This window comes from Archocentrus centrarchus, chromosome 13 (genome assembly GCF_007364275.1).
Source record: "Archocentrus centrarchus isolate MPI-CPG fArcCen1 chromosome 13, fArcCen1, whole genome shotgun sequence".
Lineage (NCBI taxonomy): Eukaryota > Metazoa > Chordata > Actinopteri > Cichliformes > Cichlidae > Archocentrus > Archocentrus centrarchus.
The window spans coordinates 17370521-17514699 of record NC_044358.1 but is presented as its reverse complement, the minus strand read 5'-3'; the positions used below and the strand labels follow the sequence as shown (position 1 = coordinate 17514699).

General features: G+C 40.2%; 10 protein-coding genes across 14 annotated transcripts; 4 read left to right on the top strand and 6 right to left on the bottom strand.

Annotated features, from left to right (window-relative positions):
• Nucleotides 1-42047: 42047 nt before the first annotated feature.
• Nucleotides 42048-47838, bottom strand: LOC115790170 (protein sel-1 homolog 3). The gene is made up of 23 exons (XM_030743852.1): nt 47726-47838; nt 47186-47651; nt 46942-47068; nt 46709-46830; nt 46509-46624; nt 46362-46423; nt 46146-46278; nt 45915-46050; nt 45658-45795; nt 45319-45524; nt 45059-45238; nt 44662-44781; nt 44317-44457; nt 44125-44187; nt 43868-44041; nt 43656-43783; nt 43487-43570; nt 43309-43399; nt 43135-43222; nt 42931-43040; nt 42706-42833; nt 42510-42612; nt 42048-42337 (listed from the first exon to the last, which is right to left on the bottom strand). The coding sequence occupies exons 1-23, from the start codon at nt 47777-47779 to the stop codon at nt 42248-42250; spliced, it is 3060 nt and encodes a 1019-aa protein (XP_030599712.1). The 5' UTR covers nt 47780-47838; the 3' UTR covers nt 42048-42247.
• A 287-nt stretch (nt 47839-48125) lies between these two features.
• Nucleotides 48126-77950, bottom strand: LOC115790172 (stromal interaction molecule 1-like). Of its 4 annotated transcripts, none has more exons than XM_030743853.1 (14): nt 77712-77950; nt 76897-77032; nt 74015-74145; nt 67980-68094; nt 65273-65384; nt 64735-64850; nt 61101-61278; nt 55188-55365; nt 54371-54538; nt 54010-54110; nt 53632-53861; nt 52681-52761; nt 51728-52151; nt 48126-51318 (listed from the first exon to the last, which is right to left on the bottom strand). In XM_030743853.1, the coding sequence occupies exons 2-14, from the start codon at nt 77018-77020 to the stop codon at nt 50826-50828; spliced, it is 2451 nt and encodes an 816-aa protein (XP_030599713.1). In that variant the 5' UTR covers nt 77021-77032; nt 77712-77950; the 3' UTR covers nt 48126-50825. The 4 variants fall into 4 exon arrangements, with proteins under 4 accessions (XP_030599713.1, XP_030599715.1, XP_030599714.1 ...); XM_030743855.1 differs by having other exon boundaries at nt 52088-52151; nt 77712-77948; XM_030743854.1 differs by lacking the exon at nt 52681-52761 and having other exon boundaries at nt 77712-77949.
• A 1477-nt stretch (nt 77951-79427) lies between these two features.
• LOC115790707 (stromal interaction molecule 1-like) lies at nt 79428-95489 on the bottom strand. The gene is made up of 8 exons (XM_030744609.1): nt 95447-95489; nt 94315-94412; nt 93501-93636; nt 90923-91053; nt 86334-86448; nt 82625-82736; nt 82091-82206; nt 79428-79927 (listed from the first exon to the last, which is right to left on the bottom strand). Exons 3-8 carry the CDS (start codon nt 93622-93624, stop codon nt 79836-79838), a joined length of 690 nt encoding a protein of 229 aa, XP_030600469.1. The 5' UTR covers nt 93625-93636; nt 94315-94412; nt 95447-95489; the 3' UTR covers nt 79428-79835.
• Nucleotides 95490-99200: 3711 nt separating this feature from the next.
• Nucleotides 99201-101424, bottom strand: LOC115791107 (post-GPI attachment to proteins factor 2-like). Its single transcript, XM_030745215.1, has 5 exons — nt 100792-101424; nt 100365-100614; nt 100113-100219; nt 99902-100010; nt 99201-99730 (listed from the first exon to the last, which is right to left on the bottom strand). Exons 1-5 carry the CDS (start codon nt 100960-100962, stop codon nt 99600-99602), a joined length of 768 nt encoding a protein of 255 aa, XP_030601075.1. The 5' UTR covers nt 100963-101424; the 3' UTR covers nt 99201-99599.
• A 452-nt stretch (nt 101425-101876) lies between these two features.
• On the top strand, nt 101877-108185 carry chrna10a (cholinergic receptor, nicotinic, alpha 10a). 2 transcript variants are annotated; one of them, XM_030745212.1, is made up of 6 exons: nt 101877-102041; nt 102332-102457; nt 104905-105050; nt 105191-105345; nt 106036-106568; nt 106659-108185. In XM_030745212.1, the coding sequence occupies exons 1-6, from the start codon at nt 101957-101959 to the stop codon at nt 107357-107359; spliced, it is 1746 nt and encodes a 581-aa protein (XP_030601072.1). In that variant the 5' UTR covers nt 101877-101956; the 3' UTR covers nt 107360-108185. The 2 variants fall into 2 exon arrangements, with proteins under 2 accessions (XP_030601072.1, XP_030601073.1); XM_030745213.1 differs by lacking the exon at nt 102332-102457.
• A 1486-nt stretch (nt 108186-109671) lies between these two features.
• On the bottom strand, nt 109672-110607 carry LOC115791106 (olfactory receptor 52N5-like). The gene has a single exon (XM_030745214.1). The coding sequence runs from the start codon at nt 110605-110607 to the stop codon at nt 109672-109674; it is 936 nt and encodes a 311-aa protein (XP_030601074.1).
• Nucleotides 110608-114152: 3545 nt separating this feature from the next.
• LOC115790390 (olfactory receptor 52B2-like) lies at nt 114153-115097 on the top strand. The gene has a single exon (XM_030744226.1). It carries the CDS (start codon nt 114153-114155, stop codon nt 115095-115097), a length of 945 nt encoding a protein of 314 aa, XP_030600086.1.
• A 2776-nt stretch (nt 115098-117873) lies between these two features.
• On the top strand, nt 117874-118812 carry LOC115790388 (olfactory receptor 1M1-like). The gene has a single exon (XM_030744225.1). It carries the CDS (start codon nt 117874-117876, stop codon nt 118810-118812), a length of 939 nt encoding a protein of 312 aa, XP_030600085.1.
• A 3224-nt stretch (nt 118813-122036) lies between these two features.
• LOC115791168 (olfactory receptor 52D1-like) lies at nt 122037-122972 on the top strand. The gene has a single exon (XM_030745294.1). It carries the CDS (start codon nt 122037-122039, stop codon nt 122970-122972), a length of 936 nt encoding a protein of 311 aa, XP_030601154.1.
• Nucleotides 122973-131672: 8700 nt separating this feature from the next.
• LOC115790387 (olfactory receptor 2B11-like) lies at nt 131673-132602 on the bottom strand. Its single transcript, XM_030744224.1, has one exon. It carries the CDS (start codon nt 132600-132602, stop codon nt 131673-131675), a length of 930 nt encoding a protein of 309 aa, XP_030600084.1.
• Nucleotides 132603-144179: the final 11577 nt, after the last annotated feature.

Sequence of the window (144179 nt, the reverse complement as noted above, 5' to 3'; positions counted from 1 at the left end):
TGAGCTACTGTCGGTTTCTGGTAAAGCGAACAAATTCCTAACACATAATTCTTACTCAGGCGCCTTCAACGGAAAGCACAGAGGTCAAACTTCTGATGTACAGAAACATTCTGGAGGGAATTCAAGGTTCAGCTCTATAACACCCCCACCTGGGTCCCTTCACATATACAGAGAGAGAGAGAGGCTGAGAAAGAGAGAAATACACCCCTTGATGTGCCGGGGTGGGCTCATTGCTCTTGGGAGTAGTGTTGGGCATTAAATCTGCCTGGGGATGAGAAAGAGTGGCAGGCACTCTACTAAGGGGCCTCAAAACACATTTTAAATTTTGTTGGGATGACATGTCTCGTCCACCTCTCAGGCTGTGCTGACAGGGGTGACAGTTAGCCAGCTTTTATGAGACCAACTTGAAGGTTGCAGAAAGTCGGTTGAAACTTGCCTACAAACTGTTCAAGTGGGGTTTACATTGTGCTTCACTGTACTGCTTTCATTAAAAACGTTACACATGCAAAATAATTATACTTCAATTTATACAAACAACTATGCCTTAGTCAATAAACACAGCAGAAAACTGCCAGACACAATGCTGACCACGATGCATTTATCATAAGAACTGCAGTGATGATGCAAGGCTGAATATGAACGGTGGAGATAAATTGCTTGTCAGCTTGTCATAGCTTTCTGCAAGCTGATGCTCATCATGAGTCTGTGGAGTGTTTGTCCCTGGCTGAAATTCGCCTTACTTTACAGCGATGTCAACACTAGTTGAAGACAACCTGTTCTTTTACCTTTCTTCTACATGAGAGCAGGAGAGCAGGAGAGGAGGAGGGTAAGGGGTTAAGATGCACACCTCTGGACTCTTGTGTCACACTGTAATGTAGGGATTGATGACCACTGACTCCAGAAATCAATTTCGGTTTAAAAATGGAGGTTCTCGTGCGGTACAGTATTATACCCACAGACAGCGAAGTCTTTCTGTTAACTGTAGTGATTAAGCAACCTCAGCCAAACGAGAGGAGCATTCAGCAGGATCTTTAAGAACTGCTTTTCTGGGCAGTCAGACCCCAGCCTTGTCCAGAGGTGAGAGGTAATAGCAGTTAGAAAGATTAGTGCAGTTTGTGAAGATGAGTACACTGTGACTGAGTGGAAAGAGGATCGAAGTGAATTAGAAAGACGGCTCCAAGCATGGCAGCAGAATGTCATTAGCTGTGCATGTACTGTACAGGTATCTGACAATGAGAAAAAAAAAGAAATCTCCACTGTACATTTCACAGCAGTGAAATGTCTGTATGCAGCATAGACAATAAGTACAAACATGCATTGAGAGAAATATTCTGGAGGTTGAATAAAAACTAAATAAGCACAAAAGCGAAAAATAACCCTTTGTCACTCTCAAAAGAGTTTCCCAATAATACTGTGCAGCATTTCTCAAACAATTGGATTCTAATTGTGGCAATTCTGGATTAAGTGGTGGGTGGTGGTGGTGGTGGTGGTGGGTGTTCATTTGCTTCGTTAAATGAATTGTTAAACAATACAATAAATAACATGCTCCACAGCAAATACTGTAATTGCCAAATACTTGGTTGACTATAAACTGCATTTTCTGCAGCCCTCTTGGCCAGGTCTGTCCTGAAAAACAGACTTAATCTCAATGAGACACTTCGACCTGAAGAAATAAAAGACATACAGTGGCTTACAAAAGTATTCATACCCCTTGAACTTTTCCATATTTTGTCACATTACAACCACAAACAAATATATTTCACTGGAATTTATTGTGAAAGACCAACACAGTGTGGTATACAATTGTGAAGTGGAAAGAAAATTATACATGATTCAAAACATGTTTTACAAATAAAAAACTGAAAAGTGCGGTGTGCAAAAGTATTCAGCCTCTTTTTCTCTGAGTGCAACCAATTGCATTCAGAAGTTGCCTGATGACTGCTAATGACTAAAAAGAGTCCACCTGTGTGTAATCTAATCTCAGTACAAATACAGCTGCTCCGTGACGGCCTCAGAGGTTGGTTAAGAGAATATTGGGGAGTAAACAGCATCATGAAGTCCAAAGAACACAGCAGACAGGTCAGGAATAAGGTTGTGGAGAAGTTTAAAGCAGGCTTAGGCTATAAAAAGATTTCCCAAGCTTTGAACATCTCACGGAGCACTGTTCAATCCATTATCTGGAAATGGAAAGAGTATGGCACAACTGTAAACCTACCAAGACAAGGCCGTCCACCTAAACTTACAGGCCGAACAAGGAGAGCACCGATGCTCTCCTTATGGAAGAATGGCAGGAAGAAAGCCATTCTTAAACGAAAACCATAAAAAGTCCCGTTTGCAGTTTGCCAGAAACCATGTTGGAGACACAGCAAACATGTGGAACAAGGTGTTTTGGTCAGATGAGACCAAAATTGAACTTTTTGGCCAAAATGCAAAACACTATGTGTGGCGGAGAATTAACACTGCACATCACTCTGAACACACCATCCCCACTGTCAAATATGGTGGTGGCAGCATCATGCTCTGGGGCTGCTTCTCTTCAGCAGGGACAGGGAAGTTGGTCAGAGTTGATGGGAAGATGGATGGAGCCAAATACAGGACAATCCTGGAGGAAAACCTGTTGGAGTCTGCAAAAGACTTGAGACTGGAGCGGAGGTTCAGCTTCCAGCAGAACAATGACCCTAAACATAAAGCCAGGGCTACAATGGAATGGTTCCAAACCAAACATATTCATGTGTTAGAACGGCCCAGTCAAAGTCCAGACCTAAACCCAATTGAGAATTTGTGGCAAGATCTGAAAACTGCTGTTCACAAACGCTCTCCATGTAATCTGACTGAGCTTGAGCTGTTTTGCAAAGAAGAATGGGCAAAAATTTCAGTCACTACATGTGCAAAGCTGGTGGAGACATACCCTAAAAGACTTGCAGCTGTAATTGCAGCAAAAGGTGGTTCCACAAAGTGTTGACTCAGGGGGGCTCAATACTTTTGCACACCGCACTTTTCAGTTTTTTAATTTGTAAAAAATGTTTTGAATCATATATAATTTTCTTTCCACTTCACAATTGTATACCACTTTGTGTTGGTCTTTTACAATAAATTCCAATATATTTATGTTTGTGGTTGTAATGTGACAAGCCACTGTATGTATATATATATATAAATACATGACTAAACAATATATTCAGATGCCTTTCCGGCGAGTCCTGCAGATGTACTATTATTCCACCGTCTCAAACTTCAGCTGGTGACCGTAGTCCTCGTTTTACTCTGCAGCACATGAACCAGTTCTACAGGTTCTCTTTTGAGTGGGCCTCCATCCTGCAGCCAGTCTCCAGAGCAGAGCAATGGCTACCATCATCAGCTGCAGTCAGTAGGACAAGAAATCCACTCATAAGTCAGCTGAATGATAAAGAGAACTATGGTGCTACATTTGTGTTGTAGCACTGCTAGGCAAAGCAATTGAGCTATGCAATTCATTTTACCCAGCTTGAGGTGCACTGAGCTCTCGTGGGCTGCTCTGGGCATGAGGGTAGCTGGTCAGCAGTGACTGAACTTTCAAAACAAGAGATTATCTCCCTAGTAAACTGATCACAGATGTAAGTTTGATATATATACTGAAAGGAGTTGCCAAATATACACTGCTGGCTGCTTAGTTTCTAAACTTTCATTTTTTCTAGTTGTATAGTTACATTTTATGCAACAATTTAAAGCTCACTTTTAGAAGTTTGGTCCAGAAAGAAGTATAAGTTAAGCTTTTTCTTTAAGTGGATTTTTATTTTTGTATATTGTGCACTGAGACACAAATGCAGTTTCTCATTGTTTCACTGATCAGTTAGAGGCAATAGAATTAAACAAAACTTAAGTCCCAACACCGAAGACCGGGAATCATCATCATCCATGGATCGTATTTAATTAGGCTGACTGTAAATGTTGGGTGTTGGATTCTTTTCAATCAAATAAAAATACTTGGAAATTCTACTTGGCAAACACTCTGGCAACCATTTGAGTAACTACACTTTTTTCCCAAAAATATTCATGCTTCAGATTCTCGAATGTCATGCCAATCACATATACACTTTGTGGACTTGATAACTACCCCTCTCTCAGTACTTGAAACTGTAACCTTATGATATTTGCAAACTAAAAATTAAAATAGACAGCAGGTCAGCTACATGCTGTGTCAATTCAAAGAACTTTCCTTGAATGCTCGCCAAATTATTAACAGAAATGTAGTGGTGAAGTGATGGACAGAGGCATAACATTTAACAATAGTACTTCCTTTGATTAATGAGACAACCAGATGTGATTAAGACGTCCCTGATTGTGCTGTCAGTCTTCCAAATGGACAGGACCTCAGTGCTCACCTCTCTGCAATTCCAGTCCAAATGGCTGGGTGTGGAGATGTGTCACCACATTTCCAGCACTTATTCATTTAAAAGACCCCTTCGCACGTCACTAAATCTTCCTTGGTATATCTGGAGACAGGGTTTTATACAGGACACAAGTCCACTAAAGCTAGCCATCACCTTTACTGTCTCCAGTCATACCACATATCATTAGCATTAACACCAGGCTCCAGCTAGAAAAATCGAAGATAAGCTGGAGACAGAGTGATAGGAGAGGTGGTAATACTCATCATTTGGCAAGTACTTATGTAACCGATCCAATTAAGTGAATACTCATATACTGATTAAATATTTTTGTTCCGTTATGGTCAGATATTTATAATTCTCAAGGACTATCTAGCCAAGTAAGGATCTCGAAAGTACTTAAAAAATCTCAAAGTATTACAAACAAAGCCTTCTAACTGATGGATGTAATGAACCAGCACAGATATAATCTACAAAAATAGATTTAAAGTTTTAAAATATTGCATATTACCATGCTTCAGGGGACGATTTTTTTCTTTTTTTAAGAACGATTGAGATCAACAAGTTTATTCTTGTGCAGATGTCTGATGAGAGCAATTTCTAGCTGAGTAATTTCACCACACAGCTTCATTTTTCCCACCTCACATCTCTGAAATGTGTTTCTCTTGCCAGCTCGCAGCAATAAGCTGCACATACTGTACTTTATTAATGACATTTTACATGTCACTGCATTTGTGTATGTTCGCATGAATTTACTGTATTTTCATAGTCAAAGTCTAAAATATATTGTATTTTTTTTAAATACAACATCATTAATTATCGTCATGTTGTTATTATTTGAATGTTAATACAGAAGTTTTTTTTTTGATAAATGGCACGCCCATATGTTGTTTGTTTACACAGAAACTCTGCAGAGGAGCAGTTAATCATATTAAGCTGAAAAAATAGGTCAATTAATTATTATGGCATTATGTTACATTAATTAAATCAACTGAAAAACTTCAAGGTTTGGCAGGAAAATAAATATTTTCAAAGTAGTAATATGAAACATTACCAAATTAAGTAAGATGAATGAGATCGCCTCGCAAAACATGTGGCATTTACTTAGAATAACATACGGAAACAAATCACGCAATGAAACCATCGTGTGGTGTCACATCACACACTGATCGGTATGTGGCCTGTTTGTTCAGGTTTGGCTGTTTTATATCTTTGTATTATCTTAGTGTTATTCTATTCTGCTACTCCATTCATATTTCTTTCATTACATCTGCCTGGCTTAACAGCAGCACTTAATCTTGCCGTGCTAAGAAGGGAAACTGAAAGGTGTCGGCAACCTAAAGCAACAGAACCTGGAGCAACTGGGCTGTCAAAGGTTTTGTTTATGAAAGAGGTCAAAGGAGAATAGACTGCTTTGAGCTTAACAGAAGGGCCATGGTAACTCTATAACACACACATACACAGACTGCACTGGTAGCATGGTTTGATTAATCTCAATTTCTGCAGCAGCACGCAGATGGTAGGGTCAGAATATGGTGTCAACAGCATGAATCCATGGACCCAACCTGCTTTGTGTCAAAGTTCAAGCTTCTGCAGATTGTGTAAAGATGTGGGGAAATAACACAAATAAATCATGGTTTAAATACCAAAGTCTATCTGACTATCATTAACTACGTGTACCCCCTCGTAGCGACATCATGATGGTGATTTTCGTGGTTTTCAGTGACTAGATCTGAATCCAATAAAACATCAATGGGATGTGGCAGAATGGGAGATAAGCCACATGAAGGCCACATGAGTATTGAGTCTGGCTAACTTTAAAAAGGGCTTGTAGACTGTATGATTGAACCACTACAGGAAGCAAGGCTGCAAAGCAAACTCAAAAGCAATCAGAGATACTACAATCTAAGCAAACTAGTGGGTAAACAATTAAGCGATAGTGAAATTACCATAATAGCCAAATGTTGGCTGTGGAGTACAATTTCTCAACTTTCAGAAACCATTTGAATTTGAATTTTTCCAACAGGACAAACTGTCGTATAATTACAGTAACGCAAAGTGTGCTTGTGCAAACGTGTCGCCGACATACGCTCAGTGTGATAAAGGGTTAAAGAAAAAACTGACATTTGACACAACAATTAAAAAAAAGGAAAAGAAAAAGCTCTAGAAAGAACAGTTCACAACCTAGCTGCTGATCAATTCATACAAAATGTGTTCTGCCCTAAAACAGGGAACTAAAGATGTCGACAAGAACAAGAGTGATACAAAAAGCCTTCTTTCCACAGCACTTACTCGGCTCGGCCCTACTCAGTTTCTGTCATTTTCCATTACAGTTGAGCACCGCCTCAATGCGGGTAGGGTCATTACAGCAAGGTGGCCCAAAAGTCCCGTGACATCATTTGAATGCAACACAAACACAAATGGTCGCTCCATCTCACTCCCTCTGGATTCTGACGTCAGCCACAAGCACAAAAACGTCTGCAACGTCTGTTAGTGTGGAGCCATTTCCCTCATTGCCAGGTTTCAAAAACAGCAGGTTTGATTCTTGTGAAGGACTTGTTCTCATGACTCATCTAGTGATATCACTCCCTGGCCAATCAGTGGCATGCAGTCTGTTGACGACATTTTCGGCACGACTTGGAACACCGGCTGAATAGGTACTAAAAACTACCTGGCGCCAGGTACTTCCACCTAATGGGAAAACCCTAAAAACTAAGTTGAGTCAAGCTGAGTTGAGTAGAGTAGGTACTTGTGGAAAAGAAGCAATTGTGTAGCACGATCTGGTGCCTTGGAAATACCTGTGCTCAAGCCAGGCAGGTACATGATTAACCCTGTACTGGTGACAGAAGTCAGTGAGTCAGTAAGAATGTGAAGGAGAGAAGAAAGAATGACAGCAGAGGAGTAGAGACGAGGGACAGAGTAAGTGTCAGTGTTGCTTTAGAAGCAAAAGAGAAACACAGGCTGACAGGTGAGCCCGTGAGGATTGACCAGCCTACATCCAGTTTTCAGTGAGAGCTCATCTGGCACCAACAGAGCTTATATGTCAAACAGGAGAAACGACAGAAGGATCCCCGCATATGGCCTCGTGTGTACAGCTGTGGCCCAGCCCCACACTAAGCAGCTTTAATGATCAACACATAACAACAGAGGACACAATGACAAGGTGATTATAATCTCACACGGTGATCTTCAGGTGTTTACTATAGCTGCACATCCTTCAGATGTGAACTGTCTGAAATCTGTACTTCTAATTAAATGGTCCTGAAATATGAAAGGCTCTCAGACATCTGCAAGGTCTGTGATTAAGAAACAAAAACAAATTTATAATACACTGTTATGAACAGCAGATAGATGGCACAGAGAAATGGAAGACCTAAGTTCTCTCATATTTGAAGGAACTGGCTCCTCTTAAATCTTTGTACATTTTTGCACATGAGTATCTTGTATTTCTTTGAGTGTGCTGTGAAAATACAGGGCACCCAGGAGTCCTACCAAGAGTGGGAGCTTGCAGTGGCAGTTACTCCAACCTCACTGAATCTTTCATTTCTATCCATCTCCGCAGAAGATACTCTTCATTTTGGCGCATGCTCTTCATCTTAAACCTAATCAAATAATCATAAAAGATTTGATTTTTCAGGATTGTCCTTGGTTTTCTGTGACAATGGAAAAAGCCAAAAATACAAAACAAATACAAAATATGCCCAAATTGTACAGTGAAGTTTTCAATTAGAGTGTCACAGTCTAAGCTCTCACAGTGAAGTCTACGTCCAGTTGAACATCGTTGTCATAAACATCAGGTTAAGGAAGAAGGCTGTGTGAATCGTCTTTTACTGCAGTTAACCGTACGTGCATCTCTGGATTAATTTCTCAAATGTGTCAGTGTCACCAACGCCTGTTCATGTGTCATAAATTAGTGGATGGAAAGGTGTAACGATGCCCACTAATAAGCCACTGATGTCAATCTGCATTAGTGTTAATATCAGCTCTGCTTTTTCACAACTAAGAGAGGAGAGGAGAGCAACACAAACGGCAGATTGTTGCCCAAAAAAAAAAAAAAAAAATCTCACCATAATGTTAAAGGTGCTATTCAAATTCTCATCCAAACAGCAGGTGGCATCTGCCATAGCGGATTTTTTTACCACCGAGGTACGATTAGCTGCGAAGATTTGCCTAATCCTTCCAAGTAGTAGTGACACAGAGGCCTGCAACAGAACTCACTGAGCAGCTAGGATGAGAAGTTGCTTAGCTATTTAGCCTCTGGCATGTTACCAGCATTATCAGTGGCAATTAACACATCTGTAGTTGTAAGCTGCCACTCATCTTCAACAGCCCATTTGCATTGTCTATGTATCCTCAATTACAACTGTGTTTAAAAACACAAAACTCAGCCAGTAAGTAAATACTCAGCTTACCTCGAGGCTTGTTGGATTTGTTCTAATGGCTATTAGTATAACAGTATTGCTACTTTCTCTGATCAAACTGGACAGATGTCCTGGTACAGATTCAGTTTTATTTATACAGTAGCATATTCATATTATATTCAGTGATTTCAAAGAAATGTGATGATCCCCTATGAGCAAACACTTGGCAAGAGAGAGGAGGAAGAACTCCCTTTTAACTAACTACCTAAGCAGAGCAAAGACGATGACATGCAATAGTGGCACAACACATGATGGGGAGTGAAAACAGTGGAGTGGAGGCAAAGCACTCAATGCGTCATGAAAGGTCTCCCAGTGGCTTGAGCCTAAAGCACCATTAGTAAAGATTGGGCTTTTTCTGATGCATCCCGTATTTGCTTGATCAAATTGGGATCTGGGGAGACTGAAGGTCAAAGTCTAGGGCTCTTTGTCATCTGGAATATCTGTGGTGCATTATGAACCCAATAACTAATATTCTGGTTGACCTAAAAGAAAAGAGCAAGGGATCCATCTATTTTCTTCAGCCCAATTAGAACTATTTGGAAGTGTTTGTGTGATTTTTTTTATAAATTACCAACAATAGCTCATTGATCCACCAACACTTATCTGTTATGCTTTCAGCAGAGAGTGAATCCAAGCACAAGACTCCAAGGCAGACTAAGTAAAAAAAAACAAAAGCAAGCCTTTCTTGGGTCAAGAGCTGAAGTCCCAAGTACATAATTTCACAAAGTAAGCTGAGAGCCAAAAAAAAACTCCTAGAATGAACAACGAGCGCAAAAGGGGAAATAAACAGACAAAAAACAAGGGGAAGACAGGACTCTATATACTCTAGGGCTAGCTGGGGAAGGGGAAACAGGAAGCCATCGAGACACGGCTTAACAAAATCAAGGCAAACATCAGACAGGAAGTAAAAGCAAATGCACGGCACAAGCAACTAATTAACAAAGTAAAACAGGAAATAACAAGAGCACTAAACATAGATAATAAAAGTCAGACTGACAAGTTACAGAGGAACACTGGGAAGGCTAGGAATAACAAACAAAATACCATGATAACGCCAAAGAAACCAAAATGAACTTCAAAAACAACACAGTAACTACAATTCTAAAATACAACAAACAGGAATAATAAAGGAAACACACAGGAATCAAAACTCAGCCTAACAATAATCAAAAACAATAAACAAAAATTGGAGCAATGAAGATACCAGGCAGGAAATACCAAATCATAAACAAGGATACAATTGATGCAATACTATGCAAGCTGCTGTAGCAACAAAAAAATTCTTCACGTTCTTATAAATTGTGTACATATTATAATAGTTATAGTCATTCCAATAGTAAACTGCAGTAAATCTCCTCTTGAGTGTTTTGTTCATAAAATATTTTAGAGAGGTGCAGGATTATGTTTCTAATTAGCCAATAGTGCATTATAAGAACACCAGATCCACTCAACACGGCAACGTGACAATTTGCATTCTTAAAAATAAAGCTCAAGTTGTGATTAGAGTTGAATGAATTGCTAATGTTGAGGAGTTCATAGAATTGTTGTGACAAAGGATTAATAGGTTGTTTTCAGACACCAGCTGGGAGACTTACCCCCTCGGTCAGTGAGCCATCATCTGAAACAAAGACAGTTGGGGAGTAATTAGGCAATTAATGAGCAATGAAAATGGATGCTTCTGTAAGAATTTAGACGTTGGTAAGGTACCTCCAAGGTCAGAAAAAAAATCTTTGTGAGAAGCTTGACAGACGAAAGACTTTTTTTCTGACCATCCATGATTGAAATATTTGTTTTCTTACTGTGTGGCCAGTAAAATCTAAAATAAGAATGTAATTAAACCTGCAGAAATGCTGTGGGCTCTGAGCAGGCTGGGGCATGTTCATCTTTATCAAACCTGGTTCAGTGGAGGTAAAAAGGAGGTATAACTAATAATAAAAATTACTAAAATTTTCCAGACTTACCTTTAGGTTTCAGGTCAGCCCACCAGTACTGTCTGTTTCCAGAACATACTAAACTGTTGATTTGTGTTACATCTCATGTTTCCTCGAAATCTGATGGATTTATTTTGTTTTTGCAGCTTGATGGGGGAGACTGTCAGTCTCTTTAGTATATCAGGGGGAAAAAAAGCTCTAAAGGTTAAGATTTCGATTTTCAACAAAAACAAATGGGCTTGGAGCTCAGAGCCACAAAATGGGTAGATACTTTATCCTTGGATTGAATTTTATGTGTTACCAACCTTAATCAGTACCTGAACCAGGATTTCTAGGTATCCAAAGGTTCCAGTTCTACTTTCAGATCAGGTTATGATATTGCAAAAAAAAAAAAAATGTGAGCTGTTATCACACTGCTACAAGATAAAGTAAGCTTGGGACCAATGGTGCAAAGGTGTCATAGGGGAAATAAGCTACAAAAGTGAGCTGTGCCTGAAGTCATCTTAACAATGACATGTGCAGAATTTTCTGGCTACAAGTATGTATCAAGAGTGCACACAGAATCTTTTATTATCAGGATTTTCTGTGTATTCAATCTTAGCAGATTTGTAATAGCTATTTTTAAGACACTAACCATTTTAATCTGTTATCTAAGAGCAAAGAAAACCTGCATCCAGGCACTGCTTTGAGAAAGGTTTGGCCAGATTTTTCATTTTTTTTATATGACCATAAGCTTCCCAGAGGAACAATACTCCGTGTTCGTTAAGCAACCAGCATTGCTGCATACTTCCCCATGAAGTAAGGCTGAGTAGTAACACTTTAGGGTTGTCTTGTACTGTTACATGTAGCGCAAGCCTGATACAGGATTTGCAAGACCGATACTGAGAGCAATATTTGGCAATTTAAAAATGTGATACTCCAATTTATCGACTGTTACTTTTTTCTGTCTGACACTTGAAAAAAAAATTTCATTAACATTTGTTATGTGCATCTATGTCTTTCATCAATCACGTGCTACCTGACTGTGATTATGTTTGTGGTGCTCCTAACACACGGGTTGCCAACAGGGAAGTTACAGAGTGCCCTCTGGTGGACAAAATTTTCAACATCAGATCAGAGACTACCTAATATTGGCCAATAATATCGTCCTGCTGAGCTCTAGTTTCATGTTGTACCAGAGGTCCAAGAGAAACGCTATATCAGCCTTACTATATCCTTGTAAAGAGACGGGCTGAAACAATCTCTTTTGAATCTTGAATGACATTTTATTTTAATGTTATTTTACAAAATAATGTAGAATTTTTATTTTTGCCCATTCACTCAGTAGCTGTGCAAAGGTCCTGACATATTAATGTTACACACTGATACGTCAGTGTGAACAAACAGTCAGTACCTGCCTGGTCCCCCAATGGGTCTTACCCATCAGGCATGAGGACAAAACCTCTGAGGTTTCCTGTGCTGTCTGTTACAGGGCAGTTGGAAGTGGATGTTATGAGCTGTGGGTGTGGTCTCTGGGGGTAGTGGAGATTGTAGGTCAAAATCTAGGTCCCTTTGTTTTCTTCCTTGAGGTGGTCTTGAGCAGTTTCTGCTGGGGGAGCTAACTGCTGTTGGGAAGCGCTTCTCCCTTTGGGGGGGGGCCTTAGGGTCAGTTTGCATTTATGTGTCACAGCAACAGCCACCCACTGATCCATGATCAGAGCTGACAACTGGAGGCCCAATGGTGATAAAAGTCATCAGAAAAGTACATTTTCAAATGTTATTTTCTAATAGTAACTAAAACACAATATAAATGAATTTAATAGTTCCAAACAAGAACAATAAACTTTTCCTCAATAATAAAAAATTAATTAATTAAAGCTGAGCTACAGCTCGTCACAGGTTTACCAACACAAACTGAGTACAAGGCAGATTGGACTACCAGTATTTGTGTAGCTTTCCACTACATACACATACACAGATGTAAACGCAGAAAAGAAAGTGATACTAGCACAACTGTAGCTGGTCTCATCTTTTAGAGCAGGCACCTTAACTGCAAACATACTGGAGATTCTGACGAATCCATGAAGGCAATGTGCACAGTAAATATTGAAAAAACACCACAAAACAGTGGCCACAGTTTCAACACTCCTGCTTTCACTCTGTTGAGAACCAACAGGCGCAGAAGGATGGAGAGGCTCTCAGGCCGTAGAAACTGAAGCCCCAGAAATGGCACTATAATCAATAGCTTCCCAGGCCACTTGTTAAAAACGCCATTTCCATCTCCAAGTCGCTGAGAGGGCCCTTTACCAGGAGAGAGCCACATATCATTCTCTCCAGACAACTGGTGGAATGAAAAATAGGAGACCACTGTCACTCACCAATATTGATTATGAGTGAAAATGTGATCATTTTGTATTAACTTGCCTCTAGGAGCCCTGTTCTGTCAGGGTTGCGGGTGAAAATTAATGCTTTCATATCATGCTAACAAAAATATGGGCCATTGCTCATTTTAGCCCCCAGACAAAGAAGCATGTGTAAATCATAAGAATTAAACAGTTTCCCCAAGAGAACATGCTGATATGAATTCGATTAAAGCCGTTATTTAACACATTTGTTCCTACTTTAAAGATATTTATTATTGCCCCTGACACCACTTTAATGAAGCTCCAGACTTGGCATTTAAAATATCAATTTCTGATGATTAGAGCTGTCAGTGTTAAAAAAGAGAAGATGTGGGAAAGGAAGAGGCTTTGCTAGCCGATTGAAACGTCTTGCTCTATATGGTCTAGATCAGAATAATGGTGCCATGTGGAACACTTTGTGACACCGACTAAGCTGAAGCACTCCCATCAAAATAAAAATATTAAGGGGAAATTCTGGTACATATGCATAAGCTTATGTTAATTTTATAGACTTCTTTAAACAATTTACCTCACATCTATCTTTGCATTTGTGCAGTTTAATAGTGCATAACTATCAAATTGGTGCAGCTGCTTGTTTGGTTCAATTATTTCATACTGATATGAAAGATGTCAGTCAAACTTTGGACAGCATTTAACCAACTAAAAAGGTCTCAGTGCACTCCAAGCACACTGTATCATGTGTGTGTATGCTTATACTGCTTATACAGTTATGCAAATGATCTAGCAAAGTAAAAAGGGTTTAAAACAATGACGTGCTATGCTACTTGGTGTATTTTACACTATATAACTGAGTGATTGAACTGTACACGAGTCGCTGTCCTCACTAACAGCGCTCTTAATCTGTTTTTGTGAGCTCTGTTTGACACAGGGGATCACAATCAACATAAAAGAAGCCACAAAGAGCTTTATGACCCACTAACAGTTACCAAAATTTGATTTTCCCATGTGGGAAATAATGCAGGGTGACAATCCCGCTAATGGCCCAATAAATTAGCTTAAGACTTCAAGTTTACTTTGAACACAAACAGGATACAACTAAAAGGTAGCAAAAAGTTACTTATTGTAACTGATGTAAAATGGCCAAAACAGGTGAAAAAGGTGACCATGTCATATAGTCCACAACATACAGACAGTTAATTGGGCAAATATTTGTATTCGGTTCACACTCATAAAAAAAAAAACTCCCACCCACGCGTGTCACTCTGGTGTACTCATATTAAAGGGACTTCTATTGTTTCTGTATTTTCTTTCTGAAGCACAGCATATGTAAATTATACTGCACTGACGGAAAGCACATGAAAAGAAAGACTAAATATAACTGTGTCAGCATGACAGGAGAATAAAGGCAGTCCCAAAGTCATTTTAGATGCAGCGTGACTGGCCCTTTCTCAGCCCCTTTCTTAGCAGGGCGATGGGGGTTCATAATTACAACATAGCCTAAAGACAAATCCACAAACCCGTGGCACTCAGTTCTTATTGAGATGGCAAAAAGTCATAAATATGGCCCTATAGGAAAAAAGCCCATGTTGTTTTATTAGTTTGTGCGGGGTTTTTTTTTCTCATCCTACTGAAAATTCAATAAATCCGTACCAATTCTCTCACGCTGTCACATTCAAACTGCTTTGTGAAGCTTATCCTTGCAGGCATTTTGTCACAATCTCAGACTAGCCAAGCGATGGCCACAGCAGTGATATTACACTCTGTCACATATTTCAGACCTTATCAGGCCTCATAAGCACTTATATTCAAAATGCAATGCATTAAACATAGGGAAAAAAACAAGAAGTAATATCTTCTGTTTGTTTCAGAGCGGAATCCATATTAAAAAATGTAATATATGGTCCTTCGTGGAGACAGAGATATGGCATATCCCACATCAGCAGAAGCAAAGGCAATAATTAAAATAAAAGTGGATGTTAACATTTTTCTTCATTTTTCTTACTGAACATCCCCTTTGGAAAAGAAATATGCATATTCACTGAATCCAGATGATGGAAAAATACTTCAGATAATATAGCCTGGAAAAAGAAAGGGCATATGAAGGACTAATATTTTCAGAGCTCAATCATTCTTCTTCAGGCTGTGATGACTGGCAGAAATTGTGTTGAAGTGTGTGTAGGTGGAGGTGACGGCTCTGACAATAGTCAGGTATACTCTGTCAACTACACAGTCGTAATCTCTCTCAGGCTGCTGGGGAGCTGCTGCAGTTGTCAGGGTACTGCTCCATATGCAGTGGATTACCCAGAGTACCCAGTAACAGCAAAGAGATGTCACACAACATAGCACTGCCAATTTCTCATGACAGGTGGGAATCTCTCTCCAATCAGTAGTGCTAAAACAGGTGTGCTACAGAAAAGCAGTATATTTAGAATAGCCTGTGGGGAAATACCCACTGTCTTTTTATGATGCTGTGTTCAGTAGAGGGATACAAGTTATATTACAGTAAAAAAAAAAAAAATCATTTTGAAACAAAGATATAATACATTCTGGACTCCTTGTTGAAAAGTCTACAAACATGCAGCACGGCACTGCATCAGCAGGTCATATTGGACAAAGGCTACCAAATCATCCCTCCACTCTTTCTGTTAGTGTAGTTTTACAGTTGGGCAGGACTGTTCCTTGACCCTTTTTTAACGCAGGAAAAAAGAAAAAAGGTATTGTGATATTGAAATTTTATCTACTCAGCTGACCGTTTTGTCAACTCTAAGTCTACAGAGCCCTTCTCCAGAAACATGTCACACCACCGTCACCATCTTTTGAACGTCCTCTGAAAAATCGACATTGAGTTGGATGAAGCAGAATGAATCACTATGGACCTGTCTATGGAAATGACAGCTGGGTGGGAATTACCATACAGTGAGAGATTGTCTCATCGTTGTCTGGGCAAGTTAACTTTTTTAAAAAAAAAAAAAAAAATAGTATGAATTTTTTGTATTCTTTGTGTTTTTAACCATCCACAGTGTCCACATTGTGAGAGATGTAAATTGGTAGGTGGAACAAATCTAATTTTCATTACATTACACTAAAAACTCGTGCTTTACAAGAAACAGCCCTACCATGTCCAAGAACTTGGACACAATTTTTGTAATTTAATCTCTGTGCATTAACACAACTGACCTGAAAAATCATTATTAAGATAACAATTAACAAACTATTAAAATTAAAAACCAACCCTACCCCTGTGGCAGACTGGCAACTTGTAAGTACACTGTAAGTAAGCCACTGTGTGACAGCTCCAGCCAAAAACACAATCCTGAACTTGATAAGCTGAAGAAAAATGAATGAATGAATGAGTGAGTGAATGAGTGAGTGAATGGCATCAAGGAATTACAATCTTGTTTTTGTTTTGTTTTTTAAGCATCATCCCTACATATTCCCAGGCTCAGAGTAACTGGGCAAGTAACTGATGAGGCAGCTTCTGGTCAGCTTTTACCTCGTTATTTTATGTCAAATTAGGGAGATACTCAACAACACTTAAAGCGCTCCAAGCACTAATCGAAATACATTTGATGATCCTGTCCTTAATCGGGTCTACAATCAAAGAATCAAGAAATTGGTTTGGGGGCCAAAAGGATGGATGCCTGACAGCTCACCATGGCATAAGATAAATTTAAAAAAGGACAACTTTTTAATCAGAGTATAGCATCAAGTCAATTAAACTTCTGGGACATTGATCTGGTAAGTTAAATAGTAGCGGGGGTTGTTAATCACGTTCACATGCTTTGGTGTTAATGAAGTTAACAACAGGTGCACTAGAGGGGAAAAAATGAGACAACCTCCAAAACAGGAATGGTTTTACAGGTGGAGGCCACTGACACTTTTCCCTCCATCTTTTCTGACTGATTTTTCACTAGTTTTGCATTTGGATAGGGTCAGTGTCACTACTGGCAGCATGAGATGATACCTGCACCCTACAGAGGTTGCACAGGTACTCCAACTCCTCCAGGACGCTTAGCAAAGTCTCAAGAGCATGGACAAGATTCCAGGAGACAGGGACTTACTCTAGGAGAGCTAGATAGCATCCTTTGAGCAGGATGAGCACTGCCAGAGCCCTACAAAATTACCTCCAGCAGGCCACTGGTATTACTGTCTCTGACCAGTCAATCAGAAACAAACTCATGAGGGTGACCTGAGGGCCCAACATAGTGGGCCCCTAGCGGGCCCTATTGTCAATGGCCGGCACTGTGGAGCCAACTGGCATTTTGGCAGGTTCACCACTGTCGCTCTGTGCTTTTCACAAATGAGAGCAAGTTCACCCTGAGCACATGTAACACATGTGAAAGGGTCTGGAGAAGCTTTGGAGAACGTTATGCTGCCTGTAACATCGTTCAGCATGACCGGTTTGGTGGTGGCTCAGTGATGGTCTGGGGACACATATCCATGGAGGGACGCTCAGACCTCAACAGGCTGCGCAACAGCACCCAGAATGCCATTAGGATTCAGGATGAAATCCTTGGACCCACTGTCAGACCCTACGCTGGTGCAGTGGGTCCTGGGTTCCTCCTGCTGTATGACAATGCCAAGCCTGTGGTGAGAGTATGTGGGCAGTTCCTGGAGGATGAAGGAATTGATACCACTTCCTGGCCCCCATGCTTGCCTGACCTAAATCCAGTAGAACACCTCTGGGACATTTGGTCATTTGGTTCAGATTTGAGAGGAGATCCCATGGGTGACCATCAGTCATCTCCTTAGGAGCATGCCCCAATGTTGTCAGGTATGCATTCAGTAGGTGGGGGCCGTACAAACTACTAAGTGCCATTTTAAGCTGCTGCAATGACATTTCTGCAAAATGGACTAGCCTGCTGCATAATGTTTTTACTTTGATTTTCAGGATATGTTGGAATTCAGTCCTCTTCAGGTTTCCTCTTCAACTTTCATTTCCATCAAATGATGTGGTACCCTTTGTTCCTAAAAATCATGCTGGATATCTATACTGATATGGACTGGGTAATGTCCCAGTCCTGGGTCAACTTAGCCCAGAGTGACAATATTTCAGCTCCAAGAATCAATGCGAATCAATAAGATGACAGAGCTGGGTGTTACCAATGAACGTTACCTCTGATATGGTGTAAAGCATAGGAAATATTAGTAAATGAAATGCTCAGTGTCACATTACATCAGTGTCACATTACATCACTATGCTGGCAAATTTTAAAAAGTATAAATAAATCATTTTAAAAATTATGTTAAAGAAATTGTGATTGTTTGCATGAAAAGTCTTGGCTTTGAACACAAGTGCTACAATGACAACACTATCAGCAACTCACCAGAATCTCATGAGCCCATCACAATCTATGACAATGAGTTCTGGCCAAGAATATCAGACTTTTGTCCCCAATCCTTTTTTTCTTTTTTTTTCATTTGGCTTGGCATGCCATGAAGTAAAGTCTAATTAAACAATCAGGCCCATGCAGTCCCATTCCCCTTCTGTCCTATTGACTTTGTCACAGCACTCATCCTCTCCCCAGTATAAAGTCCCATGTCTAATGCCAGTCAGAGAGAAGGGCTGTTGTCACACACTGTTTGTGCCCCTATCGCTCTTCGTTTCTGTGAGCACAGAGTCAGCATCAAAGCAGCAGCCGCACTGAGCTCTGACAGAGCAAACCAAAGCTTTAGTGTCGAGTTTAAGCTAAAGCACTGAGTGCAAATATGACTGAAGTTGTATTGCAGACTTGCCGCTCCAAAAGTGTGTGGAAATAACTTCCTCTTGATGTGTGAATGCATGAAATTAACCATTTGGCACAGCACTTACTCCTAACAGGATGTAAGAATAAACAGGACCTTGCCCACTCTTCCATATTTAATACAATGTCATCCACAGTGAATAGGTGATATAAAGTTGATTCAAAACTAATCCATAAATACATTTAAATCAATGCTTTTCTATTATCAGAAACTGAAATATGATGTTCAGTGAAACTACTGCATACTAACTTACTGCACAATGCATAATTTCAGCTGCATCGTCAATACTGCAAACAGAGTCATATAGCAGTGCTTTTGCTAAAGAGTGTTAAGTTATTCTAAATGTGGAAATTAAGACTGGAAAGTGACCTGCATAAAAATTGTAATGACATTTTGAAATGTTTCTGATCTGCAGACTGTGTGTCTGCTGCGTATCTGTCAGGACGCTTTAAAGATGGAGGTATTATTACATCTGAAGGCGACTAAGTCCCCAGGAACTTAAACCAGTCAGTAATGTAAACAGTCATGTCATTTATTCCTCACGGGAAATCATCAGGCGACTTCAGAATGATCTGCTCTTGTCGGCTTAGAAAGCAGCGAGAGGCGCTACCACAGAGACTGATCGTGTTGTCAAGCTGTAAGAACATTTACTGCTAACAAGTCACCTGACCTAAGCAAACAGTTGTGTGTTTTTCTAAGGACTGAAGAGTGGTGTCTTTTATTCATTCAACATTAGGAGGAGATAAAGTCAGGATAATGCAGCTTCGTGGTGTCCCTATGTTGATAACAGTCACGAAAGACAGGCACTCAGTTTGCACGTGCTCTCTCGTATCTGTCACAAACACTGAGATTTATTGGCTGATAAAAAAAAAAAAAACATTTAGTTTGCTGCACTGGTAACTGTGCTTCATGCCACATTTAAAAATGTGGCAAGAAAGTTTTTTTATAGTTATTTGAGCAATTACAAAGCACAAGTACAGATCAATAAACACAACAAAATAAATATTCATTTTCAGCTAGGTGTTTGCAGAATTGGGCGTGTTTGTTTGATAAGAACTGTGAAGCTGTGAACATGAAATTTAACGTCTTTGATCTAATATTTTATGATCTCAATAATCTGTTTCACTTCTATATTTTTTGTAATCAAAGCATTTTTTATAGTCGTTTCAACGTGGTATCTGAACCCAACCTTTGGTAATGTGTGGCATCAGTCTTGGAAAAATCAAAATGAACTTAGAAACATGAGGATGACCTTCATATTCTTTCCAAAACAGGCTCACAATGAAATACCACAGCCCTAAGCAAAGCCTCTAAATAATTAGAATCTATGCTGGATGTGCTGAAATTTAATAAGAAAACATTAAGAAAGTAAAAAATTATTTAACACACTAGTACATACATCTTATTAGGTGAGCTATTATTTAGCCGATTTCAAATCTTTGCACAGTCTCACAATTTTATAAAGCAATCATACAAGAGCAGTATTCCATGTGTCGCTGCAGTTTTTTATGTAAGATTGCTAAATTTCCCCGTCAGCTGTCAGGGATTCTGGTACAGCATGCAGCGGTTGCAGACCACACCCTTCCTCTCTGAGCAGTGGCAGTGAGTGTGCACATGTGCCAGCCCTGGGCATCAGCAGAGAGATGGGATAGAGGGCGGAGAACACTCAGTCGTACTACTCAGGATGGATGTTTCCCATCATGCAGCTCAATCAGCCGCCCAATGATTCATTTCACAGACACTTGGGTAATTATAGGAGTCTGCTCTTCACCTCTGGGGATGAAACTGCGTGAGCAAAGCCAGGGTGGGAAATAGGGGTGGGTGGTATTGGTGAAGGAAGCCAAGGCACAGCGAGAAGTGAGTGAGTGAAAAACAAAGAGACAAGAATGCTGAAGGTGAAGATGGAGTAGGAGATGTAGTGAAATTCATTTGACAACTGGTATCAATGATCGTGTTCAGTGACTCCACAATGAAGCAAAAATAATCACTGATGTTTGAGCCCAGTAAACCATCTACAACTAATGTGACAAAGCAAAAAAAATATCAAGGAAAATATACAGCATGTGACCTTTTAGGGTGGAGAGTAAAACAAAGGCTATAGAAGGGCTACATGGGAGGGCATAAATAAAAATGCACGACAAAGGCTTTAAAAGAGAGCTTGTAAGAAACAAATATGATGGCAAGTGTGCAAGCTCCCCCTATTGGTGGAACTGAAATTTTACACCATATTGCATATTAGTACAAGTCATAGATGGACAACATTTCAGGCTCAAATATCCATTTAGTGAAACTATGTAGTGTGCTTAGTATATAAGAAAAGTTGTTGAATCAGCAACTAAACAAAAAGAACAACAGGGAAAAAAGAAATTTCCAAGACTTTTATAAAGTCGATAGTCTTTAGTGAGCTCAGTGGAGCGTGCTGAATATTGAATTGGATGACAATAATTGCATGAAAAGGGTATGGGGACACCAGTGGGGGAAAAAACATAGTTGTAGGAGCTATTTCAATTATTGAGCAGTGCAAATGATGTAAAGGGAGTCCATTCATTCTTCTGTGTTTGTTTCCAAATGAAATATATTCATAGTCGATGTGTGTTTAAGCGTGTCAGAATGAGCTGACTGGCTAATTCTGCTCAGTGGACTGTTTGTAGCTGTTAATAGACAAGAATTTCAAGTCCACGTGAATCATGTGCAGCCATTACAGTTGCAAAGGCCAGTATATATAGAAATCTCTACACAAACTAATATTCAATAACATCAGCAGCAAAAAAAAAGCAAATCTGGAGCAAGATACAAAAACAGAGTTCTGCTGTTCACTGTAGACAGTAAGATAATCACGGTTGTGCACCACTAAATCTTAGAGCTAGGGATTCAACAATGATTTTAAAGAGACAACAAGATGTCAAAATGTAAATTATTATAATCTAATGGTTACATTTTGCTCAAAATAGTGCAGAGGGCAGTTATGAGTGATTGCTAAGCCACCATTTTCCCACAGTGCAGAACTATCTTTAAAAGCAATTAATTTATGAGTATCTTTAATAATTAGTCATATCTAAACACTAATATTCACGTGAGACATGTGAAATAACAGCTAGGTTTCTCTAACTGTTGTTCCTATGTTTCTATTGCTACACCCCCAAATATCACAGTTCATATCATCCTCAAGCATTTTCTATGTCTATGTTGTGACTGGTTTTTTTCCCTCCCATGTCCCCAAGTGCTATGTTCAGAAATGTGATGCTTTGTTAGAAATTCCAAGGCTGTGGAGAGCAGGTGCAGGGCCATTGTGACAAGCACAATTTATCGGCTGCTCCCAAGCAAGGGAACACATTCAATAATGTGCTGGGAAGATTAATCCATCCCCCACACGGGGCTGGGCTCACAGGGTGCCGCGACTAAGGTAATTTACACATGCAGGTAACCCAACTCAGCATTTAAGGCCTTCAGAGTTAAAATGTCTGCATATTAGCAGTTCCAATCCATTTAATTACACTTTCTAGTGTGACAATGTCATTAATTACATCTACAAGATGCTATACATCATAACATTTTTGCAAATTTTTGAAATAAAGTTTGTTGCACCATATTTCACAAATGATTGATCAAATATTTCCACTCCACTTTCTGTGCCTCAGGATTTATATGATGTACATGGATTAGATAGGCCATTAAGACTACTCAAGTGCTGAAGTGACTAACACTGACCTGAAACCTTTGAGCCTGGCATTGAGATTGGTATTACTTTGGACACTCTTGCAAGCCATAAAAATAGTACTCCCCAATAGTCGTGACTCCTCCCAGGAGGATAATGCTACAGCCCGACTGATACTGAAAGCGGTATCTGGTGAGTTAAAAATCTGATATCGTCTGATATTTTTTTTTCTTCCATATACAAGAAACAAAAACAGATTTCCCTAATATGGGATATGTGTAGTAATTTACGTATCCTTACTAAGATAGTATTACAGTGCCCTTATAAAATAATCTTGTTTTTATTATCACAAGTTGTCAAAGTTACAGAGAACACTCTGGCAGACAAACTATGCAACATCAACACTTGTAACATGCTTGAAGGGTGTTTCTCCCATCCCTCCTTTACTTTTCATTCACTGGCCAATATAAATGAAGATATCAATATATCAGCAAATGGCTAATATCGGCCTCCAGATAATGCACTGCACCATGTCGCAAAAACTGATCAAGAATTGCACAAAGGACATAACAACAGTCTAAGATATTTTACTCACCATCCAGACTTCCTGGACTCAGCTCTGACCGGAGCTACACACTGCAACAAACCAAACCTAGGAGGCTCCATCTCCAAGATCCACACTGTGCACAAAAGTGCCACGGCTGCAGACCCCTGTGTCCATGCCCTGTCAAGTAAGGACTTTTCTCAGCAGGAGTTGGATCCTACACAATATGGTTCTAGTGGTTTAAATACTGTCTGAACTGTGTAGGCACTCATGTGACTGACAAAAAGACAGATAGATGACTTTACAAGTGTGTATACCACTCATAGCACTCAGCGGGAAGGTGGGGATGTTTCACCAAACCTGCACTTCATGTACAGATAAATGACAAACTGCTCAAACAAATCATATTGCATAATTATGGGGGTAAACAACAGTGTCACAACAGGTTCACGCTCATAAGAAAAATGTTACTTCAACAAAAGACAGTAAGAAAAACTAATTTTCCCCACCAAGAAAAATGTTGAGCACTATAGTTCCCTTATGTATGGAAGCTTGTTCCCGCCACTGGAGGAAAAAAGAAAATCAAAATTTCAAGGTGGTTAGCACTGTTGCCTCCCACCGAGAAGGCCTAGGTTCAAATCCACCTTGGCCCAGGCCTTTGTGTGTGGAGCTTGTCTGTGTGGGTTTTCTCTGGATACTCTGGTTTCCTCCCACAGTGGTTAATTGGTGATTCTAAATTGTCCATAGGTCTGAATATTTGTCTCTCTCTGCGTTAGCCTAGCGACAGGCTGGCGACCTGTACAGGGTGTACCCTGCCTCTCGCCCTATGACAGCAGGAATAGGGTGAGAAAGTAATTCAAAATTGCAACTTATTAACTCAAAATTTCGAGTTTATGGATGGGAACTTTTTCTTTTTTTGTAGTGGCAGAAACAAGCTTCCATACATATGTGCTATATGCCACATCTTTCAAATTCCAGTTGAATTTTCCAATTGTATGGTCTTTGTAGACAGCTTTACAAGTGAGTATAGTAGTCATAGTATCCATAGTATCCATAAGGATGGTGGGGATGTAGCAGTAGTTTCTCTACAAATACATAAAAACTGCCCAAACACATCATATTCCATAAGTCTGGGAGTAAATGACGGGTGTCTTCCATACTGAAAGCAACAGAATGTTGTTTCCCATGAAAGCATAGACTCTAGAAGGGTGGATCATTGACAAGCAGAAAGAGCAGCAGGCAGTTAGACATGATGTACAGCCCTGCATAATCAGCTCTCAGCCCCATTAATCTGGGCAGGCTGCAAGAGTTGATGAGACTGTGATGCATATGGAGAAAGGTTCCTCCCTCAGATGTCACTTTGAAGAACACTGTCAGTGCTACCACCAAAGCAGGTGCCCAGTCACGCAGCCACACCTCCTACCACAACACCATCATGCTCAGAGGACAAACACTTAAACAATCAGAGGACATCTGGAGTCTTCCCACTCTAGCTGTAGAATCACATGCCAAGAGCACAAGTACTGGGTCTTATTTCAAAAACCAAAAGCTCTTCATAATTACGGTCTCAACGAGAGTATGCAGTGACATGCCTAATTCCCGAGCCCACGGATACAACTGCCACAGGATCACAATGGGTCACCGAAAGCTGGGCTGTCTCAAGGGAAAGGGGGCATTAAACAAGAGAACACAATGCAGGGGTCATTGTGCAAGATGACAAGGTTCACTAGACCTTTTCTGCTGCAGCTTTAATGCTTCCCTCAAGGCAGGTAAGGCTACAGAAACCTGTTCCATTATAGCTGTAGGTATTTATTTTTGTTGCACACTTTTCATCTTGTTTTCCTCAAGAGGGTTATGGGGTTGACCTTTATGTGGATGCCATTACAGTGGAATTAGAAACCATAACTTTGGTGGTGATACAATAAATATGGCATCAAAAACATTAAATATTTGGTCAATATAATTAAAAAAAATGCAGAGAAGTACCAAGTGAAGCAGAAATACTAAATGGACTGATAATATGCACTAAACTACTTATTTTAGGATAAATAGTAAAAATCTGGGATGTACTACAGCAAATTACTGCAGAAGGCTTATAAGAGATATGTTATTTTAACAGAAAAAAAAAAAGAAAACTGAAGCTATAGAGGCCGAATTTGACTTGCAAGAACAACAGCGTATCCCACATTTCCCGCATGCGGCAATTTCTGTGAAAATTTGCCACAAAAACCCAGGCTGAGGTAACTGTGATGGTGTCATCAAATCAGGGTTTTATCAGAAGAGAGAAACGTCTCTGGAGAGCCACAGAAGAAATTACTCATCTCTTTCCACATGGTCTCTGGATCTCCCTTTACAGCTAAACATCTGCGGTTCCATAACTTCGGGAGCTCCGTCTTGAGATTTTGTGATACAGTTCAGTTTAAAAAAAGCTCACAAAGACAGACAGAGATAAAGTGACCGACGTGTAGAAGGAATACCGTCTTCAGGAGAGCTACAATAATTCACTCTGACTTGTTCTGCAGCTAATGTTTGCCTCTCCTCCCTTGAATGTCTTCCTGCTGCTTTCCTGTGATGCAGATGATCTAGTCACTGAGGTTCTGGGAGCTGCACACTTTACAAGTTGATCTGAGTAGGAGTTTCTAGCTGAACGACAAAATTTAATTCAAATGCAATTTCTTTTTTATGCTGAGATTCTTCGAGAAAACAATTTAAAGGGCACAACCTCATAACACGAAATTACGGTGTCACATTTATATAATTTATTCCTGAATAAACATTACTATCACAGCAATTTCAGTTGTAAAAGAGGTGTCGCTCATGGGAAGCGTAAAGCCAGATTTAATGAGCCTTGCTCTGCGTAGGGAGTCAGAGGCTGTGACTGTGACAGAGTCCACTGAGACTTCACTCCCCCTGGTCTGTACTGGGCAGTAGATGTGCCATGACTTTTACAATCCTCTGTAATATTTCATGACCCCATACATTGGTAAATCAAAAACTAAAAAAAAAAAACCCACTGCAGGAGCAGTCACAGTCTCCTAAAATAAATACTGCTACAAAAACCCTTCCAACGTGATGTCTTTTGGCTCAGTGACATTAAGGTCATCAGAATAAGCAAGCGCAACCAGGCATCCTAAATGAACTCCCTAAATGGTGGTTTTCGTAAGATGGTTTTCTGAAGTCATTTGTGTTGTAATGGAGCCGCACCCTGCTGAGTTGTGGGCTTTTTCAATTGACTACAACAGCAGTGTTTGGGCTAATGAATCTTAGATGACTCTACACTTTCATTAAAAAAATAAGAGACACTGCAGACACAGAGGTCTGGAAAACAAAAACAACAAAACCACCCACCCCCCCCAACAGCATGGTATCTCTACACAACAAATATTTTTTTATTATTAATATCAAGCACTAAAATATAGATATTTTTACAGTTTAACATGTTGAATCTGCATAACCCTTCAAATGAAAACTAATGTGAATGCTGTAAGGCATGTCAGGAACGTGTCAACATCAAGGAATAAAATAGAACAGACTAAGTCACCTTACAGTACTTATCAAATAATTAAATCCCTGTCCTTTTGACACAAAATTATCCCCACATATAATAGTTACTACTTTGAAGCAAAGCAATAGTGCCACCTAGTGTTATAAGGAATTTGGACACATCTTCACAGGCTGAGCATATTCCCAATAATGACATGCAAAACAACCACATGTATTAGAAGAGTTGATGTCAAATGTTTAAAAGCACATAAAGGGGAAATTAAATAGCTATATTAACAATACAGAGAAATTCAGCACAACAGTTTTTATTAATATCTTATGTATAAGTTAGGTAAACAGATGCAGATATGAGGAGTTCAAGTATTTCCATTTGGTTATATATACAATAAGAAGTCAGTTATGTGCAAGTCAGAGAAATAATATGTAACTATTTTTCAATGGAATAACAGCTTCCAAATCACTTTGATGATGCAATGACTTGTAATATGGTGAATGGCATCTCTTTCATTTCCATTTCTACCTTACAACTTCCTGTTTTGACACCTTCGGAAAACCAAAAAAAGCTCCTGTCAGGAGCCTTTGTAGGAATACACTACAAAGACACACTGAAAAGGATGCTGAGAGCAGAGCAGGCCCTGCAGCAGGGAACTGGAACATGTTGACCAGAATCAAAAGGACGCACAGATGACGGGTCCTGGTCTGGTTGCTAACTAAAGTAAAAGCTAACACAACCAGGCTGCCAGTTTCTTTGCATTTCAGATAATAAATGAGACCTACTTAGGCTGAGATTCAACACATAATAGGAAACAAGGAGCTCTTTGACCAAATTTTAGCTTAATATTTAAAATTGATGCTTTTCCCCCCAAGCAGATCGAGACTCTCAGGTGGATTCTGCTTGTGTTGTTGCACTTGCTTGATATTTGGCTTTGGTTAGCAGTAGCTCACTATATAAACGTAGCACAAAAAGTAAGTAAATTTGTGTTTGGTTGATTATTTCTTTGTTGTAACAATGCTTCTTGGTAATAAATCTTATACCATTGGAAAGCCTATTTATTTCCCCTTAAATGGAGCCACATTTATAAAGAAAATGCATTTATGGGTTGAGCAGCAGAGTTGAGCAGAGTTGAGTGGGTTTCACCCATGAAAAATTATCCAATTCAATAAACACCACCAAACAAGAGTCAATAGCAGAATAAGCTGCTTGGCATTGGCAAAGAAGATCTGGCAAATTTTCATGGGTGCAACCCACATACTCAACTCTGCTGCTCAACCCACAAATGCATTTTCCCAAGTTCCTAAGTGTCTCTATTCCCACAGAGGTTTAGCTCCTTGTTAAACATCTAGATGGAAAGAAACTGAATCTGCTTTAGTTAGTTTCTGCTAAGTAAAGAACTTTCTACCATGTTCTAAACTATGTTAAAGAGGCACTTTAGTGTGGAAATTACTCCCCCCCCCCCTTTGGTGTTTGCAAGGCCTTCAACCAACATCCCAAAATAAGGAATGTGAATGGTACAAAGTAACTTGATTTTATTCAACTGAGGCACATGTAAGACTAGATGACATTTTGTGTATGCTAGACAAGCAGCAGATTGGCTGTACCGTGTGTAGCCTTCACTCCTTAAGCTTAGAGACCAGCAGAATCTCTTAAAGCACCAGAATCCTGTAATTACCACTTGTGGCCACAAAGCCTGCTCAGCAAATGCTTCATGCTCATGCTTAAACACTACTTTTAACATTTTTGTACTTCCTACTGTCATACTGATCTACCACAGAATTTGATGTCTGTGAGTAATGCCAAATGTATCAGGACCCCGGCTAACATATTACAGGTGTTCTTTCAGAAAAGCTACAGGTCTGTTTTATCTGTGCCACCATACTCCTGCTTTGAATGTCTGCCATGCGCTCTCTCAAGGTTTTGAAGGTTGGCTCAGGCATCTAGATCAACTAAATGCCTGCAGTGACAAATGGCACGACAGTCATAGCTGTATCTTGACTATCTGTGCCCTCTGGTATGTTTACCGAATATAAGCATCTCTTTACTTTACTTGAGGTAGACAGAAAGCTGTGAGGAAATGACTGCACCGTCACAGTTCTCTCCAGTAACAAAACAAACATATTTACATAAAACATTTCTTGCAATGATGTATAAAAAGTATGTTTACATATTAAATGAAAGCTACAGCAGTTACTGTTATATATGCTGGCTGTTAACATGAATATAGAGCACTACAAATCAAATAGTACTAACAGAAGGGATTGAAAAATACAGCCAGTGTAATGAGTCTCTTGATCTTCCTTCTTGCAGCTTTGGGCACTTTTCATTGTGTAAATGTAAAACACTGCACCAAACACAATCTGCTTGGCTGTCAAACTCTACTTTCACACACTCAACTTAAATACATTAGAGTCTTCAGTGCCAGTCACTACGTTACTCATAGATTCCATAACCATTTATTCTTGGTAATAAAAAGAATCAATCTGGAAGGTGGTTGGCAGGCTTCCACAGATACTTATAAGGCAGAGTTGTCTTTTGGCACATTACAAGCATTTGAAGTGCCTCCAGTGCTGTTCCCAGGGTTGTCCAGTGTGTCTAAGAAATTACTTGCATATCATTTACACTGATTGTTTAATCAGAGTTCGAGACTTGGCAGAATTACTAGAACGAATGTATCAGAGTTGACAGTTTTAAATGATGGCACAAGAACAGCATACAGTATACTTCCTATTTAAGGCTATTTGATGATGCCGTTAACCAGTGCAATTAAGAATGAGTGCAGAAGTAACATGAGCTCGTTCTTCTAGATGACATTGATTTACACAACCAAAAGTTCGAAATGCAAAGCAAGAGCTACAGCGTGCTTACAGAAATGTCACAGAATATTCTTTGCACCAAAGAATAGGTTTACTAATCATACAGTGAATTCTGGAGTGTGTGGGTTATTAAAAATTATAATAAAATATAAATTAAGACTACTTGCACTTGCCTCCAAAAGTATTAGAACAGTGAGAACAATCCCTTTATTTTTGCTGTAGACTAAAAACATTTGGGTTTAACATAAAAAAATCAATATGAGACAAAAGATCAAAATTTCAGCTTTTATTTCCATATGGTTACATCTTGATCTGATACCTAACCATTTTTCTCGTGAGCAAAAGTATTGGAACGTGACTGACAGGTGTGTCCTGTTATTTTGATTATTCAAACAATAAATGTCTACCCTCAGTTTCAGATTTGGGTTTTGCCTGTGCAGACTGTGCATTTATAGTTAGACGAGTAATCAACATGAAAACCAGAGAGCTGTCTATGGGTGAAAAACAAGCAATTGTGAAGCTGAGAGAAAATGGAAAATCAATTAAAGCCACTGCACAAACACTAGCCATAGCCAGTACAACCATCTGGAATGTCCTGAAGAAGAAAGTCGTCACTGGTGTACTAAGTAACAGATGTTGGACAGCTAGAACAAGGAAAACAACTGCAGCTGATGATGGAAACATTGTAAGTGCTGTAAAGAAAGACGCTAAAACAACTGTTAGTGACATCAGCAACAACCTCCAGAGGGCAGGAGCAAAGGTATCACATTCTACTGTTCGCAGAAGATTTCACCAACCAAAGTACAGAGGCTTCAGCAGAAGCTGCAAACCACTAATTAGCAGGAAGCACAGGAAGGCCAGGCTGGAACTTGTCAAAAAGTAGAGACAAGCCTCAGAAAATCTGGAACAAGTTTTACAGACTGATGAGACAAAGATTAACCTTTAACAAGATGATGGAAAGGCTGAAGTTTGGAGAAAGAAAGGATCTTTCAGTCTGCAACAACAGTAAAGGGATTGGCTGCACTGGTCCAATACATTTGGAGGGGAGTGTGTACTTAGAACCACCAATGAACTCTTTGTGACCCCAGAGAAATCAGTGTAAATCAACAATTGTTGCATGTCTGGTTGCCTAGCAACACATATTGCTTGCGCACAATTTGATATGAAGAATACTTTATCATGAGCCAGAGCCAGCTGAGATCATGACAATAACAACAATAATACAAGAAGACAACAACAAGTCGTACTCCAAGAGCGCAAACCTCCACCAAGGCAGCTCACTGTCTGGGCAGTATTTACTTTTAAGGGAATAGTATTTTGTATACAGTCAAAAGTTTGGACACACTCACTCAGACTCTTTCTCTCCCACTCTGAGTGATCTTTCTGAGTTAACTTCAGTAGTTACTTCCTACAAGCCATCAACATGTCTGTTAGACCCCATTCCTACAAGACCCCCAAAGAAGTCCTATCCTTAATTAATGCTTCGATCTTAAATATGATCAGTCTCTCTCTCTATTGTGCACAATGGGCTACGTACCACAGGCCTTTAAGGTGGCAGTAATTGAACCGTTACTTAAAAAGCCATCACTTGACCGAGCTAATTATAGGCCAATCGCCAACCTTCCTTTTATTCTTCAAAGAGTAGTTGTAAAACAGGTAACTGATTTTCTCTTAAAATATAAAGCACATTGAGGTGACCGTATACAATTTTTTTTTATTATATATATATATATATATATATATATATATATATATATATATATATATACAGTATATATATATATATATATATAATTGAAGATAAGAGGCCTGATTACTCTTGTATGTGAGAAAAAGGATTTTATATTATTTTCACAATGTTTACTTCGATTACCTCCGCCTACATGTTTGTGTAATTGATAATAGATATTGATTTGTAATTAACTGAACTTGAATAAGTTGAGCTTATTACATAATATTATACTACAGTATATTTCTATCCAACTAAGCAGCTCAGTCTCTTTAACAATCTTTAACAAAGAAAGGCAGATGTGAGATGATGTTTGCATGTTAACTATAATGTGATATTTAGAATTCCTGTATACAAGTATCATTTCCTAAATGCTGCCAAAACAAACAAAGACAGTAAAATTTTAAACAGTTTTAAACATGAGACCATTTTAAGAAAGTTTGACCTTATTTGACCTTATTTGACTCTCTTTCAAGGTCAATCAATCGATTGACCTTGAAAGAGAGGTCAGAGGTCAAATGTGACATATTTGGAAGCTTTATATGGCTATCTATATCTGGAGAATACACACCACACTTGTAAGAATCATAATTTATAAGTTATGAGGCTTTTCATCAACACATTTTTGACCTCAGTAGATGAAAGCCAAATTTGAATCAATTGTTAACATGACCCCCGACTCTACAACCCTGCATGCATGTCATTCAGTTTACAGACTGAATGACATGCATGTCAGTATGTACACACGCTACTTAAAACATAACTTCTTGGCAGAAGTAACAAGAGATAAAGAGGCTAGAATAAAAATTACACAAAAGCCAAAATACAGGAAGTTTGTTCCACAGCACTGGGGTTAAAACAGTGAATGCACGGTCCCCCTTTGTTTAAAGCCTGGACTGTGGAACCTGTAACAGTACTTGATTCTCCAATCTGAGAAAGAATCAATTACTGTTCTGAGATAAAGTGGAGCCACACCATTTAGTGAAGTGAAGATGAAAGGATTGAAGGAGCAGATGTAATGAAGGTGGATGAGTTTAAATGCCTGGGGTCAACCATTCACAGCAACGGATAGTGCACAAGGGACACGAAGAAGCCAGTGCAAGCGGTGTGGAGTGGGCGGAGACGAGTGCCAGGGGTGATTTGTGAGAGAACGATAGCAGCAAGAGTGAAAGGAAAGGTTTACAAGATGGCAGTGAGACCTGCTATGATGCATGGCTCAGAGATAGTAGCAATGACAAAAAAGACAGGAGGCTGAGCTGGAGGTGGCAGAAGCTAAGATTTCCACCGGGAGTGACCAGAATGGACAGGATTAAAAGTTAGTATATCAGAGAGACAGCTCAGATTGAGCGCTTTGGAGAAAAAGTTAAAGGTTGAGATGGTTTGGACATGTGCAGAGAAGGAATAGTGGATTGGGCAAAGGATGTTGAATATGGAGCGGCCAGGCGGGAGGAAAAGAGGAAAACCATTCATGGATGTAGTGAAAGGGAGCCATGCAGAGAGTTGGTGTAACAGAAGAGGATGCTAGGGATAGGGTGAGATGGAGGCAGATGATCTGCTGTGGCAACCCCTAAAGGCAGCAGCTGAAAGAAGTAGAAGTGAATACAATTAGTTGCAATAATCTAACTGGTATTATGGGCTCAGTTATATTATGAATATATGCTTATATAGGAGGGAACTGTAAAGCTACTTTCAGCTCCTCCCTTGTCACAATGGGTTGCCACAGTGGGTAGTTCCACATGCTTGATTTGGCAGAGTTTTACACCAGATGACCTTCCTGACAAAACTCCAAGGGAATCAAAACCAGAGACCTTTGGCATGCCAAGCAAATGTGTAAACCACTACACTATGGAGCTACTACTATATAGGGAACCGTAACCTTTGTATAGCAGGAAAGAGTGGCTGAACTAGGCGCATGGAGAACCGGGCAGGTTCCTCTGGGGGAACACCCCCCCCCACACACACACAGACACACCCCAGGTTTAAATAGTAGTTAAGCCTGATAGTTACAATTTTTATAGTAAAAAAATTTGCCCAAGATTTTGTTATTTCAAATGTGATGTGTCATTATTTACATCTAGCATGGAAAACTGGAAGCACGCAGAACAAGGTTAAGCTCCTGCCTGTGTCCCTGCAGCAGGCAGTTCACCTTGACAAGAATATCATATCCTCAGCAGAAAGCATAGAATCGTGGGAAGCCAATAACCAGACGTTACCCACAAACACACTTTTTTGGGGTTGTTTTAGCTCTCAGCCAGTTCTAAAACTAAATAACTTCCAGGCTTTAAGGTCAAAAGATCTGTGGGAACTTTTCTTCATCTGATAAGCAAGTGTGGATTATAGTACGCGTCCAAATGTTTTCAGCATTAACGTGACTGACAAAGCAGTTAAAAGAAGAATGGTAGCTAAACTGCGGTATTTAATTTCTGCTTCTTCAGATAACACAAATATTTTCCTGGTGTGGCATGTCCTCATCTGTCCTCCCACACATTTTACCCTGGCACATGCCACAACTGAGCTCCATTAATCAGAGCTAATTTTATAAAGGCACAATGCTCTGCTCTCGACTCTCATGCATTAACCTTGTTGCTGCCCCTTACCACCCCTGAAAGTTGGCACTACTGTGCTGCATGTTTGTTCTTCAGAATTCGTGTACGCGCGTGTGTGTACATGTATGTACACGCGCATGTGTGTGTATATTTTAAGCTCTTGTCATAGTGTTGCTATTCCTGCCATGCTATAAATAAAAGCAGTCACAGGGAGGGATGAATGCCAGTGGAGTACCTTGACAGCAGAGGGCATAGTGGCCTTGTCTCCCTAGGATAAGATCATTAAATCTGCTCTGAAACTCACTACAGATCTCATGTACCATACTACTGCACATTATATGAAATTATGCACAGACTTTAACATGCTTTATTCTATTTTCTCATTATGGGGGGAGATCACTGGGACTTCTACCTATGGTATGATGCTTTAGGGTCTTTTGTTTACAATTAGAGTTTACTCTAATTGTGATTTGGCACTGAATTGACTTAAAAAAAAAAACTATCCCACCATTCATAAGGAACTAAAAAGTTGCATAGCTTTAGCTCAGACAGGTCACAAAGCGAAGCTTAACTACAATCCTCACAGATCAGCTGATCTCAGCCCACATCAGCTAAAGGCTCAGCTGATGTCCTTCTACACACTGCAGGGAGGTGTGTCCTTCCCACCCTATGCTTTTGACATATGCAAATGGAAGGGCCTCAGAGTGGGGCCGTACTAGGAAATATGAATTACTGTACACGAAGGTAATGATGTTCTTTTGATTACAGCGATCCTCAACTATAAATAAAAGCTGTCCTATGACATGTTTCCCATCTCATGCACCCCAATGAAGAAACAGTGTGGTTTTTTTTTTACCTTGCCCGTGCACATCCAGTAAGTGACCACAGAAGATGAGAAGAATCTTGAAGCTGGACAGTGATGCACACACTGTGACAGCTCTGCATCCTGCAGTGCTGAAGCTTCTTGTGACCATGGCACCCTGGAAAAATATAATAAGTCTATTACAACTGACTACAACTTAAGGTACCAAAATAACTGTTGCAGGACAAAAGGTGCTCATAATGTTGTGTAGCATTAATGTAGTTTTACAACTGTCATAAGGCAGGTAATATAAAATCTATCAATTTACTTTTAACGATAATTACTCTTTGATTAAGATGTTCAGAAACCTGTCATTTAAACAAACCATTTCACACTGATTTTATCGAGCACGTCTTTACCACTTTACCCAGACGCCCGGATTCTGTAACAGACTTGTCGCATCCATAAAACACAATTTCCTGAAGGTCTTTGCAATATGCAATATATTACAGCTGGCTGATGCCAACAGCTATGCTGAACATGAGGCATTTATGTATTTCAGTCTAAGCACCTGTATCCCTACATTTCTTAGACAGGCATTCAATACATCACTTTGTTCTTAAACATTAAAACTATTTTGCTTTGACAGCTTAAATCATGTGCAGAAGTTGCTCGTGAAAAAGTGTCTCCGTCATCCTCATCACCAAATCGGTTTTTAGGTTAGGCAGCGAGGATTCGGTACACTAATTGAATTTCAGCCAATTAACATAATGAAAGGATTTTTACTTTTATTTCAATACTGACAACATAAAGACGTTTAATTAACCAAGTATTTCATTCAACAACTATTATATTATTCTGCTACAGTACTACAATTGACTACAATAAAAAAATGCTAAAAAATGTCTTATCTGTATAGAATCACTTTCAGATTAGCTATATTACTTTCATGTCAGGATGAAAAAAAAAGGGTCTACTAAAATTTACACATTATATTCTTAGTGTATAAGAACTAAATACTATTACTTGCTCTTGGTTAAAAGCTGCATACACGTGTATAAACTGTGTTTATATATTGACAAAGACATCAAGTGCAGTAAAATGTGGGCAAAGCTCCATCTTGCCACTTCAATAACTCACACACACTACGTGGCAAAGTATACTAAGTGCTATCATTCATCCTGACATTCAACAACAAGCTTTCAAAGGAAGAATAAAACCAATATACTAACACTTTTACGTACTCGTTTATTCACATCTTGACACTGAAGAGAGAGATGATTTGGTGCCATTTCATAATTGGACAGAAAAATAACATGAAAACAAGTTTGATCACCAGCCATTACCTCGCATCAGTCTGACAGAATTAAATGGTGATGTTAACTGGGGTGTTTTCTGGGTCAGAAAAGTCTCAGTCCAATCAGAGCAATGGAGAAAATGAATGGGAACATCAGCCTCCTGTGCAAGGGCTTGAAAAGAGGCAACATGTATTAAGTTAGAACAGCTGACTTGTGGTCATTATGCTTAGGGTTGAACTAACATGTCTAATGTCTTCATAGAAAGTGGGGGGAAAAAAATCATCAGTGGTTGAGATATGTCCAAGGCATTTTAAATATTGTCTTTATTTGAACATCAGTGAAAACAGAAGGACAGGCACATGGCTCAATACATGAGCAGGACTAGTAAACAGAGCAGTCACTCGAGACTGTAAAACCAGCCTGACCAACCTGTGAACCACCTGGATGGATTACAAGAAAGCGTATGACTCAATGCTATGGGTGGGTGTGTGTGTGTGTTTGTGTGTGGGTGAGTGTTTTTTTTTTGGATATTCTTCTATTGAGATTCTTTGTATGTAACCTGCCAAGGGACTATAGATGCAAATTAGCTTTAAGCTAACTCTGGTACAACACATCAAATGGTAACATTTATGTTACCATTGTACATGATCCCTTTTTTAAATAAATTAAAGTAAAGCACACATGCCTAAAACTGTAACAGATCAACAGGACCCTAAGAGCTTTAATCAGGAACTCAATGGGGATGTGGAAAACAACACTAGAAGCCAACATCAAGCCAACTGCACCATCAAGTGTGGGATTTATCAAGGAGACACTCTGTCCCCACTGCTGTTCTGCATAGGCCCAAACCCCCTCAGTCAGATCATTAACAAGACTGGCTACAGATACCAACTGCAAAATGGACCAACCATTAGCTACCTCCTCTACATCGATCCACGCCACTAGGATCAACAGCAATGAAATCTGAATGTCATTCGGACTGGAGAAGTGTAGTCGGATGGTAACAAAGAATGCATGCGGGACTTACAGATAAAGACAGACAAACTGGTGATGGCTAACCAACCGGACACAGTAATGGTCAGCAAGCAGAGGAAGAAAGCTGTAGTGACAGATGCAGCAATACCAAGCAACAGTAACATCAAGAAGAAGGAACACAAGAAGCTCGAGAAATACCAAGGGCTGAGAGAACAGCTGGAGAGGATGTGGAAGGCGAAGGTAAGAGTGGCCCCCGTACTAACTGGAACACTCGAGGCAGTGACCCCCAAAATGGAAGAATGGCTCCAGCAGATTCCAGGAACGACATCCGGGATCTCTGTCCAGACGAGCGCAGTCCTGAGAACAGCTGAGATACTGCACGGGACCTTGAAGCTCCCAGATCTCTGGTGGAAGACTGGAGCTTGGAGCAGGTCAAAGACCGCCCACAGGATGAGTGGGGAATATATGTACATATTACACACACACACACACACACAAATGATCTCCAACTCCATTTGCAGAAACACACCCCAAACTTGCAAGAAATCTCCACCATGCTTCACTGTTGCCTGCAGACACTCATCATTGTACTGCTCTCCAGCCCTTCAGCGAACAAACTGCCTTCTGCTACAGCCAAATATTTCAGATTTTGAATCAGCGGTCCAGAGCACCTGCTGCCTTTTTTTGCACCTCAGTTCCCATATTTTCTTGCATAGTTAAGTCTCTTGGCCTTGTTTCAATGTTGGAAGTATGGCTTTTTGACTTCAATGAAGACTATTTCCAGCCAGACCTCTCCGGACAGTATATGGGTGTACTACCTGGGTCCCCCTGAGATAACCGCACTGCTGGATATCTTCCGATTTCAAAGGGAAATAAGCTTGACGTGTTTTTCATCTGCTGCACCACTAATTTCTTCAGCCAATCACTGCATCTATGATCCTTAATGTAGCCCATTTCTTTGTGTTTCAGCTTGAACAGCACATCTTGAAACCCCAGTCTGCTTTGAAATCTTTGCCTTGCTGATGCAGTACAGCTACATTGTGTCTTGTTGCTGTGCTCAGTCTTGCCATGTTGTATGACCTGCAACATGAACCTGTCCTCCACAACCTTACATCAGTAGAAGAGTTTGGCTGTTCCTCACTCATTTTTTAAACAGCTCTTTTTAATCAGAACTGAAAACCACTCAGCTTTTCAGCTGAAGACAAAACATGAGAAGACAGCAAATATAATTTAACATAAATTTTGACATGCATGTGCATTTAAACATAACACAGGTGTGTCTTAAAAACATAATGACAACTGACAAATACCACATTCATTCCTTTGAAGTCAAAACTAACTTTTGAAGTCTGAAAATGAACGCTTAAATCAAACTGCAAGTCTTCAGTGCTGCAAATAAATGATTAAAAACTCAAGTTAGTACTACTTTACACTCACCCCCAAATACACACACACACACACACACACAGTACCTTTACTGTATCTGCACCTCTGTGTTGCTTTTCTGTTGTATATCCCACAAACGAGTGAAGCTCACAGCACCGCCGGAGTGAGTTTCTTCTCTTTGCCTCATCTGTAGGCTCATAACTGCCGCAGCTCTCTTTCCTTTGGCTAGCCAAATAGCCTCTGCAAACACACAGGGAGAGAAACAGATGGGAAAAATGAAAGAAAAAAAAAAAAAAAGGGAAAAGGGGCTCAAAACCAGCGGATGGGAATAAGAACTAAAGAAAAAGACAGATTGCATTGATAATGTAGATTGTCAGGAGCTGCATTCTTTGTAAATCAGTGTGCACAAAGTAAAAGCTGCAGAGTTACAGTAATTTGATTTCACACAGCCGTTTCCTTTTCTATTCAACCTCTCCCCACATTTCAGCTTTTGAGCTTCAAATCAAAAGCCTGGCTGCGGTGCACTTAAATCACAATCATTGTAAGGCCTTATTACTCTATAACCTCATAATAATACGAACAAAAACTTGATATACTTTGTAAAACAGTCCCCGCCCTAAATCAGAAGAAGCAAGGACAGTAATGGCTGTAAAATAGGGGTAATATAACAGAGCAAGAACAAGTGAGACCAATATATCAAACATCATTGGCTCTTCACATGCATATTCCTCACTGTTACCACCATGTTAGTGGCATCAACCATTAAATTACAAGACCCAGTAAAATTAAATTTAAATGAAAACAGGTAGTTCATCACTCAGAGGTCTTTCAAATTCACCCAAAAAATGTATCACCAGTGTAAAAACAGAAATCAGGACACTGTTATAATGTCAGCAGCAGACAGCACAAGATCCACGTCTATGCTTCAAAAGCACTTTCCCAGCTACCCAGCCTACCTTTACACAGAGAAGAAGTTCATGCCTCACACAATGGCATGACAGATACTGTTCAGGGCAGGATAGTGTATTTGAGACAAACTGCCTAATTTCACCAACCATTTTGGTAGCTTCTCTAATGATGTCTCTGGAGCTTGAAAAAGGCGACTGGACTTCTTTTTGTTTCTTGAAGACGTTTCACCTCTCATCCGAAAGGCTTCTTCAGTTCTCAACCAAATGGTGGAGAGACCCAGGTATTTAAACCCCTGTGGGCGTAGTCCCATGGAGGTGGTTATGACCCTCTATTGATCATGTGCGTGAACACATGTGCCCAGGTGTGAAGGGGGCGTGGGTCATATTTAATCAGTGGTTTCAGTTGAAACCAATTTAGGACTCCGCTCCATTGTTTCCTGTGGCCTATTGAGGTCACTGGAACAAAGGTGTGAATGGGGGTTGAGACGTCTGGGAAGGGAGCTCAGGACAGCACTGTAAGCGGGGGAAAGTTGGTGACGTAATCCACCTCCTCTGTTCAATGATGGTTGTTCACAGTGGACATAGATGGCTTCTTTCACTCCTCTTTCAAACCATCTGTTTTCCCTGTCCAAAATGTGGACATTGGCATCCTCAAAAGAGTGCCCTTTTTCTTTCAGATGCAGATGTACTGCTGAATCTTGTCCTGTCGAGGTGGCTCTTCTATGTTGTGCCATTCGTTTGTGAAGAGGCTGTTTGGTTTCACCAATGTAGAGGTCCGAGCACTCTTCACTGCACTGAACAGCATACACTACATCGCTGATCTTGTGTTTGGCGGGTTTGTCCTTGGGATGAACCAGTTTTTGTCTTAGGGTGTGACTTGGTTTGAAGTATACTGAGATGTCATGCTTGGAGAAAATTCTTCTGAGTTTCTCTGACAAGCCCGACACATATGGGATGACAATGTTGTTCCTCTTGTCCTTCCTATTCTCTGTAGTTTGTGTTTGGCCTTCATTCCTGTGCATCTTAGCTGATTTGATGAAGGCCCAGTTGGGGTAACCGCATGTTTTGAGGGCTTTCTTAATGTGTGTGTGTTCCTTATGCTTCCCTTCTGCCTTAGAGGGAACACTTTCCGCACGGTGTTGTAGGGTCCTGATCACCCCAAGTTTGTGTTCCAGAGGGTGGTGGGAGTCAAAGAGGAGATACCTGGGTCTCTCCACCATTTGGTTGAGAACTGAAGAAGCCTTTCGGATGAGAGGTGAAACGTCTTCAAGAAACAAAAAGAAGTCCAGTCGCCTTTTTCAAGCTCCAGAGACTACTATGACCTGGATGACTGAGAATCTACACAGACATACTTCTCTAATGATGATTTATCACTTTAGGGTTTACGTCATTATCAGAGAGGTGTTGACATTAATTTTCTCAACCCTCTGTAACCACATCCCTGACCTTGTGAACAGTGTGGTCAGAGCAGAGGTCAACTTGATAACAGAATTTTAAAAAATTTGGAACTTGCTCAAAAACATAAGCTCGTGCACAGACTTGAACCCAGGTCTACAGCTGAAGGTCAGTCTCCCTGCTGACTGCAAGCTGCTGTCCAGTAGGTACATTAGTCATACACCTCCATCACCAGTAAGTAGGAAAAGTCATTCCTGAAAACAGAAAACTCCAACACCATGAAGGGATATTTCAGCTGAAATTCAGGTGCATTCAGTGTGCACTCATGCCTGAGAAAATAATTGTTACTTAACCTTACAACACTAACCTGAGTTTTCTAACACTATCACTCTGACATGGCTGAAAATCACCAGTGTTAGTGTTCTAGGGTTAATGTGCCTTGTTGGGCTCTAAACCACTCTTGTAGTATGAAGGGAACAGTAAAAGTTTTCCCTATTTGCTTGCTTGCCACTTCATTAGGTACAGCCAAGACAACCTGCTGAAAAAAAGGTGATTTAAGTGACTGAATGGGTCACTTAAATACTGGTCTGAGTATTAAAATAGAGTCATAAAACATACGCTATAACTGCATGAATGTACTTGATAGATGACGCAAAGATGCAGTTATCAGAACAAACAGGTGTATTCGTTACTGACAAAAAATTATAAAATGGAGCTTAACCTTATTTGTACTTATTTTGAGTACAGCGGCGTCTGGTCACCTACTTTTCAGCTTTTCTTCCTTTTTTCTTCTTCTTTTTTAACCGAGCTTCTTTGATACAAACTCAGCTGCTAAGGCTTAATTAGCTCAAGCCTTAGCAGCTAAGGTGAAGCTTCCGACGTCGACGTCGCTGTTAATTGGCTGCGCAGTACTGTTGCGCATTGACATAATTACTCCTGTAGCGCCGCCTATTGGTCAACTCTGGCAAATCACTTTGCCTAAAATAAGTTTATTTTGGAGACACCGGCACACATTTACTTTCCCAGTGTCCCACAGAGGGAAACCAAACCTATGCTCGATTCATTAAATGATAATAGTAAAGATGTTTAGGTGAGTCACTTTTTCTTTAGATTTTTTATATTTTTATTTCTCAGAACGTCATCTTAAAATATCAGTTCATGTTCAATTCAGGAGCAATGATGCAACGATATCCTAAAACTAACCCTTTTTAAAATGCTCTATAAATAAAGTTTGATTGGATTGGAAAACTAATTAACTACACATCTCATCCCATCATCACCCCCAACAAACGCTGAATTATTCCTAAAAACAGAACCAAAGGGAATTAAACTCTTCTGACATTGTTAATAAGATGTAGACAGCTGTACTAATTTGGTCTGAGGAGAACTGTCAGTAACTGCTTGTTAAATTCTGTTTACTGGAATATGAATTTTTAGGAATTCTCTGGCATTATGACATGCTTGTTTTCTGTTCATGTTTGTAAGCAGCATTATGTTACTGGGTGTGGAAATACACGATAAAGGATTACTTAAATTTTAAGACACCTGCATCTCATAATTTGTACTATAAAGCGATGATGGTGGACTTCAGGCTTCACTTCACATCTGTTAGTCACTCGCTCACAAATGATGAAGTAATCATCAGAATGAGAGACAAAGAAACAGTACATGATTTAAATTAAAAGTCAGTCTTTTAACAGTAACAAACAACAGAGATTACAAACATACAAAAAATATATTTATTTTTTCATGTCAGCTTTGTTCTTTTACAGCTGTCCCCTATCAGCAGAAGGTAAACTAACAGAAAATATTTGCGTGCTTATGAAGCTTGGCCTTTCCAGGCAGTCCTTCGGTTTGCTTGCAGACAATCATCACAACAACCTTGGATCTAGTGCAGAGACAGGAAGCGTCTCCTGAACGTGCCGAGGACGATTAAAAGCACTGTCGGAGCTGCAACCACGGCAACAGCAGTGCAGAACTGTGGGAAATAACAGGAACAAAATATTCAAGTTCAAATCAAATTACTATTAATGTTGATTTGATCCATAATATTGGGCCTAACGTTGGGCTGTTAAATCTTATGTTGGTTACTGAGTTGATATGTGAGAGTTTCCAGTAGTGAGTGTAGATTGTGTTGATATCAGACTCACCTTAATAGCAGCTTTATAGTGCATTTGAGTTTGGTGTACATATACATTGAAGAGGGCAAGGCTGCAAGGAAAGAATGAGTCTGTATCTTCTGAGTCTCTGCACCTTTTGAGGGGGAAAAAAAGGATTTTTTTTGTCTTACAAATGAAATGTTAAACAGTAAGATGCATTTTTAATACACGCAGTATTCAAACAAACCTTTTGTACAGAGCAACTAGAAGCAAGTCTTTGTCTGCCAGGTATAACTCTGAGAGGCCAAGTGCAGTCAGCGTAGACAGTGGCAGCTTGTAACCCTCTTCAGCAAGAAGGCCAAGATTATACCATCCCTGTGGAAAATGACAGGTATGACTTACAAACACATACTCAGATGCACACGAGGAATACGAAAACACAGCAAAGAAATCAATATGAAAGCAGGTAAACCTGGGGATTGCTCCTTAGCGCTGCCTGTGTGTACATCTGCACTGCGGAAAACAAGTTCTTCTGCCTGTTACCGCGTCTCTCATAAAACAAGTCGCCCATCCTAATAAAAGCTGGAGCGAATGCAGAATTAGAGGTCAAACAAACTGTCGTAAGCACTCGTACGAGCCTGCAACTACTCTATTTCATTTAAAGCTGGCGACTTACCATAGGTGTTAGGATTCTGGCTTTGGATCGTAAGGTTGTAATATCTCCACATACAGTCTGATGCATAAACGGGATCCAGAAAACCTCCCTGACGACACACAAAATGTGAGTGAGAGCTGAAGTAAATAATCAGGAAAGTGACAAAAACACCGAGGCTGAGGCTGGCTAACTTACCGAATTTTGTTCGCACAGGTAAGCAACATTAAACTGTGCAGCTGCGTAGCCTGATTCAGCAGCCATCAGGTAATATAAGAGTGACATGAACCTGCGGAGTCAGAATATGAAATTGCTGGAATTGCATTCGAGTGGGTCGATCGGGATCGTGGCAACTGTGACCAGAGAAAAACTTTACATGTCATTCTTGAGATAGGCATCCAGAGCTTTACGTAAGATGCTGCCCAAGTATCCGTTGTGCTCAGCTGCCCACTTTACCCACCTGCAGTCAGTTGAGAATACACTCTGGTTAAGACACAAATAAAACTGTATGTGGAGTAAAATAAATAAAAGAGTAAGTAGCTGACAAAACAGCATCTGATGGATGTCTGTTGACAAAGCCCGGCATCCCAGTGGTCCAAATGTCAGCAATCAGAATCCCTCCCCTGATGTTTCCTCTCTCTGCAGACTTCAGATAGTATTTATAGGCCATATACTGTAGGAAAGACAAATGATGTGCCACTTACAGGACCCATGACACATGCATATTAGATGATGATGGTTTTACAGTTGCGCTAACCTGGTTGGCAGCTTTTCCCGGATATAGACCCTGTGAGTAAATCACACCAAGATTCAAAGCAGCTTCTGGACACATGAGGAGATCGGCCTGCTCCCACAGCTGCACGGCCTGCTTGTAGTCCTTCTCAAACTGCTCGTAGTACCAGGCCAGGGCATTCATTGCAGGAACGTGACCCTGTAGCACAGATTATTGTAGGACCAGAATGGGACGTGCAAACTTTGAAATAAGTCATAAAGCAGCCATTAACATTTTGCCACCTTGTCCATTGCTTTCTTTAGAAATGTGATGCCTTTTGAAACGTCCTTTTTCACTCCATGTCCCTGCAGAGAGACAAGTGCATATATTCCAAGTAGACATGGCTAAATGCTAACACAGGTCAGAAAGAATAACCTTTAGATTAGGCTAACTGTCCATATTGTTCCATATTGTATATCAAATGCACATCTGACCTGCAGAAGTACTATGCCATAGTCATACATAGAGACAGGATCCTCCCACTGGACAGCTCCCCGTTCATAGTGTCTCACGGCCTCCTGGATGTTTGGAGTCACTCCTTGCTGGCCCCAGAACAGCATGCGGGCAATAGCTTGCTGTAAGACATTTGTCCTATTATTACTAAAATCTAAATGTTCTTCAAATTTAAGCATTAATTTAGTGAACAGGAACATAATATGTAGTTTTAAACAATCGTATTTAAATGGCAGACAAACAAACTTGCAAATAAAAAATATATATAAAAGATGCAGCCTATTTGAGCCCTGATCTCAAACTCAGTGACACAGTAAATACACTACCTCAGCCTCTGTTACTCCCTTTCGGGCCTGATGTTTGAGCCACTGAAAGATATGATGGTTCTCATTGGTCTGAATATTCAGCATCTCATCGTTGTTCAGAAAAATAGGCTCAACTGTTGTCTAAAAAAGGAGAGGAAAAAGAGAAGACAAATGATAAGGCTGAAGTATTTTTGTGCATGTTTTTAAATAAAATATGAACCAATTTTGAGCACTGTAATAATCACCACCTTGATCATATTGTTGCCTTTTTTATATAAAAGGAACAAAGGTAAATTTAACGAAGACAGAAATCCGACCCGTGGCCCTTTGCTGCGTGTCTTCCCCCCCACTCCCCCACTTTCCTGTCTATCTTCACTGTTAATTATGTTTCCATACTGAAACCCTACCCCTTCCTGACCTGCTGTGGTGAAGGATTATGACGATCCAAAGTTGTCTGATGAGCAATGTTTGCATAATAGGCATAGGCCAGGTCTGGATCCACCGGCTGACCTTGTAGTCCCTGTTGGTGCAAGTGGCCAAGATGCAGCAATGCCAATCGGTCATCCCTCTGGGCGCCCAGGAGGCCCAGGAGCCAAGCCTGCACCATACATTTGGAGATGTGAGAATATATTGAACAAAAATTGAAGAATGACTCATGAATCGCCCTATAAAATAAACCTTAATAGGCTTTTTCTGGGTTCCCAGGCCAGCACTGTAGAGCACAGATGACATGTGCAGAGCTCGGGTATCAGCTAGACAGCCAGCTTGGAGAAGCAGCGATAATGCTCTGCTGACCTCTTCAGCGCTGCTTGCTTTGCCCAGCTTATGAAGTGATAAGGAGTACAGTGCCCTGCCCAAAGCGTGCAGGCTAACTGGTCTTCCTCCTGCAAGTCACAAAGTGAACTTTAATGTTTAATTTAAAGTCTAATGATGCACAGAATTCAAACCGGCAGCCTTTACGACTGCAGCTAAACAAAAATGTACTGAAGATTCCAAAGATGAAAGTTCATCTCTCACCGTGTTTTAAAACTAATAACTGGGCCAGTTTAGCAGCATGTCTCCTGTGAGGAGCAGCTGCCTCCCATGGTTCACACTGTCGATTCGACGGTAGTCTCTGTTTTACCATCCACTTATGGAAAGCATGAGAACACGTTCCTGAGAGGGGGGGCAACATAAACACATTCCTCACAATTTCATTACCTTAAAAAGATGAGATTAAAAAAAGTTATTTTTTGCACCATCCAGTGTATGTAGAACCCTACTGCTCATATTACCAGATTCTGTCCTTTGCTTGACCTTCAGTGAATGGCCGCTGATCTTTGTATTCATCTCAAGATGAAATTCGTGGCAAGTCTGCAGCCACCCGGCCAGGTTTGAATTCTGGATAATATCTGGAACGTAAAAGTCAGACTGGAAAAGAAAGAAATGATCAGCCTCAAATGCAGCAAACAGATCAGTAGCGGGTAGCTGAAGCACTGCAGTGTTAGTAGTAGTACCAGTAGTACCATAATGCCAGGCAATATTCGGTTGCGGTGATACACCACTGGTCCAAAATAACCTTCCACTCCTCGAATATATTTCCCTCCTCCAATCACAAAATATCCTTCTGTGTCATCAAGTATGATGGTAAATCTGAACCTGTAAGAAATGTGAACAGTGTGTAGTGTTACAGTAGTATTTTTTTCATCTGGGTAATAACTGAATCATGCTGTCAGACTTACATATAATCAGAGGATATAACTGTTCTCTGGTCCTTATCCAAGCACACCATACCGACAGTCACCTGAGACGCAATGACAATGAGCAATTTTTTTTTTCATTATTATGATTATGTGCATAATACCCTCTGTCAACAAGAGACTACTTACTGTTCTACCCTGCAGCATCACAATAAGATTGCACCACTCATTTAAAGGGACCTTGAATGCAGAGAGAAATGCAGAGGATTCCACGGACTCTCCATTCATCTGGATGTGTAGGTGGCCTGTGTTTATGGAATAACGATCAGTCTTATATGAGTCCAAATGTTGTGATAAAGAGAATTTTCTGAGAAAAATACAAAGAATACCTGAATTCGTGAGGAGTAATGCAGGTGTGACATAATTATTTTGGGAATCTATATGATGAAAGATGCCACACAGCGCTTCCTGGCAGTATCCGGTTACATATAACCAGATGGAAAACGTACACCTGGAAAACAACACAATAAAGACTTGTTTAGCTGACCTCAAAGAGTATCTGCACTGACAGAATGGACAGTTAGTGAATATGCTGTATGCAGTGTTATTCTGATTATCATACCATGGGAAGGAGATGGCTCTAATGCGCGAGTACTCCAGAACCTCACTCCTGTGGGGATCCAGTGTCTTTGTGATGCCAAACCTTTCTCCAGTTGAAGCATAGATTGACGACAGCAAATGAACTGTTTCTAAATGAAATTTGGAAGCCCACAAGTCAATTGCTTTTATTTCAAAGTTTAAAAATTATTTTATTTTTTTATAGGATAACTTTAACCTCAGTTTTGAGCTTACTTCTCTAACCATACCTTGTTCCAAGGCACACTGTTTCTGGAAAAACTGTTTAGTTAGCTGCAGCATTTGTGTGCCCCAGGCAATACAGAGCTGATGTTGTTTGACACGTCGACTTAAGTAGGGCTTAGGTTCCAAAGCTGCCACATGTTGAGCTCTGACAGTATCACCATATCCACTGTGCCTGACTGAGGCTCGAAGGATACAACTCAGCACCCAGTGAGAGTCTGGAACAATCCCATCAGCTCGATACACCAGCCAGTCTGGCAGATTCAGCTTCACAGCCCTTATTTTAGTGTCACCGGGGACACAAGCCCACCGTCTTAGCAGGAGTGTGGATATGGTGCCAGTTTCAAAGGAAACAACACAGTCCAGCTGTACTGTGGCAGGTTCATCACAAGAGTAGAGCACTTCCAAAAGATGGTCTGGCAGAGCCTCCTCTGGAGGATTCAGGATTTTCACTTCGTCTAAACCCCAAATAACCTGTGACAGAAGACACGCACACATTTGCTAAAGACAGGAGGAACCAGCACATTAGAGACCAAACCTTCTCCTACCTGCACAGTGAGGCAAAACCGGCAGATATATTTGTAAACTGTATGGATGTCCATTGTCCAGGAAGAGTTTTCATGAATCTTTCCAATATATTCAAGCTGCAGTGAAACAAGGAGGCTCAAGACCCGGATCTCCTCCTGCTCCACCTCAGCTACTTTGTATCCTATGTAAATATTTGACAGCACAAAGCTCCACCCACTTACCATATACACCAGGTATTTGGGGTGGAGCTTTCTAGATTTGGTTGCATTTCAGTGGAGACTAAACAACTCAAGGTAAACCAATATCTTTAACCTATTTCCTGGATCTATAATTACATTTGAATATAGATTCTCTGTGCTGGTACAAACAAAAAAACTTCAATTCTACAGAGGTAAATAAAAATGTTAAAAGAAGCAGTTCAACTTTCATTCAAAATAGTTTATTGCTTTCATGCAGGAGTGCCATCAAAGTTTAGACCACAACAGTAGATGCAAAATGATTTTTTTTTTCCTGTACAAATATACTGTAGGTTTTCATAAATAGAATCTCCAAATAAAGACGAGGAGAAAAGTAGAGGTGGGGACACAAGAGCTTAAGCTGATCCACTCTTTTAACCCAATACAGGTTTCGTTATGACAGTCGACATGCATCAACGTTACAGTGCGTTATACCGGGAGCAGACAGACACACGCACGTACACTCACACATTCAGATGGCATAACCCATTTACAGCTCTGTCGTGCAAAAAAGGTACAAATGACACTTTAAAAAAGTACCAGTAGGAAATTCTTATTTTTAAGTGGTGTTGTTTTTTTTTTAAATAAAATATTTAAACATGTCTTATAAATCCAAACCACCTGTTACATTATGAGGCTGGGGGAGACCTTCTGTGTCTTCTGCAGCACTTTTTTGGTTGTTCATTGATCAGGAGCACCCTAAGTGTACTGGCGTCCCTACTACTTTAGTAATCACCTACAACTACTGATGCATAGTTTTGTGCTCAAGTGAAGCAATCAACATTGAAACTGGCACAAGGTTTTGTTGTTTTTTTTTTGTGTGTGTACTTATCTGAGGATAGTAATTATCTGTAACAAATGTAAACATACGGTACTGATGATACTGTTACAGAAACAATACCCTTGGACATTCAGCATTTAAACTCTGGATATACAGTACTGTATACATCATGCACTATTGTCTTCTGTGCAAAAGGGGCTCAAAGGTTTGGACACACTACAAATACAAAGGCCTCTGACAGAAATCACGACTTGGCACTTTTACATGATTGACCTTCTGCCTCCATAAAACGTAGACCAGAAGTGGTTACTTGAAATTTTCAATCTTGCACAGAGCAAAAGATTCTCTTTTTAATTATAGCCCTTACCAACACCCAATCCTCACTGAAAAACTGCTGGGAAGCTTTAAATGTCCACTAAAAAGACAAAAAAAAAAGAACAAAAACGACAGGGCAGCACAGGCCAGTCCACATTAAATGGAAACTGTGGGATCCCACTTTGAGGGGCTAGTCTTAAAAAATGAACCACGGCTGTACATTTTCTTATGGTATACAGGCAAAGAAAGCAAGCACCTCAACACATTTTCTCAAATGTGTATCCTAATTTTCAAATTTAACACATAAATACAACTTGGCATTTCCTTGCTAACATTTTAAACATTTTGGTACTTTGTTTTTTTTTGGTAACATTTCTGACTAATAATCATAAAATTACACCTACATCCAAGCTTGACATCTTTAGCCAGCATCTTCAAACACCGGATTGCCCCCTGGTCCAGTGAGTGAGTATATATATATATATATATATATATATATATATATATATATATATAAAACCCCCAGTTTAATCAGTGAGTCCTTAAAAGAAGCTGAACATGATAGCAAAAAGAGGCATCCCTCACTCTCACATGCACTGAAACCTAAATATTCAAAACCCAACACAAAAGATCCGACGCTGGTCCTTTAGTTACCGCCTTCTGATGCAGTAGCTGTGACTGATATACCAGCACAGCTTATTGGGGCTGCTCTATGTTTAAAAAACAAGAAAGAAGTGATTCAAATTCTGAGAAAAAAAAAAAAGTGGTAAATTTACACCCCTCTCCCGATCGTTGCCATTGCTAAACAGAAAATGGCCAAGCTGAGGAAGGAATGCAAGAGCAACTATTCCACAAAGGCAGCTCATGCAAATCAAAATATCTGATGAGTTTCATTAGGTCGTCCACAGTAGGCATAATAGAGGCTGCTTTATATGAAAATATAAATTTTCATTTTGTATGTTTGAGTCTTTATCCTCAACAATTATTTCAAGTTTTTTCTTTGCATTTTCTTTTTGTAAATGTACCACTTAAATCTCATAAGTTTTTTTTTCTCAGAATATAACACCCTGATCCTTTATTTTATTTATCTAGACTATCCCCAAGAAGGCATCATAATATAAACAGCAACGCACAACATTAGTTTTTACAGCCAAAGATAATATACAGGAGAATCCTAACACGTCTCTTATACTTAAAGATCCCCTGAATGTGTCATTTGCTCTGCCAACAAGACATCAACAAAAAAAACAGAGAAAGCGTACCCATCAATAAAAATAAAGTACTCAGTGGGAGGAAAAAGAAGTGCGCATTCACTTTGGATTTGTTGGTGTTTAGGTAGTAATAAAAGAAACACGTGTCTAAGCAGGTTAACAACAAGAACCAAGCAAACACTAAGAGCATTCGAGTATCCGTCAAACAAAAGTGAAGACATGCAAAATGTTATAGATCGTAGAACAAGAAAGAAAAACCCAGCGGGAGACATATTTCCCTTTGAGACTGGCACGAGTTCCTGCAGAATAAATAATACTTTACATTCCAATATACAAATCTGCCCATTCCCCACATACTCAACATTGACCAAGTAAGCAGATAAAGCTGGGTAAAACAGTCCACGGTCTCTCAGAGTAGGTGTTGTAACCTACAACAAGATGTGATGACAACAAATTGTGCCATCATGTGACCATTAATGAACCCCGAAAACTTGAAACAAAAAAACAAAAACAAACAAACAGGCCAGATGGAGGAATACAGTCAGAGGGCGTTGGTAGCCCATAGTTCATGTAGCTCTTATTTCCTCTGTTTTTTGAAGATCTTGAAGGTGTGTTTCTTGCGGCTGGCAGCTGAATCTGTGTCTTCTCCTGTTGAGCCGCTATCTTCCTCCAGGGGGCTCTTCTTGGAGGACAGCTGTGGGATGCGGGTGCTGCCTTTGACCCCCACAGCTCCTATTTGGCCTCCTGTCGGCGATGGAGTGTCAGGTTCAGTGGAATTCGGGCTGAGGGAGCGGGATGACTCAGACAGACTGTTGATCTCTCCCAGGCTGTATACCTTCTTCATGAGTATGGGGCTGTCAGGGACATGCTCTGCAGGCCCTCCCTCATGAACGCGGTTCCCTCCATTGGGGGTGTGAGCATGCAGTGAGACGGTATCATCTGCCCGGCTGGACAGGCCATGCATGAGAGAAGTGGGCTTGATCAGGTGGCCTTTGGAGCTGTAGGCAGACAGCCGATCACCAACTTGTGAGAGGGACAAGGAGGAGTCGGAGTCGGAGCGATTTAGGTCCCTGTGGGGGAGTAAAAATACACAAGTTAGATGACGAAACATCAGACCCAAACAATTTTTAAAAAGAAGCTTTGCATGCTTGGGTTTATCTACACTATGCCTTGAAAGCCATGGACACGCTGGGAAGAGTCTGGATAGTGGAACTCCACACTTGTTAGTCGTGCAGGCAAAGAACACGAGGATCACTGAGAGGTTGAAAAAGAGTAAATGCAAAGATTCTGCAATGGCTTATCGGATGCAAGGCCGTGAAATTTAATAAAACACTGCAAAATAAAATGGAAACATAACAAAAATAATGTACAGAAGGAAGTATCTATGCTACGTGTGTTATTAAGGTGAAACCACAACAGGTGGTGTAAACACACCCACGCACATGCGAAGTGTGTGGTGAAATGGAGACAGACGGGTACCCAAAACTGTCGCTGCACAAGGAGCGCACTTTGGAGACATCTGAGAACGAGAAATCAGGAATGGGATCCATGGGCTGGAAAGAAGTATGGTATGCATGGGAGGAATGAGGGGCTGCACTGCCACCCACAGAGCTGGGTAAGCAGGAGGAAGATGAGGATAAGGATGATGAAGACTGAGGGATTTGGCTGGAAGTACAGATTATGGACGGGTGAGAAACAGCCGAGGACAGGGGAGGTAGAGGAAGACAATCGAGATGACCGAACGACTGGCTGCGAGTATGTCTGAAGGTAGCCCTAGGCCTGGAAGGGTAGGGGGTTCCCTCGCCCTGCTGCCCCGCCAACAGGCAACTCTCTACCAACCTCTGGGAGCCCAGAGCCAGCTGGGGATCAATGTGGCGTTGGCGCAGAGACATCATACTGGGAGCTGTTGGCACAAAATAACAGCATTATTAACATTAATGTGAAATGAATGTAGAACAACAGGGAGATGAGTGAAATGATACTCAGGTCTTTACACATCAAATATAAAAATATGATACACTAATTTAGCCTTTTTTACTCTAGACCAGTGATGCATATCAACAAAATCCCAATACTCGTTTCATCGTTCCTTCTAACAAGAACTAATTAGGTAATCAAATCCGATTTCATTCATCTCATTTAAAGTAGCAGAAAATGCTTACAAAAAATAAAGTGGGGCAAAAACAGGGGTTCATTGGGAGGAGTCAACATGTACAAGGGGGGGTTACCAAGCAAGCAACTAAGGTAAGGTCAGGGGTGTTTTTAGATGAATGCAGCATGGAGAAGCTGTTTTCCCTCCCTTACAGCTGTGCCTATGTGCAGCATACTGACAGCTGAAATGTATGAAAACTCTGTAGCTTTTAGGCAGGGGGGGGGGGGGAGTCGGGAAGGTCAGACTGAGGACTGAACTGGGGCATGAATAAATGGCCAACCGGGATATTTCCACACGAGGTGACAGTCTGAACCAATGGACCACAGGTCACTAGCTCGCCGTTCCAACAGTCGACTGCCATCTGTAGTTGGACCAGTAAGGCAGCAGTGGGAGCCAAATGCCAGAGTGGAGGGAGAGAGGGGAGTGAGATAGGCAGTGTAATTAATGCTGATTAAAGACTCTTTCAGTTGTACAGCAAAGGGATTCTTGAGTGCAAATTGGAGCTCCAGTTAGCCAAACCCACAAGCTAACGCGTCAAGTTTTGTCATGTAAGTCAACTGTAACCTCGAAACCAATAAGAACTTAGCTGAAAATATTAGATAAACATGTGAATTGTGCAATATGTAATTGCTGCTTTCGTCTCTCTCTCATATTAAATTATACCACTAAACAGGAATGTAATTTTCGCGGCGACTACATCTGACATGTTTCCTTTCGTGGCATCTGTTTGACCAAAAGTTGATCAGGCATATCTATAAACACACATCAGGACACAAGCACTGCAAACAGGTAGGCACAAAAAACTCGTTCTCATTAAGAAGTATATTTTTCTTTGTGTCTCAATTTCCAAAGGAAAGTCATAGCAATCTTCAGTTTGTATTAATTTAGTGAGTCAAATAAACACTTGTAACCAAAATAAGAACAGTTTAACATAAAGGCATTCAATTGAAACTGTGTAAAAAAGAACAAGACAATTATGTGAATTTACATAGTGTCAAGTGTAAAGTAACATTCAGTACTCATCACAGACATGTCTAACCCTCACTACCTCCATCACCATGGAGGCCACAATGATAAATTCTGGTAAATGTGGCATTAAAAAAAAAAAAAAAAGGTCCAAATTCTCATGTGAGCTGATTTTTGGATTTCCCCAGCAGAGCCTTGGAGGAATGTTTAGGGATTCTTTTGGTACTCCCCACCGAAAGGCCGAGCGATTCAGAGGAACTCTTACATGGCAGAGTTCCGGGCACGATATCCTCGTCCAGGTCGTCCATGTCGTCGGACAGGATGAAGTGCTGAGGTGTAGCTCTGCCTCCCATGAAAGTGGGATCGAGGTTGAGGGCTGAAGCCAGTGATGGAAGACCTGGGTTGTTGACGATGGTAAAACCTGTTAGGATCTCTATCTGCTGCCAGCGATGCAGCCTCTCCCGCAGAGCAGCGGTCACCTCGCCAAGGGCTTGTCTGTGAAGGATGAGAAGAGAGCATTAGAAAGAAAACTTAAGAGTGACCGATTAATCACGACTCTGTATGAAATCTTCTTTCCTCCACTTTTACTCTTTTTCAACACCTTAAAGTACATGACGGTGCACAATTACAGTCTCTGACTTACTTTGCTGCTAATATTTTGTGGTCCACATCATCCAGGGAGGAGCTGTGAGCCACATGGAAAGTCCCGAAGAGAGTGTTCCTCTTTTTCTTTATTTTCTCTGCCTGTGAAAGCAAGTGATCAAACACTTACCATGTATATACAATGGAATATTGCTCCAGAGTAACAACCGTCCAAGTATTTAAGAACATGAAAAGCTGACTTCATACAGAATATATCAAAGTTTATCATTTTTTTTTTTGACTAAAATATGAACAATAAAAAAGTGTTTTTTATGATGTACTATTTGTTTGAGATGCATTTGTAAAATAATATGTATAACGTATATATACTTGTATTCCCCTTTGAATTTTTGCATGCTTACCCCTTCTTTGGCCACCAGAAGCTGCCGTTCAGCATTTTGCTTCTTGATGTTGTAGTACTGCACTTCCACCTCATGGGTGAGCTGCAGCCACTTCTGTAGAGACTCTGGTGGCGACCAGCTACTCCGTGACTCCAGCTCCTTCTCTGCCTTCTTCAACGCCATGCGCACCTGCAGCAAGGTTCAAATATCAAGTGTGTCAGATGAACAAATAAGGAACAGTCCCACAAACTTGCTACAATTTTTTTTTTTGTTGTTGCACTATCTGCAAATAACTAATATGGCTCAATCCCACACATTGAAAGCTCAAATGTAACCTCAGACCTGAATATAGGTGTCCCACTGCTGCACAGCCATATTCACACATGAACTCTGGACAATTTTATTAGAATCAAGCCTGGAAATTGCACACTGTAAAGTTATGGTAACAGTGAAGTTCAGGGTTGCAGTTCATGTGTGAAAATGGCACTTATTCCAGTCCCAGTTTATCAATGTGTCAACAGAAAAACACAATATGACAGAAGTGTCTGAATTAGAGCGCTGCGATAATCCTCCAAGCAACTGTGTTTCGCTTACGTATGTGGGCTGTACTCTGCTTTTCCTGCCAAATTCCAAAGGACAAAGACTTGAGTGGGTGTATTTACACTATATCTGGTGTGAATCTGATAGACCTAAACATACTGTGCAGCTGCCACCTTGGAAGTGTCTTTTCTTCGATTCACTCAGTTTCACTGCTTCTTCCTTTGTGAACTTCAGCCCTTTTCCCTGCTAAAAATTACAAAATGTGTTGAAGTGTTATTGATCATACTGCAGCCATTACCTGTTCTAGCTCTTCCTCTGCATACTTTTGGCGACTCAGTTCGTTCTCTGTGCCTTCACGCAGCTCTCTCAGTCGTTGGGCCTCCTGCTTAGCAGCGTTTATCTCATCCCTTAGCTTCTGCTCCAGATTTACCTTCTCCACTTCAACTGTTCGATGCTCCTCCTGGGCAATCTGCAACCTGAGGGAACCATGAGGGGAAAAGGAGCAACAGTTATGTTCAATCCATCAGTGGCTGCTTACTAAGCCCAAGTAAATAAAGCCTAGTTGGTGCTATTGTTTTGTGCAGAGGTGTCGACAGGTTTGAGCAACCCTGGTTGAAATTTCTGTTACTGCGCTCACCAAGTAAGTAAAACGTGAAATTAAACATGACATTTCTTTAATTTATTTTTTTTTTTAAGATTAAGGATTACTTTATTCCATCTTTTACATTTTCAGGATAACAAAAAGGAGAAGCAGTCAGTGCTGAGTAAAAAGCTTTCTGGCAAGTATCAACTTTTTGTAGTGTCTTTCATTCATCCTGCAAAAGGCTTTTAATTCTGAGATATTCTTGGCTGTCTAGTAGTCGCTGCTCTTTTGAGATCTAATCAAAGGATTTGGATTATATTTAAGTCAGGAGACTGAGAGGGCCATAGCAAAACATTCAACTTGCTCCTCTTGAGGTATTCCATTGCGCATTTTAAGCGTATATTTAGAATCATTATCCTGTTGTATAATCCAGAGTCTTGTCATCTTCAGCTTTTAGCAACAGACTGCATTGCTTCCAGAATAAACTGCCTTTATATTATTTAGCTATTGGAGTGCATTCTTCCCTCTATCAGTGAAAATGTTCCATGTGTCACTGGCTGCAGGACAAGCCAAAAGCATGATCAATCAACCCTCGTACTAACAGTTGGAAAGTTGCTCTTTTCATGCAACTCAGCAACCTGCTATCTCCAAACATACCTTTGCTCACAGCAGCCATTAAGTTCTACTTTAATTCTAATCAGTCCTCAGGATTAGTTTCTAGATTGCATCAGGCTTGTTTAGAGGTTTATATGCAAACCTTTGATGCTGAATTTTGTGGTGAGTAAGCAGGATTTTGAAGGAAAAATGCACGAGTCCAGAGTCTGCCACATCTTCCTAAAGGGTTTTTGCAGTCAAAGAGAGGTTTTTATTTTCCTTTTTTAGCTATACTAGCAGCACTTCTATCACTTTTTCAGTCTTCCAGACCTTAACTTGACCACCTCCATTCCTGCTAAATACCATTTCTTAATTACATTAAAAGTGGTGTCTTTTAAAAGGCTTTTCGTGCATTGTTGGATTCAGATCTTTTCATTTTGCTGCAGCTGCTTAAAAGGTCACACTGCTGCTGATAGTTATGACAAATATTAAAGAGGCAGAGTATTTATAAAGCTGCCTTAGAGATCAAATCTTAAACCATTTGCAAGCTGCTTCTTTGTTCTTCACTCTACAACTGTACCACTAATTGCAAAACATGTTGAAGAGATTGCCTCCTCTTTGACATTATGCCTTTTGGAAAGTTCATCTTCTGCTGAAATTAACAGAAATGTTCACCAGGAGTGCTTAGAGTGCATACCACTGTATGTGTGGAACGCAGGGATTGCATCAGCCATGCATCACCAGAAACATCAGCTAAAGCAAAGGACTGTGGTGAGCTGCTAGCCAGCTCGCAATAAACTGACATCAAAGGAGAAGAACAGCTGTCAGGATGTGACTTTGGAACAGTGCAGTGTGGCACCCAATGCCCCTGCAGTGTTCTGAACATGTAAGCGGTGGTTTGTATGTGGGATATATTTAAACTAGCCTCATAAAAACAACAGCCCTATGATATGATATAATTGAGACACACACCTTTCTAATATACTCTAATCTGTACACAGAACATTTGTGTCCATTTGAATTTGTGATGTGATTACATTTATGCAGAAGTATGTCATTTTTTCAATTAAAAAATAATTATTTAATTAAACCAGTTATTCAGATTTGAGGTTGGTGGTCAGGTAATGACACTTTGAGTGAGAAAACAGGCAAATGTCACCGGCCTTGATAACAGAGTCCCATTATAGCAGAAGTCCCAGAACTACACTGTAAGACAACCAAAAAAATTTAGTTTTTTATTGCTTCATATTTAAGGGCACAGAGTAATACCAGATTTCAGTCACCAGGGGGCAACACACTCCCTCAGTCTGGCTGAAAACAACAGGAGGAGGACTACAGAAGTGCATAGAATTGAAACTTGAGCCAGACCATGAGCTATGGAAAATGTGGCTGGTGGGCAGTCCTGCTAATGCTGTCGACCCTGACCTCTGCCATTCTCTAGCTAAGATTTGAAAGCACCAGCTGAGCAACAGTGTCCACGGAGCAGATGCCAAATTCTGTTCCAAATGACCTGAACTACAGAGCTCAAAGGATGCAGACACGTCGTCTCTGCAGACCCAGGTAACAGTACTAAATGCACACTGACATAAAACATGTATAACCTTATATGCCCATTAACCTTTAAGTTCTTTTGACATGCAATACAAGCTGTCCTCATCACCAGTCCTTGTTCGGGCTTTCCATGTGCACACCACGCCCAAATCCAAATGTGGGCGAATTAGTATCAGAGCTGACGTGTTTAGCAGTCGTGCTTCACACGCCATCCAAACCAGTGAGGCAGAGGCTGGGTCGAACAATGTTGTAAAAGTCACCCTGGAAATCCAGCTATCCTCACAACCTCCTCACACTGCCTCACAACAGTGAAGCCATGTCTGGGGCAGGCTACTTGATACCACCACAGGATCTGCTTTAAGGTATGGAAAGAGAGCAGCTGGCAGCAGGGATCAGTAAGAAAGACAGCTAAAGACAGAAGACAAAACTCTGTCAACTCAACAAGGTTAACACAACCCTCTCTTCTTGCTAGTCACAAACCTAACATACACTATGTTAAATTATATGTCTTTCAACAACACTTGGTTATCAATGATGCAACACATACAAGGTTACCTGAATAAAAGAAAAATTTTTAAACTGCTGAATCCATGCAGTGACTCAGCTGAAGTATTTGGTTCTGTGGTCTTTCCCGCTCCATCATAGTATTTAGATGCTAGAAAGCTATGCTATGGCACATGCAATATTGCCAAAAATAGATTGCCCTTTTTGCATGCAGTCTCACTTCTGCAGTGCACAAGCGTGCATGCCGCAGCCTGCCGCAGCCTGCCGCTCTGACCCACAATCCTCTGAGCCAACTACACATAAAGCAAGAGGGTCAAAGTTCACTGCACACTGTTTTGAGGGTAGCTGCAGTTCCTACTTAAGTATGCAACTTGGAACCTAGACCAGCCTTTTTGGAATACTTTGTTTCTATATCCAGTTATGTTACTGACCTATTGGTAATTAACCTAATTAGATATCAATAAAATAATTAAATAAATAAAAATCAGCATTACTAATTGTTAAGTTGCATTATTAATTAAATAGAATTTAAATGATTTGCAAATCATTTCACTATTTTTTGAACATTCTGCAAAACTGGTTGTAGTTAAAAATGCAGCTGAACAAAACCTGATTTTACTGCAGTGCTGAACAAACAACCATAATTCAAGGATCTGAGCAGTCCCTGTAAAGCTCTACAGTACAATCCCTGGACAAACAAACTACTAACAAGTATTACGCAGCCATGGTTAAGATTGTTTACTTGCACAGGATACTGAATGTTAATGTCTCCACTTCTTGGCCTTTAATATTTACTTAAGGTCTGCCGGCTTGATCTGCAGAGGAGAATTAACTGTGAGAAATTAGCTTAGCAAGAAAAATAAGTCAAAGCCATTTCAAAGATGGCAGTGGCAGGTGTTTTACAAAAGATCCAAGTATAAAGCCACAGAGGCAACACACAGATTGATCTGGCAGTCTATCAGAGGGATAGAGTTTGACCTCACTGATCTGTCCCCATTCAAGCCATCAGCTGCACTGTTTGTTGGTATTCTGCAGACAACTCCACACATACACTGTACAACAAAAAAATGAACTAACAAAGAACATGCCTGTTACATAAAGAATATGCAGATGTAGGAGATACAGGTACAAGAAAATCAAGAATCCACGACAGACCCAAACATTAGTTTCAGTTCAGTCCGTAAGTGCGGTCGTCTTGCTGTAGTTACCGTTCAACAAAGCATGCAACATTGTTTCAAAAAGCTGTCTACTGACGCAAACATCAACTTATGTGGGTGATCAGGGCAGTCATAGCAAAATTTGCTACAACAGTTCATCTCTCCCTTTGCTTCCAGGCATCAAGCCAAGAATGTTATGCAGTTATGTGGCAAGCCTGTCATTACTCCTTCCACTGGGCTGAGCTTATTCCTTTGTTTTTAATCTAACAAAACATGACATTCCCCCCTGTGGGTAAACTGTATTCATTTGGGCCATCTGACAAGTTTTGCAGTTTTTTTCTGTTAGAGTTGGAGCACTCAGGGTGGTGACTGACAAACCAGCAGCGGTTCATTTTCAAAATGCATATATGAAAAAAATTAAATTAAAAAATGGCAATTAATTACTTTACATGTTGTGTTCTACATTAACTGCGTGTTCTAACCACAAAGACACTTTCACTTAGAGATGAAAAACCATCAAGTGTCACTTTACTTCCCTGCACCTTAGAGCCCAAAAATCTTTGCCCTGTGTATCACATCAAACTATGTTTTAGCATCCTTTAAAGGCAAAAGAGGACATGCCCTTTAGAGCACATTCTGGGCATTCCTTTCAGGTATTAGCAGGACCAAAATAGTCAGGTTTGCCTTTCTATTATTCCATGATTTGTGCTGCTTTATTTTTAAAACACTGAATTTTCATCTAATGTCAAAACCTTAAATCACAAAGACAGGCAGGAACGGTCCAATAAGAAAGGGCAGAGAATCAAAGCGGTATTCAAAAGTTGTTGTTTTGTTGTTGTTTTTTAAAATGATTTCTAAACTTCAAGGTTTAGTCTTGAAGTTTGCCCAGCATTTTACACAAGCTTAAGCTTCTGCTTTTCTAGCAGAAAAGTCTGATCTTGATCACTTGTAATCATTTGTCATTTGACATGCATATGCTTGCAGCATATCTTAGTAAGATTAGTCTGAAACTGTTATGTAATAATTTGGGTAAGAAAAAAAAAAAGAAAAGACCGGGTTTGATCACAAATGTGAGAAGCAGAGCTTTCAGCATGTATCCAAAGAGTTTCAAAAAGGTTTCACTAAATTAGTCACCAACTCAAAACATATCTGAATATAAAACACTGCATGGAGTGGCTCCACAGACTAACGATAAGGGTGCACAACACATAAATGCCTGGGGCTACAGCAGGTCTGCCATTCTTTCATAACATAACAGTTTTCACTTCCTATTTTAGAACAATGTAGCTTGGTACATGCATGAAACTGAGTGTGAACATCATTAATCAAACCTTTCCCAGGATTTCACACAATGACATGTGCTTCATGATTGAGGAAATAGGTGTAAAATACTGCCTATACTGAAACCCAAACAATCAAACAATGAATATTTGCAAAAACACTGAAAGCTGCCAGCAAAAGAACAAGGGTCACCCAACAAAGGTGTGTCAGGCTGTTGCTTTGACTGACATTGAGGATCAGCACAATGTTCAACTGGAAAGTAGAAAAATAAAATCTTTTTTTTTTTTTGGAGGTTAACAGCTCAATAAATGAATGAATGAATGAGCTACTGATGTCAGGAATAACATGTACATTGACTTTAGGGTCGATTATTATCGTACACAGTTTGTATCAGTTATCCTCAGACAAGATGCTGAGTTTGAAAGGCTCTCATGTGAAGACAAAAATAACAGTTTCTTATTAAATTTAATGCCATGTGCACTATACAATACTTATTTAGTGCAACAGAGCTTGTTGTGTGGGTGGTGGGAAAAACCCTCACTTCTTTTGTAGGTCATGCAGACTCTGCTCAGCTCTCTGCAGGCCCTCCAGGTCTTTCATCATCTTCTTCATGTGGTCCTTAGAGTAGCGGTTCTGGATGTAGGCAAACCAGCATCCACCCATGCCTATGACTATTGACACGACCAGCATGAAGTCCTTCAAGTGGTTGTGTCTGTTCACTGAAAGAAAGAAAAAAAAAAGATGGGATTACATTTTAGTAAGATAAGAAACCGAGTCATTAAGTAGACCTATAAATGAGGAGATGCATTTCACTCTGCAACATGTATTATAAGATAAAGTCCTTTAAAAACATGCAAATTTTACAAGGGTGTGGTGTGAAGCTTGAACGTAGCGTATTCATACTGCAACTGTTGCGGAGTGACCCAAATAGACTCACCAGCACAAGTTCAGTTTGCAGCGCACAAGACCACAATAAAGAAAGCTTAACACAACTCATTTCAGTCAGGTAACTGATGCTAATAACTGTGCACTGAAAACCAAATGAAGACAACTGTAACATTCTGGTAGACACGGGGAGCTGTGAAGCCAATCTTAGCTCCAACTATGAGTATTCTTTATTGTTATCATTGTTAGGGCTTTATAGCTTTTCAAAGTCATAACAGCTCAGAACCACCTATCCCACATGTAAGAGCATCCCATATTGAGATCCCTTTAACTATACTAACAGAAAGGCCGTTTTGAAATTAAACCCAAGCCAGCAAAGCAAAGTTGATTTGTCACTCGATGAGTCAAAGAAACACCATACATGCAGGCAGCAGCTGCCACAGTGCCTCAAAGTCTTGCCAGTTACACGAGGAGGCAAGTTTTTTCTTGCAAAATCTGCGTAGCAGTGTGCAGGAAAGAGCAGTTTACTTCCTGGAGTGAGACAAAGGGAAGTAAAATGAGAACATCAGTGTTGAGCCACAACTGAATCAAACCAGCTCTCCTTGTTCCACCACATGAACAACCCAGAACTGTGAAAGATCTGCTTCTACAGCACAAGCTGTAAACCACAGCTCGAGTCTCTCAGTAATTCACCACAATAAGTAAGAATACCAGGACTGTACTTTGCATACAGCACATCTGATTTGCTGGAATCCATATGTTTTTAGTCACAGACTTGCACAGAGCACTGGAGGGCACAAACAGTTTGGATTTTTTTGTTTTTTAAAATGAAGCCAGGACAATCCAGCTGTTCCAGGCTACAAATACTTATCCCACCTCTCAGAAGGAGATGTATAAACTGCAAGTTGTGGGCACTTGTGATCCATTCATCAATGTTGCTAGCAGTTGTGCACTGAGCAGTCAGTCTTGAGTGCATCCACTTTAATGTATATCTAGCAAATCTAGTAAAAGCAGCTGGCGGGCAACAGAAGAAAACCTTGTATTTCACTCCAGGTGGCCGTTCAACCAATGATGTGACGCTGAGTGAAAACTATAAATATGCAGATCTTTACCCCTCAAACTACCAGGAACACAACAACCCAAAATGAGTCACGGTTACTGAAATGCATGCATGCATAATGTGTCTTGGTTGTGCACAGATGCTAAAACAAGGCATTATCTCAGAGAATGTAATTTCCTGATGCTACTCTTCTGCTGGGCTATTTCTTTTAGTCAATTTCCTTTTACATACAGTGAACAAAACATTCAATCTCTTTCAGGAATACCACCAAGAGAGCATTAAGTGACAAGCAATTAACCACAGAACCGGATACAACAAGACGCAAACAACCTTGGGTTAATTATTACACAAATGCTGGGCAGATTAGGTGCAAACTTTTGTGAAATGTGTCTTAAAATGCTGCTACGCTTCACAGTCGGTCACTCCGGCTGTTAGTGGGACCCCCTGGATTTGAGAGCTTGTCAGAGCCAGACAGCCCTTGCTAATGTCTTCCTGCGGGTGACTCTTGTAAAACACATTCACAGTGACACATGCCAGACACAGGCCACTAAACACTCTTCCCCTGCCCCGCTCCCCCCGATTTCAATTAATGTTTTACATTTTCTTTACTTGGCATCTCATAAGCATGCCTTTCCTAAATACACACCTTTCTACTTCACTTAGAAATTCCTGAGAAAATATTCACCAATATCAACACAGAACACACAAAAGAAAGAAAAAAAAAGCGCTGACCGGAGATATGACATCTAAGACACAACCTATCTATTGTGATGTTACAACCCTCTAAGGAGCCAAATAAAATTGAGAAACCCCTAAAGGATTACAATCTGGAGCAGAGATAGTGGAGACGCAGAGGAAGAGGATGAGTGGTGTGTTTATTTGCCTCTGTACACAGAGCGATGAGTCTGGAATACAGAGCAGTGTGGTCTAACACTCGGCTCACTTCCTCAATCCCTGAAATCGATACAGGTGGTAACAGATTTCCTAAGCTTAACTGATAGTACTGTGTTGAATCCCCATAGAGCCAACGCTGTTGTGGGTGACATTGATGTTTGTACTTGTGCACTGTTATGTATGCATTTTTCTGCCACGAGTCACGAGTGAAACTCAGCTGTTCATGCTGAACTCGGAGCTAATAAATCTTGAACAACAGTTACTTTCACTGAGATGCATAATGGGCAGAAGACATCAGAACTGGCTGAGTTTATACACAGATTATCAGAGCTATGAAAAGAAAAAGAAAGAAAAAAAAAAAAACGGGCAAACTGGCAAATGGTAAGTTATTGCTTCAGTGTAATGAGGAAGCTAGACATAATTACAGCCTATTGCATCTTCTTTCACAGAGGTATAATCTTTCTGTTAATTAATACGCCACATTTTACAACCGAGCAGGTCTGTGCTGCTGCGACTTGTAGCGCTTCTGGGATGATGCTATGGCATAGCTACAGGGCAGATTTAGTGCAGTACTATAAATTAAGCATAACATAGACCTGGCTCAAACAAATAAAGATGTTAAAGTTTAAAAAATCTGAGTGACTCCAGCTACAACACTTAGCAGGGACAAAGAGTTAATGAAAAATGAGAGCAGCAGACCAAAGTGGGCAGGATGTTGGTCACATTGGTAATGAAACTGTGCAGCTGTTTCACAGTAAATCATTTCAATGCAAGAGATTCATTAGTAGCCTGTCTGTAAGGGAAGCCATGTTTTTACAGGGCAGGTTTAGACATAAATAAACATTAATATTTAGGGGTGACTGTGGCTCAGGGGGTAGAGCAGTTCATATGCTAATCAGTGGTTTGATCCCTGGCTGCTCCAGTCTGCATGTATTGCCCAAGGATACTTGGACAAGATACTGAACTCTGAGCTGTGTGAATGTGTGTGAATGGGTGAATGAGACATATTGTATAAAGCACTTTGGACTGGTTCTTATATAGTGCTTTTCTACTCTACCTAAGCACTCATTTACCATAAATCTTTCTGTCTCCTCTCTCCTCTTTATTTACCCGCTGCCATGGTGAATCTTAATTTCAGAGCTACATGAACACTGATGTGCATCTAGATCATTATCTTAATGAAACACCGGTGAAAAAAAATTATGTGACTGTTTCAAGAATTTTAGTCTGCACAGAAACAAAAGCCCATGTCTCGTCAGGCTTCTAGATTATTTGCAACAAATTATTCAAAAAAGGATCTAAATCTGACTCACAAAAAAATAATAAAGTTACGTACTCAGGGGTGCTCCAAAGAGTACAGTGTCCAAAGCTTTGAGCTGCAACTTTTGCACATGGCTGCGATCCAAAATCTTCAGAATAGAGAGTGTCAGCGTGGTGTTCTTTACAGCAAGCCTGAAAGAGAACAGACGCACATTCATTAGGCAGAAAAAGGGGGGGACGACGACGACAACAACAACAAAACAAAGGTTGTAATGCGCTCTCTTGACAAGTCCAAAGTGCTGTTATGGTAAAGTGTGTGAAGTTGGATGGGTCTAGCTTGAACAGTATGCATCTGGGGTGTGAATGTGAACGTTCTAGGTCGTGTCATATTCTCAAGTTATGGCCAACGTTAAAGTTTCTGTGGAACAGGCGCCACCAGTGCAACAGCTACGACAATAGCTCAACTATTTCTTCACAACAACTCAACTAAAAATGTCTCCACAGTAATATATGAACCAAAATAGATTTGTTATAATTTACAGTGATGTGTATGATTCACAGATCTAGTTCATTTTGAAAAAAAAAAAAAAAAAAAAATGATAATGAGGTCACACCTGGACATGGCACTCCCATTGAAATTCATTTTGCGAAATGCATCCTCATATTGCGGTAGCTCCACATAATGGATGAGCCATTCCACGACCTTGTCCACTGTCCAGTTATACACTGAGGGCAAAGAGAGAAAGCAAAGCATACATTACAGTTACAATTCTCATTCTTTATTTAGAGCTCCATTAGTTAGCCCACAAACATCTATCAAACTACAGACATTCGACCAATGAATTACAATGAACGTGAACAACGTTCAACTTGTACAACAAACAATCAAACAAAGAGTAAAACAATTTAAAAATATTACAAATACATCCAGCTAGTAACTCAGCTAGTGCTCAGCTAGTGCTGAGTGTAAAAGCGAGGCTGTGAGTTAATTGGTTGATCTCTGCTCCCATCATCACCTATGATTTCTTAGTAGCAGAGGTGTAACGGTAAACCGATAACACATAAATCATCATTTGATCCAGAAGTAACTATTTCATATATGCAAATGAACCGAAATTCACAGAGCCGTGACTTATCCACTGCAAAATGAACCGAACTGTGTAATTCTGTACCGTTACACCCCTACTGAGTAATGACTAAAGAATGAAGTGGCAGAAATGAGCTTTCTACAAAGGTTGAGAGGGCTCAGCCTGAGAGAGAGGGTGAGGAGCTCAGCCATTTGGGAGGGGCTTGGAACAGAGCTGCTATTCCTCCACACTGAAAGAAGCCAGCTGAGGTGGTTTGGCCATCTGACCAGGATGCCTTCCCAGACACCCAGTGAGGTGTTCCAGGCATGTCCCACTGGGACGCAGCTCTGGAGCAGACCCAGGACCCTGGAGAGATTACATCTCTCGGCTGGCTTGGAGTGGCTTAAAAATGCCTTGGTACCAAGGAGAGGGGGGTTTGAGCATCTCTGCTTAGACTGCTGCCTCATTACCTGAACCCACTGTGGCAGTGGCAGAAGAGGGATGGATGGGTGGATGGATGGATGGTGAACATTCAGCTCATAAAATGTTATCAGTGACTATAAAACAGTATTTAAGACAACATCACAACTTTAATGAGCCTTCAAAGATAATAATCAAGTGTTCTTCAACAGGATTTCCTTTCTAAAAATTGCTGCTTTTATTGTAAAACGCCCCATGAAAACATGTCTAGTATCATAACAGTTTCTTCATTAGTGTACATTAACTGTACCCCAACCTTATCTATGACAGTGTGGCAGTGTGGTTCTCATTGGTTCTTATTCATCTTATAGTGGAGGAATTCATTATATAAAATTAATTATATTGCATACAGAGCACTGAGGAAATCGCAGTAGTATCTTTTACTGTCTTGCTCTCTTCTAAAACAACTCTTAAGAGAAACTCTGACTTTAATCTTTCACTGTGTTTGAGGATGTTCAAGTATTCCTATTTGTCAGAAATAACAGGAGGATTCTTCTCATCCTCAGTCCCATCTCATGTGGTGTTCTCCTATTTTATTCTTTATCTAAGTGCTTTAGTTGGGTCATCCACAAATAGAGTGCTAGTTCCCACTGTTATGCAGATTATGCACAAGATTCAATGAACCATGTGGACAACTGTAGCTTCCTAGCCACTAATGTAGCAGAACAGTTAACCTAAACGATCAGGAAAGGGAACTAAACTTTTTTCCTCGGGGGCAGCAGTTGATCAAATGACCTCAGCAAGCTCTTCACTTGCTTAACAACAGACTGAATCCCTGAAACCAGCAAAAATTTAAGCTTGCTTGAATATAGGTCAGCAGAATGTCAAGCGGGAAGAAACCCTGGGTCATAGACCTCAGGCAGTCACAAAATCTGAAACCGAATGTTAACTATTACTGCAGCAGAGGCTGCACTGATTTGACCAAATCCCCTAAAGCCATCCTGTCTGCACTGTAAACACTGTCAAATCAAAGCTGAGAAACACAAGTAACCTGATAGATGTCAATTCATTTTAAATTCAATAGCTGGAACAACAACAACGTGACTGCATAGTACAGAATGACACAAGACGTATTATATGACTGTGAACATCCACAGCCTGAATGATCTATGAGATCCCTACAGCATAATAATCTGACAAGAATAATTGGGGAGGGCAAATCTGCACCTGGCAGATATTCAAAACTGTGGGTTGACTGAGTTAATGTATTGCTCTCTTGTACAAAAACCCTGTTTCCTGGCTCAAAACCTCTAGAGCATTGTCAAAAAACTGCAATGCAGAGTAATTCAGTACTATGAACAAAACTGTGATAAAAGCAGTCAGAGGAAAAGGTGAGAAAATAGTGCACAGGTCATGAGAGTGCTCTCATGAGTATACGTGAGTACGGTTGGACACACACTGAGGAGGAAGTGTGACTGTGAATTTTGTGCTGACAGATTCAAGAATCTCTACTCTGGAACACTCTGGCAGAACAGTGCACTTTGCTAAGTTCGCAATCTTATCAAATACTTTGCTCCTTTGTTAAGTGAGTGAAAGGGTCAAGCTTGGACACGCTGTAACACATTTTCAGTCAGAGGGAAGCACTCAAACCTTTATTTACAGGCTCATAAAAGCTCTGCCATCCTCTCCAACTGGCAATCAAAGTCACTAGCAGTGCTTCATTAAAAATGAAAATCACCGGTGCAATATCAAACATTAAGTATTGGTTGAAGGTATCAAATGTGGAACACAGTGTGCAGAACAAGGTTTACAGAAACAGATGTGACAGCGGTACCTTCAGAGCCTTTCCATGAGTTCCACAAGTCCTCCACACTGATGAACTGGTCGTCCCCGTGGAAGGTGTTATGCTTAGCCTTGGGGTCATGGTAGTTCAGATCTTCCCTCAGGAACTGCAGTATGACAAGGACATTTGTAATGGTTACAAAAAAGAAAGATTTTTTTTACAAGACTTAAACGACACAATAGCTACACGTTTGTTTTAAAACTGCAGTTCCACCACTATAACTGACACAGGCTCTGCATACAAAACTTTAGTTAACTTATTGTGACCAATGTCAGAATAAGTCCCCAAAGTTGGCTCTGAAAGGCGGTGCCTCTGTAACTTCATCCAACACATCCCATAGGTGCTTGATGTGGTGTGAAACTGGAGGACAAATAAAACCCTTTCCAATCTGTGCCATGTTCTCCAAACCATCTCTGAACAACTTCTGTAGCTGAAAGGCCCGAGTGCCATCAAGACATTGTCCCTGATATTGCTGTGTTGATATTGTTCCTACAACATATTAATATTGCTCTACGGCAATTACTGCAACTGAAGCATCACCGTGTTATTATATCATAGGATTGCAACTTGGAGAAAATATGAAAACATGGCTCACACTGAGGGTTAAAGGGTAGAGCTGCCAAGCCCACATGAAGATGAGGCTGTGAGGAATGAAAGGATCAACTCTCAGTCAGAGTTTATTTACATTTAGGCAGTAAAGCTACTTGGTTATATTTAGAAAAAGATTATGGGTTGTGTACAAAACATTAGCCACATATTAAAAAAGCCTTTCAGGCAGAAAACCCTGAGGGCAAACTTTTAATGTTGCAAAGCTATGACACCGCAAAACACGCTGCCTTTCAATGATGATCCTGGGGCAACACTGAGTAACAGCACAAACAGAGTGATTGTGCCCACTGTGAGGCCACACTGTAAATGGTGTTTAGGGTTTGGATTAATTGTGAGCACTGTGACCCGACTCACTGCTGTGGTTATTAATGCATTAAATTAATGCAATTAAATGCAGCTCTTGTGGCTTATACATTTCCTTTACTTGTATAACATAAAACATAAAAACCTCATCTAAACATTCCCTCAAATTTTCCACTCATTATTTATTTGTGCACAGAAAGTCACTTGTGTTAATAATTACTGTACATGATGTACTGTAATGAACAGCTAAAAACTAATTAGCAGCAACTTTTTAATATGCTAAACTAATGGTAATTGTCCCCCGTTGGTCGTTGGAACCACATTGCTTATTGCCCACTGTATTGTAGGCTAACCCACTCACCAGGTTTTTAAAAATGAACCCTACATAACATCTAGCACTCCCACAAAAGCAGAGTCATGGGCGAAAGACGGTAATAAGTCATGATGCCTTTCTTTCTTGATAGATCTGTGTGGGAAGACTTCACTACAGTGCAGCAAGATCGTCTCTGCTGTGGGTGAGATACTGCACTCCTGAACATATTCAATGGAAAATCAGCAGGGCCTGTATAATGCGACAGACTCACTAAGGTTACTGTTAAGAGACCAGATGTACACTTTGATCTTGCTCATAACTAAAGCAACTCCCCACTTTATTTAATCACTGTATGATTAATAGGAAAAAGAGCGTTGTTTTTAAGTAGTGCTCATCATTTTGAGGCTCCTATTTATTGGCTAAAAGCCACTACAGATATGAGTGCTCACTCTGCTTCTCTTTATTATTTGCTTTAGGGGTTGTTGCATGCCAAGTGTCTCTTCCAAAAGCAGTGATCGTGCTACCTGCTTTGATCTGGCCTCATCCACATGCCACAGACTGAACCAAGGCTCCAGAGGAGGCCTCCTCAAGGCCACCACTTGTAGTTTACAATAAAGCTCAAGATACAAACCAAAATGACAACAGTGCCTTTAGGCAACACAGTGATATCTGAGAGGCAGCAGACCTGAATTCTGATGAACATTACACTGCTGTAAATGCACATATGTAATAATTGGGGTTTTTTCCTGTGTTTTTTCACAGTACTTAAGTAGCAGGAAAAGTAGCAAAAACTATCACACTGTGTTGTATTTCAAAAACACAAAAAGCAGACTGCAGGCTCACAAACACCCTTTGTGAAAAGATTTGAAAAATTGCAGTATAACTCTACAAAACACATGCAAGTTACAACTGGATTTACTATAAATCACGCAATGGTAATGAGTTCTCGTGCCACACCCTTGCACATGTTAAGTTTTAACACTGCATTTTGCACAGCTGTGATGCTATTGTACCCAAAATGACCTTTTTGTCAACTCTGACAAAGAAACTCACGGGTGAAAAACATATCAGCCAAGGTTTCAAAGCTGGTAAATACAGTAGGTTAATTATTTGACAAAAGAGGAAAAAAAAAAGGGGGGGGGGGGGGGGGGGGGGGCACTGGACTGCAACAGGATGACTCTTCCAGTTAGCCAGTCATTACAGGGCTACAAGTAACTGACTACCTTTGGAGCAAACCTACGAAAAGTCAGATGGCAGAGGGTTACAAAAATAACATACACTCAATGGTCACTATATTACATATATCTGATCATCCAATCACATGGCAGCACCTCACTTCATGTATACATGATTAAGATAACCTGCTGCAGTTCAAATGGAGCATCAGGACAGGGAAGAAAGGTGATTTAGGTGACTTCAAACGTGGTATGGTTGCTGGTGACAAGACAGGCTGATCTGAGTATTTCAGAAACTGCTGATCCACTGGGATTTTCCCACACAACCATCTTTAAGGTTTGCAGCAAATGGTCCAAAAACGCTGACCATGTCCGTCCCTTCGTAACAACCTTCTTCTGATGGCTGCTTCCAGCAGGACAACGTGCAACGTCCCAAAGCTCAGATCCTCTCACACTGGTCTCTTGAACATGACAATGAGATCTCTGTACTCAAATGGCCACCACAATCACCAGATCTCAATCCAATAAAGCACCTCTGGGATGTGGTGGAACAGGAGATTCACATCCCGGATGTGCAGCCAACAAATCTTCAGCAACAGCATAATGCTATAAGTCAATGTGGACCAAAATCGCAGAGGAATATTTCCAGCACCCTGGTGAATCTATGCAGCAAGAATTAAGGCAGTTCTGAGGGGAAAAGGGGGTCCAATCAGGTACTAGCAAGGCGTACCAAACAAAGTGGCCAGTGAGTGTATGTAAGCCTCTTTAGACTAAATGAAGACCATGGATGGGTACCGTTAAGATTTTGAAGAATTACTACTAGGGCTGGGCAATTTATTGATTTTTAAGAAATATCGATTCAATATATTTTCATACACGATATAAGATCAGACAATATTGTTCATATCAATATAGTCTATGTCGTTACAATCATACTTGTAGATCCACCAGTTCACCTTTCTCTCTCAGTTTGTCTGTGCACAACTTCACCCGCCTCTCTCCCTCAATGCTTCACCCGTAAATCATGCAGGAAGCAACAGCATGGAAGTGTTGGCAACTTAGTGTCGCTAGACTTAGCAGCTATTTAGAGACACACACACACACACACACACACACACACACACACACACACACACACACACACACACACACACACACACACACACACACACACACACAGAGCGACCTTTTTGTCCCCCAAAAAAGCGACTACAGACAAATTTAGTGACTTTTTCGGGTGACTTTGGAGAGTTTTGGAAACCTGAAATCCTCCGCTGTCGTCGTGTTTTGTGTACATACAACCTTCATACTGTGTCCGTTCGTACGCTTTGGTATCACCCAGACTGGCTGCAGGTAAGAAGGCGCCGCCATACAGCAACTCCATAGCATAAGTTGGTTTGTACCACAAGTCGTGTGACCTTAATAGCAGAAGTGGGTCTTTTTCGTGTGTTTGTAGACGTCACATTGAGCGGGTGGGCCTGTTGCTGTGATAAGTCTGCGCATATGTCTACAGATTTACTGAGGTTTACTGCTCTGCATGGATGAACTGGATTCACAAAGATGTAACCCAGTATTTCACAGCTATCTGAGCTGATCTCCATCCCCACACTGACAGCATACAGGCTGTAGAAATGTTGGATTCAGTGAATGAATCTCAGCATCAGCAGCTTTGATTCAAACTCATCTCTGCTGCACTGATGTAACCTGTAACTCTGACCATGAACACAGCCTCTGTGCACCAACACAGAGCTTTACTGTAAATACAGTACAACAAACTAACCTGCTTATTACATGCTAAACTGCAGTATTTTCATACAATCTTTGAAGTGTGCTGACTTTGTGTTATTCAGTTTGTTTTGCAGTCCTTACCTTTAAATCTAACCTCTCTTCTTCCTCTCCTGTCCTCTTTCTCCATCTGAGTGAACTCTCTCTCTTTGCTCTCCCTGAAATACAGCAGCTCTTCTTTTAGCTAGCAGACAGACTGTGTGACAAACTGCACACACTTTGTGTGTCTGCTGATATTTGTTGATCATTTAGAAACGTATTTACCTGCCATACCTTACTCCCTTTATTCTCGCTCCTCTTCAGTAGCGCTAGCTAAACTGTTTATGTCCCGCGAGCATAACTTACGGACTCGGTCCGGTCCGCTGTAACCCCTGATTATAGCGATATAAATGATAGATTAATTATATGGGTTTGCGTATTTAATCCCTTTGTTCGCAATAAGCCCCGGTGATGGAGGATACGCAAGTACGATTGTCTCTTATGTGTTATTATTCCTCCGTTTAGGCTCAGATCGTTTGATGTTTGACGGAAATGCAAACTTTTCTCAGACGTGTTAAACCTAAAGTAACGAGTCTGTTTTTAAAATGTAAGAAGTAGAAAGTACAGATACTTGTGTAAAAATGTAGGGAGTAAAAGTAAAAAGTAGTCAGAAAAATAAATACTCAAGTAAAAACAGATACCTGAAAAATGTACTTAAGTACAGTAACGAAGTATTTGTACTTTGTTACTTCCCACCTCTGATTTTAAATAATTTTGAAAGTTAATCTTCAAAAGTACAGAAGCTATGCTAATGCATATTATTTTATCGTCAAACTTGCCCCTGAATGAACAGCACGGTCGGCTATGAAATTGAGCAATTTCTCATGTACATCTACAGCTGAATGTTAATAAAAGTGTCTGTGTGACATTTGGGACATTTAGCTTTGACTCAGAATGGCTTTTTTTAAAATACCTTTTGGGAAGAAAAAATATCGAGATATATATATATCGTATATCGCCATTCAGCTAAAAAATAATCGAGATATTCTTTTGGGTCCATATTGCTCAGCTCTAATTACTACTCTTATCAATACTGCTTGTCGATAGTTTTGAGTATGTGTACCATTAGGAATATCAAGAGTTGAGTTGAAAATAAAGGTAAGAGTTTGCTGTGATCCCAAAAATCCCTTCTCCCCTTCTCTTGGCGTGCCGAAACAGTTCAAATGTTGGTCTGACGATTCCAGAGTGAAAGTATAAAAGCACCTACTGCTAGCAAAAATAAAATAGTCAGTTTGCTAATGGTTCCTTAACCATTAACCCATGCTTTTAATTATTTTGTTTAAGTCTAACTGATGGCTATAGTCAGCAAACAGGGCAATAAGAGATGAACTACAACCTTTGGTCATCTAAAACTGCATTTCTGTGTTTGTGTGTGATACATTGTTCTAAGATGTTTCACAACAATGTATCCTTTATCTGTCTCTTTCTTTTTCTTGTTCTTTTCTTGTACATAAGGGTGCACTGTCAGCTTCAACTCTAGTGAAGTGTGTCCAAACATTTGAAAGCTCAGTCACTCAAGAGCAGCGTCTCAGCTGCTCGTACCCCCGCCCCTCACTCACAGACTCCAGGAGACAGAGCTCTCCTTTGGATTGTGAAAAGAAAAAAAAATACACCAAAGTGAAACATCTTATTCTTAGGGCAAGTTAGAAACTGTGTCAGTGAGATAAAGCATGCAAGATAACCTCTATGTATCAGTATTTCTTTATTTCTCCAGTACAGAGGGCAGAATTGATATTGTTTGAGTTTAGCAACACTTCAGTCCTGTATAAGTTCGCTACAGAGCCTTTCAGGTTGGTACTTACGCCGTCTGTCTCTACAACATCTACATTGCCATTTGCATCATCATCCATCTGCTTATGGATATTGCGGATAGCTTCAAAGCTGAGAATGGCGTTCTCATCCTTGCATAGTGGCTCATCGATGCGACATAAATCTGGTGGAGAAACAGAAGTCACATTCACAAGATGTTAGAGAAGCAACACGTGGGTCCACAGATTCTTTAAGTTATATTCAGATATTTACTTAGTTTTACAATTAATTAAATTAATAATATACTTTTTACAATAGATAAACAAAACACATTTATATTAAATTCTTATTCTAGAAAGCACCAAAACCTCTAATATTTAACACTTTTTGTTTTGAATTTGTAATCCTGAGTCTCTGAACCACCAAACCTGAACACTGTGATGCAGTAAAGGCTAATAGCTTTTAATCTTTTGTGCTCTTCCCTTCAGAAAAGACAGAAAATCTTCAAGGTCCCCTGCTGAACCAGCTTCAACAAAGGACTCTCTCTTGCAGAGATAACTGAACTGGAACATTCCTCAGACACATAGGAAGACTTGTTTAAATAAAGATTTTTATTCAATGCAGGCTGTTACAAAGGTGGGGGCTCTGACTGTATCTGCTACACCTATGTGTATACCAAAAAACAAGGCATGTGCTGAAATGAATCAATCTGAGATTTCAACATGTATAGCTATCATAAATTTGAATGTCACTGTCACGATTCTCTTTAATGTCAAGAAACCCAGGTTTGTTAGTCTTGTGTAAAACTGTCTGTATGTAGGACTTTTCCAGAAATCACAATTTACATCTGCGTGTCCACTGTGTTCCCTCTGTCCCTCTGCTTCCTGAGGGATTACAGATTCTCTGCTACAGATATGAGATAATGATGCCGCTCCCATTAAGAGGAAAACATTTCTGGTGTGTCGTGCAGCAACAGTACTTTTAGGAGCATCTGTGCATCTGGACAGAAAGCAGCATGGTTCAGGTAAACTCAGGTAAACTTCCTATTCTATTCATTTCAAATCTATCTCATCAATCTATCTTCTATGTGCAGCTGCCATCTCAGGCCAGACACTATTTTAACCAAAGAAATGCATCACTAATAGTATGAATGGACAAGCTTAGAAAAGTAAGATTAAAAAGCATATTTTAAAGAAGTAAGCTTTGTTACACATTTCACTGAATTTCAACCACAAACTGGGTTGATGAAGAAAAGGGTTAAAAAGGGAAGCGTGTCTCGCCAACAAGAAGCAGTGGCTAAGACTTCCTTTCAGGGTCTGAACTTGGATTTTTTACAGCAACAACAAAATACTCCTGCAGAAACATTTTTATGGAACTTTTTAATCACCGATAAAAACCCTGAGTCTAGTTTTTTTTAATAGTTTAAGAGCAGGTGGATTTTTTTGGGCTGAATTCCTAGAAAAGGATTCCTCTTCTTGTTGTGTGCATCACCCTTGCCACAATATGGTGTAGCAGTGTGCAAACGTAACCTTACTTCCCCTTTTGTAAATGAGCTAATGTTGCTTCATCATTAATCAATGTCACCCACATTGTTTTTTCATGTATAACGGATTGCAGGCATTTGGCTTGCACTGTGCTGGAGCTTATAGTGTACTGCCCCCCTACTGATCAAGACATCATACCAATCCACACTTTATTAATTCCCAGAATTGGATGTTTTGACAAGCAGGCTTAGCAGGTAGGGAACGTGACATGTTTTACTAGAGAACAGAGTAAAACATGTCACAGATTAATCTCTGAAACATTTTATGTCAATGAATGACTGTAAGCCGGTAATTTTTTTTTAAACTGGCAAACTGAGTGTTGCAGTCTACATGAAACCACAAAAGCCAGAAATAGGAAGGCAGCCAGGTAAACTTCCGTATGGTAATAAGTTATTTTTTTGAGCATGCACGGTTTCCATCTTCAGCGAATCTGCATAGCCACATACCACAAAAGTGATTACTTGCTTTACTATTAACACGCTTTGCATTAAACAAAGAATGACAGTTATCCCAGTAAAAAGTCCACCACCTGTAACACACCCTCTCTCATTTGGCTTGCAAACCTCCGGAGACACAAGATAAGATATTTACATACCAGCATGCCTGCCCTTTTTTTTTTTTTTTTAAATAAAGAGCTCAGGTTACACGAACCATTCTGTGAGCTTGCAGGTAGATAAATACTACACCCAAACTCTGCCACCTCATAAACGCAGCATCTATCTCCCATCATAATTCAGAATACCTGCCAAGCTTAAAAAAACAAAATCACTGTCATATCAAGAATAAATTCTGTGGCCTGCTGTAACTTCTAGGAGTAAAATGCATTTAAAGCCCATCATTTCTACTAATGTGTGTGGATGATATGGACAGTTTCTCATTTAACAGCACTGTTCAGTAGTAAAAGAGCACAAACTCCATATTATTGGGCTGCTGTTACAAAAAGTATAGAAAATGCTTACAATGTAAATAAAATAAGAGATTTGTAATCTGATACAAATCATTATACTAATGCACTTAATAACTGGCTCATATGCTTGTGCCTTTGTACAGTTCAAATACTGTGCTTAAGGTTTTTGTAAAATAATTATTCTAATATATTATTTATTGGTCATAAAATTCCCCTCATTTACCCAACAGTCATTCGGTCCACTAAACATTAGATGAATTACATAATGTTTGACTCAGTTGCTTGATCCAAGTGGGAGGACAGGGCTTAATGGCAAATGGCACCTGGTCTATTCTCAGCATGGCCACATTTAGTGCCTGCACACAACCACAATCTTGTGGCACAGAGTGTAATACTCAAACGGCCAGTATAGTGTGTGTCAGGAGGGATAAAATTAGACTTCCACACTTTGCTACAACAATTATTGCCATGACTGATTACTCACCTGACATCCCATTTTCAGCAGGTTGATTGTCCGCCGGTGTAGGTGAACTTGGCTTTTCAGTCCAACTTTGTCCAACGAGACACAAACAAAATATCCACAAGCTCAAGGATCTGTGGAGCTCCATGCCTGATGTATGCTGGAAATAAGACAGGAGTCCATCAAACTCTCTGACAACTCTCACATAACACATTCAGAGTGTAGTAACTGCCTGTTACAACATGTGGCAGCTTTCCCGGGGACAGGGAACTACGTTAACCGGCTTAGAGCACTCCAAGAAATACAGTTACATAAAGACCGATTCTCATGTGTGGCTCTTCTTCCTGAATGAGCCATCGTTCACAGCCGTTAGCTTCCTAATACCTGTTTGCAGCTGAGGCAGCCTTTAAGCCCTTACTCTCCTGGTTTAGCTGGGATTTGGTGTTTTTCCTCCCATCATTCCCAACACATCCCCTCAAGAGGTGAAGTAAAAGATTAAAGTGAGAAGCTTGGACCGTCTCGTGGTTTGAGGTCTACAAAGGCTTGGCAAGCAAGATAGCTAGCTAGCTAGCTTGCCCTCTCTGCTAACTCAAACACTGAGTGTAATAACAGCCTACAATGGAAAAAAAAAAGATAGCCGTACAACCCGCCTCACACTGACGCTTCTTTTTTTGAGAGGGGGTTTGTGTATTTCAGTGTCGACTTGCTGGATTTTCAACAGACGCACATTAGCGACTGCTGACGTTTAGCTAACCACAAGACAGAGCGCCACCGAGGAGAAACGACTTTTTACCTACGCTGGACGTTACTCCAGCGGGGACAACACCACACAAAGTTACCTGTCATGTACGGGAGCCAGCGGGTCTGTCGTTTCAGCTCTCTGTCAGCATCGCAGGAGATCTCCGGTTCCGCGTAGCTTCACTACGGCAAACTCCACCTCTTCTGAGAGGTCCTAGCCTTCCACCGATCGAGAGACCGATGAACCGAAAAAGCCGCAGAGTGTAGTCAGACGTGAGATTGTCTTCCTCTACAGAGCAAAGGCGCTGGTACGCCCCGTAGTCACCATCGGCTAATGACGCCCCCTAGCGTCTGGAGTGTATAACTAAGATAAGGTTTATTTGTCACATGCGCAGCCGCATCTCACAGCAAGAAAGCCCTTGGTTTGAATCCACCTTGGCCAGAACCTTTCCGTGTGGCGTTTGCATGTTCTCTCCGGTACTATATGAGAGCCCAAAACTAGTGAGGTTAGTTTAACTGGTGACCCTAAATTGCCCATAGGTGTGAATGTGAGTGTGAATGGTTGTCCGTCTCTCTGTGTTAGCCATGAGACAGGCTCCAGCCCCCCACCCGGAGCCTTTACCTGGATTCTGGATAAGAATAAACAATACACACACTGTAAAAAATATATAAATAAGAAAAAAATATTTAATTTATCCATCATATAAAAATGTATAAATATCTAGTGTAAAAATATAAAATTCTACTTGTTGGTTTTTACACAAGGGCACGTTACTGCAGATCCGTCAGTAAGTGCATGGCATGGTACAGTGCAGAAACAGAATAATTTACATAGTGCACTTTTAGGGCTCAGAGGATGAGATGGATAAAAACTGTTCTTCAACCTTTCAATCTTAGCCCTCACGCAGTGGTAGCACCGGCCTGATGGGAGCAGGGAGAAGAGAAAGCGTCTGTTCCAGCTAAACAAACCACTCTTTTAAGGGCCATCAAGTCCTGTTTGGTGCAGTTTCCCATCCAGGTGGTGATGCTCCCATGCAAGATGTTCTTGATGGTGCAGGTGTAAAAGTTCCTCAGCACATTGAGTGGGAGCTTGAAGTCTCATCTGCTTGAAGAGGTAGAGATGCTGTCTTTCCGTCTTCACAGTGGTGTTAATGTGATGAGTCCAGGGAGTGACCCATGAGCTGGTCACTCCCAGGTATTTGAAAGTGTCCAAACTTTCCACATCAGTATTCTTTATCCATCCATCCAAGCTAAAGGAAGGCATAAGGCATCATTTGTTTGATGCTATACATGTCAAACAAATCCGTACCTCTCCGATGTTTTAGGTACAGAAAGTCAGTATTTTTGAAGTCGTGAAAAAATATTTATCATTCACATTTATGAACTACTTTTTGGACTGTAATAAAATATACACTGTGTAAATCAAAACCTTTGATTGTTTCAGTCATTAAAGATGTGTTATTGCACATATTCTTCAGTTTTTCAAATGGAAAACGATACAAAACACATTCACTGTAAGAGAGTTGTACTGTGAACATCCTTTAGTCTTCTGATCAGCCAACTGGTAGAGCACATTTTGAGCCCCTATATCTTACTGAAACATTAAGTGAAGTTAACTCAACCTGGTCAGAGGTGGCAAAGGTACACACATTCTTCACTTAAGCAGAAGTGGATACTTGTATTAACAATACTAAAAAGCTGAACTAATTCAACTTTATCACTCAAGTAAAAGTGACGTGTGGGAACCCTAAGATTGGGTGTAGGTGCTGTGTGTGTGTGTGTGTGTGTTGGGGGGGGGGGGGGGGGGGGGGGGGGGGTGCTCTTTGTGGATCTACACAACTGAATTCAACAAGCTATAAGCAGATGCTATCATGGCTGATTTACAACCCAGAGAAAGTACAAAGCCAGTGCAAGTGAGTGAATCTAATCAGCATCATCAGTTTAAATATATATGAGCTTTCTTCTGTGCCTCTAGGTGACAACAGCCATCCCTCAAATCTGGCAAGGTGGATGCAACTGGTAAGGCGGGACCCTCCCCTCTCAAACCTACACTGTATATGTTGCATAAACTATTTTTGGCTATTTCATGTTGTTGGTGCACAGTGGCTGTTGTGTTCATGGTCAGAGTTAGGTTACATTAAGTATAGAAGAGATAAGTTTTAACTTAAGCTGATGATGCTTAGATTCATTCACTGAATTCAACCTTTATACCAAGTGTATACTGTCTAGTATAAATACAGTATCAACCAGCATCCACCTATGCCTATGACTACTGACACTGCCTCCATGAAGTCCTTCAAGAGGTTGTGTCTTTTCACTGAAAGAAAGAAAAAAAAAAGATGGGATTACATTTTAGTAAGATAAGAAACCGAGTCATTAAGTAGACCTATAAATGTAATACTCTGCAACATGTATTACAAGATAAAGTCCTTTAAAAACATGCAAACTTTACAAGGGTGTGGTGTGAAGCTTGAACGTAGCGTATTCATACTCCAACTGTTGTGGAGTGACCCAAATAGACTCACCAGCACAAGTTCAGTTTGCAGCGCACAAGACCACAATAAAGAAAGCTTAACACAACCCATTTCAGTCAGGTAACTGATGCTAATAACTGTGCACTGAAAACCAAACGAAGACAACTGTAACATTCTGGTAGACACGGGGAGCTGTGAATCCAATCTTAGCTCCAACTATGAGTATTCTTTAATGTTATCATTGTTAGGGCTTTATAGCTTTTCAAAGTCATAACAGCTCAGAACCACCTATCCCACGTGTAAGAGCATCCCATATTCAGATCCCTTTAACTATACTAACAGAAAGGCCGTTTTGAAATTAAACCCAAGCCAGCAAAGCAAAGTTGATTTGTCACTCGATGAGTCAAAGAAACACCATACATGCAGGCAGCAGCTGCCACAGTGCCTCAAAGTCTTGCCAGTTACACGAGGAGGCAAGTTTTTTCTTGCAAAACCTGCGTAGGAGTGTGCAGGAAAGAGCAATTTACTTCCTGGAGTGAGACAAAGGGAAGTAAAATGAGAATATCAGTGTTGAGCCACTCAACTGAATCAAACCAGCTACAACCAGCACAAGCTGTAAACCACAGCTCGAGTCTCTCAGTAATTCACCACGATAAGTAAGAATACCAGGACTGTACTTTGCAAACAGCACATCTGATTTGCTGGACTTCATATGTTTTTAGTCACAGACTTGCACGGAGCACTGGAGGGCACAAACAGTTTTGCTCTTTTTTTTAAATGCAGGCCAACACTGGACAATCCAGCTGATCCAGGCTGCAAATATTTATCCCACCTCTCAGAAGAAGGTATACAAACTGCAAGTTGTGGGCACTTGTGATCCATTCATCAATGTTGCTAGCAGTTGTGCACTAAGCAGTCAGTCTTGAGTGCATCCACTTTAATGTATATCTAGCAAATCTAGTAAAAGCAGCTGGCGGGCAACAGAAGAAAACCTTGTATTTCACTCCATGTGGCCGTTCAACCAATGATGTGACGCTGAGTGAAAACTATAAATATGGAGATCTTTACCCCTCAAACTACCAGGAACACAACAAACCATACATCTTCTTTCACAGAGGTATAATCTTTCTGCTAATTAATACGCCACATTTTACAACCGAGCAGGTCTGTGCTGCTGTGACTTGTAGCACTTCTGGGATGATGCTATGGCATAGCTACAGGGCAGATTTAGTGCAGTACTATAAATTAAGCATAACATAGACCTGGCTCAAACAAATAAAGATGTTAAAGTTTAAAAAATCTGAGTGACTCCAGCCACAACATTTAGCAGGGACAAAGAGTTAATGAAAAATGAGAGCAGCAGACCAAAGTGGGCAGGATGTTGGTCACATTGGTAATGAAACTGTGCAGCTGTTTCACAGTAAATCATTTCAATGCAAGAGATTCATTAGTAGCCTGTCTGTAAGGGAAGCCATGTTTTTACAGGGCAGGTTTAGACATAAATAAACATTAATATTTAGGGGTGACTGTGGCTCAGGGGGTAGAGCAGTTCATATGCTAATCAGTGGTTTGATCCCTGGCTGCTCCAGTCTGCATGTATTGCCCAAGGATACTTGGACAAGATACTGAACTCTGAGCTGTGTGAATGTGTGTGAATGGGTGAATGAGACATATTGTATAAAGCACTTTGGACTGGTTCTTATATAGTGCTTTTCTACTCTACCTAAGCACTCATTTACCATAAATCTTTCTGTCTCCTCTCTCCTCTTTATTTACCCGCTGCCATGGTGAATCTTAATTTCAGAGCTACATGAACACTGATGTGCATCTAGATCATTATCTTAATGAAACACCGGTGAAAAAAAATTATGTGACTGTTTCAAGAATTTTAGTCTGCACAGAAACAAAAGCCCATGTCTCGTCAGGCTTCTAGATTATTTGCAACAAATTATTCAAAAAAGGGTCTAAATCTGACTCACAAAAAAAAAAATAATAAAGTTACGTACTCAGGGGTGCTCCAAAGAGTACAGTGTCCAAAGCTTTGAGCTGCAACTTTTGCACATGGCTGTGATCCAAAATCTTCAGAATAGAGAGTGTCAGCGTGGTGTTCTTTACAGCAAGCCTGAAAGAGAACAGACGCACATTCATTAGGCAGAAAAAGGGGGGACGACGACGACAACAACAACAAAACAAAGGTTGTAATGCGCTCTCTTGACAAGTCCAAAGTGCTGTTATGGTAAAGTGTGTGAAGTTGGATGGGTCTAGCTTGAACAGTATGCATCTGGGGTGTGAATGTGAACGTTCTAGGTCGTGTCATATTCTCAAGTTATGGCCAACGTTAAAGTTTCTGTGGAACAGGCGCCACCAGTGCAACAGCTACGACAATAGCTCAACTATTTCTTCACAAAGGCTCAACTAAAAAGGTCTCCACAGTAATATATGAACCAAAATTGATTTGTTATAATTTACAGTGTTGTGTGTGATTCATAGATCTAGTTCACTTTGAACAAAAAAAAAAAAACATCACAATGTGGTCACACCTGGGCATGGCACTCCCATTGAAATTCATTTTGCGAAATGCATCCTCATATTGCGGTAGCTCCACATAATGGATGAGCCATTCCACGACCCCGTCCACTGTCCAGTTATACACTGAGGGCAAAGAGAGAAAGCAAAACATACATTACAGTTACAATTCTCATTCTTTATTTAGACCTCCATTAGCTAGCCCACAAACATCTATCAAACGACAGATATTCAACCAATGAATTACAATGAACGTGAAATATTTCCTTCAACTTGTACGACAAACAATCAAACAGTAAAACAATTTCAAAATGTTACAAATACATCTAGCTAGTAGGGCAGCATGGTGGCACAGTGGTTATCACTGCTGCCTCACAGTTAGAATAACATCTAGAAGGTCTGGGTTTGATTCCACCTTGTGTGGAGTTTGCATGTTCTCCCCGTGCCTGCGTGGGTTTCCTCCGGGTACTTCGGTTTCCTCTGACAATCCAAAGGCATGCACTTACTGGGGTTAGGTTAATTGGCCACTCTAAATTGCCCATAGGTATGAATGTGAGTGTGAAAAGTTGTTTGTCTCTCTGTGTTAGCCCTGCGACAGGCTGGTGACCTGTTCAGGGTGTACCCTGCCTCTCGCCCTATGACAGGTGGAATAGGCTCAAGGCTCCAGGAGAGATTACATCTCTCGACTGGCTAGGGAATGGCTTAAAAATACCTTGGTGCCAGGGAGAGGGAGGTCTAAGCATCTCTGCTTAGATTGCTGCCCCATGACCTGGACCCAGATGTGGCAGTGGCAGAAAATGGATAGGTATGTAGGTGGATGGATGGACATTCAGCTCATAAATGTTATCAGTGACTCGAACACAGTATTTAAGACAAAGATAAAAGATAATAATCAAGTGCAATTCAACAGGATTTCATTTTTAAAACTTGCTGCTTTTAATGTGGCGCAGTGGTTAGCACTGCTGCCTCACAGTTAGAATACCATCTGGAAGGCCTGGGTTCGATTCTTCCTTGGCCCAGGCCCCTCCCTCTCTCTGTGTGGAGTTTGCATGTTCTCCCCGTGCTTGCGTGGGTTTCCTCCGGGTACTCCAGTTTCCTCCCACATTCCAAAGACATGTACTTACTGGGGTTAGGTTAATTGGCTACTCTAAATTGCCCATAGGTGTGAATGTAAGTGTGAAAGGTTGTTTGTTGGCGACCTGTTCAGGGTGTACCTTGCCTCTCGCCCTATGACAGCTGGGATAGGCTCCAGCCCCCCCGCGACCCTGAACAGGATAAGCGGATGGATGGAAGGACATATCCTGGTCAAAAATGACTCCAAGATTTCTCACAGTGTTACTGGAAGCCAAAGTAATGCCATCCAGAGTAAGTATTGGGTTTGACCTGTGGGGCAGAGTACAAGAACTTCAGTTTTATCTGAGTTTAGAAGCAGGACATTAGAGGTCATCCAGGCCTTTATGTCTTTAACACATTCCTGCAGGTTATCTAATTGACGTGTTTCATCTGGTTTCATGGATACATAAAGCTGTGTATCATCTGCATAACAATGAAAATTGATGCATTGTTTTCTAATAATACTGCCTAAGGGAAGCATTTATAGTGTAAATAAAATTGGTCCTAGCACAGAACCCTGTGGAACTCCATAATTAACCTTAGTGTGTGAAGAAGACTCCCCATTTACATGAACAAATTGGAGTCTATTAGATAAATATGATTCAAACCACTGCAGTGCAGTACCTTTAATACCTATAGCAAGCTCTAATCTCTGTAATAAAATGTTATGGTCAACAGTATCAAAGCTGCACTGAGGTCCAACAGGACAAGAACAGAGATGAGTCCACTGTCAGAGGCTGTAAGAAGATCATTTGTAACCTTCACTAATGCTGTTTCTGTACTGTGATGAATTCTGAAACCTGACTGAAACTCTTCAAATACCAGAAATCATTTTTTGGCACAAGACCGGCTATTCAGATGGCAAATTGCTCCACTGCCCCTATGTATAGAGTGGTGACATGTACATTTTGCATACATGCAGCGCAGTACACATTCAAATTAAAATTCAAATCAGTTTATTGCACCCGATAAATTCTAATATATAGGTATATCTGTTTATTACAGAGTGTACCCTGCCTCTCACCCTGTGATAGGCTCCAGCCCTCTGGTGACCCTGGAAAGGTAAAGTGGAAGAGAATGGATGGATGGATGGATTTTTATTTGTTTTTATAATACAATGTTTTAAGAGATAGGAAAGGAGGAGTATATTTGATACCAAGATTTACAGAATTTTTCAACACCAGGATGTGTTTTTAATACTTCCTATTACATTAAAATACCAAAGAACCAGGTGAAATTAAATGTGACGAAAAAAGATCAACATTTTCTTTGTACACTTTTGGGGAGGGGGGGGTCTGAAAAAGAGTACACTTTGTACGCTTTGGAAAATGTTGATAATTGTGAATGACCCCTAAAGACTAAATTAGCATTGGCATGGATTGGGTTCTCACAGGTTCTTATTCATCTTATAGTGGTGGAATTCATTATATTATATTATTGCATACAGAGCACTGAGGAAATAGCTGTAGTACGCTTTACTGTCTTGCTCTCTTCTAACACAACTCTTAAGAGAAACTCTGACTTTAATCTTTCACTGTGTTTGAGGATGTTCAAGTATTCATCCACAAATACAGTGTTAATTTCCACTGTCAATGAACCATGTGGACAGCTGTAGCTTCCTAGCCACTAATAATAGAAACCATGTAGCAGAACAGTTAACCTAAGCAATCAGGAAAGAGAACTTAACTTTTTCCCTTGGGGCAGCAGTTGATCAAATGACCTCATCTAAACAGCAAGTTCTTCACTTGCTTAACAACAGACTGAATCCCTGAAACCAAGAAGAATTTAAACTTGAATATAGGTCAGCAGAGTGTCAAGAGGGAAGAAACCAAGTGTCTCCCTGGGTCATAGACCTCAGGCAGTCACAAAATCTGAAACCAAATATTAACTATTACTGCAGCAGAGGCTGCTCTGATTTGACCAAATCCCCTAAAGCCCTCCTGTCTGCACTGTAAACACTGTAAAATTAAAGCTGGGAAACAGAAGTAACCTCATAGATATCAATTCATTTTAAATCCAATCCTTGGAACAACAACAACATGACTGCATACTACAGAATGACACAAGATGTATTATATGACTGTGTACATCCACAGCCCGAATGATCCATGAGATCAATTCAGTACTATAAACAAAACTGTGATAAAAGCAGTCAGAGGAAAGGGTGAGAAAATACAATTGCACAGGTCATGAGAGTGCTCTCGTGAGTATACGTGAGTACGGTTGGACACACAGTGAGGAGGAAGTGTGACTGTGAATTTTGTGCTGACAGATTCAAGAATCTCTACTCTGGAACACTCTGGCAGAACAGTGCACTTTGCTAAGTTCGCAATCTTATCAAATACTTTGCTCCTTTGTTAAGTGAGTGAAAGGGTCAAGCTTGGACACGCTGTAACACATTTTCAGTCAGAGGGAAGCACTCAAACCTTTATTTACAGGCTCATAAAAGCTCTGCCATCCTCTCCAACTGGCAATCAAAGTCACTAGCAGTGCTTCATTAAAAATGAAAATCACCGGTGCAATATCAAATATTAAGTATTGGTTGAAGGTATCAAATGTGGAACACAGTGTGCAGAACAAGGTTTACAGAAACAGATGTGACAGCGGTACCTTCAGAGCCTTTCCATGAGTTCCACAAGTCCTCCACACTGATGAACTGGTCATCCCCGTGGAAGGTGTTATGCTTAGCCTTGGGGTCATGGTAGTTTAGATCTTCTCTCAGGAACTGTAGTATGACAAGGACATTTGTAATGGTTACAAAAAAAAAACTTTTACAAGACTTAAATGACGCACATTTGTTCTAAAACTGCATTTCCACCACTATAACTGACACAGGCTCTGCATACAAAACTTTAGTTAACTTATTGTGACCAATGTCAGAATAAGTCCCCAAAGTTGGCTCTGAAAGGTGGTGCCTCTGTAACTTTATCCAACACTTCCCATAGGTCAGCCATCACCAATAGGCGGACCTCGGTCCGGATTCGGACCGAAATGATGTCTCAAGCGGACCCGAACCTAATACCAAACCAGAAATAACCACTTAATTAAAATCTTGTTGAGCGCTTTCTGGTTTACCGGCGCAGCTTTTACAGTCCTTACGGTAGTAGTGAAGCGTCCAAGGAAACCCACTGACCAATTGCACGCTAGTTTGGCTATACCATGTGATACCACCAAGCTGGTTCCTGCCGGCTGGTAAACTTTGTAACAAACAGGGTTATTATAGTTAACGAAAACGAACTAAATAATGAAAACTGAAAAAAACATTTTCATTAACTGAAATAAATAAAATCTATAATTAAAAGCAAAAAACAGTATTGTGAGTTTACAATACTAAAACTAACAGAAATTATAGATAAAATGACCTTTGTTTTCATAATTTTATAAAAAAAAAAAAAAAACCCTTGTGGATTCATATGAAATCATTTTTTTCTGCTCTAACAGTTTAAGCTGGGAGCGCCATCGGGCACCTGTGTGCGTGCTCACCGCATCGGTCCGCAAAGTAATGGCAGCAGGATGCCGAGAAACCGCACTGATCCTTCAACGTAACCTGACGTGCGCCTCCGGAGAAATCATGTCGGGTCCACACAGCCCACAAGGTTGTGATTAACCTGTTCAGTCCTTGTGCGTTTCTGGCTACTTTTTGCTGCAGTGTTTGAATTCATCAGTGAGAGAATAACAATCAGGAATAATAATCAAAGCATCAATATAAGGACTCACAAATGTCAGCAAATTCCTGGAGGGAGACTGCTGAAACTATCGAAATGGATGTGAGGAAATGAAGAAAGTGAACAAACAGGGACAAATATGTTTGCAGCCAAAAAAACTGAGCACAAAGAGCGAGGACCAAAAAAGTCCCAGCCGGTACCGCATATAAAACACCAGCACACGACCGCAATTAACACACACAATCCAGCTACAGGCAGATATGGTTGGCCACTTAAGTAGGTTGTGTACAGAGGCCGCAAAGCTAGCTCCCCGAGCAGCTCCAAAACAGAAGCAGCTTCATGTGGTGAGAACATCAGGATGCAGCTGGATTTGAGCTTTGACTCCTTCAAAGACTTCAGTTTGTTTTTGTCCAACATTCGCTGTGTTCTGATGTTTTACACCACGTGTTCTGCACTGACGCTGAAGTTTGTTATAGAGTTTATTCAGTTTTGGAGTTCATGTTTTTCTTTATGTTTCTCCTTGTTGATGTTCATGTGTTTCCTTAATATTACACACATTAAACACGTAATGCTGCTATTTTGTGAACAGCTGGTTGTTGAATGCAATTTTTTAAACGGTATATTTTGTCGAGTTATTATTACACAAAAGTCACTCTTGCACATGACAAAGTATGAAAAACTAAAACTGACGAAAACTAAAACTAAGCATGAAACCAAATATAAAAACTAATGCTCTGAAAACTAACAAAACCTTATATATCAGATTAAATAGTTGGACTTCCGGACCTTGGCCTCATGAAATTTTGTCTGACTGGACCGCTTTAAATTTTATTTGAATACCCCTGCCATAGGTGCTTGATGTGGTGTGAAATTGGAGGACAAATAAAACCCTTTGCAATCTGTGCCATGCTCCCCAAACCATCTCTGAACAACTTCTGTAGCTGAAAGGGCCGAGCGCCATCAAGACATTGTCCCTGATATTGCTGTGTTGATATTGTTCCTACAACATATTAATATTGCTCTAGGGCAATTACTGCCCTAGGCTGTGAGGAATGAAAGGATCAACTCTCAGTCAGAGTTAGTTTACATTTAGGCAGTAAAGCTACTTGGTTATATTTAGAAAAAGATTATGGGTTGTGTACAAACATTAGCCACATATTAAAAAAGCCTTTCAGGCAGAAAACCCTGAGGGCAAACTTTTAATGTTGCAAAGCTATGACACCGCAAAACACGCAATTACTGCCAATGATGATCCTGGGGCAACACTGAATAACAGCACAAACAGAGTGATATCAGATTTTGCCCACAGAAAGGTCCCATCTGTAAATGGTGTTATATATGGTATATATATTATATATACTCTATTAATTCTAGCACTCCCACAAAAGCAGAGTCATGGGTGAAAGACGGTAATAAGTCATGATGCCTTTCTTTCTTGATAGATCTGTGTGGGAAGACTTCACTACAGTGCAGCAAGATCGTCTCTGCTGTGGGTGAGATACTGCACTCCTGAACATATTCAATGGAAAATCAGCAGGGCCTGTATGATGCGACAGACTCACTAAGGTTACTGTTAAGAGACCAGATGTACACTTTGATCTTGCTCTTAATCACTGTATGATTAATAGGAAAAAGAGCATTGTTTTTAAGTAGTCCTCATCATTTTGAGGCTCCTATTTATTGGCTAAAAGCCACTACAGATATGAGTGCTCACTCTGCTTCTCTTTATTATTTGCTTTAGGGGTTGTTGCATGCCAAGTGTCTCTTCCAAAAGCAGTGATCGTGCTACCTGCTTTGATCTGGCCTCATCCACATGCCACAGACTGAACCAAGGCTCCAGAGGAGGCCTCCTCAAGGCCACCACTTGTAGTTTACAATAAAGCTCAAGATACAAACCAAAATGACAACAGTGCCTTTAGGCAACACAGTGATATCTGAGAGGCAGCAGACCTGAATTCTGATGAACATTACACTGCTGTAAATGCACATATGTAATAATTGGGGTTTTTTCCTGTGTTTTTTCACAGTACTTAAGTAGCAGGAAAAGTAGCAAAAACTATCACACTGTGTTGTATTTCAAAAACACAAAAAGCAGACTGCAGGCTCACAAACACCCTTTGTGAAAAGATTTGAAAAATTGCAGTATAACTCTACAAAACACATGCAAGTTACAACTGGATTTACTATAAATCACGCAATGGTAATGAGTTCTCATGCCACACCCTTGCACATTTTAAGTTTTAATACTGCATTTTGCACAGCTGTGATGCTATTGTACCCAAAATGGCCTTTTTGTCAACTCTGACAAAGAAACTCACGGGTGAAAAACATATCAGCCAAGGTTTCAAAGCTGGTAAATACAGTAGGTTAATTATTTGACAAAAGAGGAAAAAAAAAATTAATTAAAAAAAAAAAAAGGGGGGGGGGGGGGGGCAAAAGCCAGATGGTTACAAAAATAACATACACTCAATTGTCACTATATTACCAATATCTGATCATCCAATCACATGGCAGCACCTCACTTCATGTATACATGATTAAGATAACCTGCTGCAGTTCAAATGGAGCATCAGGACAGGGAAGAAAGGTGATTTAGGTGACTTTAAACGTGGTATGGTTGCTGGTGACAGACAGGCTGATCTGAGTATTTCAGAAACTGCTGATCCACTGGGATTTTCGCACACATCTTTAAGGTTTGCAGCGAATGGTCCAAAAAAAAGAAAATATCCACCGAGCGGCAAATCTCTGGGCAAAAATCTTTTTACGATGCCAGAGGTCAAAAGACAGTGGCAAGACTGCTGTGAGGTAGTAATAGCTTTGAGTTTGTGTAGCATAACGAAAATCAAAACTAAGGTGGAATTAAGCAAAGGTAAGAGTTTGCTGTGATCCTAAAAATCCCTTCTCTTGGCGTGCCGAGACAGTTCAAATGTTGGTCTGACCATTCCAGAGTGAAAGTATAAAAGCACCTGCTGCTAGCAAAAATAAGGTAACCCATGCATTTATAATGTCTTTAAGTCTAACTGATGGCTATAGTCAGCAAACAGGGCAATAAGAGATGAACTACAACTTTTGGCAGTCTAAAACTGCATTTCTGTGTTTGTGTGTGATACATTGTTCTAAGATGTTTCACAACAATGTATCTTTTATCCTTCTTTCTTTTTCTTCTTCTTTTCTTGTACATAAGGATGCACTGTCAGCTTCAACTCTAGTGAAGTGTGTCCAAATGTTTGCAAACTCAGTCACTCAAGAGCAGCGTCTCAGCTGCTCGTACCCCTGCCCCTCACTCACAGACTCCAGGAGACAGAGCTCTCCTTTGGATTGTGAAAAAAAAAAAAATAAATACACCAAAGTGAAACATCTTATTCTTAGGGCAAGTTAGAAACTGTGTTAGTGAGATAAAGCATGCAAGATAACCTCTATGTATCAGTATTTCTTTATTTCTCCAGTACAGAGGGCAGAATTGATATTGTTTGAGTTTAGCAACACTTCAGTCCTGTATAAGTTCGCTACAGAGCCTTTCAGGTTGGTACTTACGCCGTCTGTCTCTACAACATCTACATTGCCATTCCCATCATCATCCATCTGCTTATAGATATTGCGGATAGCTTCAAAGCTGAGAATGGCGTTCTCATCCTTGCATAGTGGCTCATCGATGCGACATAAATCTGGTGGAGAAACAGAAGTCACATTCACAAGATGTTAGAGAAGCAACACGTGGGTCCACAGAAGTTATATTCACATCTTCAGTTTTACAGTTATATTAACAATATACTTTTTACAATAGACAAAAACATGACTGGATAAAGAATAGGTGTGATTCTATATAGCTAAACAAAACACATTTATATTAAATTCTTATTCTAGAAAGCACCAAAACCTCTAATATTTAACACTTTTTGTTTTGAATTTGTAATCCTGAGTCTCTGAACCACCAAACCTGAACACTGTGATGCAGTAAAGGCTAATAGCTTTTAATCTTTTGTGCTCTTCCCTTCAGAAAAGACAGAAAATCTTCAAGGTCCCCTGCTGAACCAGCTTCAACAAAGGACTCTCTCTTGCAGAGATAACTGAACTGGAACATTCCTCAGCCACATAGGAAGACTTGTTTAAATAAAGATTTTTTTTCAATGCAGGCTGTTACAAAGGTGGGGGCTCTGACTGTATCTGCTACACCTATGTGTATACCAAAAAACAAGGCATGTGCTGAAATGAATCAATCTGAGATTTCAACATGTATAGCTATCATAAATTTGAATGTCACTGTCACGATTCTCTTTAATGTCAAGGAACCCAGGTTTGTTAGTCTTGTGTAAAACTGTCTGTATGTAGGACTTTTCCAGAAATCACAATTTACATCTGCGTGTCCACTGTGTTCCCTCTGTCCCTCTGCTTCCTGAGGGATTACAGATTCTCTGCTACAGATATGAGATAATGATGCCGCTCCCATTAAGAGGAAAACATTTCTGGTGTGTCATGCAGCAACGGACAGAAAGCAGCATGGTTCAGGTAAACTCTGAAGAACGGTACTCCTGAAAGCTTCTTATTCTATTCATTTCTATGCCGTTTGTTTTCACAAACGTCTCTTCACAGATGAATGGCACAACATAGAAGAGTCACCTCGACAGGACAAGACTCAACTGTACATCTGCATCTGAAGGAGAAAGGGCACTCTTTTGAGGATGCCAGTGTTCACATTTTGGACAGGGAAGACAGATGGTTTGAAAGAGGAGTGAAAGAAGCCATCTATGTCCACTGTGAACAACCATCATTGAACAGAGGAGGTGGATTATGTCACCAACTTTCCCCCGCTTACAGTGCTGTCCTGAGCTCCCTTCCCAGATGTCTCAACCCCATTCTCACCTTTGTTCCAGTAACCTCAATAGGTCACATGATAAATGGAGCGAAGTCCTAAATTGGTTTCATCTGAAACCACTGACTGTAATGACCCACGCCTCCTTTCACACCTTGGCACATGTGATTATGCACATGAACAATAGAGGGTCATAACTGCCTCCAGGGGACTACTCCCACTGGGGTTTAAATACCTGGGTCTCTCCACCATTTGGTTTGAGAACTGAAGAAGCCTTTCGGATGAGAGATGAAATGTCTTCTTTTTGTTTCTTGAACTCCAGTCGTCCTTTGCTTTTTTGTTCAAGCTCCAGAGATCCCTAGTGCATACGTAACCCTACTTCCCCTGTCATAAATGTGCTCATGTTGCTTCATCATTAACGAACGCCATCCACATTTTTTCATATATAAGGGATTGCAGGCATTTGGCTTGCATTGTGCCCGAGACATAAGATATTTACATACCAGCATGCCTGCCCTTTTTTTTTTTTTTAAATAAAGAGCTCAGCTTACACGAGCCATTCTGTGAGCTTGCAGGTAGATAAATACTACACCCAAACTTTGCCACCTCATAAACGCAGCATCTATCTCCCATCATAATTCAGAATACCTGCCAAGCTTAAAAAAACAAAATCACTGTCATATCAAGAATAAATTCTGTGGCCTGCTGTAACTTCTAGGAGTAAAATGCATTTAAAGCCCATCATTTCTACTAATGTGTGTGGATGATATGGACAGTTTCTCATTTAACAGCACTGTTCAGTAGTAAAAGAGCACAAATGATTAACTCCATATTATTGGGCTGCTGTTACAAAAAGTATAGAAAATACTTACAAGGTAAATAAAATAACAGATTTGTAATCTGATACAAATCATTATACTAATGCACTTAATAACTGGCTCATATGCTTGTGCCTTTGTACAGTTCAAATACTGTGCTTAAAGTTTTTGTAAAATAATTATTCTAATATTATTTATTGGTCATAAAATTCCCCTCATTTACCCAACAGTCATTCGGTCCACTAAATATCAGATAAACTGCATATTGTTTGACTCAGTTGCTTGATGCAAGTGGGAGGACAGGGCTTAATGGCAAATGGCACCTGGTCTATTCTCAGCATGGCCACATTTAGTGCCTGCACACAACCACAATCTTGTGGCACAGAGTGTAATACTCAAACGGCCAGTATAGTGTGTGTCAGGAGGGATAAAATTAGACTTCCACACTTTGCTACAACAATTATTGCCATGACTGATTACTCACCTGACATCCCATTTTCAGCAGGTTGATTGTCCGCCGGTGTAGGTGAACTTGGCTTTTCAGTCCAACTTTGTCCAACGAGACACAAACAAAATATCCACAAGCTCAAGGATCTGTGGAGCTCCATGCCTGATGTATGCTGGAAATAAGACAGGAGTCCATCAAACTCTCTGACAACTCTCACATAACACATTCAGAGTGTAGTAACTGCCTGTTACAACATGTGGCAGCTTTCCCGGGGACAGGGAACTACGTTAACCGGCTTAGAGCACTCCAAGAAATACAGTTACATAAAGACCGATTCTCATGTGTGGCTCTTCTTCCTGAATGAGCCATCGTTCACAGCCGTTAGCTTCCTAATACCTGTTTGCAGCTGAGGCAGCCTTTAAGCCCTTACTCTCCTGGTTTAGCTGGGATTTGGTGTTTTTCCTCCCATCATTCCCAACACATCCCCTCAAGAGGTGAAGTAAAAGATTAAAGTGAGAAGCTTGGACCGTCTCGTGGTTTGAGGTCTACAAAGGCTTGGCAAGCAAGATAGCTAGCTAGCTAGCTTGCCCTCTCTGCTAACTCAAACACTGAGTGTAATAACAGCCTACAATGGAAAAAAAAAGATAGCCGTACAACCCGCCTCACACTGACGCTTCTTTTTTTGAGAGGGGGTTTGTGTATTTCAGTGTCGACTTGCTGCATTTTCAACAGACGCACATTAGCGACTGCTGACGTTTAGCTAACCACAAGACAGAGCGCCACCGAGGAGAAACGACTTTTTACCTACGCTGGACGTTACTCCAGCGGGGACAACACCACACAAAGTTACCTGTCATGTACGGGAGCCAGCGGGTCTGTCGTTTCAGCTCTCTGTCAGCATCGCAGGAGATCTCCGGTTCCGCGTAGCTTCACTACGGCAAACTCCACCTCTTCTACGAAGCTGAAGTTGGTTTCCGATTGCACTTCCGATTCGGGAAATGGCTAAAGGGCCATTCCACTTAATTTTTCGCTACCTTCAGCATCTTTAATCTGCTCTAGTTAAAAATCTACAACACCTACACACAATCCTGGAGCCCTGGATTTGAACCCCCCCCAACCTAAAGGAAGCCTTACCTTAAAAAAAGGTCAATTAAACCTAATAATACATACATTTCAATTGACAGTAGTAATCAAACAAGCCAGTAAAATTCAGATTATGATTCACACTTGTTCCAAGCAGTTTCTTTATCCGAGGAAACCCAGCAGATAGCATCCAGTCATGGATGTGCAACATTCACTCTTTGTTCAGCATGGAGCCACAGTGGACAATGATTTGCATTTGTCTTTAACTTTGCAGCAAACCCTTATAGCAAGCAAGCATGTAGCGACAACGGAGAGCAAACACTTCTTTTACCCTGGAACAACCTTCCCATCGTCAGTGTGAACAGCCATCTACCATGACCAACTGGGGGTTTAAGCAGATAAACAACACTGAAAAAGAAGCACTTATGTAGGAGTACTTTCTGTGTTAAAGAAGAGCAAAAAGTTAATACCAGAAGAAAGAGATCATGAAGTTGTTGGAAGCATTATCCCAGTTGGTATCAGAGATAAAAAGAACACAAGACCAAATCTTGCTACACTGAAGATGAAAAAAATTAGAGAAAACAGAAAGTTAAACATGGAAATAACAGCAAAATAATGCAAATTTCAGAGAAGGAGGAGTTCAGTTGTCGTGTGGTCCAGATGGAAAAAAGTGCTGAAATGGCCCTTTATTGAAGTTTCACAAATCAAATCAAGGTTTCACAAATCATACACTTGGTTTTAAATACTCTACTATTAGTGCAGAATAATCTAATCCAGGTTTGAAGTGTGTAGGTGTTGTAGATTTTTAACTAGAGCAGATTAAAGATGCTGAAAGTAGCGAAAAATTAAGTGGAATGGCCCTTTAGCCATTTCCCGAATCGGAAGCTGCAATCGGAAACCTCTTCTGAGAGGTCCTAGCCTTCCACCGACCGAGAGACCGATTAACCGAAAAAGCCGCAGTGTAGACAGAAGTGAGCTTGACTTCCTCTGCTGAGCAAAGGCGCTGGTACGCCCCGTAGTCACCATCGGCTAATGGCGCCCCCTAGCGTCTGGAGCGTATGGATAAGATGAGGTTTATTTGTCACATGCACAGCCGCACCTCACAGCAAGAAAGCCCTTGGTTTGAATCCACCTTGGTGGAGTTCTCTCCGGTTCCCCCCATAGTCCATAGCTAGTGGGGTTAGGTTAACTAGTGATCCTAAATTGCCCATAGGTGTGAATGTGAGTTTGAATGGTTGTCTGTCTCTCTGCAAAGGCTGGGGGATAGGCTTCAGCCCCCTGGAGCCTATCCCTGGATTCTGGATAAGAATAAGTAATTCATACACCGTAAAAATATATAAATATAAATAAAGTATGTAATTTACACATCATGACACAGAAGACAATAATATATAAATATCTATTGTAAAAATATAAAGTTGTAGTTGTTGGTTTTTATGGGGCATGTTATCACAGCTCTGTCAGTAAGAGCATGGCATGGTATAGTGCAGAAACAGAATAATTTACATAGTGTATTTTTAGGGCTCAGAGTTGAAGAGATGGATGAGATGGATATAAAGCCATCAGGCAGCGGCAGCCTGATGTCTTGGAGAAGAGGGAGTGTCCGTTCCAGCTAAACAAACCACCCTTTTAAGGGCTATGAAGTCCTGTTTGGTGCAGTTTCCCATCCAGATGGTGATGCTCCCATGCAAGATGTTCTCGATGGTGCACTTCTCTGATGTTTTAGGTACTGAAGTCAGTATTTTTGCAATCATGAGAAAAATATTTATTATTTATCACTCACATTTATTAACCACTTTGGGACTGTAATAGAAATATTATGCATTGTGTAAATCAAAACCTTTGATTGTTTCAGTCATTAAAGATGTGTTATTGCGCATATTAGAGTGAAAGGAAAGGTTTGCAAGAGAGACCTGCTACGACATGTGGTTTGGAGATGTGGCACTGACAAAAAGAGAGGAGGAGGCAGAGTTGAAGATTTTCATTGACCAGGAGCGACAGGATTAAAAATAAGTATTTTAGAGGGACAGTTTGAGCTGAGTGGTTTGGAGACAAAGAGAGGCAAGGCTGAGATGGTTTGGACACGTGCAGCAGAGGGAAAAAGATATCAAAGATAGAATAGGAGAAAAAGAGGAAGACCACAGAGAAGTTTCATGGAGGACATGCAAAGGGTTGGTGTGACAGAGGAGGATGCAAGGGAGAGGGTGAGATGGAGGCAGATGCTCCACTGTGGTGACCCTTAAAGGGAATTGGGTGTAGTGGTGCAGTGTGGGGGAAAACTCATTCAGAAATATGTGACATTATTTCTATTGTGAGCGCCAGTGGAGTTTGTGTACAGGTTGTGATCACCTGAGTTCAACAAGATATAAGCAGATGCTACACAAGCTATCATGGCTGATTTCCAACCCTGAGAAAGCTGAATCAGTGCTTCAACTTTTATTTTTAAGTATCTGTACTTCTACAGTAGTAAAGAATGTGTGTACTTTTGACATCTCTGCCTCAAATGCTTTAAGGGATAAAAGTTATGATGCCAAGATAGATGTACTATAGCCTACAATCAGCATTCAGGATGCGCTGATCTGTCTGACATGCTGGTACACAAGTACATGACCCCAACATGTTCAAGGTGATGGCACTTTCCCCTCTCTGGATACTTGACCTGTGCATCTCAGAGTGTTTGCTCATCTACGAGAGAGACTGTGCCCTACTGAATGAAACAGCAATCTCTTAAAAGGTTTTGCTTGGCAGTTGCCCACAATTTGAAGCAAGTCAGCCTGTCAGCATCTCAAGCGAGACGAATATCATCTTCACCACACATGTTGTTCAGAAGGAAGGCTACATCCCAAGACCCTCAAAACCACAACCAGATTTGTGTCAAGACGTTTGCCGCTTCACTGTGACAGCGTGGACTGGTGTAACCTCTGTCCAAAGTGCATGTCAAGGTGGAAATCCCAGAAGTACAATATGTTACTGTGCTTGAATGCACACCAACAACGCTTTGCAGGATACTGCCTGAAGTAAAGTGGATCTAATACCCAAAAGCCTGCTGTTGCATTAACACAAATTTGAAGATTTATGGCTTTTGTTGAGAAGTTTTAAAAATAGTCCAAGAATTTTATAGATTTTTGCTAATCTGGATATCAATTCAGAGTTTTACCACAAAGGAAAATATTGATCATGTGGCAGAGACCTCTATTAAAAAAAAAAAAAAAAAACTATGGGGTTGTTTGCAAAATAAATTAAACATTATTGTCATTACTGTCCCAGATTTATCAGTAATATGAAGATTTTTTCATTGCTCTCTTCTTGGTGTGGCCATTAAAGGGTTAAAGAGAAATAGGTTGTCTATAATATTTTTAACAGTGTTTATTGTTATTTTTCTTACTCGTTTTTAAAAACTGGTAGTCAACCTTTGCACAAATTTAGCACTGTTAAAGTGCGCCACCTAGAGGACTGCTTAGGCCAGCACAGGGTCCTGTAGCTTCCTAAAAGAATAAACCTGCACATTGAGGCCTTTTTCAGGTGTGCTTCACATGTGATATTCCATACACTTGCCATACAATAATATTGATTAATATTAGAGACCACCCAAAATGAAACTTCTTGCCAGTCATTTGCATCGACTGGTTAAGATTTATGGGTGGATTAAAGAGATATACTCAAACAACAGGAACCATTTTAAGTAGACTACTGTGCAACCTTGTAAGGATGGTCCTAATGAACAGTAGCTTATAATAATGTATTAAATCAACTCATTAAGTTGACGTGCACATATGCTTTAAGTCCTGGCAGAACTATGAAATAACCTTTACAGTGATTTGTTCATTAGGCATAATTTGCACAAACATACACCTAATTACACTGAAGTCCGGAAAACTTTAACCAAACAAATTTATTTCCATGTGCAGGAATTCCTTTGCACATACATGGAAAGCCTGAGGCCTTAGACCCCAACAAGGTAGGCATAAACAGATATGGCATTGCCAAAATTGTGCGAAGGTAGTCAGGCTAAAGCAACTTAAATTATACACCCTAAATGAGATTTTGGCAGTTGTATAAATGTTATTAGCTGGGATTAGAGTTTCACTTTGAGATGTAACCAACAATTTTACCATTATTGCCGGCCCTCCAGATATCGCAGGGACGTGAATCTTAACAAGACCCGAATATTAGACATTTCACAAATACAGGACTTCTCTGAGGCACGTTATCAGTTGTATTTGATTATAAAAGTTTACAGCATATTTTTTTTTAATATGAATTTCTTTTCATCACATTTTCCACATGCCAGTTTGGGGCATTCCTGGAGTATACCCTTTCATTTAAAACTGCAGTGGATGAAAAAGACAGCATCAAGGCTAAATGTTCCAGAGGAAATCCAGATTTGAAAAGTGTTGAATACATTTCAACTGGTAACATTTAGCAACTATGAAAAGCTATGACACATTCAGTTATGTTAGTGTGTATGCTATTGATTCGTCTCTGTTCCCAACTAGCTTAGATTATAAATTCTGTGGTGTGTGGCTTAGTTCATGTAACATACTTGTCCCTATAAAAATAAACCATGAATAAATGACAACACAGTATAAAGTGCTTTCTCAACAGCAGCCTGAATGTTGTATTTTATTACAGGAATGTAGATGTTGGTACATTCTGAATTCCAAGTCTTAGTGTTCAGGTTCAGAATGCATCCATTTCCCACCCTCCAGTTTATATTTCAAAATAAAAGCCAAGCATACTTGAAGAGCTATCACTTTACTTTGGCACACTTCTAGTATTACCACACGTTTGCAGTGCAGTGTAAATAAATTAAAATGGCACATTATGTAACATAATGTAGGCATCCATGAATGAGACACTGAGGCAAAAATGCACTTAGAGTTATCTGAAGTATGTGTAACACATGTTCACTCTCTAAGGACTTGAGAGCTGTCATCATGGAAATATATGGAAAAGGCCTTCATCCCACTCTTCCTCTTCAGCAGGATCAAGGCTGTTGTCATCCGGTGGTTGAGGGCTTGTACATTTAGCACCTAGTCCTTGACTTTCTAGTCAGAAGTCTTTATCCTCTGAGGATGAAATGACCATGACCTCCCGGCTCTTAAAGTCCCACACGGCTGTGAGATGGAAGGCCATGTTGGAGAATACAACTAGATACTCAAAAAGGGCAAAAAAGGTGTAACCTGATAAAAGAAGAAAGAGAGTATACATAAAAATATTATTTGATCAGAATATTGTGCCATTTTTTGCTTTGAAATACTGTAAATATGACTAATCCATTTTAATTATGCTTCATATTCTCCTATAAAAAAGCCCCAAAGCCTCACAGAAACAAAGACCAATTAAATACTCACTCCCTGATTCACAGTACATGTTGTGTTTCCAGTAAAAGAATCCAGCAAAAACACAGAAGCACACATTGAGAAGTAGGAAACGCACTTTCCAGTGGTGAGACTTGGCATCCTTTAAAGGGCACAAATAAGTAAAGAAATACTAAAACTGAATGTACTTCTACAAATGATGTGACAGTTTTTAGTCTCTGGTGTCTCATTTATCATTGCTTACCTCAGGGCTTAGTGAATACTTCTTAATAGCTTTCCATAAACGGCAGGTTATCAGCATGTAGATAAGGGAGCTTACAATGAACAGGACAAAACCTTCCTTGTGCACAACTAAAGAGCAAAAACATAAAGAACATAATATATTATACTTAAAACAACTGAAACTCCTTCTATTTTATACCCAGTAAGATTAAACAAGTAGTATGTGTTTGAACAAAGCATGTACAAAAATGCAGATTGAATACTTATTACTCACAGTATGTCTCGGTGGATGATACGTATGTGAGCAGCAAGAGTCCTAGGTTTTCAGAAATGGAAAAGGCCAGGTTCAAGCAGCTAAGTGAACTCTCTGGAAACCTGGTGGCAAAGCGAGCCTTGTAGAACTTGAAGTAGGTAAAAGCCACCAGTAACCTTGGTGCTGAGTGTAATCCAATGCAGAACCTCCATATGTGGCACTCGGGACTTAGGCTTATAGAGGCACTAATAGATGGCAGGTAATTAGGAACCTAAACACACAGAACGAGGATTTTGTTTCGGTTTAAAATACATAATCATATAGTATTAAAGCTAAATGTTAAAACAGACAATAGGTCATAGAAGCTACACAATCAACCACAGACCTATGGTCATAAAAAAGAAAAAAAAAAATAGTTTGCTTACATTTGCAAAAACAGGGACATTACCTGGCAATGTGTACCGGTGGCATCTTCAAAATGAAACACAGAGGATATGAAGACACAAGTTATGAGTCCGAGCAGTGGTAGGCACACAGTAGCCAGAACACAGGTGGCAAATGATACCCTGATCACCAGGGGTCTTTCATGCCCCCAAATATTTGAGCCTTGTAACATCATCTGCGACAGTGGGACAAAGTCTGATCTACGCCAACAAAAGCGTGCAAAGATGATCACACACGGGATATAGCACACCTGGCATTTTTAGCTATGCTAGGTCAGAAATACATAGGCTGGAGATCAGTGAAGATGTGAAGCACATCCTGAAGGTCAATCTGTATGGTGAAATTGTCTGGCACAAATACACGCATGAATTTACTGAACACGCAAAACCTAAATCCACCCTACCTCCACCCTGTTTACTGTTTGCCAGCGGTGTCTTCCAACAATACCTACGCTATTACAATAATATTTACGGGATCAGGCTGCGCGGTGGACGTGCATATTTCAGACCATCTATCAGCTATCATCGATCGCCTCAAACGGAGCTCCAGCCATTTTAAAATCCTGCAAGCTTTTGCACTCATGAGATTTCAGATGAATGCTCCGGGCAGACGATAACGGGCCTGCGGGTGCAGCATCCTCTCTGCGCGGTGGAAAAGGAGGAAAAACGTAGGTGGGGTCCACCAGCACCCGGAAGAGAAAGTGAGCGGAGGAGAGTGTTGTGTTTGCTACATTGCGTTATATATTTCAAAGTAATGCACAAGCCACATTATACATTATTTATAAAATATGTATTAATCACTGGCCAGATGGAGCCTGAAGAACCAGAGCGAAACACGTGTTATTATTTGTTTGGAAGTAGCCGGGAGCTCTCCGTGGTGCTGAATCACAGCAAACATGGGAAGATTCTTGTCATCGTTCATTCCCCATCCAAATCCCATCAAAGCAACGCGAAATACTGCCGTGAACTTGGTGCGCTTGCACAGGTTGTACACGTGGTGTATGTCGGAATTTGTTCTGCCCCTCCCCTCCCCTTTCAGAGCACTCGCTGGGCTTGTTTAGCACGATACTACATCGCTGTTGAAATTCCCACAGGTTTACTTTAGTAATTATTATTTTTAAACGAGAAAAAAAAAGTTATTTGGCGCGGAGGAGCTCAAATGGTTCTCGGATGGAGATCATTTGCTTCAGCAAGATGAAACAATGGAGAATCCACACTTTATTTCGCTGGCTTCTGTGTGTCGGTGTTTTGCCGAGTAAGTTTATATTCGTTTTATTCTCCTTTTACCTCACGTAATCTAAAATGTTCATTTCACACTTGCCCGCGGCCACTTTTGATGGCGAATTTAGGTTAGTTAACTGTTATATAAAACTATAAAAGAAGAAGGAAGTATCTTAACAGTGTTCTGACAAAGATAAGGACGATATGTTAGGACAACTTTGGATAAAATGTCTATAAAGTGTGATCCCAGTCGGCTGTATATCATTTTATCTATTATATATTATAGATCATCCAATTCACGTCATATTTCCTCTTCCCCTCAAGCTGTTACCCAGAATCTGAAAACTTGTTGCCAGCTGTTTGGGGATTTTACTGTCATCATAATCCCGCAGACCTTCTTTGCATCCAGCTCAGAGGCTTTACTGAAACAGGACTCAGGGTTAACATCTGGTTAGTCCAAATCCATTGTTGACACTGGGAATAAAGTTTGTACTATAAATTATAATGCTTCCTGTTGAAAATGCTTCCTGATCGTTTCCTGGTACTTTAGATGATTATAGGAAATTAATTAATAATTTCTTTTTAATGCCTGAATAATGGCTTCACATGTTTGCATTTTTTCCTGAATAATTCCCAAGGCTTTCCCCCTTCCCTTTTTAGGCTAATTTTGATTTGTTGTTTGTTCAATGGATTAAGCATTCAATCAACACATGCTGCAGTCCACACACAGAGGCTTAGCAGAGAAGGTCACTGGTGGCACATGTTGGCAGATGTGTTTGGTCTATTTCTAGAACCTTATAGAACGGAAATATACATTGCCACTGTCCTCTGTTTCTACCACCATCTGTCATGTATTCACATTTTGTCTCACATATCCCACATGTTCCTCCCATCCACTGCACTGCCTTTGCCGTGTATGTCACCAGCTTAAAAATCCAACGGAACAATTTATGATCACATCAGGATGCCCTTTATATTTCATGCACTTCCATTTTGACTAAAATGGAAGTGCTTGGGAGGAGTTCGGTGAGGCTATGGAAAAAGACTTTCGGACGGCATCGAAGCGATTCTGGCAAACCGTCAGGCGACTCAGGAGGGGAAAGCAGTGCTTCACTCACACTGTTTATAGTGCGGGGGGGGTGCTGCTGACTTCAACTGAGGCTATAGTCGGACGGTGGAAGGAATACTTCGAGGACCTTCTGAATCCCACTGACACGCCTTCTGTAGTGGAAGCAGAGTCTGGGGATGAGGGGGATGACTTGACCATCACTGGGGGTGAGGTCACTGAGGTAGTTAAACAACTCCTTGGTGGCAGAGCCCCTGGGGTGGACGAGATTCGCCCTGAGTTCCTGAAGGCTCTGGATGTTGTAGGGCTGTCTTGGTTGACACGCCTCTGCAACATCGCGTGGAGATCTGGGGCAGTGCCATTGGATTGGCAGACCGGGGTGGTGGTCCCCATCTTTAAGAAGGGAGACCGGAGGGTGTGCTCCAACTTTCGGGGGATCACACTCCTCAGCCTCCCCGGTAAGGTCTATGCCAGGGTGCTGGAAAGGAGGGTGCGTCCGTTAGTCGAACCTCGGATTCAGGAGGAACAATGCGGTTTTCGTCCTGGTCGTGGAACGCTGGACCAGCTCTTTATCCTCTCAAGGATATTCGAGTGTGCGTGGGAGTTTGCCCAACCAGTCTACATGTGCTTTGTGGACTTGGAGAAGGCATTCGACCGTGTTCCTCGGGGTGTTCTTTGGGAGGTTCTGCGGGAGTATGGGGTGTCTGGCCCATTGTTGCGGGCCATTCAGTCCTTGTACAACCACAGTGAGAGCTTGGTCCGTATAGCCGGTAATAAGTCGGATTTGTTTCCTGTGGGTGTTGGACTCCGTCAGGGCTGCCCTTTGTCACCGATTCTGTTCATAATTTTTATGGACAGAATTTCTAGGCGTAGCCAGGTGGCGGAAGGCTTCTTCCTTGGTGGCCTCAGAGTCTCATCTCTGCTTTTTGCAGATGATGCGGTTCTGTTGGCTTCATCAGGGGGGGGCCTCCAGCTCGCAGTGGAACGGTTCGCAGCCGAGTGTGAAGCGGCTGGCATGAGAATCAGCACCTCTAAGTCTGAGGCCATGGTCCTCAGCCGGAAAAGGGTGGAGTGCCATCTCCGGCTCAGGAACGAGTTCTTGCCTCAAGTGGAGGAGTTTAAGTATCTCGGGGTCTTGTTCACGAGTGATGGGCGAAGGGAACGGGAGATCGACAGGCGGATCGGGGCTGCTTCTGCAGTGATGCGGACGCTGCACCGGTCCGTCGTGGTGAAGAGGGAGCTTAGCGTAAAAGCGAAGCTCTCGATTTACCGGTCGATCTACGTTCCTACCCTCACCTATGGTCACGAGCTTTGGGTAGTGACCGAAAGAATAAGATCGCGAATACAAGCGGCAGAAATGAGTTTCCTTCGAAGGGTGGCTGGCCTCTCCCTTAGAGATAAGGTGAGGAGTGCGGCCATCCGGGAGGGGCTCAGAGTAGAGCCGCTGCTCCTCCACATCGAAAGGAGCCAGTTGAGGTGGCTCGGGCATCTGATTAGGATGCCTCCTGGCCGCCTCCTGGGTGAGGTGTTCCGGGCATGTCCCACCGGGAAGAGGCCCCGTGGTAGACCCAGGACACGCTGGAGAGATTATGTATCTCGGCTGGCCTGGGAACGCCTTGGGGTCCCTCCGGATGAGCTGGAGGAGGTGGCTGGGGAGAGGGAAGCTTGGGCTTCTCTGCTTAGGCTTCTGCCCCCGCGACCCAGCCCCGGATAAGCGGAAGAAAATGGATGGATGGATGGATGGATGGATGGAAGTGCTTGGCATAATTAATGAAATGCATCACTGGCTTTGTGTCAATACAGCTTTTAACTGTTTCTCTCCTTGCTCTAGCTTGTGGGTGTGCTCATGGAAAATATGCTCAGAAGCTCCTAAAGGATTTATTCCCAAACTACACTAGTGCGCTGAGGCCAGTAGAGGACACAAACAACATCCTGAATGTGACTCTGCAGGTTACACTGTCCCAGATAATCGACATGGTAAACTCCCACAATGCACATAATAAGTAAAATTCATCCATTCAGAAGCACACGTCTGTAATGTTGTTTTGTATTTGACATTTTTACAGTTCTATCTATAATATTCTCCTTAAGTTGTCTTCATTTTCAATACTCTACAGGATGAGCGAAACCAAATTTTAACTGCATATTTATGGATACGGCAAGTGTGGTTTGATGCACACCTCAAATGGAATAAAGGCGATTATGATGGCCTTGATACCATCCGCATACCGGGTAGTTATGTATGGAGACCTGATATAGTCCTCTATAACAGGTAGGTTGGATGGGTATAAGGTGTATTCGGTTTAATCATTTGAATATTATCTCAGGATAATATTCTAATTCTGTGTTTGGCCCAGCACATACACTGAGACCTGAGAAATTATATTTTGTTCACATTATGTTTCACAGCCTGAATGACAATAAAGCTGAGTCTGAGTCTGAGTCTAGGATGTCTTTTATTGGCCAGCCTAAAAGGCGCAAGCTGAACGTTCCTTGACTCCATCATTTATAGGTTGTCCACGGCTCTGTCTGCTTTTTCTTATAGCCCAGTAATACAGCTCACACAACAGTCCAGGTAACTATAAAAACAGCATCTGAAACAGAAATTTTGAAGTTAAGATAACTAACAGAAAGAGCAAGAAAGTATCATTCAAGCAGGTGTGAAAACCAAGAAAGTTACATCTTTTAGTGATGCCTGTGATAACTTGAAACCATCATGGAGGCTAAAACATGTTGAAACATAAAAGTAAAAATTCATGCTGCATTATTGAGAAGCCATAAAAAACAGACACAATGCTGAAGAACTGGTGTGCTCGTCCCTTTCTATATAAGTTTGCAGTTCATCAAAGCTGCTTTACAGTGTTTAATTTTTAAATACCTATATTTTTACTTGATCCTGGTGTTAATGTAAATGGTATTGTAGGACTTTTTTTTCAGTAAAGTTTTCTGTCTTTTTTTTTAGTGCAGACGATCATTTCACTGGCCCCATGGACACCAATGTGGTGATCCGACATGATGGGCATATAATGTGGGATTCCCCAGCAATCACCAAGAGCTCGTGCAAAGTGGATGTGTCTTTCTTCCCGTTTGATGCTCAGCAATGCCGGTTCACCTACGGATCCTGGACCTACAACGGTAACCAGCTCGACATCCTTAATGCAATGGAGAGTGCTGACCTGGCTGACCTGGTGGAGAATGTGGAGTGGGAGGTGCTCGGTATGCCGGCAAAGAAGAGCATTGTTCTTTATGGTTGCTGTGCTGACCCTTACCCAGATGTGACCTACACACTGAAACTTAAGAGAAAAGCATCCTTTTATGTCTTCAACCTGCTCATACCATGTGTGATGATTTCTTTTCTGGCACCGCTGGGCTTCTACCTTCCTGCTGATTCTGGAGAGAAGGTTTCTTTGGGTGTCACAGTGATGCTGGCACTCACTGTCTTTCAGCTGTTGGTCGCAGAGATCATGCCTCCCTCTGAGAATGTACCACTAATCGGTAAGGACAATAAACTAGGATCAGATCCCAGTATGTGTGATAACACTTAAAATCTGTTAACTGATTTTATCATCTTATTTCTTTCCACAGGAAAATATTACATTGCAACAATGACCATGATTACAGCCTCAACTGCTCTGACCATCTTTGTCATGAACATACATCACTGTGGCCCTGACGCCAAGCCTGTTCCCAAGTGGGCCAAGAAAGTCATTCTGCAGTACATGGCTAGAATGTGCTTTGTTTATGAAGTTGGAGAGAACTGCATGTCACCTCAGCCAGAGAAACCGGAGCCGCTTCCTCTACAGAACACCAACTGCACCATGAATGGTCAGGCGGGGCCGGGCAGAGAGGATTATGTCTTCAGAATGGAGAGAGGACAAGAAATAGTGGGCTCAATGACCACAGAGGAAAAAGAAGACATGGATCAGATACTGTCTCCAATGGGCTCAATGGGGAGGAACCCTACAAACAACTACAGCTCTTGGAAGAATGGCATTTTCACAAGCATGGACTGTGGAGACTCTGGGGATGGGAGGAGGTGCAGGAAGGGAGGAGTGAGTGATGCAGAGAGAAAAGACAGAGAGGTTTCCTGCAACCCCCAATGCAATGAGAGACAGCTGCTGCGTAATATAGAGTATATAGCCAACTGTCACAGAGATCAGAGGGCCACGCAGAAAAGGACTGGAGAGTGGAAGAAGGTGGCAAAAGTTTTAGATCGTTTTTTTATGTGGATTTTTTTCATTATGGTGTTTTTCATGAGCCTTCTCGTCATGGGTAAAACCATATAACTGCAGCTCTTGTCAGAAGGTCTAAAGACAGCACAAAATGTTGTACAAAAGATTAACACAGGATAGGATGGGAATCGTTCAATATCATCAGATTCTGTAAATGCCGCTCATATTTCCAGACATTTTTGACATGTCACCTCCTGTTGCACACCTATTTGTGAGTAGAATTAAATCTTTGATAAAATTGTTATTTATGGGTTTTAGAGGTGAGAAATTTTTCCCCATTGTTGTGTGAAAGTTACCGCATTCACCCAAGAAATGGCAAGTTCTTTGGTAAATCTATATATACTGCTCAAAAGACTCAAAGGAACACTTTGAAAACACATCAGATTTCAATGGGAAAAAAAAAATCGTGCAGGATATCTATACTGATTGCAACTCAAAATGGTACTCAGCAGTTTGTATGGCCCCCATGTGCTTGTATGCATGCTTGACAATGTGGGGGCATGCGCCTAATGAGATTATGGTGTCCTGCAATCCCCACCAAAATCCCATCAAAGGCATCACTGAGCTCCTGGACAGTCTGAGGTGCAACCTGGCAGCGTTGGATGGTCTGAAACATGATGTCCCAGAGGTTTTTTTTAACTGGATTTAGGTCAGGCGAGCGCAGGTTCCATTCAGGAACTGCCTGCATACTCTCACCACACGAGGCCGGGCATTGTCGTACACCAGCATGAACCCAGGACCCACTCCACCAGCGTACAGTGGATCAAAGGATTCATTCCGGATACCTAATGGCAGTCAGGGTGCTGTTGTCTGGGCTGTAGAGGTCTGTGCATCCCTCCATGGAAATGCCTCCTCAGACCATCACTGACCCACCACAAACCGGTCATGCTGAACGATGTTACAGGCAGCATAACGTTCTCCACGGCTTCTCCAAACCATTTCACGAAGTTTAATTGACTTGACGCTGAACTCTGATTAAAAAGTGTTCCTTTAATTTTTTTTCTTTTGAGCAGCATATTTTATAATAATGGTATTTTTTTTCCCCCAGCCATTCACTTTTGAGTTTTTCATTAAATAAATAAAATATTGATTTGATTTTGTACAGAAACTTTTGTTTTCCTTTAATTAAAGGGTTCATAAAGTAATATCATGAAGTGATAAATCAGTATGAACCACTGTTGCTTAAGAAACATCTGTGTTAGAGGAAGATTAAAATGTGCACATCCCAGAAACCAATTAGTTAATTCACTGGTACAGAATGAAATGATGAAGCGATGAAATAAAGACATGAACTAACCAAGCAGCAACATGCCAAAAACAGTAGTGCAGTTTCTTTGAATACTTGAGACTGACATGTTAAAACACACAACTTTAGAGCAGAAATAAACATGTTTTCATCCTGGTTTACAAACAATTTAAGTCTCTATAGCAAAATTTACCCTTTGCAACACATATTCAGGGTAATTTTTAAAAAATATTTTTTCATCGCTCATTCATTTAAACTTAAAGTTATGCCAAAGTTATTAAAGCTAATAGAGGCATGGCTGACCAGACAAAACCAGATACCTGTACTAATTAGCAGATATTTGTAATGCACGTGTATATATCTCTGAATGCATCTTTATAACTATCTAGTGGATCACATTCTTTTGTGTTGTCCAAATGTCACTTTTGACAATTTTGTCATGTTTAAACTATGGCTTCAAAACAGAAAAACCAATGGGGGGATTTCACTGTGGCTTTTATATAGCGATTAGCATTGTGACCTCGCAGAGAAAAGGTCTTGGGTTCAAATCTGCTGGCCAGCTGAGGCCTTCAGTGTGGAGCTTGTATGTTCTCCTTGTTCCTGACTGAGCTCTCTCCAGGTACTATAGCTTGCTCCCACAGTTGATTATCAATGAAATCTTCTAGATTGCAGGCATTGGCTTTGCTCTCGGCATGTGTTACCCCTCACCTCTATGTTTCAGAGAGGGATAGCCCTCTTTAATCTGAACCTGAAAGGAAAACAGTCTCAATGCTTAGTCAGCAGGTTTGTGCTCTGAACTGTTAGGAAATGCACTACAATGCAGTTAAAGTTAAATGCCATGGGAAAATAATCTGACCCGGATAATCCAGGTCCACGTGGCACACAGAAAGATGAGGAGAGTATTTTAGGGGGATTATAATGGTACATTTCCTTTTTTAAATTTAAAAATATAATTTTCTCTAATCTGGTTTAAAAAAGTCTTCTTCTATGTGACATCATAACCCTGAAGATGTGAAAGACCATTAAGGCCAAACAGAGCAGAACAGTCATAATAATGGATAAGAATGAAGAATTAAATCAACTACTTTGCTCACGCCTTGTGAACAGAAGATAAAAGATATTAGGTTGGAGTCACTTTTCGTTGCAGTATCTCAGTAATTTTATGCCGCAATGATCTTGTTTGCATTCCATAAATTATTGGATTTAAATTAGCGGGGACAACATGAAATAAAACATACGCAATCTTCCTTAAGTCTGGGTAATTTGGGAAACGATGCAATATGATCGTTAAAAACCCCAACCAGAGCATGATCAGATAAAGAGCAAGGTGGCTCGCACAGGTTTGCAGTGCTCTGTTATTCAAGTCTTTGTTTTTCTTAATCCAACAGATGAGAGCTATTCTGAAATATGTGAGAGCTATGCTTCCAATTGAACTAGTGAACAGCAGCACGGTGAAAAAGAGCCCATAGATGTTGTTGACGGAAACGTCCTCACAGGAAAGCTTGAACAGTGTCGCATTGTCACAATAAGCATTTTGTATGATGGAGCTACAGCGGGACAACCTCACAGTAAGACCTATTAAAACAGACACCAGCATTAATGACACCCCCCAGGCAGCTGCTGACAGCCCAACCACAGTTCTGGCCGTCATGATCGAGCTGTACCTTAAGGGGTGGCATATTGCCACATATCTATCAATTGCCATAATGATGAGAATCATATGTGAAGCTGATCCGAACGTGTGGCTGTGAAAGGCCTGAACCACACACTGTTTGTAGGTGATGAACCGTTCTGTCGACAGGATGTGAGCCATCAGCTGAGGCAGTAGGACTGTGTTACCTACGAGATCATTGACAGACAGGTTACAAAAGAGAAAATACATTGGCTGGTGCAAAGTCTTCTGAGTGATGATAAGCAGGAGAACTCCAATGTTAGAAAAAAGGAGGGTGAAGTAAACAAAGAGCAGTAAGAAAAAGAGAGGATACGTTAACTCCGGAGATATGTCAAAACCTCGGATCTCCAGGAGATCAGTCCAAGCTGATCCGTTTTTTTCCATTTTCTTTAGTTTGATGGGAAATCTAAAAGAGAGTAAAAATGTTTAATGAAATTATTTACACATTATTTACAACATGATACATTTCCCAATATGTTAAATAAGGATAAATGCACATTCTAAACATCTGGTTATTGCACAGTTTATTTTTTTAGCTCAGAAAAATTAAATTACTGAAAATAAGATATGATTACAAAAATGTTTCAATAATAATAAATAAAATAATAATAAAACACTAAAATGTATTTCATTTATATTTAAATTAAAAACACTACCTTCAGTTAAAGTATTCATTAATCAAATTCTGTCCTCTTGCAAAAAAGCTTTCACCATCATTTTTAAATGTGGCCTGTAACGCAAAGACTACAAACCATTTAAACTTTAAACACAAGGATAAATATGCATAATTATTAAAGTGAGAATGTACAAAATAAATGTTCAACAAAACCTACAACAAAGCAAAGTGTTGCAGTGCTGTACGCTGTAGTGTTTTGCAGCTTGGTTGTGGAGGAGGGAATCTCAGGTCTCCTGCTAGAGCTCAGTGTCTTTTATCTTCAGGGTGACATCTGATATCAGTTTATGGAGGATGAAGCTTCAGTTCGATGTTTACCAAAGGCTCCTTGTAGATTCCCACATGAATTGGTACTGTATGGAACTTGATATTTAATCTTGCCTAGATGCGTGGCAAAGAGTAGCTTTAATTACAGAAAAATTCTCAAACTTTTTCTGGCATGTCCCTTACTGCAACGCAACTCATGGTTTTATCAGTTGTTAAGAAAGAAGAGCTTATGCCTTGAATTTTACTTAAATAAAAGTCAGCGGAAACTTGTGTACAGCATGTCTGTTTATTATCCCTAAAAAATGCATTCTTTCAACTTTGTTTCAGTTTATATTTTTGACCTGCACCTCACCTGCTGTGACCCCAGGCTCCAATACTGGGACACTGTTTGAGAACCGCTGAATTAAAAGGTCACCACGTTAATTTTTAGAACTAAATTCAGTCTTGTTAATTTTTTTCCCAGTACCTCTCACCAGTAAATGTTAATTGATGTTAACTTATTGTCACACAATTGCAGCAAAACACCAAAAGTCAAGTTTGCACATCTAAAGCTATAAAATAACTCTTTAAAAGACCCAATCAAAGCAATGGGAAATGGAAATGATGTGGAATGCTCCTTTATTGTTGTGTCACTACCACCAATTGCAAGAGCATCCTGGGTGTAATGTGCATCTGGTGGCAAGGCTCCAGTCAAGGATGGATGGGGCTTTGGACAATGACAATCCACTTCACCTCTTCTCGCCACATCCAAGTCCTCCCGGCGATAGGAGAGTGGTGAAGCAGCAGGTGTTGGACTGCACTGGGAGCTGTAGCCACAAACCTGCATGTAGGTCGGCTGGGCTATAGCGTCGTTGTCCACTGACCGAGGCAGCCCCTCGGGTGACTGAGCAGCCCTATTTAGGAATGAAATGCTCACCTCCACGCCATGAGGAAGGGACTAGAAAAGGTGTCCCAAACACTGCCTGCCTCACCCCCAACCTGGCCAGCTTACTGCAGCTGGCAAGAGTTCCACTTTTCTGTGGTAAACAACGATGAGGAAATTCCAAGTCAGCACCTCGTCCTCATTCACAAACACACCACTTATCTGATCTCTGCCATCATTCATTTCGTGCAAGGATAGGCCTTGCAAGCCACCTTTGCACACACCTTAAGTATAATTCATTCATTTACAGTTCTGTAACCAAAAATATTAAGAGGTATTTCTAAACCTCATTGTCCTAAAAACATAGAATTGTTCAGGTAGCATCGACTAATGCTGACTAATGCTTGCATAAGCACAAGTAGGATAATAAAAGTAGGAAAATAGGCCCTAAATTGGCATTTATCATTATCTCATATCAACCTGAACAACTGCAAATGAACCAGGGGGCAAGACTGGGCAATTTGAAATGTCAAATTCCCCTGATGTGAATTTGTTGATGTTCAGTTGAATCATGTAATCACACAAAACAAACAAACAAACAAACAAACAAAAAACAAAACAGGAAAACCCTGAAGAAAGGCCGAGACAGCAAACTCAACCCGTGCCCTTGGCTGTGAGTCAGTGCTGATCTGAAAAACAGCACAGAATGTAATTAGTGGGTCAAATGAATTATCAAAGCGCCTCAAGGGTTCATCATGTCCATTTCCCAGGTGGGGATGGTTAGTCCTAATGTCCTTGCTGCCCTTTTTGTTCCCTTCAGAGTGCTGTTTCAATTTCATTTTCTTTGAAATTTTTCTTTAAATATTAATAAATTTGAATTTCAGACCTCTTTGAGGTTCTTACATTGCAAATGTATGTATTAAAATTTTTCAAAATTTCCACATTTTCAGCAAAAACTGTTATAGTACATGAGTTGCTAAAATTATTTATTTAATCACACAGTGATGAAAAAAAAAAACAACTAATGTTCACAAGTTATGTGAAACTTACCCCACTTAACAACTTGTAAACATTTGAGTCATATGCACCTTCCCAGGAGTTTTATTGAACAACTGTCCTCATTAGCAAATAAAACTCTATCTCATTATGGACCAGAGATTTACTATTTGCCCAGGGAGTAATTAAAATATGAGACAGTTAATAACAACATCATTTAATCAAACTTCTGAGGGGCTCATTAAAAATATGTTTGACAAAGTAATCAGGCTGATGTAATTCTGCCTGGTTAATAATAGTTTTATCGCAGAGCCCTTACACTGAAATATAATTTCCATTATTTCTGTAGTTTTATATGATATTATTGTATTAATACAGCCCTTGTGTGATTTAAACTAATAGAAGAGCAGTTGGGAGCTATACTTTTAACTCGAGCTATTCTTATTTGTTGTACTTTATACCAACATATATTTAATTTGATATGAGACTTTATTGTCCTCCAACATATAGTAACAATTTAACAATTTTGAAATCTAAAAAAACAAACAAAAAACCCCCCAAATATATAACGGTCGCACAGAAAAGAAAAACATCTCTACAACACCTTTAAATTAAAGGTATTGTTGTCATCAAAAGCACTGATCATCATATAGAATCACATACATAATGAAGCCTTTCCAAAAAACTACATCAGTCTTACAACAAGTGCTGTTGGTATTTGGACTCTTTAATATCCTAACAGGATGTCTGTTCTAATTTACTGATGCTGATTTTGGCATTTTGGCGGCACCTCTACAGTGATACCTTTAACACTAATTTATTTTTGCTAAATTAACACTTTTATTTACATACTAAATGCAAATTATCTTTAATATCTTAACACCTTAGAATTTCTGTACATGTGATATTGCTGATCTATTGTTGTAAAGCCACTGTTAATCTCAGAGGTGAGAGGGGTGACGTACACATGTCCTGGTGACTTTAATAAAGCAAGAGAAGTGCAACAGTTCTGAGCACTTTAGTTGAATGTTACATGTCATCCAACCTGCCATTTCTGTAAATACGGACTTCATTTTCCAATAACGTAAATTCAAAATTGTGTAATTTTTTTTTTTACTTCTTAGGGTGAAAATGGAAAATGAGTCCTTCGGCTTTAGTTCTGAGTTAACCCTTGATCCGTTTGTTATCCCACCTGGAGGAAAGTATCCTATATTTTTTGTTGGTATTGTCATTTATATTTTTGGAATTTCCTGTAACCTGACCTTGCTGGCTCTAATCATACTGAACAGAAACCTTCACAAACCCATGTATTTCATCCTGTTTAGTCTTCCACTCAATGATCTCATAGGACTTTCTGCAATGCTGCCAAAAGTACTTTCAGATATTGTTACGGAGACGCATAAAACGCACTATCCTCTTTGTGTGTTACAGGCATTCCTGCTGCACATGTATGGTGGTGGAATTTTGTTTATTCTTGCAGCAATGTCCTTCGACCGCTATGTTGCCATCTGCATGCCGTTACGCTACAGCTCTATCATGATACCAAGAGTTGTTAGTTGCATTATTGCTCTAGTTTGGGGTCTTGATTTTGTCTTGATTTCATCACTCTTCTCTTTGCAGACGAGGCTTCCCAGGTGCAGATATGTTATTATGAATGTATTTTGTGATAACCCATCTCTCCTGAAGCTCACGTGTGGAAACACAACAGTCAACAATATAATAGGATTGTTCAACACGGCCGTCATGCAAGTTGTAAGCGTGTCCATTCAGGCATGTTCCTATGTTAAAATTCTCCTCACATGTGTGGCTACAAGGAAAACAGAAGCAAAGGCAAAAGCTGTCAACACGTGTGTGGCTCAGTTAGTTATACTGGTCATATTTGAGGTTGTGGGAACTTTCACGATTTTATCTCACAGGTTCAAAAATGTCTCAGTTGACATGCAAAAGATAATGGGCATGCTAATATTTATTGTGCCTCCACTTCTTAATCCAATCGTGTATGGGTTGTATACAAGGGAAATACGAAACACTCTCCTGAGAGTCTTAAAAAAAAAGAATATCCATCTAAATCTTTAACATCAGATTGTTCTGGTTTGAACTGCAGTGACCATTAAAACACTGTGTTATCTGATTAGCACTTTGGAAACTGCATCATCTACACATGAAAGCATAATAAAAACACAAACCTGAACAGAAACAGAAGCATTCTGGCTCACGTGGGAAAATATGCAGTTTTTTTTTTTTTTTCACTGTATGACAGGAAATGTTGTCGATTGTTGTTTTTCCTAATATAGTTTTGACTCAGTACCACTTATAAGATGCAAATGTAGGGAAACCATTCATCCCAGTTACAATTAATGAGTATTAAGAGTGTTACGGCCCACACGATAGTGATGAGATAAAACTTTGTGAAAGTCTGTGCATCAAACTGCAGTCATAAAAATGTTTCTTTTTATTTTGATCTCTCTGCTCAAAGCAAATCTTTGTTTAAAGACTAAAAATGCTCTGTGTTCACTGCTTTTTTAAATCATCTTCATTTTTAATTACAGCATATTGAAATACTGCAGAGTCTGTGTTCATTTTTCCTTATAGATAATCATACTTATGTTTCCATACATGAGTAAAAACACAAAATGCAAGAGAGAGAAATCTGCTGTTTCCAGTGTGGTTTATTCAAGTTCACTTCACTTTTTAAACTTTATGTAACGTAATGAATCTGGGTCAGCATGCAGGTGCCTTAACTGTCACCCAGCTTGACATGAAGCCTCTGACTGCAGCCTGTTGTGATGACTCCCCAACCCCACCACTTCATCCTTAACCAAATCTCTCTGTAGAATTTACAGGAGAGGGATATTACTTTTGGTAGTGTCATTTTTCTGGTTTTCATTCATAATCCGCTTGTAGTCTGGGTTTTACTGACCAATCCCATTTGAGACTGCTCTGGTTTCATAGAGGGTAACAGTCTATGCAGAAAGCAGTAAAGGGGATGTCTTTACCAAAAATGCAATCATGAAACTGCCAACTCTTATCTAACAACCATTTGTTAACAAGGACCATAAGTTAAAATCTCCAAAGGTTGGTCAGGAGAATAATGGATGGGTTCTCAGATTGCCTTTATGTTAAACCCTGTTGAAAGTGGTGGGCGATAGAGAGCACAATCGTTTAATAATTCAATTCAATTCAATTTTATTTATATAGTGCAACAAACAGTTGCTTCAAGGGACTTTATATTGTAAAGTAAGGACCCTACAATAATGCAGAGAAAACCCAACAGACAAAACGACCCCCTATGAGCAGCACTTGGTGACAGTGGGAAGGAAAAACTCCCTTTTAACAGGAAGAAACCTCCAGCAGAACCAGGCTCAGGGAGGGGCAGTCATCTGCTGCGACCCGTTCAGTAATGTTTTATCTTCAAGGATTCAAGTCAACCATAATACACTTGTAAAGCATTTTTATCTAATTTGTACTTTGTAAACTGATCTGCAAACGTTAGTTAGTCCTCTTTCCAGAGCCTAAGAATCTCCATGTAAAAATGAGGCATATTAGTCACTATCAAATATACTGAGGTTGTGCACTGTACCCACTGCTATTCTGCAGAGGGCTGAACCACTGCAGTATTAAAAAGTAGATATGGATACAAACTAGGAAGTGACATGGATTGAGAAATATAGCTCATAAATGAGCTAAATGGTAATGTTAAGACAGGGCCTCAGAAAGCACAGTGATGAGAAGAAAGAGGAAACAATGTGAGAGACTATGACCCGACATGGGATCCATCACCAGAAGATCGAGGAAGTCACTGATGTCAATAAATCCTCTCCATGTCCAGAAGGGGCTGGTGTACAACACAACACAGAGATTCTTTGTGGTCTTCTGGCAGCACAAGAACAGACCCTAGACAGCGCAGGGTGTGCAAAAATAGCCAGCACATAGTTTCAAGGTATAAGATGTGAGTTGGAATAGCTTGGGCATTACCTAAATACTGAGATAGGGAAAAGAGACATCTGTGTCTAGTGTGGCTTAGAAGTACTCAAGTCCCAACATGCACCAACAAAAGTGGCTGAGATCAGCAGAGCTAAAATCCTGGGACTTCAAATTCCAGGCTAACAAGCAGCTGCTGGCTAACCAAATGGAGAGGTGGTTGAGATGCAGCATAAGATGGGAGTCATGAAAGTCAGTCTGGGGTCATTGATGTTTAAAAAACATGTGTGTAATGGTTCAGATTTGAAAAAATTCTCTAAGTTACATTTTTGACAACCCTCCCTACAATAACCCCATCCTACAATAATTACAGAGAAAACCCAACAGTCAAAACGACCCCCTATGAGCAGCATTTGGTGACAGTGGGAAGGAAAAACTCCCTTTTAACAGGAAGAAACCTCCAGCAGAACCAGGCTCAGGGAGGGGCAGTCATCTGCTGTGACTGGTTGGGGCTGAGGGGAGAGAGACAGGACAAAAGACATGCTGTGGTAGAAAGTCAGAGATTAATAATAACTAAAGTGCAGAAATCACAAAAGTGCAGCATGCAAAAATTATTCATGAGATAAATCGCAAATATTTCTTTCTGAATAAAAGTAAAACAAAAGTAAAACTTTACATGGGACTTACTTCATGCACGGGGCTCTCACAACAACCCTCGTGGGGCATCTGTGGGTTATATAAAGACCAACACCCTTACTGGTGATAACAGCACCATGTGGGTGAGGAGAAGGTGAAGAAACCACAGGTAAAACTTTCTCAGTGCATCACAATCAAATTGAAATTGCTCATTAATTTCAAATAATTTCGTTTAACTGAAGATTCTTGATACAGTTGGGACAAACTGAAGTTTCAGCTTAAAGCCTGTATAATTATGAATACTAATTCAACTTCAAGGAACCTTCTAACACTGGAAACATTGGGCTTATCAAGCAAACATGTCTATCCAGCATTTGTATTTGGAACATTTACCTATTTAATTATTGTGTTTTGCAATTTATTGGTATTGACAGCCATTGCTATGAATAAGAAGCTGCATAAGCCCATGTTTATCCTGCTGTTCAACTTGCCCATCAGTGACATGGTGGGTGCCACAGCTTTTTTCCCTCATCTCCTTTTTAGCATGGTGACAGAGAACCGGCTGATTTCCCACCCTGCCTGTATTATTCAGGCTTTTCTGATTCATGTTTATGGCACAGGAAATCTGCTGATCTTGAGTGTCATGGCTTATGACAGATATATCGCTATATGTTTTCCACTCAGATATACAACCATTATGAATTCACATAATTTAATGAAAATGATTATAATAATATGGTTTCTAAATTTGTCAATGATGGTTACGTTATTTACGCTGCTCGCACGTTTTAAAACTTGCAGGACAAACATTGTGGATTTATACTGCAACAATCAATCGTTAGTGAAATTAATCTGTGAGGACACCAGCGTGAACAACTACTACGGATTAGCAACTATAGTTGTGCTCATGGGAGGCCCATTGTTAGTGATTGTGTACACATATGCACAGATCTTGCGCGTGTGTGTCATTACTAATCATACAGACGCCCGGCGAAAAGCCATTCAGACATGTGGTACGCATTTAGTTGTTTTCTTAATCTTACAAATCAACACCAGCTTTACGTTCATCACTCACCGCATTGCGAGTGCGTCCCCTGCTCTGAGAAGGGCGTTTGGTGTGTCTGTTCTGATTTTCCCCCCGTTTTTGGACCCAATTATATATGGACTGAAAACTAAAGAACTAAAGCGATGCATAGTAACGTTCCTAAAAAGAAATGTGGGTGTAACAATGTAGCTACTTGTCCATTTGAATTTGAAGTTTCAGAGCAGGTAAAATTCTGTTTTAATGGATGTGATGATCACAACTTGATTTCTTTTTGGTATGATTCAATCCTTTGAGTACTAATAATTTACATACATACATAGAATATTTGTTATGCATGTGTAAACAGTGACAAACATTTCTTCATTCTGATGATCATATTATACGAGACTTTAGCATTTAAAACAAATAGCTGAGATTATTTTTCTTGGCTGTTTTGTTGTTTTTGTTCCATTTTGTAACTGAAAGACCACTAATGAATGTAAAGTATACCCTTTATGCAAATAAAAAAGTAACTACACAGTAACTACACTAGCACATGCAATTCATTTATAATTGTGAATGTTTACTCATGTTCATTGTAACTGCTACAGGTGTGAGGTCTGTAGAGGGCTTTCTAACTTTAAATTAGTGAAACTAATTTATATTAGCCTCACTAATTATTAACTAGTGTTTTAATACTATATTTATTAGTGAATAAAAATATTAACTCATATTTTTAGATATCCTTTCAAAACTGTTGATAGATATGATGAGAAAATGTCATTTATTGTGTATTAAAAAAGAGCTTAAATAGTATATCACACTACTGATATGAGTATATTGCCAATGGGTAAGCACATTTAGTGAAATGTAAATTAAATATTTTGCTCAGTTTTTGCTCATTTTACTCATTCTTTTGAATTTATATGACCATATTTATAAGTGTATTTATGTATTTGTGTGTCAAAATGGGCGACTCGTCTCCTGCAAACCAAATCTGCCTACCTGAAATTTCACTCTTGACTTGTGATAAATGGACATAAGTGGAGTTTGTTGTAATGTTTTCACAGCCCCTGAGATTTTATTGAATGTGCAATAAAAAGTAAGCTTGTTTTGGTTGATTCGACTCTTTGTGACGTAGAGTTGCTGTGAACCTTGAAAAGATGACTTCATGTAACGTTAACTACAGTATACCTGCTTCCTATGAATGAGAATCTAACTCCTCTGCAGTGTAAAATAACTTTTTTTTCTTGTATCCAGAGTATATGTCCTTAAACTTTAGTAGTTTCTTTATTAAACAGGAACACAGAACAGCTGCAGCAGTGATGGGTAGTTGGACCCAAACCTGTAATTAAAAAAAAAATCCACTGCTTTCTATCAAGAAAACATAAGTAGAAAAAAATCACAATTGCTGGCATAAAAGTAGAAATGTATCAACATTAAGTTGTGTAGCTACAAATGAACAGACTTGAAACCACGGATTAATACCATAAACCTATTGGGAAACTGTTTACTGAGGTCATAGTTCACGAGGGCCCTTTTGCTCTCAGAGTCAAACTTCCTTTAGCATCCACGGTTGTTTGAGGCTCTTCTGCATTGGCTTCACTTATCAGCCCTGGAGGGTGTGTCCAGGGCTGGAGAGGTGACCGTGTTCTTACCATGGTCACTTTTTTTTGTGGTGGAGGAGCTCAGCTTAATAGAGAAATGGTTCAGTTATTGTTATTGAATATTCAATTCAATTCAGTTTTATTTATTTAGCACCAAATCACAACAAACAGTTGCCTCAAGGCGCTTTGTATTGTGGGTAAAGACCCTACATAATTACAGAGAAAACCCAACACCCAAAACGAGCCCCTATGAGCAGCACTTGGCGACAGTGGGAAGGAAAAACTCCCTTTTAACAGGAAGAAACCTCCAGCAGAACCAGGCTCAGGGAGGGGCAGTCATCTGTGACCAGTTGGGGCTGATATAGTTTTTATTATCATATTCATCATCACTCTCCTCAGTATCATTAACATTTGCCTGTGTCTGTCAACAGGCACTGTAATATTAAAGGAAACAGCAGCTAGAATGTTTATTAATTTGACAATTTGAATACATAATTCAATCTTTTTACATTCAGCACTTTGCGTGAAGTGTGCTATACACATCAGATTTAAACAGATATTTATTAATGATTATGATGATGATGATGATGATACTTTATTGATCCCACAATGGGGAAATTACAGTTAACAGAACACCCATCTAGGAAGACAAACAAACAAACATGGGGAGATAGGTGAACTGTGGCCATGCTGTCCCCTTCTGCCATTAAAAAGACAGAAACAATAGTGAAAACATATAGGGATGAGTGAGGGAAAAAAATCATCTCATATTTTGTATACATACACACATACACATACACAGTATAAGGTAATGATAGTATACTTGACATATGTCTCGCTTCCTTTAAATCTATGACCATCCTGTAAAATGTGAGTACTGTTAGTAAACTTCAGTGACTTATGTTATGTTGTTTATGCTGGTGGCCTACACATCCTCTCAAAAGTGCAATATCACACTCTCATTGCTCTTTTTTTTTTAATTTTCACTTTCATCAGGCCATTTAATAAGAGAGGTATGATATAAACAGGATCATAAAGTCATGTTTTTTTTGTGTAATAATGGGCTTTTCTTGCTAATATGATTGCATCACATTCAGCAATAATTACCAGATTTATTATCATTCCTCCCCAGTTTTTATGTGTTTATCAGTCACCTTGAAAAACTGATGAAATGACGAAAGCCAAGCTGTTGTTGGTGTTTGTGCATGTGGTTCGTGACATGATAATACATTTCCGAGCCTTCTTAAACCCCCTGCGAGCCTGTGCTTAAATCACTACCATGACAATCTAAAGATGAGCTTTAAGATAACACCCAACACTCCAGAGAGCTGCTGGCTGTTCAACATCACATCTATAAAGCCTTTAATCCCCTTGAATGTCTTACCAGGTAGCAGTGACCAGCACTGGCATAAATGGATCACGATGACTGCTTTGTGTGCGCGTGTGTTTTAAATACGATGTTTATTCTGCTTTGAAGTGAATGACTGCTTCATGTATGTTTTCACTGTGTATTCTAATTCCAGGGTATTATACATTATACATTATGTGTGATGCTTAACAGAAATATGCATGGACTCAAGGATGCATTCAGCTTTTACATTGATAAGTTATGTCCTTTAGAGAGGAAGTTTACAGTTGATTAATTATGAATGAAATGAGATTGTAACATTTAACTTTGTTTGTCTTTGCATTTTCTATGATGTCCTTTGGTGTGCTAATTTGTGCTAATTTGAGGTGTATAAATGGTTTCCCTAATTAACAAAGATGCCATGATTGATTTCTCAGCTTTATAGGGAAGAAGAGCTAAAACCAACAAACAAACAAAAAATGGACAACCTGTACAACACATCCTCTCTTTTACAGATAAATGGCTTTAATCTTTCTTCTGACACTGTTTTTCCCGCATTTCTTTTCGCCACACTCAACTACATGATCATACTTTTTTGCAACCTCTCTCTAATCCTCACCATTGTGCTGAATAAATCTCTGCATCAGCCAATGTACCTGATTCTGCTGAACCTTCCCATTAATGACCTCATAGGTTCATCAGCCCTTTTCCCACAGCTCATCAAAGAAATACTGAGAAACAGTGGGACGATGCAGTACTCAGCTTGTGTCGCTCAAGCTTTCTTCATCCACATCTATGCAGCCGGCACTGTGTTCAATCTGAGCGCAATGGCATATGACAGATACATTGCCATATGTTACCCATTGCAGTACAGTACTGTGATGACTAGCTCCCACATTATGAGAATAATCACCATTGTATGGATGAGTTGTTTGGTTTTAATAGGTGTGCTTTTCTTCCTACTGTTGCGTTTGCCTCGCTGTCGATCTGAAATGACCAACCCCTACTGTGATAATCCATCTTTGCTGACTTTGGTCTGCACCAACACAACTATTAATAATATCTATGGACTTTTTATAGTTGCTCTTTCACAACTGGTGGCTAATGGAATGGTTTTTTATACATATCTCCAGATTCTTCTAACATGTTTCAGATCAAAACGATCAGACACAAAAGCCAAAGCGCTGCAGACGTGTGCTACACATCTGATGGTTTTCCTCTTGTTAGAGTGTCTCGGTCTCTTCACAATCATCTCATATAGACTGAATGATATTTCACCTCATTTTAGAAGATTTATGGGATTGTCAACATTAATTTTTCCTCCAACACTGAATCCAATCATCTACGGACTGAAAACAAAGGAAATTCGAGAAAAGGCAGCACACTTCTTTAAGAGTAGGATCCTTTCATCTTAATGTCTTTTAAGTGAGTCTTACTCAACATGCTGAAACAGTTCACATTTTTCATCTTCACTTATTTATTCTGTCTTATTTATCTTACAGTGCACTGTATGTTATTGTTAACCCCGTCACATTCTCTTCTCTTCTCTGTGATGTTCCTGACATCAATTTCAAAATAATTCATATGAAAACAATATATGGAATCATTTATCTGCTTTAGAATCACATTGTCAAATGATATGATTACCTAAGCACCAGAAAATATACTCTTTTTATACATTCATTATCATCAAATATGGAGTTTTTGCTATTGCAATATGTGTTGTTGTTATTATTATTATAGTACTGCATTAACCATTTAAAGGTTTGGCCACAAAACATATTTAGTTTATCATTATTTATGTTATCATAACATAAAAGATAATATTTGTATAAAATAAGGAAGTTTGTTGAAGACTCAGAGAGACTTTAATTTAAAAAATAGTTTTTATTCAAACATTGTACTGATTAAAGCCCAGAATAAACAGCAAACTTAGTTTAGTTTTCTACAGGTCAGTCGAGGTATCATATATGCAGCTCATTAGATATTAACTATTTTGAATGCTGCAGCTTGTTTTCTAAAGGAAACGGAAATCACCATAAATTTAGACTAAAGTATAAAACTGATCTGCACATGAGGTGCAATCTGAGGAAGGTGTGATTCAGTGCTTAAAACATTTAATTACAAATAAAATCAAACAAAAAGTAAAGTCTGTGAATGATGTTTAAAATCCCTTCTTCATCCTGCTGTACAGTATAATCTGAATACACCAGAGAGTGCCACCAATGCATACTGAACTAATTAATAGCAACATATAAACAGAAAATGTATGGCCTTCAATCAATCAATCAATCAATCAATCAATCAATCAATCAATCAATCAATCAATCAATCAATCAATCAATCAATCAAATATACTTTATTGTCCCCACAGGGAAATTTGTCTTGGACATCGTACAAAAACAAGCTGCTACCACAATAATACAGTATGACAATAAAAGTCATTTTAAAAGTGCATAAATACCCCCCCCCCCCCCCAAAAAAAACAAAACAAAAAAACAAAAAACAAAAACAAAACAAAACAATAGAACATATATGCACATGTTGCATTCCCACATACATTCCTGCAATGAACGAGCATTCCTGCAATGAATGGCCTTGATTTTGTCTGTTTCATTTAGTGTGATTTGCTGCCCTCTGGTGTCTTTGAAGGTTAAATTTGAGAGGGGAGGCCTGTCTTGAAGACCATTCTGACTAGTACGATGTTCTGTTTAATTTATAATATATAGTTACAAATTTCATTTGTCTAGCTACTACCCTCCATTTCTTTAGAGTAACACTAGTTATTTGACACCAATTTCTTATGTATGAACACACTTGGCCAACAAAATCAATTTTAATTAAGAATAATGTTATTTTTCATTTAACACTTGAAAGTTTCTTGTAAATTTATCAATAAGTTTGAATAATCACATTTGTACTACAGAAATACAATTGATCTTATTAAGAAAACACTCAGACGTAACTACCAATTTACCACCTCTATCATGAATACTTTGTCTCCACCTTGTGGTGAAATCTGACAATGCACACCTTGATATCATGGCTGAATTAAGATTAAAAATATCTACATGGTTACCTTCTGTTGTAAAGAAACTTTTCATTGTCTCCAGTATTTTTTATTTTTATTTAACTGCCACAAGGAGGAAAAAAATTAGACATAGATAAATAAGGTCTCTTGAACTGTGTATTTTACTAGTTATAAATTTTGTCATGTGGGCCTGTTACTACCTGGATTTATGTGATGTCTCAACCAGACATATTCTATTTTTGTTTTTGTTATTCTGAAGGTTATTCTGCAGCTAGGCTAACAACCCCCTGAAACTCTATTCTCCTCTTACTAAACATCAAAAATATACAAAAACACTGGCCATTGTGTGATCAGGGCAACAGCACAAGAGGAAAGCCCTGGTACAAATTCTTTCAAATTCTGTCATGTAATGTCTTTAGAGCCTATCCTAGCTGTCATAGGGCGAGAGGCAGGGTACACCCTGAACAGGTCGCCAGCCTGTCACAGGGCTAATACAGAGAGACAGACAACCATTCACACCTATGGGCAATTTAGAATCACCAATTAATAACCTAACCCCAGTAACTGCCCATGTGTTATACTGATTACACCCCCCCCCCCCCCCCTACCTATTATGAGTCATAGGAGTATTTCTAGATGTTTTCAGCACTTTTCATTAAATTCAACTTATGAGGGAAGATAGTTTTTTCTTTTGCTTCAGTTGGACACCAGTTGGACATCAGTTGGACTAGTGTTATGCACTGCTCAAAGGAACCTTGAGAAAAAAAAAACACCTTAATTATCTTCAGCTAATCCAGTTTTACTTAAAAAAAGGAATATGACATACAAGATGGAGATCAGTTGACAACACTCTTCTCTTCATCCGAGTGTCCAGAACAAGATCAATGTTGTCTGATGAGGAAACTGAAGAGAGCTGAGGAGAGTGGTCAGAGAGGGGTGGAAAAGAGCTACAGATGGAAGATGGAGAACCAGCTGCAGCTGAACAATTTTAGCAGAGTCTGGAGGGTCTAAGAACCATCTCGGGCTATAAGGAACACAGATCTCAGCCTGTAAGGGACACAAAGTGCGTGAATGAACTGAATCACTTTTTTTTAGGTATGATTCATTATCTGCCCCTCTCCCAGGTAAGCCCTCTCACATTAAACCAGGTGAGGTGTGAACTCATGAGGATCAAAGCGAGGAAGGCGGCAGGTCCAGATGGTATCCGCTCCAGCCTTCTCAAGTCTTGTGTAGATCAACTGCACAGGATAGCTTAGTATATCTTTAGCCTGAACCTGAACCTGGGGAAAGCGCCACAGCTTTGGAAAACATCTTGTGTGGTACGACTTCCAAAGACGTCACAGCCCAAGGACCTCAATAGCTACAGGCCAGTGGCTGTGACCTCACACCTAACAAAGACCCTGGAGAGGCTGGTCCTTGCTCATCTTCGGCCCCAGGTGAGCTCACTGCTTGATCCACTCCAGTTTGCCTGTCAGCCTAGCACTGGGCCGGATGATGACGTCACTCATCTACATCAATCCCTTGCTTACCTGGAAAGTACTGGGAACACTGTGAAAATCATGTTTTTTGGTTTCTCCAGGTCTTTCAATACTATTGTACCCATAGTCCTGAAGGACAAGCTCGAGTACAGGTGTGGACTATCACTTCACCACATGGATCTTGGACTACCTTGGACTGAAGACTTTTCATTTCCATCAAAGGATGTGGCACCTTTTTACTGAAACTGCATCAATTTATTCCCACTCTTGTCAACTCCTGTAATAATGTGAATTTCTCAACTGTGGGACTAAAGGCTCTTATTTTTATAGCACCCTTCTATTCTAAGTGAGCTCTGACACACACACTTAATACAGCACATAGAAAGCCTTTAATGGTATAGAACTAACTATTGTAGACTAATTAAATCTTGAGCCACAGCTGGTCCTGAGCCACATTTTAAATGCACTGATATTTGTATAGCATACACATCAATGTGTTATGGATTAATGGCATGTGTCAGATATTTTTACTTTGACAAAAAAAAGTATTGGTATGTTATCAAATTTAAAAATATCAGAATATAAGAATACTTTTTTGTTTGAACTGAACTTTGTTACAAAATAAGACACAACTGTCAGTGTGCTGTGGTTACCTAGAATTTGTTTTCGTCTTAAGTTTGCTCATTAGGTTAATGATTCCATTGTTTACAAAGCATTGATGGGAAAGATGTGTCATACTCAGCTCTCTAGAGTGATTTATTCTCAGTACCTAACACTGGTAATAAATCTCATAGGGTTTGGTGACACAATACTTGTCCTGTTTGAATCTAGAGTTCATTTGAATTGTAGTTTATCATGCATTTTCAGCATTATTTTCTTATTCATTCACCAGCCCACGCATGATTCCTGCAATATTTTCATTTTGCTCATTATTCGTTTTATTTCTTCCTGTTGTGTGCATGTACTTATTGTATTCTGTTACTGTGGTGGGCCTAGGGACGGAGATCTTCTGTTGTGTGCCATTATTTTTCTTCTGCCAGTGCTGCACTGTGTTCCCATTGTACACTGGATGGACAGTGAAGCACAGGAAGACTTTCCTGTTATCTGTCCACTTGACAAAAAGAAGATCCCTGTCCCTGATCTACTGGATACTGTCTTGTGGGGGGGGAATCTTGAGGGCATTTTTGCAGGTGGTGAGGACACCAACTCTCCTGCCTGTATGACCCGCAAGCTCCAAATCCAAATCCTTTAAATGTAGTCTGTGGACTTCAAGTTTTGTAGAATTCCATAAACGCTCCACCTTACAACAAGATCTCCTAAACGACATAATGTCCTCATTCATCCAAGGGTGAAGGTTTTTGGAAGAAGATATTTTGTTCCTTACAGCAGCAACCTCATTTAAAGCAGACAGGCAGTGGCTATTACAAGACTGGGCAAAAGAATCTGCATCACTGCAACTAACAAAACAGTTGGGCTCAAATACTCAATTTCTCAACAGCAGTACGATTGATAAATTGCCTTTGGGACATCACTTTATGAGGACGACTGTTGAGATTAAAGACAAATTAAAATAGACATAGTAGTGTTCAGTGATGTGAACGTCTACAATACTCAGTAGCAAAAACAGTTTGCTGCTCTCTGGGTCACTAATCTCACAGGTCAGTCAGTAAACTGTGTCTGATTTCTCCAGATTTTTATCTTCAGTTTCTGTCTCCTACATTTTGTCTTGTCAGGTTAGAGCTGAATAATAATCATTTTAAATTATAATTCAGCTTCATCTGGTGAAAATTCAAGCTGGGTAAATGATGACAGCCAACATAGAAGAAAATATATAGTTTATGTCAAACTTCTATTCTTTCCATAATGATGAGAAATGGCGAGTGGACCAAGCTGATTAAAATTCCTCTTTTGTTCACTCCTGTTTTTTAATTAAATATGATCAGCAATGACATGTGCTCATATTCCTTGATCTGCTCTTTACTCGTTGACACGGTGAATCCTGGTATTGTAGCTCCATTGATAAGGACTCTTTCTTTACTCACACAGGAGCTTAACTCAAGGTGAGCATACTCAGAGTTGATTGAACTGATTTTGATCAGCTGTTTTGGAACACGAAACTCAGTTTGTTGAACATGCTTCCTGGAATAGAATAGGGTCCTGTTATGCTAAAATTAAAAGAGCTCAGCATTAAAGTTGTTCTTTAGTTTCAAAGTTATGCAATTTGGGTCCAACTCCAATGTGCCACACAGTCACATGACAGGGACCATGTACAAAAAACATTTCCTAACTGAAGAGAAGTGTACCAGATTTAGCCACTAGCTTCATGAGTAGATGATTTATTTAAATAAAAATGCAGTTTTTATAAATAAATCTGCAGTTTTTGTTTGTTTGTTTTGGTTTTAAGGGCACATATGCTTTTAAATCCTTCCTTTTCATATGTAAATCATACTCTTGTGGTCTATATAAAGTAGAACTGCACTAGACCCCTCTTTTGACGTGCGGCTTAGAGCAGCTCGTTTCGGTCCATTTTTGTAGTTTGATAGCAGCGATACGATTATCTACCAGCAGAGAAACAAGCACTTCGAAGAGGCTCTGATGGGGGGGGGTCAGGAATCCTGTGGGTTAATACATCCAACCACCGAACATTTTGACTTGTCTGCTTGTGTAGCGGTGTGTAAAAAATCTTATGAATATTCACCAAAATCCCTCTTTTGTGTTATGTTTACTTTGGGTTATAACCTCCTGCCTGTGTGTTTTGAGTCTGTGTGTGTGTGTGTGTGTGTGTGTGTACGTGCACCGCGTGATGACGTAGGCACGTGCGCGTGTGCTCCGGTCACAGAGCTTTCCAACGTGGCCGGAGGTAGGTTGCTGACACGTTGCTCTCTGATCGACGGAAGATTGTTAAAGCCATTAATTGTAATCTGTATATGATCACACTGTTGTATCTTGTTCTATTTGCTGTCTGACTCGTCCTGTGTAAGTTCTGCAGACGTTTGAGTTCGCTATTTGAAGTTCTTAACAAGTTTCAGCTCGAGGGTACAAGGCTAATGCTAGCGTGCTAAATTAGCTTGGTCGCGAGCAGGGGAGATGTCCACTGTGTTTTAATGGCGCACATTTTCTCTCACCAGGAGAGCCAGGTCTGGCAAAATGCACTATACACACGGTCATGGGCTTTTGTATTCCTGTGTTACAGGTATGGAGGTATTTATTTTTGTACAATAGGATCAGGTTGTATAGTAAGGGCTGTTAGTGGCCTGTTAATGTAATTTTAGTGCAATAGGGTTAAATATTGAACTGTTTGTGTTTCATATTGTATTTAAAAAATACCAAAAGGATCTTGATTACAAATGAAGGATTTTGTTTTTCTGAATTAATGTCTGAGTTATGTATTTTGTGTGTTATTTTTTTTTCTAAGTTGTATTAAAACAGTGACGTATTTATTTTTATGTTTCCGGTAACCCTGAGCTGATGTTTAAATGACTGTTTTGTAAATTTGTTACATTATTATGTTATTCTGAGTTACTGAACGGACACAGAGCTTTCCAACATGGCCGGAGGAGAGCCAGGTCTGGCAGAATGCACTATACACACGGCTCATGGGCTTTTGTATTCCTGTGTTACAGTATACCATCACTAAACGAACCAGAGATCCAGTTCTGTCTCCTGCCTCATCATTTCATGCCAGAACACAATGCAGGCTTCAATAGGCGTAACACACACACACACTGGTTACACTTGCAACTTCACTATAGCTGAACTGGACTACAAAATCGCTGTGAGGAAAAAATGGCGGATTCTCGACATCAGTAAGCCGGAAGTCCATGTCCTTGTTAAGCAGTTCCACAGCAAATACTGTGACGTAACAGATAAGACACCTGAACAGCCTGAAAAATGTCTCCATCACTCCTGCCCAGTGGAAAATACACAATTGAATGAAGCACTCCACATAGAATATGGTATTAACCCCAGCAAGTATCCTAGGAACCACAAGTAAGCTAGCAGTCTGAGAGCAAAATGCTCTATTGGGGTGAAATGGTACTACTGTATGAGGTCTTTAAGATCAGATGGGGCCTGATTAGATCTTGTATGTGAGAAGAAGAATTTTAAATTCTATTCTAGATTTAACACGGAGCCAATGAATAGAAGAAATATGGGAGAAATATGCTTTCTTTGAACTCTGTCAGTACCCTCGCTGCAGCATTTTGGATCAGCCAATGCTTTCCAGGGAACGTGATAGTAATGAATTACAATAGTCCATCCTAGAAGAAATAAATACTCTTGCCAGAAGAGTTGAAGCTGTCATAGCTGCAAAGGGTGGATACAGAATGGGATGTCACTGAAGTTCACATTCGTGTGAAGGCAGATGAGCCAATACTTTTGGCAGTATAGTATATGTGTCAATCATATGAATCTTAGTAAAAGTTTTGTACTGAGAGACTGAATGACTGCCAATTATTAGGTGTTATGATAGGCCTATACTAGCTTCACCTATTCTAGTTTAGATTCATTTTGAATAAGATGGTTAGATAACAAACTAGTCATTTTGGAATAATGACACAATAATTTTAAAAAGACATCATTAACTTAGAGAGTGCAACTGTAGATCTTTTAGACTGGAAAACGTTAAGTTTATAATGAATTGTGCCAGTAATTTATTATATTGATTTTAATCTGATGTCTACCATTTTTTTCAAACAGGTATCATGAAATAAAGGTTGAAGGGAAACTGGACATGAAATGCCAATGTGTTTTTCCAAGATGTTAAAATATATTGATGTAAATGTTTGGCAATAAAACGAAATAATTTTAACATGAGACTGAGTATATGAATCCTGAATAATTGAAGTCCAGCAAGTTCAACTATTCACGGTGAAAAATATTGTTAATTTTACATGAAACAAATAAGGCATTTGTATATTTTTCTTGATTTTTTTTAATGTCCCACAGTATGAATTACACAGTTCATGTCAAAGAATAATAAAATTAACAAAGTTAGAGATGACTATTATTTTCTCATATCAGCTCTCATACCACCCACATATTTGTATTTGATCTTTTTTATTGCCTATATGCCAACTACCCATGCACAAAGTGTAACCAGCTGTTTTACTAATACAATACCTTCATTTTTCATTAATATTTTTATGCCTGTGTAGATATTGACATTTGAACAGTTTCAGTTCTAAAACAAACAAAAAAAATCCTCCACCACTTGTCATTGTCAGCTAATAAATATTGTGATGATAACTACAGAAGTAAAAATATTCTACAATTCTTCAGCCAGGAAGAAGTGCAGACAGGTGAAGACATCCAGGAAGCAACCACGAGGCTGTCAGGGCACATAAAAGATTAAAAGACAGGCAGCACTAAATGTTTTAATCTGATCTGATTTCTCTTGTTAAACAGTGATTTTTTTTTTTTTCTTTTTCACTTGAAGGGAAAAGAATTGCTGACTTCCTCACTTTACTAGGCACCAGTGTTTAACAACAATAAATAGGATAGAACGTTAGGTAATGAATTAATGAGTATAAACCATATTTAGACTAAAGTGATGCAGCTTTTATCAGTATGTACACTCATAATTCACAAGAATCTAGTCAGATATGTTAACCTTTTTTTATGAATATCTTAAAGATCTTGTTTTTAATTTCCTTTGTCCTCAAACAGTACACAAAAGGATTAACAACAGCTGGACCGAGGATGCTCCCAATCAGTAAACCCTGACGTTCCGCGAGTGTTAATACCACACCCAATCTGGTCAAGACAATAAGAACAAATACAGGCGAGTAGTAACATGTTACCACAATTAAGTGACTCACACAGGTGCTTGCCATTTTCTTCCTGTCCCTATTTGAGGAAACTTTCATAAAAAATGCAATCACAAAATATGAAAGGCAAATGAAAGAAAAAGTGAAAAACAGAAGAAAAAACATTATGACTGAGACTAAATTGAAATAATAGTTAGGATCAACACAAGTGGTTCGTATAACAGCAGCATAGTCACAGAAAGTGTACTTCATCCTCGAGGTGCAATAAGGAAGCGCAGCCGCAGTTACCGGCATAACAGCAACAATACCACAGGCGACAACCCACAGGATGTATGTGACAACAAGAGTGCGTGCATTTGTTAAATAACTGTGGTATTGAAAAGGAAAAGAAAAAGCAACTAATCTATCAAATGCCATAATTGTTAATGAAAACAACTCCATCACTCCTGCCCAGTGGAAAACACTCATTTGAATGAAGCACTCCACATAGGATATGGTAGTAACCCCAGCAAGTAGAACCCCAGTCATTGTTGGAGTGGTGCTGGAGGTGTACGTTATATCAACAACAGCAAGGTGGCAAATTAGAAGATACATTGGTTTGTGTAATCTCTTGTCAAAAATAATGAAGAGGATATTTACCACATTGGCAGTAACAGCAAGAAGATAGGTTACCAGCATAACCACACCAACTGCCACCGGCCTTTTGACTGTGTCAAAACCACCTATAATAAAGTGTGTTACTTTGATTGAAGCATTTGGTAAAGACATATTTGACAAATTTAAATTAGTTTCAAGATTCAGTTGTTAGAGTAGAAAAGAAGGAAATAAGTCATCTCAAAGCAAACTATGGTTAAATGTTTTTTAAACCATGACCATATGTGATTAGAAAAAAAACTAAAAAAACTCTGAGCTCAGTCAACCAGCCGTGAGTTTTTCAAACAACATCTCTAAACTTTGGGGTTAAGGCTCACAAGAAAAAAACCCTTAAATGCAAAAGATGATTAAATATTGTAAATGTTTACCAGTCATACACAGTTGTTATGAAAAAATAACTGTGGTAGACCCAGATAGCTTTGGGTCAAACACACAACATGCAGGCCTTTTTCTTTTAAGTCTCACAGAACATTACTTTTCCAGTGGGCGGCTCACATGTCCAATCACACTGAATATAGGGACGGGCAATTCTCTGCATTTACATATCACCAGAGACTGCACAAATGTGATGTCATCCTCTCCAATGAGTGTATGATTCGTGACAAATCACACATTCTGCCATCGTGACAAGTAAAATACTAACAATAAGAGAAAATACATCTGCCCACTTGACTGTTCTATAAAAATGCTTTATAAAACTGTTTTCTGAATTATTTCAACACTTTAATGGTCAAAATCAAAAATGGATGCATTGCCTGTTCAAACACATGGAAGAAATGAGGGTGAGCCAGTGCAATGCTGTGGGTCACCTCTGGTGGCGCTGTGTCACATACAATAAATGAAGCAGTCGGTTGGCGCATGCCCTTTGCAGTCTCTAGCTCGCCAATATACGTTTGATCACACACGTGCTACACATGCTGATGTTCCACAGTCTGTCTAATATATTGAATGAATGTGTGTGACATGTTTATTCTTTGTGATCAGTCATAAATGCACGGTGAAAAGTGTTGTCTCAGGCATAGTTTGACCTTACATTAAATATTTTGTTTTTCTTGCCATCATTGTTTAACAGTATGGGGTTGATTAAAGCATAATTAATCATTAGCATACCATATTTTTCAGACCATAATAAGGCGCAATATCAACGAACAGGTCTATTTTCATACATAAGGTTCACCGGGTTATAAGGCGCATGATAAAACATATGATAAAACAAAAGCGTCAGGTAAATCGAGTTCCGGGTTCAATCTCGTCGAGTCAGTCTCGTTGTTACTGTTTTGTTTTGGTTGCGTCACACAGCAACCATTTAATTGTTAATAAAAGGGCAACTTTTGCTGGCAGTCTCTCGCCATCTTCTTCAACGTCTGACGCTGCAATATATTCTTTATTAATGAGGGTAAGAACAAGTCATTTCTTAATTTTATATATAATCCCTTCATAAATCCTGTGCACCTGTCTATTTACTGATATAAGCAAAGAAAAAAATATTTAAAAAAAAAGAAGAAAAAAAAAAAAGGAAATCCCTTTTTGACTCAACACCGGAAACCTGAAAACTCAGCTGTCACCGTATTTTGTTTACATACAGCACTCGTACTGCGTCCCTTCATACGCTGTGGCATCGCCCGGACCTCTCTGGCACAGAGGGGGACAGCACACACACACACCTGGACCTCGATTCGTCCTTTAGCTACTTCTAGTGACTTTTGAGACAGCCAACAGAGAGTTTTGTTACACGAAAGTTGGCAACAGCGCCGGCCGCTGATCGCCAGATTACGCACAAATATCCGGGCCAGCATAGATGGAAATAGGCCAAATCCATCATAGTTTTCTGCGGTTTACTGCGTACGGTTTCCATTTTTGGAACAGTGCTTCCACTTCTTGTTGAATTTATCTCCGGCGGCTTTGGCTGCTTTTCACACCTGCTTGTTCCTGTCTAATATCATCAGTAGAGTCATTTTGTGAATCGATGATGGACTACTTTAGAGAATTTAATGAGGCCTTTGAACTGATCTGCCAGACCGGAGGAAATATTGCTGCAGACCACGCAATGGTGCAGTGGTGTGGATTCTTTGGCCATCGGCAGTCAGACGGCAGCGCTCAACTATTTGAAAAGCGTACGCTGGGTGTTACCCCCCTCCCCCCTGTTGTACGCTTTGTATGCTCTGGAAAATGTAGATATTTATTAAACGTCCCTTACCAAAGTCGCTCTAAAACATTTTGACATATTTTTGAGCGCAGTGTACCACATAAAATTGTTTCAAGGTCAGTAAGCACAACAAGAATTCACACATAAGGTGCACCGGATTATAAGGCGCACTGCCAATTTTTGAGGAAATTTAAGAATTTTAAGTGCGCCTTATAGCTTGAAAAATACGGTAATTAAAACTGAAATATAAGCTTCTGTTTTGGGTTTGTATATGTTAACATCTGAAGAGTCAGTGCTTACTCATCTGAAGTGTCAGACCTCTGATGTGCAGCCGTGACAGCAGCACTATGAGAGCGCACTCAGAGATAAAATTATTAACTGGAATTATAATGTTTATCTTCCAACCCTGTCCCACTCTATTCAAAATAACACCGTTCTATGAACCTGTTTATGGTAAACTATTTTGAAATCAAAAGATAAGCTGTAGGCCTAATTACAGTCGTCCTCAGTTTTTTTGTGAACATTGTTATTATTTCAACACAACACATCACTGCTAAAGATATTTGTTGTTGTGTTGATGCACTTCTCTTATGAATCACACAACTCATCCAACAGTTTGTACTTGATCAGTCAGAACCAGTGTTGCCAGATCTCGTGACAGAAACAAGCAGCCAGCTCTATGAAAACAAGCTCAAAAGAAGCCCAACTGGCAACCCACAACATTGTTTAAAACTGAGGCCACTTTTAAACAGTATAGCTCAATAGTAGTACAATTCATTCCTTTGTTTTGTCTCATTGTGAAACCCATGATTCTTAGCCTCATGGAAGAGAAGGGTGCACAGTTTTTAGTGTGTGCTTCTCTGTATTAGCATGTTGAACTAAATCAGCATGTGAGCACATATTTCACACTTGCAAAATCTGCAGAATGCCTTTGATACGTCTCCCATCAGGACCGCAGCTACCCCACATACACACACACACAACACATCCTATCAAGGGTTATTGTGTTCATGCCTGCAGATCTCACTTATTTATGGACTTGTAAAATACAAGACTTCTATTACAGGCTTTTATCTTCCATCAATCACAAACAAAAACATGTGCGACTGTGTATCGGGGGGCGACAGGATGAGGGGACGTGAAGGAGCACAGGGGCAACTAATCAGCGCCATGCCTCTGTTATTGATCATATCATATGTACAGCTGTTAAATACAGAAAATGCCAACTAGAGAAATCATTTCGCCGCATCGCTTGAGAGGGACCTGGCTGCAGGCAAGAGGGCGCCGCCATACCTCAACTCTATTCCGGAACTCCACAGGAAGTTGGTCTTCTTCGTGAGTTCATTACTGGGAAATTGCCGGAGTCACTTCCTGAGCCAAATTCCAGTCCAGTAAGTTACGGTAATGCACCTCTTAGCTGGTTTGCCAACCGCTATTAAAACCACAACAACAACAAGAAGACGAACTGCTGCTGGAAATAATCTCTTGTCCTCAGCCAGGTCCCACTCCAAAGAATGCCCACTCTTAAAATGCACTTTTAAAAGGTAAGGAGAAGTAAATGACAAATTATCACGTTATGTTCACTAAGGTGTACTTCTGTGTTATCTGACCATGTAGTTCAGGGATCCTCAAATCCAGGGCTCGAGGTCCGGTGTCCTGCAGGTTTTAGATGTGTCCCTGAGCCAACACACCTGAGTCAAATATAGAAGTTATTAACAGGACTCTGGAGACTTGACTGCATACTGAGGAGGTAATTCAGCCTTTTGACTCAGGTGTGTTTTCTTTTTCTGTTCTTTTTTTTTTTTTTTAACACTAATTTTTGCTGTTTTTACGTTGGAGGTTAATGGGGTTTGCAAGTGTGAGACACACTATACTGCCAAAAGTATTCGCTCAAATGCCTTCACTCACATGTGAACCTGAGTAACATCCCATTCTCAATAGGATGGTGTTACGATGTGGGCCCACCCTTTGCAGCTATAACAGCTTCAACTCTTCTGGGAAGGCTTTCCACAGGTTTAGGAGAGTTTATGAAAATTTCTGACCATTCTTCCAGAAGCACATTTGTGAGGTCAGACACTGATGTTGGAGAGAAGGCCTGGCTCACAGTCTCCACTGTAATTCATTTTAAAAGTGTTTTAGTGTTGGAGTTCACTGATCTCCTAAGAGCGTCCCCTTTGAGGGGTGAGTGAATACTTTAGAAACAGTGTATGTGAGATAAAACTGTCTGCAGAAAACATAATGAAGACAGTGGCAGTGGGTCATGCCCAACTCAATACAGAAAATACTTTTTGAAATGACTTACAGGGAAAGAAGATGTGTTTTGGAGGACAAGTGTAAAGAGCTGGATAAAATACATTTACATGCATATTTGAGGGTCGGTATCTTGGCTGGGGTCTATGATAGGATGAATCAACAGTCAAAATATGGGATGGAAAGACGAGCAGGGCTTTATTTTGTGCCGCAATGTGTGGAGAATTTTTATATTTTTTAATATTTAAGAGTCAAGAGCTATAAGAAATAAGAGAGACAAGCTGGCAGTATTAGGAGAATGTGGGACAAGTGGCCAGAGCAACTGCCACTATTCTATAACCCAGGCCCTAATGAAATAGCAAAGAAAGGCTAGTGGCATTCAGAGGTCAGTGCCCATTCAAGCAATATATGTCTTCCAAACAAGCTCAAAAAGTAATAAATAAATGTTCATTTCAGGCTAAAAAACAAGCGCTTAAACAAACTGTATTTTCAAAAATCCAATCATCTGTATGACTCATTTGTCTGGATTTTAAGTCACAGGATCAATTTGGCCCTGAACAAAAGAGGTGTCTCGTGTGACTCAGGAACTCATTACTGAGAATTTATTGAGAAACGAACATAAGGACCATAAACGACCTGAAAATGTAAATTAACGAACTATAAAAATAAAATAAAACCGATGGATTGTTTTAAACCAGGGGTCTCCAAACTTGCGGAGACCGCATCCGGCCCCGCCCACTTCCGGTCCGCGAATTGATGTCAAAAATAACAGTTTGGCCCTTTAAGTTACTTTTTTGATATTTCGCCTTCCCCTCCAATTACGAGGGTTAAGCGAAATGTCAAAAAATTAACTTAGCACCACGCTAATGCTAATTAGCATTAGCACCATGCAAATGCTAAATCGCAAGCTAATGCTAATTAGCATTAGCTTGCTACTTGCACTTTGGGTCCATTTTTAATCGCTAATCAGTGATTAAAGCATAAAAATATTCTGAGGGAGGGGACACACACACACACACACCAAACAATCGCTAGTGCTAATGGCAACCCCCGCTGGTGTGGTTACCACCAGACTGTGGTGTGATCGTTCTGGTGGCTACAGCTGACGTAAAGAAAACAGCTGACATTCTCTGCTCAGCGAGTAAAACGCGCACGCGCAGCCACATAAACAAAGAAGGCGTGGAAAAAAATTAACAGCGATGATCCACTCGTTTTAAATCATGCCTGAAATTTTCATTTGATCTTCCTTTTTCCTCTTACTTCTCCTCGCGTTCATGCCGGTCTTGTGCGAAATTCTGTTGGCAGTATGCAGCCAGAGAAATCTGGCTGTAATACACACTCATTCTAAAGTCTGAAAGGGGTGCGAAAAAGCATAAAACTTAAACTGGGACTGAAGAAAAACCATAAAAGACATTGAAAGGATAAATTCAAGCTGAATAGTTCAATGTCTTGGCATTGTTTTAAATTTTGAATGGTGTCTGTAGCTAAAAGTATGTGGAAGTAGTTAGAGTTCAAAGAGGGGCTTGAATGAGGATTTGAACAGTATCTGAACCAGAATTCACACTAAAAATAAACAGTGCCTTTAAAAATGTCATGTGACTACCTAATTTGCATATGGAATGTTGACCTTCTGGAACTCTTACATTATCATTTGCATCACAAAGGACTTTGACTAAAGTCTTTGATCTTTTAGTCTTTCAAACCTTTTAGTAGGGAAGAGAAACCAAGGGAATGCATTTTCAGTCTAGAAGTCAGTTTGCTCACAGCTTTAAATTTTGCACTGCTCAAATGTTCAGCATAGGTTAAGAAATATTTGAGAATATTTTTAAACCTTATACATAAAAACAGAGCGATGGCAGCTCAAAATCAACAGCCAGGAGAAACCTCCAATCAACTTTTAATGAACGAACAAGACCAAGAAGTTGAAAATATGCAGGACCAGCCCAGCATGCAGCTCGAAAAGGATTATTGGCAAATAAAGTTTAATAAAGCACAGGAGCGCATTGAATGCTTGATGCGGGAAAACCAACATGGGAGAGCTCAGTACAAAAATGCATACCAGTGGTACCAGGACACGAAAAGAAAACAACAAGAGCTGCAAGCAATGTTTGATGAAGCAATGCAAAAAAAAGGAGAGGAGCAGGACGTATTTGAAACTAAATACAGAGAGCTGGAGGGCAGGTACCGTGAAGTGGAAGCGTCACATGCACAAATGCAGCGCCAGCTCCATGAGTCTGAAAGAAAAAATCAAGGGCAGCAAATACTGCTTGATGAAGCCCAGGTAAAATTTAATGAACTTCTAATACAGAAAGAACAACACAAAACTAAATGCACTGCGATGGAGTGCAAGCTTCGTGAAGTGGAAGCGTCACATGCACAAATGCAGCACCAGCTCCATGAGACTGAAAGAGAAAATCAAGGGCAGCAAAAGATGCTTTATGAAGCCCAGGTAGCATTTAATGAACTTCTTAAACAGAAAGAACAACACGAAGGTAAGTGCACTGCGATGGAGTGCAAGCTTCGTGAAGTGGAAGTGTCATATGGACAAATGCAGTGCCAGCTCCATGAGTCTGAAAGAAAAAATCAATGGCAGCAAAAGATGCTTTATGAAGCCCAGGTAAAATTTAATGAGCTTCTAAAACAGAAAGAACACCACAAAACTAAATGCACTGTGATGGAGTGCAAACTTCATGAAATGAAAGCATCGCACGCACAAATGCAGGGCAAGCTCCATGAGTCTGAGAGAAAAAATCAAGGGCAGCAAATAATGCTTGATGAAGCCCAGGAAAAACTTAAAGAAATTATTAAACAGAAAGAACAACAGGAAGGTAAGTGCACTGCGATGGAGTGCAAGCTTCGTGAAATGAAAGTGTCACACACACAAATGCGGCACATGCTCCATGAGTATGAGGGAAAAAATCAAGGGCAGCAAATAATGCTTGATGAAGCCCAGGAAAAACTTAAAGAAATTCTTAAACAGAAAGAAGAACAGGAAGTTAAGTGCAGTGCGGTGGAGTGCAAGCTTCGGGAAATGGCGGGCATGTACAAACAGATGAAGTGCAAGTTTTGGAACGCTGAGAAGAAAAATAAAGGCTTGCAAGTACCACTGCGAAGAAAAGCACATATGTTGAAAAGGAAGAAAATTAAAGAGAGAAAAGTCCAGAACAAGCTCGAAGACATGGAAACAATGCACACAGAGATGCAATGCAAGCTCAAAGCCATTCAGAAAGAAAATGAAGGCTTGCAAGCAACTCTTGATGGATCATTGGCAAAAAATAGAGAAATACTGAAAGAGAACAAACAACTTGTAGAAATGCAGAGAGAGATGCAAGATATTCTCCAAGACTTTGAGAGGAAAAATACAGAACTGCATGTATTTTATAATGAACTCAAGGTCAAAAGTGATAAAATGGAGGAAGAAAAGGTAGAGATGCAGTCCAGGATCACAGAAATGGTGAAAAAAAATGCAGAGCTGCAAAATCTCTGCGATGTACATCAGAGAAACAGTGAAATGCACGAGGAGCTGCAAAACACAAATAAAGACATGCAGCGTACGCTCCAAGAAGTGCAGAGGAGAAATGAGTTAAAAAGAATGTATGACAAAGTACATCAAACCAATAAAGACATGCATGAGGCAAACAAAACACAGGAGGAGAAATATAACGAACTGAATGAAAAGTCTGCAGAGAAGCAGGAAAAAATGGAAGAAAAGCTTAAGGAAATCTGCAAGAAACTTGAGGAGCAGAACACAGAAATCACTGAGCTGAAAAACCTCATACAGCTCAAAGATCAGCAGGAATCCAGCCAGAAAAAGAAAAAGAAAAAGGAAAAATGCTTTTGGTTTTTCTAGAATAACTCCACTGCATCTTCAGTTCCACCTGGACAACACTAGCCTCATCTTCCTCCACCTCCTTCACTTTGACCGCTCCTCTCTGCTTCTCTCTCCCCCCCCCTACCCATCCTCTATCCCTTTCTTCTTTCTCCCCCCCCAACTGGTCTCGGCAGATGGCTGCCCCTCCCTGAGCCTGGTTCTGCCTGAGGTTTCTTCCTGATAAAAGGGAGTTTTTCCTCCCCACTGTCGCCTAGTGCTTGCTCATAGAGGGGGTTGTTGGGGGTTTCTCTTCTCCATTCCTTTCCTCTTTTCTATCCTGTTTTTTTTTTTTTTAACCAGGTAAAATGTTTGAGAACCAGTTCTCATTTACAGACATGACCTGGCTTTTCACCTCTTTTACCCTTCTATCTTTCCTTTACTCTTTATTCCTTATCATCCCGAACCGGTTTCTTCATTCTTGATAAAGGATCAATAAAGGGAATTATATGCCATCAAAAATAATTATTTGTGGATGTCTAAATTCTTACCATAAGATAATAAGATAATGTTTATTTGTCACATGCACAGTTATACACAGTACAATGCAGAGTGAAATGTATTTTGTACCTGCAGCCATATATACACATATATATATAAATACGAAGAATAAAAAGAAGTAATTCACACTATACACACTATACATGGAATTATAGAATATTATAATAATTTACATTGTGCAAACACAAATATTAAAGTTGTATAAAATTTGTAGTGACCAAAAAGCATTTTTATAGTATGAAAATGATGATTATGCCAATCCTTATGAAAATGACCAGAATTATGGATTCCATTTACCCTAGCTAAGACTTACAGCAAACTAGTGAAGCAATGGTCCACAGCAGCACTGGCCTCACAGCTAAAACCGCACCTCTGTTTTGTCAGCTCCATGTAACAGAACAATAAAAGTTGCCATTCTAGTGTTCTAGTTGTTGGCCATGTGCACATTTAATCCTCCAGAGCAGAGGTCCCCAACCCCCGCGCCATGGGTCATTTGGTACCGGGCCGTGCAAGACTAAATAACTTACATTATTTCCGTTTTACTTATCTGAGGCCGAACGTTTTATTTTGAAAATCTGGCAGATCCTCTCCGTTACATCCGTCTATGACTCTCTCTTGACATGTGTCAAGACACTTGTCTCAGTCACGTGATAGTCACCGCTAAATTTAAACCCACAAGCTTTGCTGGTTCCCGTACCTGTCTAACGAAATAGGTTGGTTGACCTACGTGTAGCGACTACAAAGGCCTAAGTCGCTTGAGAGGAAATACTGGGAACTGTCTATTTGTGTGACGCGCAGCCTTCGCTCCTAACAAAGTACGCTGAGCCCACGATGAGTTTGTGTCATGTTTATTGATCCACCGCCAAGCTTGAATCTAAATGAGGATCATCAGCGAAACTGGCAAACAAACAATACATACGAGCTTCGTGCTTCATGCATTACTTTGCATGGAGTTACGTTACATTGCGGTGCGTTGCGGTCAACAAAAATTACGGCCACCCAGCTAACCTCTCTCCTCCATTTCCTAAGCAGGTGAGTATGACACCCCTTTAACCCTGTCAGCTGTTACACCCACACCATGTGATCCATGCATCAATACGTCACCACGACCGCTGGCGTGATATCAAAACACAACTTAAGACAAAATGTATCTGGCACCTACACTACGTTACACTCGTTTAAATATTTGAGTGCTCAACAAGAGTAGAAAAGCGTCATATATGAACCAGTCCATTTACCATTTTTATTTAGCAGCACGGGGATAGCAGTGAGGCGGACCCAGCCATCAAGCATACTCTCCGGTGCTCCACACTGCAGCTCTGCAGCCAATCTCCCTGTGAAATCAAAGTTTGTATTTGTCGCGTTGTTAGGGACAACACTTAGGGGCTCGTCACACGGGGAGCGACGTCGCTCGCTCTCCATTCATTTCCTATGGAGCTTGTGCGATGAGGCGACAATCGCTTGCCCTCCTCCAGCTAAGCGACCGGCGACATTCGTGCATGTGAAATTTCGAGCTCGTACACGTAGACGTGCACACGTGACCAGGCGACGCGACACAACAAAGTTGGAAAATGTTCTACTTTTGTCGCTGTCGTGTGGCACTAAACCAATCAGCGAGCGTTTCATTGACTGACCAATGAGCGGAGAGTACGCTACACGCTGCAGTCTGCAACCACTTTCAGCATGAAGGAAAGCATCGTTTTATCTATGTTTGACTTTCCTATATTATATGACACTTCACGCAGTGATTATCGAGTTACACATAAAAGGCAGCCATATGAGAACGTGTTGGTGTAACACTAACGTTAAACAGACGGATAGAGAGGACTTTTGTGCTAATATAGGATGAACCCAAGGTTGTCTTTTTCTTTTGTAGAGGAGACTTAACAGCAAGATTTCTGTCAGTTCCAATAAAATCTTCTGACTCATCTTTATTGCCGTATCTGACACGGACTGCTTTTAAAATGTCTAAATCCCTCCAGTTTCATAACCAATCACATTTCTTGGAGACAAGTGACGTAAGAGCCCGATTCGCAAAGCTGCTGTCGCTATCGCGTCCCGTGTGTTCGGTTTCACCCCAGTGGCGATGCGGCCCATTCGTCGCTGTCGTTTGTCGCTCCCCGTGTGTCGAGCCCATTAGTGAGCTGCGAGAGACGACACAGACACGCCTCTCCAGTTTGGAACCCTGTCCCTTTATTAAAATGTTCCCCCACCCTCTTCCATTACATGACCCACAACAAATGTTCCTACCCCCTAACTGAGCTGATACTACATCCCCCTTTCTGAGACAAGTAACATTTTTTCTAAACTCCAACTGTATCATGTCAACTTAACATTTCAAAGTGCAAACCATTTTCTGTTTCTAATTCTAGTATGGACAGTTCTTTTTTTTCAGTTTAACAATTATAACATCATTTAAAACAATTTTTTTTCTTTTTTTTTTTTTTTTCTAGAGAAGGGTGGGGTAGACTACCCATCCCTTCTGCCAAGTGTGGGGATTATTCTGCCCCATTGCCCACTCGGCTCTCTGTACCTTAACTTATGTACAAACAAAGTCCTGGAAGTGACTAGGGACCTTCCTGTTTCTGATGGGGTAACGATGCTCAGGCGTTTGGCTCTGCTGATGTGGTTGAACTTGAGCCTCTGGTGAAGGGGGTGTTCTGGCTGTGTCTGTCGCTGTGACTCCGTCTGTTAGCATGTCAGGAAGGCTAGTCGCAATGTCAGGAGCCACCGGGGTTGGGGAGAGATGGAACCTGTTTCTCCATAGGATGCCCCGAGGTGTCTCCACAATGTAGGATCTTGGTGTGTCTGCAGGGGACATCACTGTGCCTCGCTCCCCAATGTTCTTTACCCACACATTCTTACCAGGATGGAGATGTGTTATGACATGTGTTCTGTATCTGTGGTCATAGTTGCGTTTCTGTTT

Bases quoted from the DNA above. Each gene is read 5' to 3' on its own strand.
- LOC115790707 (XM_030744609.1), bottom strand. From the start codon at position 93,624: ATGGAGCTCCACAGATCCTTGAGCTTGTGGATATTTTGTTTGTGTCTC. The intron at 86,449-90,922 runs GTAAGTACCAAC...GTCATACTACAG, and splicing joins ATGTTGTAGAGACAGACGGC to TTCCTGAGAGAAGATCTAAA. The intron at 79,928-82,090 runs GTACGTAACTTT...TCTTTCTTTCAG, and splicing joins ACTCTTTGGAGCACCCCTGA to TGAAAAGACACAACCTCTTG.
- LOC115791107 (XM_030745215.1), bottom strand. From the start codon at position 100,962: ATGATGTTACAAGGCTCAAATATTTGGGGGCATGAAAGACCCCTGGTG. The intron at 100,615-100,791 runs GTAATGTCCCTG...CTGTGTGTTTAG, and splicing joins CCACCGGTACACATTGCCAG to GTTCCTAATTACCTGCCATC. The intron at 99,731-99,901 runs GTGAGTATTTAA...TTCTTTTATCAG, and splicing joins CATGTACTGTGAATCAGGGA to GTTACACCTTTTTTGCCCTT.
- chrna10a (XM_030745212.1), top strand. From the start codon at position 101,957: ATGGAGATCATTTGCTTCAGCAAGATGAAACAATGGAGAATCCACACT. The intron at 102,042-102,331 runs GTAAGTTTATAT...CTTCCCCTCAAG, and splicing joins GTGTGTCGGTGTTTTGCCGA to CTGTTACCCAGAATCTGAAA. The intron at 105,051-105,190 runs GTAAACTCCCAC...AATACTCTACAG, and splicing joins TGTCCCAGATAATCGACATG to GATGAGCGAAACCAAATTTT.
- LOC115790172 (XM_030743853.1), bottom strand. From the start codon at position 77,020: ATGGAGCTCCACAGATCCTTGAGCTTGTGGATATTTTGTTTGTGTCTC. The intron at 54,539-55,187 runs GTAATGGCTGCA...ACCTTGCTGCAG, and splicing joins CAGAGGAAGAGCTAGAACAG to GTGCGCATGGCGTTGAAGAA. The intron at 52,762-53,631 runs GTAAGAGTTCCT...GTCCAACTACAG, and splicing joins CGTGCCCGGAACTCTGCCAT to ATGGCAGTCGACTGTTGGAA.
- LOC115791168 (XM_030745294.1), top strand. From the start codon at position 122,037: ATGGACAACCTGTACAACACATCCTCTCTTTTACAGATAAATGGCTTT.
- LOC115790387 (XM_030744224.1), bottom strand. From the start codon at position 132,602: ATGTCTTTACCAAATGCTTCAATCAAAGTAACACACTTTATTATAGGT.
- LOC115790170 (XM_030743852.1), bottom strand. From the start codon at position 47,779: ATGGACATCCATACAGTTTACAAATATATCTGCCGGTTTTGCCTCACT. The intron at 44,042-44,124 runs GTGGCAAAATGT...TCTGTGCTACAG, and splicing joins TAAAGAAAGCAATGGACAAG to GGTCACGTTCCTGCAATGAA. The intron at 42,613-42,705 runs GTTTGTTTGAAT...CCCCCTCAAAAG, and splicing joins CTAGTTGCTCTGTACAAAAG to GTGCAGAGACTCAGAAGATA.
- LOC115791106 (XM_030745214.1), bottom strand. From the start codon at position 110,607: ATGGAAAAAAACGGATCAGCTTGGACTGATCTCCTGGAGATCCGAGGT.
- LOC115790390 (XM_030744226.1), top strand. From the start codon at position 114,153: ATGGAAAATGAGTCCTTCGGCTTTAGTTCTGAGTTAACCCTTGATCCG.
- LOC115790388 (XM_030744225.1), top strand. From the start codon at position 117,874: ATGAATACTAATTCAACTTCAAGGAACCTTCTAACACTGGAAACATTG.